This window comes from Trachypithecus francoisi, unplaced genomic scaffold (assembly GCF_009764315.1).
Source record: "Trachypithecus francoisi isolate TF-2019V2 unplaced genomic scaffold, Tfra_2.0 Lachesis_group0, whole genome shotgun sequence".
In the NCBI taxonomy this organism is placed as follows: Eukaryota; Metazoa; Chordata; class Mammalia; order Primates; family Cercopithecidae; genus Trachypithecus; species Trachypithecus francoisi.
In genome coordinates this window covers 133,967,088-134,083,181 of record NW_022681453.1, presented here as the reverse complement: position 1 = coordinate 134,083,181, position 116,094 = coordinate 133,967,088, and the positions used below count along the sequence as shown (strand labels likewise).

Sequence of the window (116,094 nt, the reverse complement as noted above, 5' to 3'; positions counted from 1 at the left end):
TGCCTTGTCTTAGATGAGACTTTGGACTTTGAACTTTTGAGTTAATGCTGAAATAATTTAAGACTCTAGGGGACTGTTGGAAAGGCATGATTGGTTTTGAAATGTGAGGACATGAGATTTGGGGAAAGCCAGGGGGAGAATGATATGGTTTGGTTCTGTTTCAACCCACATCTCATCTTGAATTCCCATGTGTCGTGGGAGGGACCTAGTGGGAGATGATTGAATCATGGAGGCAGGTCTTTCCTGTGCTATTCTCATGATAGTGAATAAGTCCCATGAGATACGGTGGTTTTAAAAAGGGGAGTTTCCCTGCACAAGCTCTCTTGTCTGCTGTCATGTGAGGCATGCCTTTCAGCTTCCACCATGATTGTGAGGTCTCTCTAGCCACGTGGAACTGTAAGTCAATAAACCTCTTCCTTCTGTAAATTGCCCAGTCACAGATATGGCTTTATTAGCAACGTGAAAACAGACTAATACATTGGCTGAAGCCTTCTCCCATGCAATCCTACTAGACCTCCCTTCATTAGATGGTTCCAGTACATTTACCACTCCTGTGTTCACTTGAATATTTTAGGGCTCAGAACAGGACACCCCACAGTATGGTGCCTTGGCATGCTGAGCCCATTGAACTGAAAGAAACCGAAAGGAAACCAAATCTGGCCTCAGAGGCAAGATCTGTCTGACTCGCTCCCACTCTTTGTTCTCCTACTCTCCTTTCTTCCGCATGGCAAGCCATAGAAACTAGAATTCCTCTTCCCACAGGCAGGTCACAGAAAGGGGAATCCCTCTGCCCCAAAGTGGTCATAAAACTCTCACCTTTCATCCAGGCCTTTCTGTGTAGGAGCTGGCCATAAAATAAATTCTCTAACCTACTCTGTCTGCTAGCAGGTCCTAAGATCTGCATGTCAAATGGGTGCTGCACCATAACTGGGAGCAAGAAATGTCCCACAGAGAGGCCATGGAGAACTGCAGCTGAAGGCCTGCGGGGTTTCCCTGATAGTCTATTACTATTGGATCTCTTCTTTTTTGTTGGATCACGTTGCTGTCCAGTCTTCATGGAGTCTAAGTTTAGCAATGGACAGTTGTCCCTTGGGTCTTTGGGCCTTCACTCTGAAGGCTTTCATGTTGTGGAAACTTGGATTAAATAGATATGCTCTGCTTTCTCTTGCTCACCTGCCGTTTGTTGTAGGTAAGTCAGCTGTGACCCTGAGGATGGGTGAGGAAGGGCATTGCACTTTTGCTCCTACAGTGGATACAGTGTTTTGCACTCACCAAGCCTAAGCAACCTTTTTCATAAAGTTAAACTATTTGGAGAGAGGAGTTTTAAAGGTAGGTTAGAGACATGTGTTTTCCTGTAGTAAAGGTGTGTCTTCAAGTCTTACAAACATAAAAGATTGAAGTTTTGTTGCTGTTAGGATCTCTTGCCAATCTGACTTGCCAATTGATTCTCCCTGGAGTCCCTGGAGAAGAAGGGGCAGTGGGAGCCAATGGGGCTATTGTAGGAGTGGGGCAGGAACATGAACTTGGCAGTAAGTCCAACCTGGATTCCAATGTAGTTCTGCTACTTACCTATGTGATCCCAAGGAAGACAGGGTCACATAAAGTTTATGAGGCTTAGGTTTCTCACCTGTAATAGGTGGAAAATCATGATATCTTAACAGGGTGTTTTTGAGGGGTGAATGAGGTAATTAATAAATGTGCAGGACCTGGTGATTAGTTCTCATAAACTATCTCTAATCCTACGGAAAGGTGTATTGGGGGAAAACCCCACCCCCGATATTCAACGTGGGTTCTTTTCTATCTTCCTAAGCTTTGGCTGGTCTAAGAAATAAAGAGAAAGAGTACAAGAGAGAGAAATTTTAAAGCTGGGTGTCCGGGGGAGATATCACATGTCAGCAGGTTTTGTGATGCTCCCTGAGCCATAAAACCAGCAAGTTTTTATTAGCAATTTTCAAAAAGGGGAGGGAGTATATGAATAGGGTGTGGGTCACAGAGATCACGTACTTCACAAGGTAATATCACAAAGCAAATGGAGGCAGGGTGAGATCACAGGACCACAGGACGGGGTGAAATTAAAATTGCTAATGAAGTTTTGGGCATGCATTGTCATTGATAACATCTTATCAAGAGACAAGGTTTGAGAGCAGACAACCAGTCTGACCAAAATTTATCAGGCGGGAATTTCCTCTTGGGAGTGCTATGGGAGACCAGGGCTTATTTCATCCCTTCGTCTTCGACTGTAAAAGACAGCCACCCCTAAAGTGGCCATTTCAGAGGTCTACCCTCAGGGGCCATTCTCTTTCTCGGGGATGTTCCTTGCTGAGAAAAAGAATTCAGTGATATTTCTCCATTTGCTTTTGAAAGAAGAGAAATATGGCTCTATTCCACCCAGCTCACCGGCAGTCAGAGTTTAAGGTTCTCTCCCTTGTTCCCTGAACATTGCTGTTATCCTGTTCTTTTTGCAAGGTGCCCAGATTTTATATTTTTCAAGCATATATGCTCTACAAACAATTTGTGCAGTTAATGCACTCATCACAGGGTCCTGAGGCGATATACATCCTCCTCAGCTTACAAAGATGATGACATTAGGAGATTAAAGTAAAGACAGGCGTAGGAAATCACAAGGGTATTGATTAGGGAAGTGATAAGTGTCCATAAAATCTTCACAATTTATGTTCAGAGATTGCAGTAAAGACAGGCATAAGAAATTATAAAAGTATTAATTTGGGGAACTAATAGATGTCCATGAAATCTTCACAATTCATGTTCTTCTGCCATGGCTTCAGCCAGTCCCTCCATTCGGGGTCCCTGACCTCCTGCAACAAAGGTGTCTAAGATACCTGCCTGACTGAAATAGGTTCAAGTGCATAGTCATGGGAGAAGGCAGATTTTAATGGGGAATTGTGTGGAAAATACGAAAAATGGAAGAGATTTTGTGGAGTTCTTAGGTTGAGAGGAAGGAGGAGAAGCAGAGATGTGGAAGCTGAATGCTGGGAGGATAAAGAAATGCATAAGGGAGCAGTGTCCAGGGGGAAGTAGAGCAGAATGGTCACGGCTGACCAGCAAGTGTTTGCAGTGAGGACTCAGAAACAGGCCTGGGCATCATCGCCGGCAGTGTCATCAAGAAGACAGCATGTGGCTTTGGTGGAGGCCAATCGAAGTTCTAATCCCAGTCCCACGTTTTACTGACTGTAAGATCCTAAGCAAGTAATTCAACCTCTTTGGTTCTCTTCTTTCCCTAAGAAATGGTGATTGTACAGCCCATTTTCCCTACCTATGTCCCTTTCCTCCTTGGAGTACAGGCAGACTTCATTTCCCCATCTCCCTTGCATTAGGTTTGGCCATATGACTGAGTTCTAGCCAGTGAAATGTGAGCATGAATCATGCATGCGCCTTCCAGGCCTGGCCCACAGAAACCACTTTTATGATCCTCCACTCTCTCCCCATGTGGGCTGGATGCAGAGGATCCAAGAGACAATTCTGAGGCCAAGGGGAGAGCAGATCCCCCAGACAAAAGGAGGCTGGCACCCTGAATCACCATTTGGATGGCCATCTGCTGATAACCCATATTGACCTGTAACATGAGAGAGAAATCAAATTCTCCATCATTAGGCCACTGAGTTTGTTCCAGCAACTGGCCTATTCTGATACAATGATATTTTCTGTATGAGAGAGTTGTTGGTAAAGATTAAATTACAAAACGTATTAAACATCTTAATTTTTATTTTTATTATTAATTTATTTGGAGACAAGGTCTCGCTCTGTTGCCCAGGTTGAAGTGCAGTCATGGGATCTTGGTTCACTGCAATCTCCACCTCCCAGATTCAAGTATTTCTCCCACCTCAGCCTCCATACAGGCATGAGCCACCATGCCCAGGTAATTTTTGTATTTTTTGGTAGAGATGGGGTTTCACCATGTTTGCCAGTGATCCACCTGCTTCAGCCTCCCAAAGTGCTGGGATTATAGGCATGAGCCACTGTGATCAGCCATATGTTCAGACTCATAGTAAATGCTTAATGTACCCGCTCATTATACAAACATTTCTTAAACCCTTAGTGTGTGGCAAGTGCTTTAATGAACAAAGCAGACAAAGTGTTTTCTGTTATAGCATAAATTGGGGATGAAGAAAAAGGGAAAATCAATAAACATTTCTAGCCTGAAGGATTTTAAGAATGGTATCGCCACTGACAGAAAGGCTGATATTAGGAAGTGGGAGAGCTTTTCTGGAGAAGAATGAGGAGTTTGGACTTTAGACTTTTAAGAGGCATTAATTATATTGCCTCTGTGAACATCACCTTTGAAAGTTTATGAAATATTTGTAAACAAAAATTGATACACTTTTTAGCTGGGATGACGTAAGAAGCCTAGAAAAGCAGCTGAGGGCATTGGCTCACGCCTGTAATCCCAGCACTTTGTCAGGCTGAGGCAGGTGGATCATGAAGTCAGGAGTTCAAGACCATCCTGGCCAATATGGTGAAACCCCATCTCTACTAAAAATGCAAAAATTAGCCGAGCGTGGTGGCAGGCACCTGTAGTCCCAGCTGCTCGGGAGGCTGAGGCAGGGGAATCGCTTGAACCCAGGAGGCGGAGGTTGCAGTGAGCTGAGATTGTGCCACTGCACTCCAGCCTGGGTGACAGAGCAAGACTCTGTGGGGGGAAAAAAAAGAAGTCTAAAAAAGCATGGTGTATTGTTTAAAACCTCTAGTAGAATGTACCGTCTCAGGGTGGGAATGGTTTCTTATCCCATTATTCCCCTGCAGTATCGGGTGTGCATAAGAAGAATGCACTTAACTGAAATGAATTGAGAGCTTCAACTCCTCTGTATTCCAAGGAATATTTTTATTAACTCAAGCAATGTTTACGAAAATACTTTATAAATTATTGAACCCTACTCCAGTGCTTCTGCGGGAGGATACATCCTGAGTTATTAACCTCTGTATCTTTTGCCCTCCATGGGTCTCATCTTTCTCCTCTCCCTGTTCAAGCAGCTGACCTGGTGTTCATGCCTCCAGGAGGAAAGTGATTCTGCAGGGCCACATTCAGCTGCAGCTGCTGGTGTGGTCACGCGGGTTGTTTATGGATGATGACTCTTCTGATAGGTTGTTGTTTCTGGTCTGATTGGTCAGTGCTTGGGTCACGTTGGTTATGAAATACTTTGAGTATCACTATTGTAGTTGGAAGATAGACAGAATCTGAATTCTTTTAGTTTGTTCAAATGATTAAGTCCTGATTTGAGGAGGAAAGACAAAGAGGAGTACAGAGTGGAAAAAGAGTCTTCTGGCCCTAAAAATAAACAAAGTGAACTTACCTGAGACTAGCAAGAGAGTCCTTAGCTGAGGGAGAAGGTATAAGAAGAAGAGTGGGGTAAGGGGTCTCCAAGGCAGAGGAGACCTCTGCCCTGCTTTCTGGGCATGCAGCTGGGAAGACAGCAAGATCCCAGGGAGAGAGTAACCATATGCCATACCTTGGCAGTCATGTCCATTGCTAGTGTACAGACACTCCTGCATTTACAGTTTGCTAGAGAAGTAGCAAATAAATCAGACTGAAAGAGTGATGTGAACAGGGTCGTGACTATCCCTGAGCATGATGGCTATCACTCATGATGATGATCATTGGTCCAACAGTCACCCTGGCTGAGGGATAGTCACTACCCTGTTTCCCACCACCTGGACAGCTTGGCACTGTGTAAGATTCTAGAACTGTGGCCAACTTTGTGTGGAAAGTAGCAGGGTAGGGCGAGGGAACTCCAGGAAGGACCAGGGTTAAATTTCCCAGTAAGCCAGTAGAATGGCATTCTCAAATAGAAATTCATTTGTTCTGAGCATAAAGTGACCTTTCTTGTGCACCTTAATTTATGGTCATGATTCATGTTAGCAAGCTTCTTTGCAATTTATAGCCTGAAGTTTGTTTGCTTCATGACTGAATTTAGAACTTATTTGTCCAAAAGAAAATTTAGATGCCTAGTAATAATCACTAGGAGAGAATTTAGGTCACTTTAATAATAATAAATAGGGAGAGGGTGGGAAGCAGGAGAGCACTCAGAAAAAGAACTAAAGCATGCTGGGCTTAATACCTAGGTGATGGGTTGATAGGTGCAGCAAGCCACCATGGCATGCATTTACCTATATAACAAACCTGCACACCCTGCACATGTGCCCTGGAACTTAGAAAATAAAATGAAATAAATAATAATAATAGTTTCAATACCATACTTTATTGGTATGCCCAGGTATAGCCCAAGCAGTAACAGAGACTCTAGAATTAGAGTTAAGTCCAGGAAAGGAGATTCTGAGTGGCATAGATTTGCCTCAGGTGTTGTAGTGGTGAGTGACAGAATTAACTACTAATTGGCAGCACTGAGTTCTTTCCTCTCCTTTCCATTTGATGTTTCTTCTCAAGCCATCTCTTTTCCCATTCACATTTTGCTGCATCTCCAGTATGAAAGCCAGTAGAAAAGAACTGTAATTTTCAAAATTACTGGTCATTTTATTTATGATTCTAATTCAATGTATAATTCATTTTCCTCTTCAAAGGAATCACATTTTATTTTGGAAGTGAGTGTGTGAAAAACGTGGAAACTTGTGGAAACTCACTCTTGAACTTCCCTGGACATAATTCAGAGGCTGACTGAGGAAAGGGCTGAATGTCTGGCTTTAGAGGGTGTTTGTGGTGCGGCAATGGGAAACTGGGAAAATTGGCTTCAGGAAGTGGCAGCACCTCACCTTTCCTTAGAGAAGGGAGTCGGTACACAGATCCAGTTTGTCTGCAATGGAAGGGACGATGTCCTTTACCTGGGCCTCGTCTTCTTAGTGCCCAGGTGGTGGGCCGTGGCCATGGCAATGGTGACATTGGTTATGGGGTGGTGGGTCACAAGGTCCATAATCTTGGAAATCATGGCAGTGGGGATGGTGTCCATGGGGATGCCCATGGGGATGGTGCCTGTGGGGATGGTGTCCATGGGGATGGTGCCCGTGGGGCTGGTGTCCATGGGGATGCTGTCTATGGGTACCGTGTTCGTGAGGATGGTGTGCATGGGGATGGTGTCCATGAGGATGGTGTTCATGGGAATGATGCTTATGAGGATGGAGGTCACTGGAATTATTATTATGAGGATGTATTTGGGTCCCATTCGTGCCAAAAGTGGCATGATGACATCTTGAGCAGGACATGGGCCATAGTGGAGGAGTGCCTTGTGGAAGTGGGGGTCCATGTAAGTGATCTCTTTCATCTGGAGGAGGTGGGCGTCCATGTTCGTGTGGTTCATGGGGATGATGATGATCTCTGGATCCATGGGGCTTGAATAGAGACTTGGTGGTGGTAGAAGAATGCTCATGCCCACCCCAGTGGAAGGGATGTCTCAAATGAGGCGGTACACCATTGATGTTCCCATGTTCCTGGAAAAGGACACAGAAAAGTGCCTATCGTCATGGAACATAAAAGGAGATGTTAGATACTTGACTCGATTTACACCAACGACTCCCAGATCATAGATTCCACAAATCAATTTTAAAAGGATAACAAAAAAGGATTCTCAAATTGTTATCTAGCCCAGTTGATATTTAAAATATAAATATAAGTATCATTTACCACCATTATTGTTTCACAAAAGAAACGATTTTTTTTTCTAAGACTGAGTCTCACTCTGTCACCCAGTCTGGAGTGCAGTGGTGCGATCTCTGCTCATTGCAACGTCCACCTCTCTGGTTCAAGCAATTCTCCTACCTCAGCCTCCCATGTAGCTGGGACCACAGGCCCAAGCCACCATGCCCACCTAATTTGTTTTTCCTTTTTTTGAGACAGAGTCTCGCTCTGTTGCCCAGGCTCCTAATTTGTGTATTTTTAGTAGAGATGGGTTTTACCATGTTCAATTCCTTGTTTCAAGTGATCCACCCATCCCAGCCTCAAAGTGCTGGGATTGCAGGTGTGAGCCACCACGCCTAGCCTGGAAGGAAATTTTGATTAAAAAAAGAAAAGAAAAAGAGCCAGAAACACAATATCAGAGTAAAGGATTGTCCTTTAGATGGATAAATGTTAAATATAAAAAACTCCACTACCTTTATTTTTTTTTCATTTTTACTACACAGAGTGGTGAAACAATATTATCACCTGGCACCCATGTGTAGACCAACACTGGAAAACTAGTGCCTTATAACTGATATTCTTAACTGAGACTTGACGGTATCAATGTCCCTTACTCCTAAAGGCTGAACACTTGACCTCTTCTCTCTCTTCCCTGTTCCGAGTTTAATTTTTAAAAAATAGCTACAGAGGCTGGGCGTGGTGGCTCACGTCTGCAATCCCAGAACTTTGGGAGGCCGAGGGAGGTGGATCACCTGAGGTTGGGAGTTTGAGACCAGCCTGACCAACATGCAGAAACCCTGTCTCTACTAAAAATGCAAAATTAGCCAGGCGTGGTGTTGCATGCCTGTAATCCCAGCTACTCAGGAGGCTGAGGTAGGAGAATCGCTTAAACCCAGGAGGCGGAGGTTGCGATGAGCTGAGATGGCACCATTGCACCCCAGCCTGGGCAACAAGAGCGAGACTCCGTCTCAGAAAAAAAAAAAAAAAGACAGAGCCATGTTCGTGGTGACAATCCTGCCCTTTGTTTCTTTTTCTTTTTTTTAAATTTGGGATTGGATGTTTGGATTATTTTCAGTTTTGTTTCTGATATGAAAAATTTCATGAAGCAAATCTTTGTACTCACGTAAAAATAGAAAAAAGATTTCTGAGACAGATGCAAAATATGGTTTTGCATCTCATTTTATATACATTTACATAATAAATTTGAGGCTAATTTATTCCCCTTAGATTCCGTGCCCAATAATACAAGCTTAGGTATGACTAAGTCTCAGCGTCAGAGTCCCGACTACAAGGAGCATTTTCAAATTCATTCAAGTTTGGTTGAATTGGACATGATTTTAATTTTCTGCCAATTGTTACCCCTCTCCAATTCTTGGAAAAGTTTTCATACTTTTTGTGTAAGCTGGCAATTGCACTCCTTTCCCCAGTTGTGGGGTACTCTCTGTATCTTTTCTTGCATGTCTGTCTGTGTCTCTCTTTCTGTCTCTCTCTGTCTCTCTCTCTCTCTCTCTCTCTCTCTCTCTCTCTCACACACACACACACACACACACACCCATACATAGAGCTTTAGGAACCAATAACACTATTTGTGTACATATGTCACTTAATCTGGCACTGCCACGACAAAGTCTGCTTAGACAACCCACCTGAGGGTCGAAGACTTCGCAGTTTATGACAAGGTCTTTCGGACTTTCCAAGTCCAAGGCTTCTACATCATAGAACAAATCTGCTCTGCAGAATCCAAAGACCTACAAAAGAATGAGGAGCCTGTTAGTGTGTGTGTCCAGGTGGTGTGAAGATGACAAGCCGGAGTTAGCTTCCAGACATTCAGAAAAGGAAGAAGTGCTTCAGAAAAATCAGGATAACATGATCAGATAGCCCCACCAGTTGTTCAGCAATCTTTCCTCATCAAGCTTTGGGGGAAGTGCAGATGGCGAAGGGTATCACTCAAGTTGCTGTGTTTTTTTCATGAGCAGGCACCAGCACTGGGCTTCCCAAGGGTGGTGGTGAGGAAGACCACATCATTGCTGCCTTGCCTTTAGGCCAACCCTTCTGCCCTGGAGACCTCAGTTGCCTGTGCCTAGGACAATGAGGAATGGTGCCAAAGAGGGATTTTTACAACTTCAGCGAGTCCCTTGGAGGAAAGTGTTGGACAGGAGGGAATCTGTACGGCATAAAGATGGGTTTTCATGGACATTGTTAAGGCAAGTGTCTGCTGACTCCACTCAAGTATGAGGGCTACAACTGGATGGCACTCCTGTGCTCCAGCTCCTAAACTCACCTGTGAAAGATCGACTAGGACAGGAGGACGGCTGTCTGCTAGAAGAAATTGCTAAGCACCGAGGTTCTGAGTACAGTTTGGGAATCAGAGAGACCTATATTAATCCTGGCTTCTCCATTTCCTAGTTGTCTGAGTTTGGGAAAGTTACAAAAGATTTCTGGAAGTCAGCCATTGTAAAATGGGGATAATACTATGTATTCACAGGTTGTGGGAGGGCTTAATTAAATGAGAGGATGGTGTAAAACACTTACTCCTGAGTCTCCTCTTCAGCTCTGATGCATCAGGTCTGGGGTTACATTATCCATACCAAAAGGGTTTCTTGACCATAGGAATAAGGGAGAGAGGTGTCTTTTCTGGTGGCCACTAAGAAGGATTCTAGACCTGGTTCAGTTTGGATATTAGAACAGCTAACAAAGGTACTAATGGATGGTTTCTCCCTTTTGACCAGGGAGAATGTGCTGTTAAACCTCAGAAAAATCCTGGACTTGACATCGTAATTAAAATTCCATTTCCTAACACTCTCTAGCTAAGTGCCCTTAGGTAAGTGGTTTTAATTTTAGCTCCCCTTGTCACAGGGAAATGTAGGCAGATACTTGCTTTTCCTTGTTAGCAGGATTTTCACGAGGCTCTGACCTGGTAATAATAGATGTGGAGGTGTTTCTTTAACTGTAGATCACCATGCAAATGCCAGGTAGTATTAATAATGTCTCCCTGCAGATACATGGGAATCTATTGGTAAATGATTAGAGGAAAAATCCCACTGAACTTTCTATAAGAATAACTAAGTTTTAATCTCAGCTTGGTTGTCAACATCAGCAAGAGCTTTCCTTTGCTGAGCTTCAGTTGCCTCCTTATTTGTCGAGTGGGATTGTGTGAGTATCAATGACGTGGAATTAATAAAACCACTGGGTGTAGGGCCTTAGTACAAGTTGCTATAGTTCTAACTAAGCCTTTAATCCTAATGAGTTAGCAACTTAGTTTTAAGTTTAGATATATATCATGTATATTATAAAATCATGTTCTTATGGTTCGCTTATGTTCTCTGTGCCTCAGTTTCCCTATCTGCTAATTTGGGAAGAAAGTAGCATCTATCTCATATGGTAGTGTGAGGGTTAATAAATTATCATAGGCTGGGTGTGATGGCTGACGCCTGTAATCCCAGCACTTTGAGAGGCCGAAGTGGGTGGATCACCTGAGGTCAGGAGTTTGAGACCAACCTGACCAACATGGTGAAACCCCATCTCTACTAAAAATACAAAAATTAGCCAGGCATGGTGGTGCATGTCTGTAATCCCAGTTACTCAGGAGGGTGAGGCAGGAGAATCACCTGAACCTGGGAGGCGGAGGTTGCAGTGAGCCGAGATCGCCCCATTGCACTCCATCCTGGGCAACAGGAGCGAAATTCCATCTCAAAAACAAAAGTTATCCTGTGTGTAAATCACTTAGAAGAGTGCCTGGCAAGTACTAAGTGCATCCCAGATGATACTTTGTATTTCACAGACATTTCTTCCTCCTTCTCCTCCTCCTCATTTTCTCTTTCTTCCTCTCCTTCCTCTTCTCCTTCTCCTTCTCTTTCTTCTCCTTCTTCTCCTTCTCCTCCTTCTCCTCCTTCTCCTCCTTCTCCCTCCTCCTTCTCCTCCTCCTCTCCCTCCTCCTCTCCTTCTTCTTCTTCTTCTTCTTCTTCTTCTTCTTCTTCTTCTTCCTCTTCTTCTCTGTGACTCTAGTCAGTGATCACAGACATTTCTTTTTTTTTAATTATTATACTTTAAGTTCTAGGGTACATGTGCACAATGTGCAGGTTTGTTTCTTATACTCACATTGGGGTGTCTGGGGAAATAGTGTCTGGAGCAGTTCCGCACAGAGAAGTCCATGAAGTAACTGGTTCCTTCCCCTTCTCTCTAGAACAGATGGGATCAAAATAGTTTCAAGAACAGACAAAGAAAAGGTAAAAAAGCAGTAGATAACTATAACTACCATTCAATATTTTTTAAGGCAGTATGAGAATTCAAAATCACCAGTATGTGTAATTTTTTAAAATGGTTTCTGCCTTTTAAAAATGTGTCACCTAAGTGATAAGGTGAATACCATTTCACTGAAAAGGTTCAAGTAATAAATACATGATGAAGTAGAGTGTGAAAAATCACTCCTCCTGCACTCCAACTTCTTCCCAGAGTTGTCATTCTCATTTATTTGATGAGTTTCCTCTTCGAGTGTTTTCCTAGATATGTTACACATACACAGGTAGATCTAAGTGTTTCATATAAATGGGTTCATAGTCTAAGTACTGTTCTATAACCTGTGTTTTCCTATACCAATATGTTTTGAAACTCCAGTGGGCATGGGTCCAAATGTTCTTTGAGCAACTGCATAGTACTCATTTCCTTACTTGTATGTAACACAACCTATTTAATGTTGCATTTTCTGAATGCATAGCAAATGTCAACGGTTGCTCTACAAGACAGTTCTGGGTGAAAGCACTTGGGTCCTTGTAGAGCGAGCAGGGAACTGTCTAGCCATAGGCACATTACTGGGTGTTGTGAGGTAGTTTCTCTGAACTTCAGTTTTCCATCATAGTACAAGAGTTAGTACTGGATGGTTTGTAATGACACAACCCTCATATGCTCTTGTCTTTCCCTGATTTCTCTTTAGATTTTCTCTCCTCTCTGTCAGATGTCCACTCCCCCACCCACCCTTCAAAAAATAAAAGTGTTTGAGGAAGGCAATTGTTTGGTATTTTTAAAAATATCTGCTGCCTATCTTTTATGGCCACAAAAGTGACAAATTAAAAGGCAGCTGGTCAATTGAGGCACGTGGAGAGGGTGTGCTGTTCAGTTCCTGCTGCCAGTTTGGAGTCTGGGCCTTCAGACTCCAGCTGAACCTTAGTGGAGACTCACCACTCTTGCAACTCTCTCGATTCGGTCCACTCTGAAAGAGGCAAAGTCATCATTCTCCTCTTTGTACTTCTCAAGGGCTTTGTCGGCTTGCTTTCTGTAACTCTCAGTATCCTCAAAGAAATCTAACAGGACGGGACTATCTTTGGTATTGGCCAGTGCTGAAGAGACTGGAGAAAGAAGATGGCAGTGTCACAGTTAAGGGCTGGAAATGTTAATGGTGGCTTGGTGGCAAGAATGACAGTAACTTTCATTTTACAGATGGGCAAATTGAGGGTTGGAAGAGCTAAGTAACTGCTTCAAGATCAATCAGCCATTTCGCAACAGAGCTAAACTGCTGATTCTTCCTTTGACTCTTTCTGATCCCAATGTCTATGTTGTGACCCCTACTCATGATGCCTTCACCAGTACCACTGACAAGGTGCTAACATATATATACATATGACATTTGCTAATATATAAATATCTATTATCTAATATCTATTATATATTTATATATTATCTAATATATCATATATTTATGTGTTATATAATACATATTATATATTTATGTATTAATATGACATATATTAATATATATATTAAACAATAGAGATGGGGTGGAGCCACATTGTCCAGGCTAGTCTCAAACTTCTGGGCTCAAGCGACTCTCTGGCCTCAGCCTCCCAAAGTGCTGGGATTATAGATGTGAGCCACCGCACCAGGCCACTAATATTTTAATAAGTTCTTCCTGCTGTTGCCAAGGAGGAAGATGGAGCATTAACACAGAGTTTTGCTCAGAGAGAGGAGAAGATACAGATCATCCTTTCTTCAATGCAACCTCCTGTGGCAGTAGCTTGCATTTTTGTATGAATATCATATTTGGATTTGCTATTTTAAAAAGGAATTCTGTGATAATTCTTTCTGAAAATGTAAATAAAAAGGGTATGGAGGCCGGGCTTGGTGGCTCACACCTGTAATCCCAGCACTTTGGGAGGCCAAGGTGGCAGATCACCTGAGGTCAAGAGTTTGAGACCAGCCTGACCAACACGGAGAAACTCCATCTCTACTAAAAATACAAAATGAGTTGGGTGTGGTAGCATATGCCTGTAATCCCAGCGACCTGGGAGGCTGAGACAGGAGAATTACTTGAACCTGGGAGGCGGAGGTTGCAGTGAGCCGAGATCACACTATTGCACTTCAGCCTGGGCAACAAGAGTGACACTCCATCTCAAAAATAAAAATAAATAAAAAATAAATAAATGCTATGGAATTTAGAGTTAACACTCCTGGGATAGTGTCACATCTTCACAATATCTTGGCTTTGTTCTCGAGGCCAAGTCATTTAACCTCTTTGAGCGTCAATTATTTTGTCTTAAGTAGAAAGTGTCATAATCTTTACTTCATAGTCCCAAGACTTTACTTCCTCCCAAGACTATACAACTGCCAGATGATGACTCAGGCTAAAGCAAGTCTGACTCCAAAGCCTATATCTATAATCATGCTAACCTACCTCTCCTAAATCTCTATTTTCATGTATTGAATTTCTTTAAAGGAAAGTGTACCAGTACCAGGGGAAACTTGTCTCCCTTCTATTATCTGGAGAATGAATAATAATGAAGTCTATGAAGGTTTTTTTTTCATATACATCATAGATGTACATGAATACATCTGAATATATATGAATACATATGTACATAGATGAGACAAATACCACTGTGTGATTGAATTTGTATTAATCAAGAATTAATTAGCAATTTAACAGATTACCATACCAGAACTTGTGGTGCAGTTAAAGTCAATCACTCTGAGATCCTGAGATTCATGGGAATGTCCTGTAGCTATTACCTTACATTGTCCGATCACCTGTAAAAAAGAGGTTCTTGAGGACTTGCTGAGTCATTGCATCCTGCCTTACTCAGGTCGGATGTGAAAGAGCAAAAAGGTGATGCAACATCCTCCTACTGTTCATTTAAAACACATTTCTTTCATCAAAGCTTGTCTCAAACTGTGCATTTTCTTAGTCAGTTTCTGTATGCTGCATCCTGTTGGAACTCAAAATCCTCAGGAGAACCAGCAAGAAACTATTTAAAGCATCATGACCATACCCCAAACATTTTCAAGGGAAAAAGTGGTGAAACTCCAAGGAGTGTGAACCTCTTATTTTCTGGAAGTGAAATCTTGAATCTCTGCTTATTCATCTTCATGTTCTCCACCTGTGTCAGAGAGCCTGGCATTTGAGTACCCACCTCCCACATGCAAAGCCAGATCTTATTCCTCAGTGTATATCGTGGGCGCCGAACAAGACCCAATTCCTCACTGCAAGTAATCCCTTTGGCCATTCCTGAAAATAGGACCATTGTTCATAGGACACAATTACAAGTTCATAGATTCTCATACCTGTAGACTGTCAAGAGTGGAAGGCCTTTAGAGTCCATGAATTCCTAAACTCACTTCTTATTTTACAGTCAAAAAACACCAAAGTGGAGGGATGTTATTAGGTGATTTGCCCAAAAGGACTCACAGCTGGTTATGCTCTTTGATGGGAACACACACCCTGCTGAGTTGTCCTGAACTGGGTTCCCAGGAAAGACTCTCAAGAGTATCGCTCAAGGTTAACATCATTTTGGTGAATCTCAAGGCAAAAGCTGCCCTTTCTCTTCTACTGTGTTAGCCCAGGCATTGGCTGCCCTGAGTGAACAGAGTAGATAGAAAATAAGAATGATAAGAGCAGAGCGAAGGTGCTCTCTTTACTTACTATTTCAGATGGACGTCTGGAATCAGGTGGCTCACAGTCATTCCAGTGTTTCCTGGATAGGACCAAGCAGTCAGATTCTTGCACATCTAAGGTTAAGTAATATACCATTGCATTTTCCTGAGGAATGCCAAAAGCAACATGTGAGTAGCACATGGAAACCTGGTGGTTTTTTTTGAAATTTATTAAAGCTATATATTTATTACTAAAACAGAATTCCTATTCCTCTCACTGTCTTTGCAATTGCCCTACCTTTGTGTCATTTGATCTATTGATTCCAATACATAATTTCAATGAGCTATTTCCAAAACTTCTTTTTAAGTGGTCCTGATGTGTCTTCTACCCATAAACTTTAAGAAGCGATCACTAAATGGCAGTGGTGGTTTAGTGGAGGTGTCATCACCTATACATGCCTAGAAGTGTAAGTCATGACGACCTCATCAGGGCCTCCAATCTGTCCTTGTAGTTGTGTCCTCTTGCCCAGCTCTATTACTGATCATGGGATTTTCTGCCTTGATGTCGCTTTGCCCAAAGCTAAACGCTCTCTCTTCTCTTACAAACCAGCTGCCTCTCCACTTCCCTTGTCTTTGTCAGTGCCACCACTAACAACATATTGCCTTAGACTCTGGGGTAAAACATGTAAACCTGTGAGATGTCTTCCTTGTCCTTGCTATTGCTATCCAGTACCAGGCCTTGAATGGTCTTTCTTGGCAACGTCTCTCATGTCTATTCCTCAGTCTCATTTCCTTGACTCCCACTACCCAGGTCTAACCCTTGTTCTTTCATTCCTGAATACATAAATAGCTTTCTACTTCATGTCCCTGTCTCTTGCCTCAGTTTCCCCAGGCACATCAGGTCCCCTCCCCACCCACCCGCTCTCTACCCTAGCTCTCAGAGGTAGCTCTGTGCTGATGCATCCTATACCCTAATATGTGTCGACGAGCCTGGCATGGGACTAATGGTCACTGAATTACTGGTTGAGTCCTAAACTCCTGCACACCTGTTCTCTGCAACCCAGAGTGCCTCTCTGATGCTTTCAGAAGGGTAAATTGTCTTCTGTAGTACTCCTCGTCTGCCCTCCTTAATTTCAGTTTTTCCATCAGAGGGAGAGTAGGTTATCTGGGGAGCTTAGAGGCAGGCTTCATGTCTCTCTATAATGTCTATCAGCTCCTCTAGTCCAGTTTAGGTAGGTGTGTAATCTAAGTGAAGACAGCTTGTTTCACCTCAAGACAAGCCCACAGGCTTGGCTCCCACCTGATGGCTGCTCCAGAGCCCACATGGAACTTCTGAAGCCCACCTGTTTATATTAAATGGCTCCCTAACACCCTTCTTCCTGATTCCACACCCACCTAGAAGTGGTGGTGCCAGGAATTCACCAGGAACACCTTTATCCAGACCTGTTCAAATCCTACCCATGCATCATTACACAGTGGAAGCCTCCTCCCATCCAGTCTTACTAGATCTCCCCTCATTAAACTGCCCGAGTACATTTACCACTCCTTTGGCCACTTGGCTATTGTTGGAGTTCAGGACATGGTACCTCAAAGTATGGTACTTTGGCATGCTGAGTCCTTTGAACTGAAGGAAATGGGAAGGGCCTCAGTAGCAAGATCTGTCTGACCTTCTGCCCTTTGTTCTCCTACTCTGCTTTCTCCCCCAAGGCAAGTCATAGAAATTAAAATTTCTCTTCTCCAGGGCAGGTCACAGACAGCAAAATCCCTCTCCCCGAAAGCATCCATAAATCCTAAAATATGAATCTAACCTTCCCCCTGCGTCTTTCTTTGTAGGAGCTGGCCATGAAGAAATTCTCTGACCTACTCTGTTTGATAGTAGGTCCTCAGATCCGCATTCCAGAGGGATCCCGTCTCATACTTGGGAGCCAGAAATGCCACACAGAGAGGCCATGAAGAACTCAAACAGACAAGCCTTGTTGGGTCCTTCTTTCAGTCTATGACTCTTAGATTACAGCCTTTTGTCCCATCACACTTCTGCATTCTGCACACTCTTCGTGGATTCTAAGTATGCAAGTGGCCAGTTTCTTTGGATATCTGAGTCTTCATTTGTGAAGACTCCTGTGTCAGGTAAACTTTGGATTAAATAAAGTTGTATGTTTTCTTCTTCTTCTTCTTCTTCTTTTTGAGATGGAGTCTAGCTCTGTTGCCCAGGCTGGAGTGCAGTGACACCATCTCGACTCACTGCAACCTCTGCCTCCCGAGTTCAAGCGATTCTGCTGCCTCAGCCTCCTGAGTAGCTGGGATTACAGGCGTGCACCACCATGCCCAGCTAATTTTCGTATTTTTAGTAGAGACAGGGTTTCACCATGTTGGCCAGGCTGGTCTTGAACTCCTGACCTCATGATCTGCCTGCCTTGGCCTCTCAAAGTGCTGGGATTACAGGCGTGAGCCACCGCGCCTGGCCTCGTCTACCAGTTTTATTTCAGGCTAAGTTAAGAGCCTTAGGAGGGTTGAGAAAACTTTGCCTTCTCTCTAGTTTATCCGAGTAACTTACAAAGTTTGCCTGTATGTGCCAGCATATTATTATTGCCTGGAGGCCAAGGCCCATAGTTTATTCTAATGTTTCTCTGGCAGTACTTAGCACATAACTGGGCTCAGCATAAACGCTTATACGTACCCACAAATCGAATCATAGTTAAGGGCACACTAATAACAAATCTTAGTTTGAAGGAAAAGAGAACAATTTCGAGTAGCCACAGAAACCAAACAAAAAACTCTGACAAAAGCCATTCATTGTGCAAAGCAGTAAGCCTAGGGGGTAGAGTCACATTTGCTCCCATGCATAATCTCCCAACTCAGCTCTGCCAATGGCAGTTCCTCACCACTTTGTCCAAGTGGGCATCAGCAACCCGCAGCAATTGGAAAAGGTAGCCATCCCATCGCCTTTTATTGATCAGGTCTACAGCTTTCTCAGCCTCCGGCTCAATAGCGCTGCAGTTGGTGGGACTCACAGCACACGAATCCTGCAGTGTGATCAAAAGCAGTGCTGCAATGAGCGTCTTCATTTTGTTAAACCATCCCTTGCTATGATCTGCCACTGCAGAGAATTTTATACAGACTTTCTGAAACACACGCAATTGATTAAACAAAACCTTGATACATTTTTGTTGTGTAACTGGGGGTGTTCACCTTGACCCTGGGTTCAAATAAACATCAACAAGCTGTAAATGATTAGTGGGTCTTGGGGACAGAAAGTTGAGAAATGCTGCTGCTGAGTGGATGGAACTGTGATCTGCACAAATCTGGATTTTTCTAGTAGATAGCAGATCTAAAGTATGTCTTTGAACGTAAGCAGTGCCTATACTGGTGTAGGGAGTGGGGCTAGGGGCAATTTTCCTCTATCTGCCTGTCTGTCTCAGCTGGAAATCTCCATCATCAGTCAGTGGATTGATGGATCAAGGCACTAAAACTCCTCAGTAGAAGGCAGCTGCATTATCTAAGGGAGGGAACATGTTAAACAGGTACCATTATAAAAAGGAAGTGACTTCAGGTAAAATAGAATAATGAAGAGGCTGTCATTTTGAAGTCAGATCTGAATTTCCAACCTGGCTCTATTACTTTCCTACTGTGTAATGCTGGGTAAGCAACAAAACTTCTCTGATTCTTAGTTTCCTCGTGTCTGTGAGAGTCTGCAGTAATGTCTCTCAGGCTTGGCTTCATATTAGAATCACCCCGGGAGCTTTAAAAAGTCCTGATGTCAAGGACTTCCTCCAGGACAATTTAATCAAAATCTCTGAGAGTGGACTTTGGTATTGGTAGTTTTAAAACTCCTAAGTAATCCAGTGTGTGCGGTCAAGGTTGAGAATTACTGGGATTCTAGAGAGAACCGAAGAGAGGGAAAGGATTTGAAGAGAGAACAAAAAGGGAGGTATATGAAAAGTAGATCTCATTTCCACAAGTCGCAGGGTTAGTGAGTGCAACATGTTTTGAATACTGTTTGTGACTGAACTTTTAATGTCAGTAACCCTGGCTTTTAAATACCCAATGGGACCAGTCCAGAGTAACGGAGAATGACAGGAATGTATGGAATCTGGTCAAGGTGCTATTAAGAGGCTCCAACCCAGTGGGGAAGGGGAAAGCTATTGATTAAAACAAAAACTATTTTGAGTTTTTGTTATTATGAGTTGAATTCCTTAATGAAGCTTTTCTATTATGGCTATATTGGCTGCACCCTAAATGGGGTGTCCTGGGTGAACCAAATGCTGGTGTAGGAAAAGGAATGGGAATGTTGAGGGGATGGGAAGAGGCATCAAGAGCAGGAATATAATTTTCCTACTGTACTGTTCTGCTGAAGCTAAGGAGTACCTCAGGGATCCATGCATCCTCTTCCTTTACTGAATCTTAAAGAGCCATACAGTACTAATGATGCCATTCTGGCAACTGGAGTGGCTTCAGGGGAGACAGCACATTAAGGGTGCTGGGATGGTAATGGTTGGGAGGAAGCTGAATGGTAGTAAGAGAGACACTCTGTCCTGAGAACCTTGATCCAGGAAGTGACATTTGGCTTTGGGGATGGTTCCTATTAAGCATTTAGGGAACTAGAGAGTGGCCTCAGATGGAAGTGCTGCCTTTACACAGTCTGGGCAGACTGGGCGGGTAGAATATTCATCTTCACCTTTTTGTTTTGTTTTTTTTTGAGACAGAGTCTCACTTTCTCTGTTGCCCAGGCTGGAGTACAGTGGTGCCATCTCGGCTCACTGCAACCTCCGCCTCCCAGGTTCAAGCAATTCTTCTGTCTCAGCCTCCCGAGTGCTGTGACTACAGATGCCCACCACCACACCTGGCTAAATTTTGTATTTTTAGTAAAGACAAGGTTTCACCATATTGGTTGGGCTGATCTCGAACTCCTGACCTCAGGTGATCCACCTGCCTCGGCCTCCCATAGCTCTGTGATTATAGGAATGAGCCACTGTGCCCTGCTGTCTTCACATTTTCATTCTGCATTTAGGTTATTTCTGTGTGTCCTGGATATTTTACCAGAAAAAAGAGTTAGCTAACGAATTTTTATTCTTTAAACCTTTTTGACTCATAATAGAACACATGCTTTTTGCAAAAAATGTAGAAAATACAAAAAGCATAAAGAAAATTCACCTCTAATTCTACAACCATAAGGAAAACCAACTATTTATAATGCATAATTGCTTCATATACTTTTTGCTATTTGAATATATGTAATATATATGTTTTGCATCATTAGAATTATTCTGTACATACAGATGTTTCTTTCCTTCCACTGTAGTTGAGTATGTATTTACTTATAACCTCTATTTTTTTTCAGGTATTAGTAGAAACCATATAAGCTTTATAAATGTTTTTGTGTTTCTATAGGATTTTAAATTTTTGAATTATTTTAAGTATATAATTTTTAGTCATAAACATAATCCCTGCACAAAGTAAAAAAGCAAACAATATTTTAGAATATTGTAAAATAAAAATTAAGTCTCTTTCCTCCATTCTTCACCTCCCAAATCCTTTCCCAAGAGAAGGACTTTTAACAATCCCTTGCTATATATGGTTTAAATACTGTATTTTCCCTTAAGGGTATACCATGAGGACTTTCTCAGATCATTAAATATTCTTCAGAAAGATTATTTTTGAGATTACGTAATATTGCATGTTATATGTGTTAATGTATTCAACATTCCCCAATTTTTGGCCATGCATATTGTTTCCAATTATTTGTTCTTATAAAAAAAGAATGAGTTCATGTCCTTTATAGGGACATGGATGAAGCTGGAAACCATCATTCTCAGCAAACTATCGCAAGGACAAAAAACCAAACACCATGGCCGGGCGCGGTGGCTCACGCCTGTAATCCCAGCACTTTGGGAGGCCGAGGCGGGCGGATCACAAGGTCAGGAGATTGAGACCATCCTGGCTAACACAGTGAAACCTCGTCTCTACTAAAAATACAAAACATTAGCCGGGCGTGGTGGCGGGCGCCTGTAGTGCCAGCTACTCAGGAGGCTGAGGCAGGAGAATGGTGTGAACCCGGGAGGCGGAGTTGCAGTGAGCCAAAAGCGTGCCACTGCACTCTAGCCTGGGTGACAGAGCGGGACACTGCCTCAAAAATAAACAAACAAAACAAACAAATAAACAAACAAACAAAATAAACCAGTGTTCTCACTCATAGGTGGGAATTGAACAATGAGAACACTTGGACACAGGAAGGGGAACATCACACACGGTGGCCTGTCATGGGGTGGAGGGAGGGGGGAGGGATAGCATTAGGAGATATACCTAATGTAGATGACGAATTAATGGGTGCAGCACTCGAGCATTTTTTTCAGATGTTCATTCACCAACATTATACTAGAACTTAAAGTATAATAATAATATAAATAAATAAATGCTACAGTGGACCTCTTTGTAAATCTCTGACTATTTCTTTGAGAATCACTAGACTGGTTGACAGAATTTTATGACATTTGATTTTTTTGTAATAGGAGTCACTTTTTAAAGAAAATGCAGTTTTTATCAGGCTTAATGTATCTATTTTGTTAATTTACTTTAAAAATGGGCTTTAATTTTTAGAGCAGTTTTAGGTTGACAGTACAACTGAGTGGCTAGTATAGAGTTCCTATGCAGCCCCTACATATTCCCCTCACACTCACAGCCTCCCCTACTATAAACCTCTGAACACTAGCAATGCATTTGTTACAGCTGATGAACTTACAGAGACCCATAGTTATAACCTAAAGTCTATGACTTACATTAGCGTTCACCCTTGATGTTGCACATCTGTGGGTTTTGACAAATATAGAATGAAATGTATCCACCATTGTAGCAGCATACAGATTAGCTTCGCTGACTAAAAATCCTCTGTGCTCCACATATTCCATCCCTGTCTCCTTGCTAACCACTGGCAACCAGTGATCTTTTTACTGTCTTCATAATTTTGCCTTTTCCAAAACGTCATATGGTTGGAACCATACAGTATTTAATCTTTTCAGATTGCTTTCTTTCACTCAGTAATATGTATTTAAGCTTCCTCTATGTCTTTTTATGACTTGATATTTGTATTCCTTTTTAGTGCCAAATAATATTCCATTGTCAGGATTTACTTATCACTCACCTGGTGAAGGACGGTTTGTTGCTTCCAAATTTCAGCAATTATGAGCAGATCTGCTATGAATATCCATGTGTGGGTTTTTGTATGGACATAATTTTCACATCATTTGGGTAAATACCAAGGAGTGTGACTACTGGATCATATTATAAGAGTATGTTAAGTTTTGAAAGTAACTGTCAAACTGTCTTCCAAAGTGGCTGTACATTTGCATTCCCAGCAGCAATGAATGAGAAGTTCCTTTTGCTCCATATCCTTGCCACCATTTGGTATTGTCAGTGTTCTAGATTTTGGCCATTCTGACAGATATGTAGTGGTATCTCATTGTTGTTATAATTTGCATTTCTTTGATGACATATGAAGTTCACTGAAGTTCAGCATTTTTACAGATGTTCATTCACTATTTTTTTTTTTTTTTGGTGAGGTTTAAATCTTTTGCTCATTTTTATTTTTATTTTTTTAACTTCTATTTTTAAATCCATGGGTACATGTGCACATTTGTTATATAGGTAAACTCATGTCACAGGGGTTTGTTGTACAGATTATTTGTCATGCAAGTACTAAGCCTAGTACCAAACAGTCATTTTCTTCTGATCCTCTCCTTCCTCCCACCCTCCACCTTTGAGTAGGCCCCAGTGTGTGTTGTTTCCCTCTATGTGTACATGTGTTCTCATTATTTAGCTCCTACTTATAAGTGAGAGCGTGCAGTATTTGGTTTTCTGTTCCTGCATTAGTTTGCTAAGGATAATAATCTTCAGCTCCATCCATGTTACTGCGAAAGACACGATCTCATTTTTTTTTAAATGCTTTGCCCATTTTCAAAGTGGGTTGTTCATTTTCCTCTTGTTGAATATGTTCATTTTAAACATTCAGCAGAGGTAACTCTTAATATTATATAACTAGAAATACTCAGCTCCTGAAATTTTGTTGTAGAAGATTAGTGTTAGCAATTACAAACTACTGATGACTTGAATGCAAGAGCCTCAGATCAGTAATAAATGCAGCATTTTGCAACTATTGACAAGGATGCAGATTAGCTTGTCTGCATGGAGTCTGCAGAGTAAGAAAAAAAAGATCAAGGACTGAAAGCCAGAGAAACAGCATCTAAGAGATGAGCCAGAGAAGAGGAGCCCAAGGTGGGATATGAGGGGGAGTGGTCAGAAAAGTAGAAGAAAAACCTAGAGGATGTGGACAAAGTCTCCTTAAAAAAGTCTGAAGAACAAGCAAGGTCAGCATTGTCAGATGCTTGAAAGTGTAAGTAAAAGTGAACAGATTTTTTTTTTAATTTAAAATAAAAGATTGTGAGGGAACACCAAGTCAGTGGGTTATAGGAAAAGAGATGGATTCACGTTACAGTGACCTAAGGAATGAGGAGGTGGTGGGGCAGTGGCAAGCATGGGAACAATCTAGTTTTTCATGAATTAAGCCATGGAAAGAGAAAGGAGGTGGTAGGTAGAAGGAGAAACAAAGTCTGAGGCCCTTCCCCATCCTTTTACCAGTAGAGAAGGGCCTTATAGAACACCCCTTGGGAAACCCCAGTTGAGGCTCCTAATGGTTTCTCTCTGTTGGCCTCAGGCCCATCCTTTAACTTTCTCTGCCTGGTCTTGTCTCCTAGGCTGACTCCGGGAAATTGAATAACCCAAGCTCTCCCTGCTGGTTAATTTACTACTGAGTTCAAAGAGCCACTGGGAGGAGGAGACTTGAAGGAAGCAGGAAAGTAGGGAGAGGGGAGGGTGCTTATTCCCTGCTCCTTCCCGCTTCAGCACTGGGTTCTGCAGGGGCTGCAGCCCTCCACCAGGGCGGCTCCTGCAGGTGGCTTCTCCACAGGATAGTTCCAACAGAGCAGAGAAGCCAGCCACTCCTGCTCCTGCTCAGCCTCAGGTGGTGAAGACTCCCTGCTGACGCTGTTGTCCGGGTGCCTCAGCATCCCTTGACCTCCCCTTCACCTGAGCCACAAGCCTTCACTAAAGGTCCCTTCACTGAAGTCTTTTTCTTTTTTTGAAACGGAGTCTAGATCTGTTACCCAGGCTGGCGGTGTACACTGGCATGATCTCAGCTCACTGCAACCTCCACCTCCCAGGTTCAAGTGATTCTCCTGCCTCAGCCTCCCAAGTAGCTGGGATTACAGACGTGTACCACCATGCCTGGATAATTTTTGTATTTTTAGCAGAGACAGAGTTTCACCATGTTGGCCAGGCTGGTCTCGAACTCCTGACCTCCAGTGATCTGCCTGCCTCAGCCTCCCAAAGTGCTGGGATTACAGGCGTGGGCCAACATGCTGGGCCAACTGAAGTCTTTTTAGTTGAGTCACCTGAGTACAGTTCTTCTTTCAGACCCTGACCAACAGGGTATAAGACCCCATATGATACCCTCACATAATCACTTCCTTCTTACGAGAAGTAGATAAGAGGAGCAGAGTGTGAATATTGTCTACTTCTCTTATGCTAATTACGCCGAGACCTGTGTGCCTCTTCTAATAGCCGCCAGGATAAAGGACAATAGCTGCATCTGCAAATTCTCTGTCAAAATGTCCAAGGTCTTATCTGGTGTGCATGTGTGCATGTGCGCATATGTATTACTGAATGAGGGGAAATTGGTCCTGCAGTGTTTGAAAGATGGAAAACGTAGACTATAATTGAATGCTATGATGGACCCTCCTCTATCTGTCCTAGAGAAATTGTAACAGTGATAAGAACTGTCACGGTCTGCTGCTCCCACAGTGTCTAGCACAGGCCACATGTGCACTTCTCTTCCATGTGCCGCTGGCTGTAAGTGAATTACCCCACTGTTGAGACCTGGAGACTTCCAGACAGATGAAAAGAGGTAGAGGTTTGGAAATGGTATGGGCCCTATGCAGCTAATACCTGTCCTGGAATTAAAGGGAATTTAGGGACTGAAACTGTGCTGGGCATTAGTTTCTCATGCCTCCTGGTGTTAGGGAAGTGTCTCTACTCACGCAATGCTTCATGCTGAGATTTGAGCACATATATACTGCTGAAAGGATAAGTATCTTTATAAGTGAGTGGTTGAAGACATAAGAGAGGCATCTCTCCGTGGCATCAGACTGCTCAGTTTAGGAAGGGATGCAGCCCAGGGTACAAGGCAGTGTACAGGGTAGAGTGCAGCCCAAGCAGAGGGTTCAGTCTCATTATTTCCAATCCCAGTCCTCATGCTGAGGCGAAGAAGAGTCAAAAAGGTGTCCTTCATTAGCCACTCTCTACATGTGCACGCTCTGTCTCTGTCCATTGTCCCCAGCGCCTCCCATTTCATGGGTGCACCATACCCCTACAGAAGATTCTGTGTGATTCTCACGGCGGAAGGACAAGAGGGCTGGCATCCTGGGCTGGCCCTGGGCACTCAGCAGTGTGTGCTTTTTCTCTGGGGAAAGGCAGGACAACCACCTTCTTCTCCATTGGCTCCAGGAAGAGGAAGGAAAGATCCAGGGTTTCTCCCTGGGGATTCGTAGTTAGATCCAGATGCACAGGAAAGGCCTCCTGAGGGTCCTTTTCCTGGGAATTTTTATCAACCAAGTCAGGAAGATATTGGACAGATCCTCTTGGCCCAGCTTTGGAGGGGGAGTCTGTGGGGGGTGTGTTTTTCTGCTGGGATTCTTCCACCTTGGAAAGGTTTATAGGTTTCTGGTTAACAGCAGAGTTTTCACTTCCAGCGGCTGGAGCCTGGAACGAGAACATTTTTAAATGCAGAGTTCCACAGGGAAAGTCCTCCCATGCCTAGTACCAGCCTAAGCTGATCTGTGCCCTTCTGTTGAAACATTTTAAAGGGAGACTGGGTAGAGGGATGGGCCTCCTGGTGAAAGGGTTAAAAAACAAAACAGATAAGGGCTGGGGAACCAAGACCTGTAGAAACTTGACTGTGAGACTGTGAGTCTCACAATTTTAGAGCTGAATAATGGCCCAGAGCGGTTCAATGACTCACTCGAAGTCTCCAGCAAGCTATCTTTCTGTTCCCAGTAGTGGCAGCAGCAGGTGCCTTTCCTTGATTGTTTATTCTGCACCAGGACTTGTATAGCACCCTTCATTCAGGTCCTTTCATTTGCTTCTCACAAGAATCGGAATGATGCAGTGTTGCAATCCCATTTTATAAATGAGGCAACCAAAACTCAAATAGGTAAGTATGTGCTTGTTATACAGCTCACAGGTACCAGAGCAAAACTGGATCCCAAGTGTCCCATTTCAATGGCCTTAAATATACCAGGCACAAATACACCTCAAATATAAACTACCTCTCAAATATACCAGGCTACCTTATAATAAGTGTGCAATAAACACTTCTGGAAAGGGATTGAACATTTTCTTGGAAATAACTTCTCCCTGTGGCTGGAGGTAAGGTTTCTTTGGGACACTTAATTTAATGTCTCAGAGGCTTGAATCACATCCAAGCCAGTAGTTCTCTGTTTCTGAATTTGTCTGGCTTATTCTGCAGGACCATATTGTGACTAAAACAAGGCTTAACAGGTCTTTGACTAGCTATCCTGTGGGTGTGGCCTCAGGGTAGCCTGCGGAAAGTGGTGAGCAAGGTGGTTGGGAAAATCAAAGGAAGAGGGGTAAGTTAGTGGTAGGTAACTATTGATAATCTGCTCTTCTTCACAGAAAGACAGGCAATTAGATTGAAAAATACCTGTGATTCAAAGAAGTCACAAGTCACAGAGACAAACTTTTCCCAGTGTCCTCGGGTCAGAGAACCTTTGCAAAGACCAGCAGGCTAAATGACAGAGAAAATACAATGTCATGTGAGTATTACCAGTGATCATAGATGGAAATCAACTAGCTTTCTGCTTGTGTAGATACACAGCCAATCAACATTTTTATGCTTCTACTATGTAATGGGTAGACTCTGAGTCAATTCTTTCTAGATCACCCCTACCAAGAAATCATCCAAATTAGGCTAAATTGCTTCAAATAATGAGAAACTCAGTATTTCTTGAGGAATGAAACTCTGTTTACTAAAAAAATTCTTTGTGTTGAGTGGAAAGTTATGTCTATACAGATTCTACCTCTTGGCTTTAGTTCTACCCTTGGGTCAGCTAGAAAACGTGTTTTCATCTTTTATGTAGCAGCCCTTTAAGTATGTTCCACCTGAGATTTCTCTTCTCAGACAAAACCACTCTCAGCTCCTTAAATTTCTCTTTACTTAAAAGTAAAGTAGCTTTGTTTCCTTATTACAAATGTAATAGTTAGAATATAGATAAAAGAAAATAAAGACCTCTAAATTGTCTGAAAGATACTTGTTACCTGCAGTGATTTGATTTCTTTTCTTTCAATCTTTTTTCCTATGCATATACATTTTTCTTCTACAAAATAGAGTCATATTATATTTATTACTTTATAACTCTATTTTGTCACTTAACAATATATTGTAAAAACCCTTTTATGGCATTGAATGGTCTTCTAGGGCTTTTAAAATAATGGCTACCTAGTATTCCTCTGTGATGTTTAACAAGCTCTCTTTTGTTGGACAGCTAGATTGAATCTAATTTTTCTGTTATTTAAACATTGAAGCTACATCTTTTCATGTATTCCTAGTTACTTCCTTAGGATAAATTCCTAGAAGAGGAGTTTTAGAATCAAACAGTGTGTATATTTTCAGGCATAAATAGAATATTACAATAAAATGTTGCTTCAATTTCTAAAGAAGAGCTCTTAAATATATCCGCATAAAATTTACTAAATTTGTCTAAAAATAAACTAAAAATAGAACTACCATTTGATCCAGCAATCCCACTACTGGTTATCTATCCCCCGACCCTCACCAAAAAAGAAACCACTATAAGAAAAAGACAACTGCACTTGTATATTTATCACAGCACTATTCATAATAGCAAATATGTGAAGCCAATGTTGTGTCCATCAATGGATGATTAGATTAAAATGTGATGTGTGTGTGTGCACGCACACACCATGGAATACTGCTCAGTTATAAAAAAGAATGATATCATGTCCCTTGCATCAACATGGCTGGAACTGGAGGCCATTATCCTAAGTGAAATGACTCAGAAACAAAAAGCCAAAACCCACATGTTCTCACTTAAAAGTGGAAGCTAAAGAAAGGGTATACATGAACACAAAGTGGAGTAACAGACACTGAAGACTCCAAAAGGTAGGAGGGTGGTGAGGGATGAAATACCATCCTGAGCTGGGCACAGTGGCTCACGCCTGTAATCCCAGTACTTTGGGAGGCTGAGGCAGACGGATCACTTAAAGTCAGGAGTTGGAGACCAGCCTGGTCAACATGGTGAAACCCTGTGTCTACTAAAAATACAAAAATTAGCCAGGCGAGGTGGCAGGTGCCTGTAGTCCCAGCTACTTGGGAGGCTGAGGCAGGAGAATCGCTTGAACCCAGGAGGTGGAGGTTTACAGTAAGCTGAGATTGTGCCTCTGCACTCCAGCCTGGGTGACAGAGCAAGATTTGGTCTCAAAAAACACACAGAAAACAAAAAACAAAAAAACCCCACCCTGAATACAATGTACACTATTTGAGTGATGGATACACTAAAAGCCCAGACTTCACCTCTATGCAATATATTCATGTAAGAAAACTGTACTTGTATCCTTAAATCCACAAAAAGAAAAAAGTGTCTAAGCAGATTGCCTAAGTATTATTCTGTCACTCAGCTCCAGAGCATATGAAAAAAAGACTAGAAATTCCTTAAAGTGGGAAAATCCATTAAAGTATGAAGTGTCTGGGGAATGGTGCTTCAGCCTTTTCCTTCTTTTCATCACCAAGTCACAAAGAGGAGGGGCTCTCAGAGAACCTTCTGGAGAAATTACAGGTACTTGCACCAAGGAGACCTGGCCACTCCCACCCTAGCTAGGATTTGCTGAGCTACCAAAGTTCACAGGCCTACCTGGTGCTGACACTAGAGTGGATCACGAAGGGAGTTTATGAGTGTGCTGAACATGTGAGCCCTAGAGGCTGGGAATACATGTGGCATCCAGATTTAAAAGGGAGAAGTAAAAAGCTATCTCTTTCCAGGTGACATGATCATATAGAAAATCCTAAGAAATCCAGTAGCAAACTATTAGAACTAATAAATGATTTCATCAAGGTTACAGCATATAAGATCAATATAAAAAATCAATTGTCTTTCTACACACTTTCAATGAACAATCCAAAAATGAAATTAAGAAGACAGTTTCATTACATTAGCATCAAAGAGAACAAAATATTCAGAGAGTAAATTGACCAAAATAAAAGAAAAGTTTGTACACTGAAAACTACAAAACTTTGTCAAAAGAAATTAAATGAGTTCTAAACAAATGGAAAGATACCGCATATTCATGGATTTGAAAACTTAATGTTGTTAAGATGACAATACTTTTGATGTGGATGTACAGATTCAATACAATCAAATGTATCAAATTTCCAAATGCCTTTTTAAAAATAGAAATTGGCAAACTGGTCCTAAAATCAGCGCAAAAATTCAAGGCATTCAGGATACCCAAAGCAATCTTGAACAAGAAGCACAAATAGGAGGACTTAAATGTTCCAATCTCAAAATGTACTACAAAGCTATACAGTATTCAAGACAGTGTTATACCGGTATAAGCTTAGAAGTGTAGATCAATGGAATAAAATTGAGATTAAAGAAATAAACCCTTACATTTATGGTCAATTGATCTTCAAGAAGTATGCCAAGACAATGACATGGGGGAAAGAATAGCTTTTTAACAAATAGTGCTGGAAAAATTGGATGTTCATATGTAAAAGAATGAAGTTGAACTCCCTGTCTCACACATGTACAAAAACTCAAAATGTGTCATAGGCCTACATATAGGGGCTTATTTCTTTATTTTCAATTTTATTCCATTGATCTACATATCATTCTCATACCATCAAGACATTTTCTTAAATACTGTAGCTTTGTAGTAGGTTTTGAGTTTGGGAGGTATGTCTTCCTATTTTTGTTGTTGTTGTTGTTCAAGATTATTTTGGCATTCTGGATCCCTTGCATTTTTACACATGGAAATCTTCGTGATTATGGATTAGGCAATGATTTCTTAGATATGACATTAAAAGCACATTCAAAATAAGAAAAAATATATAAAAATAGAACTTCATCAAAATTTAAAACTTCTCTATTTCAAAGAACATTGTCAAGAAAGTGAATAGACAACCCAGAGAATGAGAGAAAATACTTAAAAATATGTATCTGATAAGGACATTGTATCCAGAATATGTAAAGACTCTTATTATTCAACAATGAAAAGACAAGCAACTGGATTTTAAGTGGGCAAATGATTGGTATAGACATTTTCCCAAAGAAAACATACTAATAGATAATAAACACAATAAAAGATGCTCAACATCATTAGTTATTAGGAAAATGCAAATAAAAATCATGATGAGATACCAATGCATGCCCAGTAGGATGGCTATAACCAAAAGAAAGATCATAATAGGTGTTGGCAAAGATGTAGAGAAATTGAAACCCTCAAACATTGCTGATGGGATTGCAAAACTGACGCAGTCACAGTGGAAAACAGTATAGCAGTGAAAGGGTTAAACATGGAGGGTTTTTGTTGTTGTTGTTTTTCATATAACAAAAACTCCACTCTGAGGTATATACTCAAGAGAAATGGAAACATATGTGTATATAAAAACTTGTACACTTGTTCATAGCAGGAAACAACTCAAATGTCTATCAACTGATAGATGGATAAACAATAAACAATATCCATGCAATAAAATATTATTTACTAAGGAAGAGGTAAAACTACATCTATTTATAGATGGAGAAGCTTTAGAACACTATGCTAAATGAAAGAAGCCGGAAACAAAAGACCATATGCTGTAGGATTCCATTTACATGAAATATCCAGAATAGGCAAAGCCATAGAAACAGAAGGTAGGTAAGTGGTTTCCAGGGGCTTGGTAAGGTGGCAATGGGAAATGACTGTTAGTGGACATGAGATTTCTTTTTAGGCTGATGAAAATATCTAAAATAAGAAAGTGGTGATGGTGGCACAACCTTGTGAACATACTAAAAACTGCTGAACTGTACACCTTAAATGGATGAATTTTACAATGTATGAATTATTTCTTAATAAAGCTGTTACTGTAAGTAAATGAGAGGAAAAGTATTGTTGGTGCATTTTGCCCAGTTGCACTCCAACACATTGTGCCAGGTTAAATTCCCACCAGTTGTGTTTCAGATGGCTTCAAGGCATACTTTCCTTTTTGGATGCCTCTTTGAATGAAGTCCTATTTGACTTTGTCCTTCTTAAAGAGTGGTCCAAGAAATGGAACACCATGCTGTATTACAAACGTAACTGGATTGCGTTAGACCAAAGCAGGGCCATTACCCATCACTGAGATGTCTGTGTTTTACAGCTCTATATAATCACTTTTGCAACTGCTGATGAAAATTGCACTTACAATTGAATGCATTCTGGATCTGTCTAATCTCTAACTAGTCTAACTTGCTCCTTGAGGGGAAGAAAAGCATCTCATGCCTTATGACACCTCATATGTAATTTATGCTCCACAAACACTTAGAGATGATCTGTGAACACTCAAATTATGAAGACATTCAGGAAAACTCACCACAGAGTCGGAGGACTGAAGTGAACAGCTGCTGATCTGGGATTTGGTACATGGTGATTCTTTAATTAAGTATTCCACAAAGTAAGAAGGGCCAAACACCCACTGTTATGAAACAAGAGCTGAGATGTAAAAATCAAACATTTCTGCCTGGGGAGAAGAGTCAGGTTTGACAGCATTATATCTACAGAAACAACATGTCACCAGAGGCATTGTCAAGGCATATATCTGTTGTTCTGCAAATCCCCACACTGATCAAACCATGTACCATGATTTAGTTATTAAGAAAATGTAATCTCACACCTTTCTTCCCTTTTTTAAGATTTGAATGGGCCCTAAACACCTTCTTTTGATTTATTTTTCCTTATGTAGAATTATCTTTTAGATTTTTCTGCTTATGAAAAAATATCAGGCCAGGTACAGTGGTTCATGTCTGTAATCCTGGCACTTTGGGAGACCAAGGCGGGTGGATTGTTTTGAGTCCAGGAGTTCAAGACCAGCCTGTGCAACATAGTGATACCCAATCTCTACAAAAAATACAAAATTAGCCAGGTGTGGTGGTATGCACCTGGAGTCTCAGCTATTTGAGAGATTGAGGTACAAGGACTGTTTGAGTTCACCCTAGGTGACAGAGTATCTCTGTCTCAAAAAGGAAAAAGAAAGAAATAGACAGAGAGGGAGAGAGAGAGAAAAAAGGAAAGAAATCAACATAATTTAAATACAAATGAGTCTTCATTTTCCCTAATCCATAAAATTCAACACCCACTCTAGGCCTTAAAACAGAGTAAAAGTGATGTTGTAAAATGGTCCATGATCAGTCACATTTGAGAATACAGCAGTAAGTGGTAAACCTATGGACAATCCCCCAAGGAGACTAGGAGTTCATTTCTCTTCTTGCCTTAAGGTTAGGGAAGCAAAATCAAGCCACCCGACTCTTGTAGAAATGCCATGGAATCACTTAGAAACTGAAGCATGATAGAATGGACATCAGGTCTCTCAAAGTGGGGAAAGTAGAGAAAGATATTTTGGTTCTAATCAAAATGAGGGCCTTGACATTCTCCTCCCAGCTTAGGAACCTACAGCAACAGTTATGAGACACACTGTGTAATTGGCTTGAGCAGTTTAGCCTTACCTGGCTAGAAGCCCTGGTGACTTTGAAGAGAGAATACTGCTTGGATGTGCTCTCATTGTTGTATTTTGCAAGAGACTCAGTGGCAGCCTCCAGCACTTGGTCACCGGAAAGGTCAGTGGATATGGGTGCTGGGCAGTCAGGGCATGTCCTGTGAATCTTTCGTTTTGAAACTGTTGATGCCAATAACATAAGTTTGAAAATATTATTAATTTTCAATAAATCATATGACTGTAAAGAGGTAAGGATGGGGCGAGGAAGACATTTTCTGGAATAGAAGTTAGCTGTCAGCAGTGTTTTCTGTAATGACCGTGTATTACTTTCACAATTAAAAAAGAGACCAGGCCGGGCGCGGTGGCTCAAGCCTGTAATCCCAGCACTTTGGGAGGCCGAGACGGGCGGATCACGAGGTCAGGAGATCCAGACCATCCTGGCTAACCTGGTGAAACCCCGTCTCTACTAAAAAATACAAAAAAACTAGCCGGGCGAGGTGGCAGGCGCCTGTAGTCTCAGCTACGCGTGAGGCTGAGGCAGGAGAATGGCGTGAACCCGAAAGGCAGAGCTTGCAGTGAGCTGAGATCCGGCCACTGCACTCCAGTTTGGGCGACAGAGCGAGACTCCGTCTCAAAAAAAAAAAAAGAGACCAAAGCAAAGTTTTCATCTCACACACATTTACCCTGAGAATTTTGTTCAAAGACACGTAATATGTTAAAATAGGACCTTTTCCTCCAACTAGTTCAATATCTTTTCTCATTATTGACTCTGTAAAGTAGACCGAGTGTCTTCAGAGGTTGGGATTTCATTACTACCATATCTTATTTACCTTTCAGTTCCTAACATTGAGCATCATATCTGATACATAGGAAGTGCTTAGTAAATGCTTGTAGAATGTATGGATAAGTGAAAGACATAGTAGAAGGTGGAAGCGCACCCTGTTTGGTTAGAAATGCAAGTGAGATCTGTCAAAGGATACAAAATTACAGCTAGATAGGGGGATAAATTCAAGTGTTCTAGACCACTGTAGGATGACTACAGTTAACAACAAGATAAAATTTTAAATAGCTAGAAGCAGGATATTGAATATTCCCAACACAAGGAAGTGATAAAGGTTTGAGATGATGGATATACTAATAACCTAATCTGATCACAATACAGTATATATATGGAAATATCACTATATATGCTATAAATATGTACAACTATTATTTATCAATAAAAAATAAAAATAAATAATTTTGTTTTTAAGAAGAAAAATGCAAGTGAGCCCGAAAACAAAATTGGTCAAGTCATTGTGTGACTGGATAGAATGATCACCCCAAGCACAGCCAAATTTCTGTTTGGGAGGAGCTGAGGGCAGCAAGCCTAGTGTGAACGTCAGGATACAGAATTTATCTTGAAGCTGCTTCTGCAGAGCAAACACATTGTTTTTAGTAATTCTGTATGTATCTGCATGCACCTGGGGACTGGTGGAGATAATGGGGGACTTACATCCACAGCTTGTCACTCCTGCATCATCACCACCTGTCACTTCCTGATCTCCCGTAGCTCTGATGCCTATGACTTCCATTCAAGTCCTGAGACTGTTTACTATTTTCTGTTCTAATTTATTTTAGGTGAATCTTGCCTTCACAACCAGGAAACTTAAACTGTGCCTAACAAAATGTTTACTCGCTTGCCTTGTTATTCAAAGCAACCAGCAGCATTCTTATCTCCTGGAGCTTATTAGAGATGCAGGATCTCAGGCCCTGATCCAGACCTATGGAATCAGAATCTACACTTGCATGGGATCCACGAGGGGAGCCACACACATGTAGTTGTTCGACAGGGGACCAAATTCTGTTTTCCCGCACTGTGGATGCTCTCTTTCCAAAGACTTTCCCTTGAAAAAAGGAAGGTCCCAAATGAATGCACGTGCATATTTCAAGTGTCATTAAGTTTCAGCTTCATTTCTAGTCCAATTATTTACTTAACAACATTACTGACACCTTCTACTTCGTGGGAACTGAGGAAGGGTGCAACCAGAGGAAGAAAGGAGAAACTATTCTACATGATATAAGATATGCGACCCCCAAATCAAGGCTGTGCATTGTATGTTCCCTGAGTAGTTTAGACAAAGTTGTATATGAATGCAGATTACAAAAGCACCATTCCTTTCTAGAATAGAGAACACTGTGGAAGGAGTGGTGGTGGTCCTTAAAGAATGGGTGTGTTTCAAGGTCAGAGGTCATCGGGGAGGGCATGCTTAGCAGAGGGAGAGGCACAAGCAAGACGCAGAGACTGGAAAGTGCAGTGCATGTTCAGAAAACAGTGTGGCATCCAGTAGAATGGAGTGTAGAGGTGGTGTAGTCTGGGAAATAATGGCAGAGATAGTAAGAAAGGAAGCCTGAGAAACAGTCATAGAAATTATACCATTCATGTCAGACTGAAAATTTAAGATCTGATGCAGCATATAAATGTAGAGGTAATTGAGTAAGATTTATTGTGGGAAGAGGAGCAATATAGGATGAACTTCAGTAAGGAGGTAAGTACTGGAAATATTAAGAAATTGGCATTAAGAATAAACAGCAAATAAGAATGAGAGATACCCTACACACTCTTGGCAAAGACCTGGTTAAGTACTCTTTTCCATCCTTTGTTAAAACTAACAAAATCATAGTGATTGCTTACCTGGGCGAAGAGTACAGTTATAAGCAGCTAAATAGATAACTCTACTTGGTTTGTTGATATAAAATATTGCTTTGCATTGACCATAAACCTGAAACCAACAAATACATTTTATGATATAGCGAATGCAATTATGAGTTTTAAAAATACCTCCAAAATTAAAGTCAGACATTTTCTTTTAAAGTAATTAGAAACTTAAGAACAAATTCTGTGGTTTTGGCTGGGAGGAACTGCAGTTGATGATCAAACTGTTTAACCTTTTCCTAGGACACAGCTAGAATATGTTTCCCATCCTCCCCAACAGGTGTGACTGCGTATAATTGAGTTCTAACCACAGAAAGGTGAGCAGAAATGAGGTGTAACTATTTCCAGATCTGGCTCATAAGGATCTCCCATGTTCTCACTGTCCTCTACGCTCTTTCTCTGTGCACAGCTTGATACAGATGAGCAGGTAACCATGAGAGTCATGAGCTGAGGCTGGCAGAGTCTAGAGCCACAGTGTGGAATAAACTTGGATCTCAAATTACCCCTGGAGCAAAGCCCCCATCTAATCAGGAACTTCTACTTTCAACTTTCCATGCATGAGAAATGGACTTCTATCATGTTAGAGTCAGTATACACTTTTTGTGTGTGTGTTTTAGTAGCTAGTGTCACCATAACAAGTATAATTCACAACAGGATATTCACTTTTCAAAATCAAGGTGGGTGCAGTTTGACCAATTGGTTACATGATTAGGAAAAATATCTTGATCAAATAATTTGCTTCTAAACATTTATATCACTATCCTGCATTCATGTTGTAAAGTTTTATGTCAATTAATGAAAATCTTCCCAGGATAATTAAGAATCAAATGAAATGGATTATCTATTTTCAAGTCTCTTCTATGATCATCTTCAAAAGATTAATTCTGAGGCCCTTTATGTTCTGTGGTTTCAGGAAATTCTTACACAGCACCCTTGAGAGCTTTCATACTGCATATCATCCATTTTCCTCCCCTCAAACCTGCCATTGGTGTTTATTAAAACAAAGGAAAATAAAACAAATAGACAAAGCTCTACCTCCATCACTTCTGCAGTCTACATTAACCCCAAGTCCAGAATATTCACACCTCAGGTCTTTTTCTCACAATTTAAACACTGGTTCAGAGCCTAACGGAAGGTCTTGGAGGTAAAAAAATAAAAATAAAAAATAAAAAACTTGGGAGCAACTTTTCCATTCTGTTCTACATGACCCCAGTGGGACTTCTCAGAAACCCCTCTCATGAGTTATACTTTGTTCCGTCTAGAGCATTAGAATAAGCTCATGGGCACCTGTCAGGAGATTATAAAGTGGGCCATTTAAAAGATGGCAGACATTGAGCACCCTTTACCCTGTAGAAAGAGGGCACTTACTTGCTTTCCATAGGGCCCTTAACGGTTTATAAAAACAAGCACTCACTGATTGATAAAATGACGTCATTCCACAGTCTCGCCATGCCTTCTTACTGAGCACATGGCAGTCAGTCTCTAGCACATCCAGTGTGAGATAGAACAGAGATCCCAGGCCATCCTGTGGGAAGGGGTAGAGAAATACAACACATTTCACAGGAAGCAGAAACCCAGAAAGACCACACACAAAAAAACCCTGCTTTATGGGAAAGCCAGAGGATGTTTGTGGAGATACCCTGTAAACCGCTGAATCCGACACAAGTGTCAGAGTAGGATCACTGTTACACGTGTTTTTACTAACAATAAGTGCATTGTCGCTGACCCTGGCAGAGGAGAACAGAGTGTTGTTGGCAGGGCTTCCAATACGGAAAACACCTGCCAACATGTGTCTCTGGGTTCCCTCACCCTGGCCAGTCTCTCCAGCTTGCCCACATCCCTGCCCTAGTGGGGACTGTCATTACTTGCCTGTCTGTGTTCCTGGGCATCGTTCACTCGGTTGAGACTCAGCACATAGCCGTCCTTTCTGTCTTTGTTAATGTCCCGCAGGGCAAAGTCTGCAACTGCTAGCACATCTGAGTCATTGCAGCCTCGGGAGAGCAGAGCCCAGGGGTTGAGGACCGGCTGGGGCGGAGACCTTGCTCCGCAGCACAGGACGAGGGTGCAGAGTGCCAGGGGAAGGAGCAGACCCATTCTGTGGAGAGCAAGGCTCAGGATGGGTCAGTTTGTGGAGCCGTAGGGACTGGCCGGCTTGTGAGGCTCTTTAAGGCAGACATGAGCAGTTCTTTTTATAACTGGAAAGGCTAAACAAGTTGACCTTGAATTCTGGACTTGGATTTTCCTAAGAAAGTACTTTGGATAGAATTTGCCAATGATTCTAACCTTAGACCCTTGAGCAACCTCATATCAACCTGTGCATACAAACAAATTTAAGTTTCCTAACTGTTTCCCGAGAAATCATAACTTTTGTTCAAGGCTATTATGATTATATTCTGATTTGCAGATCCCCTCCTGAATAGGAATATGGAGGACTGTCGCATTCTCCCCTGTCCCCTAGCACCTTTGCTGTGGAGATCTCCTTGGCCACTCTAATAGTTTTCTCAGGCCCCAGTGGTGCTTGGTGAATTCAGACTTCCTGGCTGACAGTCTGTGTGCAAAGCCCTTGTTAGATCAGGAAGGTGGTGGAACCCTTCAGTCATCTGCCAGAAGCACAGTTGAGATTCGTTAAGCACTTTGGTCATCTGAGTGGAAAATGTTCCACTAATCATCGTTTAGGTTATCTTTAAACAATGATTTTACTTAAGAGGAAAAAGTCACAGAGATATCGAAAGTTCTCACATCATATTTCAAGCCTATTCTTCCTTTTATGCATATGTATGGAAGCAAACTCATTAAGAGACTAAAACCCCATACTCTTGCTAAAAGAAAGATACTGAAGGGCGGGTGGGTGGCAACACATTGGTTAGGACTGTTACCTTTTTTTTTTTTTTTTTTTAGCTTCTATTTGTGGTTCAGAGAGGTTCTACTTATTGGGACCATACAAAAGACAATTATCTTTTAAAAACTTTCTATTTCAACAAAAAACACATATCAGCAGTAGTTTGTCGTGAGAGAAAAGAGACAAAATGGGAAAGGAGCCTCTAGATGAGGTTATCGTGGAAGGTATTCTATAAAGCCCTAGTCCATGAGGTGAGTAACCACCCCCCAACTCTCTCCTGACTGCTAGCCCTTTTTCCCTCTTCCTGTCCCTGTCCAAGGATTCTGTGTTCGAATAAGTTTAGGAACTGCTACATCCCTCTGTGTGCTTGCTGGTACACAGTGGTGGCTATTGTGTCATCCTGATAGTTACTTATAACTCAACAAGCACTTACTGAGCAACTCCACAAACGCCAGGAACTGAGATAAGATTCTGAGGGGAATTGAGGATTAATAAAACTTGTAAGAATAATTAGATACAGTCTGTTACAGTCTGAATATGTCCCCAAAGTTCACATGGTGGAAACTTTACCCCCAGTGTAACAGTGTTGAGAGTTGGGGCCCTTAAGAAGTGATTTGTTCATGAGGGTGGAGCCATTATCTTGGAAGTGAGTTCCTGATAAAAGGATGTGTTTGGTCCCCTTCTCTCTTCCTCTCACCTGTGTGATGCCTTCCACCATGTTATGATGCAGCCTGAAGGCTCTCATCAGGTACAGCCCCTCGATCTCAGACTTCCCAGCCCCCAAAACGTTGAGCCAAAGCAATTTCTGTTCATTATAAATTCCCTGGTCTGTGATATTCTGCTATAACTACACAGAACTAACTGAGGCACAGTCTTAATTAATTTCTGGAGGCAAGTAGTTTTTGAGGATTGATTGAAAAACCCAAATCTAAAGATCCCAGCTCCATGGATGTGGGCCGTAGGCATTGTTTTCAGATGGGAACAATACTAGGAAAATGGGTAGAGAAACCAGACATTCAGATTCTGGGGCACAACAAAGGTTTAGCTTCAGCCAGTGAGGAGAAAAACATTAATTGAACTTGAGCTATGTACAGAAGGATGTGGGACCTGAGGACACAGAACAAAGAGGAGGAGAATGGTCTGGGGCCTGAGGAATATATTAGACTTATATAGGTGAAGGCCACGAGTGCAACTAAAATAAAAGGCAGGACTCAAATGGATAAAAAGATCCATTAACATGGAACTTGTGCACCACCACGTATGCACCTGGGTTTCAACCCAGTCTCAAACAACCTGAGTCAGCCTCCTCCTAGGCTGTGGAGTGTGGGAACTCCGGGAGAGGAAGCAGGGGAAGAGTCCAGCCTTTGGCGTCAGGCAGTCTTGGGTTTAAATTCCACCTCTTCCACTGCACGGTCAGAGGGCCTGTGACACTGGGTGTGCCACACAGCATTTTGTTTCCTTATTCCTACAACAATGGCACTCCCAGCATATGTATACATGCACAGTTGCACCCGCCTGTAGAAAGACAATGGAGTTCCTCTTTCCCTAGAAGCCCAACCCAGGTACACTTGTGTTTGGTTCCCATCATATATGGGAACAACTTTAGTACCAGCATCAGAGTTTAGTTTCAGCACAGGAGTGAAGAACAAGGCTGTGGAGATAGATCAATCTAGGCTTTGTTGAATCCAGTGCTGTCTAACAGAAATACAATGCAAGTTACATATTTAATTTTAAAATTTCTGGTATCTGCATTCAAAAGTAAAAAGAAACAGATGATATTAATTTTAACAATATTTTGCTTAACCTATCAATCCAAAATATTATAATTTCAATATGTGACTAACATAAAAATTATGAAAGGCACAGTTTACATTCTTTGTTTCACAATATGGCATACCCCAATTTGGACTAACCACATTTAAGATGCTCAAGAGTTACATGTGGGTACCTTATCAGACAGCCCAGGTCTAGCTCTTGGGAGCCTCAGGCTCCTCCCGTGTAAAAAGGAGTCTCCATCTTCTGAGGTTGCAAAACAAACTTATCACAGGGGAAGTATGCAAAGGTGCTTAGCACAGTCCTGGTGCACAGGACGTCCAGAGACAATGTCTGAGGACAGCTGTCAGTGCTGTGACTGTACCCTGTGGTCCTCACTTTGTCTCCCACAGTGCAGATTCTTATGTGACTCTGTCAGTGGCCTTTTTCTGGTTACACTTGAATGGATGCATCTCCAGGTGAACCAGGTTGGGAGAAACAAGGCTGATTTTCCTTGAGTGAGGAGGGAGAAGGAGGGGGCTTCCTGGCCTGCCCACGTCCTGACACAGGTGTGATCCAGGGTGGTGACTTAGGATTATTGATTTGAGAACAAGGAGAGATCAGACAGGTGAGACATTGTTGGCTGCAGAGCTGGAAGACACACAGCACACATGATTAGGCATCCAGAGAATTAGAAATCTAGGTACCAAGTCTTGGCATAAGGAGACGGGGTGTGTACTTAGCAAAACTGGACAGCAGCCATGGCTCCAAAATACAAGGTGGGTGCTGCCTGGTTCATGATGGTCTCTGCAGCTAGTTGGTGTGTTTCTCTCTCTCTTCCCTTTCCTCCCTTTATCTTTTCTTCCTTCCACAAACACTGAATGAACATCTACTCCATCAACCGCCAAGGCCCAGCACTACATATGACACTGATATGCTTCAGTGTGTGCACAGCCCTGTGCTAAACACTCTGTGTTCCTTCTCTCATGTAAGCCCATGACCAACCGAGGCACTATTATTCCCATTGTACAGATAAGGAGACTGAGGAAGGGAAAGGTTACATTGCCTGCCTGAGGTCTTACAGCCAGGGTTTGCATCCAACCTACATGGCTTCAGAGAAGGAGGTATGGTTCTTGCCCTCAAGGTGTGGATGCTAGGAATGCACCAGGGGGAGAAACTAGTGCTGCTGGGGAAGTCCAGACAGGCTTCCTAGAGGGGGTAACATTCACTCTGGGGCTTGAAGGAAGAACAGAGTATGCCTGAGGCACAAGGCAGGGAGCGTATCTAACAGAGCGTTACTTTTCCTGCAGGAGCTGTAAAGGCGAAAACTATAAATCACATCATTTACTTTCTATGTCCTTGCAACTTTTGCAGCTGTCTCTTCTATCATTAGGATAGTATTTGCTGCTCCCAATCCACCTGCTAGCCTCAGGGCTACCTTTTGGCAGTTTGTCCTTGACTCCTTCCTGAAGTATCCTATGTTTAGAATCTCCCTCTCTCTCTTACTTTTATCAACCATATTTAGACAATGTATGGAAAAATATCAAAATGTTTGGAATCAAAAATCAAAAAAATTTTCAGAATCAAAAATATTCTGAGGACAAATCTGCCTTATAGCATCAAAAGGGGGATTTCCTCCACGAATCCCTATGGCGGTATGGCTAAGAGCACAGGGGTTCAAATCCCAGCTCTGCCACTCATCAGTGTCCGAGGATGGGTTTCTCACATTCTCTGAGGCTACAGCTAATCCACAGGATGGACGTGAAAACCAGGGCGGATTTTATACACTAAGTGCCTGGCATGCAGTTTGCCCTTAGTACCTCACTGAAGAAATTCTAAAAGATAAGAAGGGGCAGGTAGGATCTTCAAGCCATATCTCATACTCACAGTTGTGCTTGTTTATGAAAAGATGTCAAGGATGCTGTAGGTGCAGTCCTTTCAGGGAAGCAGCCCCTGAGCCAGGGCCTCAGCTTTGCCAGTCACACCTTCAGGGTTCCTGAGGAGCCAGAGTTGCTCAGGGCTGGGGGTGAGTACACTGACCCTATGCATACGCAACTGATGTATAAGCCAGAAGCCCGTTTGTTAATTTGTACTGGAGACCGATGCCTCTCCTAGTGTCTCTCCAGCTGGGTTGGACAAATGCTGACAAGTTCTTCCTCTCTGATTGTCCTTTTATAGCCCACAAACAGATTGCATCGTCACTTCAGAACACCTGGTAACAATACAGGTGGTTAGCTGGACTCCAGTGCCGGGCATACACCCTGAATCCTGAATTGAAGGCAGGATGATAAGCAGAAGGCTAAGCTTTAATTAGGTACAGTCTTTTTCTTGGAAGCTGCCCCACACCTTGAACACACCTGGGCTCTTCCCAGATTACTTCATCAACATCTTTACAAGCCAATTCAGAGAGTGCAGCCACCCTGTAGATGGACTGCTTCCACCAGTGCTGCTGGTTCTTATGGGTGTCACTCCCAATGGGTAGTTTTATTGCCAAATTCCATCATAACCAGTACTACTCATACCCTGACCAAAGAAGGAAAGGGGGATTAACACCACCGCCTGCCTACTGTATGCCAGGTACTGTGCTAAGTGTGAGGTATGTACATTTCATCCTATGAGGCTTTGTTGGGAGGTGTCTTTATCCCACTTGACAATCGTGTCACCTCAAAGTATATGTCCTTTCAAATACCCCACATGTGATAACATCTGCCAAATTAACAGAGCGAGCATCTAACAGCAAACCATATCCTCATGGAGAAGTCACAGCTCTGGCACATTTTCTCTCAGTGGAAACTCAGCTATGATTCAGTTGCTCCTTTCCTGGATTTGTCCTGAATATTGGATATTTTTGAAGTTCTGATGAAGAAATAAAAGTATATGGGTACAAAAATTAACTCAAAATGATGAAATATTTAAATGTAAGACCTCAAACTATAAAAATCTTAAAAGAAAACCTAGGAAATACCCTTCTAAATGTCAGCCTTGGCAAAGGATTTTTGGCAGTCCCCAAAAGCAATTACAACAAAAACAAAAATTGAAAGTGGAACATAATTAAACTAAAGAGATTCTGCACAGCAAAAGAAACTACCAACAGAGTAAACAGATAACCTAAGGATATGGAGAAAATATTCACAAGTTATGCATATGACAATATGCAAAATATGCATATTCTAATATCCAGAATCTGCAGGGAATGTAAATCAACAAACAAAAGTGAACAAACCCCATTAAAAAGTGGGCAAAGTATATGAGCAGACACTTCTCAGAAGAAGACATACAAGCAGCCAAGAAAACATGAAAAAGTACTTATTATTACTAATAATCAGAGAAATGCAAATCAAAACCCCATTGAGATACCATCTCCTACCAGTCACAATGACTATTATTAAAAAGTCAAGGCCAGGAGCGGTGGCTCATGTCTGTAATCCCAGCACTTTGGGAGGCCAAGGCGGGCAGATCACGAGGTCAGGAGTTCGAGACCAGCCTGACTAACATGTTGAAACCCCACCTCTACTAAAAACACAAAAATTAGCCAGGCATGGTGGTGCACACCTGTAATCCCAGCTACTCAGGAGGCTGAGGCAGGAGAATCGCTTGAACCTAGGAGGTGGAGGTTGCAGTGAGCCGAGATTGTGCCACTGCACTCTAGCCTCAGCGACAGAGCAAGACTCAGTCTCCAAAAAAAAAAAAAAGTCAAAAAACAACAGATGCTGGTGAGACTGCAGAGAAAAGGGAATGCTTATACACTATTGCTGGGAATGTAAGTTAGTTCAGCCACAGTGGAAAGCAGCTTGGATATTTGGCAAAGAACTTAAAACAGAGCTGCCATTTGACTCAGCAATCCCCTTACTGGGTATGTAACCAAACGAAAATAAATCACTCTACCAAAAAGACATATGCATTTGTATGTTTGTCCCCACACTATTCACAGTAGCAAAGACACGGAAACAACCCAGGTGCCCATCAATGGTGGAATGGATTAAAAAAAGATGGTATATATACACCATGGAATACTACGTAGCCATAAAAAAGAATGAAATCTTGTCCTCTGCAGCAACATGGTTGCAGCCGAGGGCCATAATTCTAAGTGAAATTAACACAGGAACAGAAGACCGAATGTCACATGTTCTCACTTACAAGTGGGAACTAAACATTGAGCACACGTGGACATAAACATGGTAACAGTAGACACTGTGAACTACTAGAGTGGGGAGGATGTGAGAGGGTATGGGTTGAAAAACTACCTATTGGGTACTATGCTCATTATCTAGGTAGAGTATACCTAGGTGAAAAACCTGCACAGGTACCTCCTGTGTCTAAAATAAATAAATATTGAAAAAATAAAACTCAATAAAAACATTAATAATTTTTTTAAAGTATATGGGGGCAGCATGATTTATAATCCTTTGGGTATATACCCAGTAATGGCATGGCTGGGTCAAATGGTATCTCTAGTTCTAGATCCTTGAGGAATCGCCACACTGTCTTCCACAATGGTTGAACTAGTTTACACTCCCACCAACAGTGTAAAAGTGTTCCTATTTCTCCACATCCTCTCCAGCACCTGTGGTTTCCTGACTGTTTAACGATCGACATTCTAATATGTCGCAAACCTGCACATTGTGCACACATACCATAGAACTGAAAGTATAATAAATAAAAAAGAAAGAAAAAACAAAAGGATATGGGGGCTGGGCACAGTGGCTCACACCTGTAATCCCAGCACATTACGAGGCCGAGGCGAGAGGATTGCTTGAGCCCAGAAGTTTGAGACCAGCCTGGGAAATATAGGGAGACCCCATCTCTACAACAATTTTAAGATTACCGGATGTGGTGGCCTGTGCCTGTGGTCCCAACTACTAGGGAGGCTGAAGTTAGAGGATTGCTTAAGTCCAGGAGGCAGAGGTTATAGTGAGCCAAGATCATACCGCTCTAGGCTGGATGATAGAGCGAGACTCTATCTTTTTTTTTTTTTTTTTTTTGAGACGGAGTCTCGCTCTGTCACCCAGGCTGGAGTGCAGTGGCTGGATCTCAGCTCACTGCAAGCTCTGCCTCCCAGGTTCACGCCATTCTCCTGCCTCCGCCTCCCGAGTAGCTGGGACTACAGGCGCCCGCCACCTCGCCCGGCTAGTTTTTTGTATTTTTTAGTAGAGGCGGGGTTTCACCGTGTTAGCCAGGATGGTCTGGATCTCCTGACCTCGTGATCCGCCCGTCTCGGCCTCCCAAAGTGCTGGGATTACAGGCTTGAGCCACCGCGCCCGGCCGCGAGACTCTATCTTAACAACAAAATAAGTATATGGGGACAGCCAAAATTGAATGGAACAAGGAGGAGGTATGTTCAATGGCGATCTCATCAAATCCTATTGAAGGAAGGTATATCTAGTAATAGTTAAAAGAGAATTCTAAATATGAGTAAAAGAAAAAATTACTCAAAATTTCCAATACTATGCTCAGAGTATTTCTTTAATTTTGACTTTTGGAATCATGTTAGCATTTTATATATTTAAAACAAAATCAGTTGAACAAAGATAGGGGAATGGAAACTAAAAGACCAACAGAAACAAATGAACCTAAATGTGTTTCAAATGAATACTAGACACAATGAAAGGGGAAAAAAGAAAACTAATCCGAATAACTTTTGGACACAATTCTTTGATTACAGTAGCCCTCCATATATGTAACGTCCACATCCTTGGATTCAACCCATGAAAATACTTGAAAAAAACAAAAAACAATATAACAATACAAATAATTAAAAAGCAATATAGTGTAACAACTACTTATATAGCATTCACATTGTATTGGATATTACAAGTAATCTAGAGATGATTTAAAGTGTATGGAAGGATGTCATAGGTTATATGCAAATACTATGCCATATTATATAAGGGACTTGAGCATTCCTGGATTTTGCTATCCTTTGGGGTCCTGGAACCAATCCCCCACAGATACCAAGGGATAATTGTATATATCCTCAATCTGAACAACAACAATAACAAAAAGAAATGGAAACAAATCTTGGAATCGACTTAGTAGGTTTGTTTTTCCATAGTGGAATGGGTGTAGCAATTCCTAAAACTATTTATGTGTATTGTAATCTTGAGCAAATTAATACCGTTGTTTGAAAACCAGGATTCTCACTGTGAGAGAGAGTGACAATAAGAGAAGACAAGAAACTCTGGGACCTTGGATTGGTGCTAGAGGTAGCAGAATGAAACCATAATTTTACATGAACCCATATGAAATTATTGTTCTTTCCAACTTTGTCCCCTGAGAAGGCCTAGAAACGAGAATATTCCAGTACCAATAAGCCCACCTATTATCAGAACTTGGTTTCTAAATCTGAGTCCCCATGAAAAGTAACCACAGCTCCTTGAAGAAATGACTGATTCCAGGAAAAGGGAGAGTATAGTTGATTCTGTGCAGAAGGTGAGGAAGGACTCAAAGAATGATAAGTCCATGTAAAAAGAAACCACTTGAAGAGAATCCATTGTGAAATCTAGGACAATCTGAGCATCACAACAAATAATGATAGTAGTGAATTACAATCCACTGAACAAAATAGCAAACTATGGGTCCATACCGATACCAATTGAATAAGAAAGAAGGAAAACGGCCGTGCGCTGTGGCTCACGCTTATAATCCCAGCACTTTGGGAGGCCGAGGCAGGTGGATCACAAGGTCAAGAGATTGAGACCATCCTGGCTAACATGGTGAAACTCTGTCTCTACTAAAAATACAAATAATTAGCCGGGCCTGGTGGCAGGCGCCTATAATCCCAGCTACTTGGGAGGCTGAGGCAGGAGAATTGTTTAAACCCAGGAGGCAGAGGTTGCAGTGAGCCAAGATCATGCCACTGCACTCCAGCCTGGGTGACAGAGCAAGACTCCGTCTCAAAAAAAAAAAGAAAAAAAAAAAAAAAAAGGAAAACTGTTTGCTTATGATAAAATGCCAATTGCAAAATATAGAAGAGATTACAGTTAGAAAATCACCATTATTTTGCAATCATCATTGTAATAACAAATCCAGGCAAGAATCATCAATGTATGTTAAAACTACAGAGTAAAAATTTGAAATGGGAGAGGTTATCTACATAGTCTCTGAGTATCTCCCCACAGATTACTTAATAACTGTAAAGGGAGAAATTATAATTATATACCAAAGGAACCTGGAAGACATCACTTTAACCAAATAATCAAAATCAACATCACCAATAACAAGCCAGACAGATACCATGTGTTTCCTGATGCGATGCACTGAGAAGGACACAACATCACTTTTATGGTATTCCAGAGGGGACAGGTAACCTACAATCATCATGAGGAAAGATGAGACGGACCCAATTGAAGGACATTCTGCAAGACAACTAGCTTGTACTCTTCCAAAATGTCAATTCATGAGAGAGAAAGGCTCAAGAAATGTTCTAGATTAAAGGAGACTAAAGAGACTACATAACTAAATGCAACATGCGATCAGTTTGATCCTGGATTGGATTTTGAGATAAGAAGGAAAAATTCCTCTAAAGAACACCATGGGACAGTTGGCAGATTTTGTATATGTAATAATGTATACATGTTAAATTCTGTGAATTTGATAACTATACAGTGATTATGTAAGAGAAAGTTAGACCCTGAGATATTTAGGGATAAAGAGAAAAGTGCGTGATATCTGCAACTCATCAAAGAATCATAAAGTGTTAGAGGTTGAAGGGTCCTTAGCGAGTCAGTAGACCAAATCCTACTTTCTTGAAATGATGTAACCATAATCTTGAGAAAATGAATTACCTGCCTAAGACCACACAGCCAGCCAGGAGTTGAGCCCAAGACTCTCTGGCCAGGTGTTTACAGTGAGTGCATGATATTGGTTGTTTTTGTTCATCACGGGTCAATACTCAGACAAATACATTGTTATCCATTAACTACAAGCCAATATACACCCCCGCAGCTTTGACTTAGCTTCTGCTAATGCAAAGGTCCCTGACCTCTGGTGGGCTTACATCAGAGGACAATGACCCTGGGAACTGATTTATTTTCACCTTTCTCAGTGCTGACCATGGTCTCAGAGGTAGGTGCTCCCTACGCTGTGTGCTGTAGTGGAAAGGGCTGGAGCTTATAGTTGGGTAGACCTGCTAGATGAGATCTGTTACTAGCTGTGTCACTTCAGGCACAGCTACCATTTATTTTATCTGACACTCAGTTTTCTCATCAGTAAAAATGGCGACAACATGCATATTTACGAGACTAAATGAGATCATGTATGTGATATATGCCCACCCAACAGTAAATCTTAGTAATTGGTCATTGTTTTCTTCTTTCTTTTGCTCCAAAAGTATTTATGACTATGAATGGAGCTGGGTGGAGGGCTTGGAGAACTCACTACAAGTTATTTAAACTTTTTTTCTCATTAGAAGAATATTACCAAAGTGATATGCACCTTATAGAAAAATAAAAAGCAAATAAAAAGACAAAAATATTTGACCACACTGTTAATAGCTGATGGATGTCCTTCCAGACTTTCCTCTATGCATATATCACATGCATTTTTATACAAAAATACTGTAGTAGTACACTTACTGTATGGTAACTTGCTTTTAAAATCCAACAATAGCCAGGTGTGGTGGCTCACGCCTGTAATCCCAGCACTTTGGGAGGCTGAGGTGGGCGGATCATGAGGTCAGGAGATCGAGACCATCCTGGCTAATATGGTGAAACTCTGTCTCTACTAAAATTACAAAAAAATTAGCCGGGTATGGTGGTGGGCACCTGTAGTCCCAGCTACTTGGGAGGCTGAGGCAGGAGAATGGCGTGAACCCAGGAGGCAGAGTTTGCAGTGAGCTAAGAATAGTGCCACCGCACTGCAGCCTGGGCTGCAGAGTGAGACTCTGTCTCAAAAAAATAAATAAATAAATAAAATCCAACAATAGATCCTGAGCATCTTGACATATGAAATAATCTACTTCTGCAATTTAATTTTTGATTATTACACAATAGTCTGTTGACAGGTGAGTCAGTTCTTCAAGCCAACTGTCTTTGATAGACAGGTAGATTGTTTCCAATTCTCTGCTATTTTAAACAATGTTGCAATTAACATTCTTTGTTCATATCCCTAATTATTTGCTTAGTACAAATGCCTAAAAATTGAATTACTGGGTCAAGGGCAATTCTTACTGTTAAAACTTCTGATATAATTTGCCATATTAGGCCTGGCACAATGATTCATGCCAGTGCTTTGGGAGCCCAAGGTGGTGGATCACTTGAGGCCAGGAGTTTAAGACCAGCCTGGGCACCAGAGCAAGACCTCATTTCTATAAAAAATGTTTTAAAAGTGAGCTGGGCTTGACGGCATGTATCTCTGGTCCCAACTACTCAGAGGCTGCCACGGTAGGATCACTTGAGCCCAGGAGTTTGAGCACTTAGTGAGCTATCATTGCACCACTGCACTCCAGCCTGGGTGATGGAGCAAGACCATGTCTCAAAAAAAATTAATTAATAATTGTAATAATTTGCCATATTGCTCTCCAGAAATATTATAACAATAGCATTCACACCAGCAGTGGATAAAGCATTAGGAAATGATCTTCATTTGAATGTTCCAAGCACAGTAAACAAAAACTTATCTTGAAAGGGTAGAAAGGCCAGGAGAGGTGGCTCATGCCTGTAATCCCAGCACTTTGGGAGGCTGAGGTGGGCAGATCATGAGGTCAGGAGTTTGAGACCAGTCTGGCCAATATGGTGAAACCACGTCCCTATTAAAAATACAAAAATTAGCCGTGTGTGGTGGCGCATGGCTGTAGTCCCAGCTACTCAGTAGGCTAAGGCAGGAGAATCACTTGAACCCGGGAGGCAGAGATTGCAGGGAGCCGAGATAGTGCCACTGCCCTCCAGCCTGGGTGACAGAGTGAGCGTCTGTTTAAAAAAAAAAAAAAAAAAAAATACAGAGAGAGGCTGTGAAGCTTGACTTTCTGGGCTCCTCCATGGACCGGTGGATCAGGAGTTTAGGGGGTAAGAAAAAAGTTCCTTCATTCAAGTAATGTCGTAAGTTCTTCTCCAGTGAGTGAAGTAACTGCTCTGTGATAGGCACTGTGCTAGATGTTGGGGATAAAAAATTAAAAAGCTAGCTGGGCACAGTGGCTCATGCTTGTAATCCCAGCACTTTGTGGCGCTGAGTTGGAAGGATTGTTTGAACCCAGGAGTTTGAGTTCAACCTGGGCAAAATAGCAAGACCTCATCTCTTAAAAAAAAAAAAAATTAAAAATTGGCCAGGTGTGATGGCATGCACCTGTAGACCCAACTACTTAGGAGGTTTAGGCAGAAGTAGCACTTGAGCCCAGGATGTCAAGGCTGAAGTGGGCCATGATTGTGCCGCTGCACTCCAGGCTGGTGACAGAGTGAGACCTTGTCTCAAAAAGATTAAATAAATAATAAATAAATAAATAAGTGCCTAGTTTTCAATCCTCTGCATTGTAACAATTGAAGAATCCTTTGCTTGAGTGTGAGATAACAGACACCACAGGGCTGCCAAGAAACCATCGGTGACAACAGGGAGGACAGCCTCTCTGATGAGAACAGGGTAACACTCTTTGAAATGAAATCTCGCGTGACATTTGAGATATCTGGCTTGTAATGTAAAATTTGTGACAATTCTTGCCGTCTATGTGCTTTAGCAGGTAACAACAAAATTGTTCAAGTGCTCTTTTCTAGTTAATTTTAAGTAAATCAGGCCCCAAATATTATGGGTAAATCTTTTTCTACTGTAATTGAGATTATGTGTGTGTGCGTGTGTGTGTGTGAGAGAGAGAGAGAGAGAGAGAACTAGAAAGTGGAAGGGAAGAGGTGAGAAGAGGCATGGTGAGGTAATGACAAGATATAAGGCCAGAGTAGTAGTCAGGCAAAAGCCTGAGAGTCTTCTGTGCTGTAGTGATTAGAAGAGCATACTAAAAGTACTGGGGAATCACTGAAGTTTTTAAGAACTAGATTCTCAGAAAGATTATTCCAAGTAGCAGCAATGAAAGGACCCCAGCTTCTCCAGGATACCCTTACCAGCAAGGCCATAGGCAACAAAAACAGACGTGGGTGAGGATCCATCCTTGTAGGGTCTCAGCTCATGCTTGCGGGTTCCAATCTGCTGTCAATTCCCCCTACTTCATATCCATCTTCTGTTTCTGAACACCTGCCCTGTGGACTTCAGGCTCCAGCATCAGATACAGAGACAGCCTTACAGGGACTCTTTATCCAGCCCCCATGATTGCATAATCCAGTTCCCTACAATACCTCCCTGGTTATGTTAAACCTGGTTGAACCCTGAGTGATACAATTGTGAATGAGAAAAGCCTGTGAGGAGACACTGCTGAAGAGATGGAAGTGACAGTGGGAACAGAGAGGAAGGACTGGATCTGAGATATGATGAGGATTTAGGAAATTAAGACCTGGTGACTCACAAAATATGGCAGCAAGAAGGGGTGAGGGATCGAGAATGACTCCAGAGTTTTCAGGTTATTTGACCGAGTCAAAGAGTTGAGCTACCATTACAGGAATAGAGCAGATTTGGAAGGGGGAGGGGATGGGGACCTGAGTTTGAGGCTGTTAAATTTGAAGAATCTGAGCGATCTCTAAGTGGAGACTCATAATATGCGTTGGATGTACGGACTTGAGGCTTAAAGGGGATAAGCAAGATCATCATTTACCAGAGGTGGAGGCTAAAATCTTGGGAGTGGGTGATCTCATTCTGGGAAAGCAGGTAAGGCAATGAGATGAGAATGAGGTGGAGCTCTGAGAAAACTAATATTTAAGGAGGAAGCAGAGGAAGATGAACTAAAAGAAAAAGAGTCGGAGATTGAAAGGCTGCAGAGGAGAAAGACAGGCTCCATTGACCAGGAAGGACTACATTCAAAAACGAAAGGCATGGTCAGAGGGTCAGATGCCATGGAGAGCTTGAATATAAAGGGCTAAACATGTATCCATTTGATCCAGAAGTTCCCCTGTGATCTTTGTTGGTAGCAGTTTCAGAGGAGGGGTGGCAATAGAAGCCAGATTACTGTGGAAAAAAAAAACAAATAGGAGTTCAGGAAGTGGAGACAAGCAAGTATAGACCATTGTTTATAAAAGCTTCTTTATAAATGGAAGGAAAACACACATTAAAAAGAAGAATACAAGGTTGAGGAAAGACCTTTAAAAGAATAAATAGAAGGCCAGGCACAGTGGCTCACACCTGTAATCCCTGCATTTTCAGAGGCCAAGGCAGGCAGATCATTTGAGATCAGGAGTTGAAGACCAGCCTGGCCAAAATGGCTAAACCCCATCTCTAATAAAAATACAAAAAAAAAAAACCCCACAAAAATTAGCTGGACGTGGTGGTGCACGCCTGTAATCCCAGTTACTTGGGAGGCTGAGATAGGAGAATCGCTTGAACCCAGGAGACAGAGGTTGCGGTGAGCTAAGATGACACCACTGCACTCCAGCCTGGGTCACAGAGTGAGACTCTGCCTCAAAATAAAAAATAAGCCAGGCGCGGTGGCTCCCGCCTGTAATCCTAGCACTTTGGGAGACTGAGGTGGGTGGATTGACTGAGTTCAGGAGTTCAAGACCAGCCTGGGCAACATGGTGAAATCCCATTTCTACTAAAATACAAAAAACTAGCTGGGCGTGGTGGTGCATGCCTGTAATTCCAGCCACTAGGGAGGCTGAGGCAGGAGAATCGTTTGAACCAGGGAGGTGGAGGTTGCAGTGAGCCGAGATCTCGCCATTGCACTCCAACCTGGGCGACAGAGTGAGACTCTCAAAAAATAAAATAAAATATATATATTTTTGGGATAGAATCTAGATAGAATAAACTGAATTTACAAGAGTGGATAAGATTACCAATGGGAGCATATGAAGTGAGAAAAATAAAGGTGAAAATCTCAGGAACCCCAACATTTTAGAGGCAACTGGAGGAGATGGAGGCAGAAAGAGTTCCAAGTAGGAGGTAGGCAATAACATCAAACGCCGCAGAGAGACCAAATAGCATAAGAAGGAAAAACAAACCACTGGGTCAATGGTTTTGACAATAAGAAGGTCAACAATGATGTTTTCCAGAATAATCTTACTACACTGTGTGAATATAATGTATTGAGATATGATGAAGAGATAATAAGTTATCTCTTAATAACTAAGACAGTTATAAGTCGGTATTTTTGGGAGAGAGAAATGATAAGGCCAAGTGATAGCAAAGGTTCAGTGAGATGGGCACACTCGGGTTTTGGAAGTGTAGATTTGCAAAATCCGTTTGTAAAGCACTTCGACAATACATGTCAAGAGTTGCAAGATATTCACATTATTTTGGAGTATTAATTCTATTTTTGAGACTCTATCTTTGAAAGTATTCACACATATAGGAAAGCTTTTATGCATAATAATATTTATTGATATGCCATTTACGACCATTAAAAAGTGTCCATCTAAATGTCCAACAACAGGAGAATGGTTAAGTAAACTTCCATTTATGTAACAGTGAAAAGGGGACTTAACATGACTAACTCCCTTTTTCTCCCAGTCTCCCTGCAACTACCCCCAAAATGGTATCTTTTAGGTTAATTACTTTTGCTTATCTTTGCACATAGGCCAACCTAACTATGGGAGGCATTTAGTTTGCAGTTTAACTTTTTTTTTTTGGAAACTGAATTTTGCTCTTGTCGCCCTCGCTGGAGTGCAGTGGTGTGATCTTGGTTCACTGCACCCTCCGCCTCCCAAGTTCAAGCTATTTTCCTGCCTCAGCCTCCCAAGTAGCTGGGATTACAGGCACCTGCCACCACCCCCAGCTAATTTTTGTGTTTTCAGTAGAGACGGGGGTTTCACCATGTTGGCCAGGCTGGTCTCGAACTCCTGGCCTCAGGTGATCCACCTGCCTCGGCTTCCCAAAGTGCTGGGATTACAGGCATGAGCCACCACGCCCAGCGTGAAGTTTAAAGCAAGGAGGATAATAGTCTCCTCCCAAAACTAACTCCCAAGGAGAAAAGAAGGGTGTACACACAAAGTAACAATGTTGCATTAAAGATTTATAAGAGCATTGTGACCTGGCCAAGGACAAAGAAGTTTCACTTCCTCAGACCCTTGCTGCAGCCCAGGTGCCTGTGGTCATTGGTTATTTCTTTACCTCAACTGCCTCCCTTTTCTCCCTTACCCTAACATAAAAGGAGCTTGAAATGCATATTAACTTAAGATGGCTTTGTAGGACATGAGTCTGCCCATCTTCTCAGTTTGCTGAAAGAAAGAATAAATATTGCTCTAAGAATAAAGTTGTTTTCCTTGCCCCAGTGCCTTGTCTCTTGACTTACTGACTGTTGTGCAGAAAGTGATACCAGCTTGAATTTGGCTACATTTGATGGATACCAATTAGCCATCACAAATGACGCTATGATGTTTAGTGATACAGAAAATGTTTATGTTATAATGTTAAGTTGCAAAGCAGACAGACAATTGAAACTTCACTGCCTTGACACAGCGCTGTGTTTTTTAAAGCAGCCCTGCTTAGCTGTGCAGGTGGGAGGCGGAAGAAAGGTAATGTAATACAGGAAAATGTTAACGGTGTTTGCATTTGAGACATGGGATTGTGCGAGGCATTTATTTTCATTCCTTCAACTTCTCGAAGTTTTCCATCATTTTTTTTAGTAAATATGTAGCATTTAGAAATTTTTAGAAATAAATGTTTTTTAAAAGGAGGCTTGGTAGTAAAACAAAAGGGGAAATAGGGAAATGGCTTGAAAGGAACATAGAATCAAGGGATAGTGATCTTTTAGCATGGGTGTCATCTGAGAGTGTGGTCAGAGGAAAGGGTGACGCTGGTGTAGGTGGGAGGGATGCTGGGAAGGGTGAAGTGGTCAGGGAAGGTGAGGGTGGGAGGAGTAACCAACGTAACAGAGGAGAATGATACTTCCTCTGAGCCGGAGAGATGGAGGTGAGAGTGGGTGACTTCAGAGATATATTGGAGGGAGTTCTTACCTAATAGCTTTTATTTTCTTTGGAAGCTGGGAGATTCAACTGTTGAGGGTTGAGATGTGGGGATGTGATTAGGATTTGAGAGGGGAAAATATGTAGGTGAGTCATTGTGGGGAGGGGAAATTAAGCCATGAAGAGACAAGAATAATGGTGGCGATCTGAGGGGATCCCGCCTGAGGATGGAGCGCAAACTTTGTCAGGGCAGCAAGAGCTATGCTCTGGAAAGCCCTTCAGTGAGACCTGCGGGGTGGGAACAGGAACAGAGAGAAAGTCCAGCTGGAGTTGGGCCCTGATAAGGCATGTGGTCTGGAGGACAGAAGGTTAAGGTCTGCAGAGAGTGCTTACATGAATGTCTTTGAAATGACCAATGTGGGGTTGGGGCCAGAAGACAAGGAAGTGAAGCCAGGAAGTGTCTGACACCTTGAACAATACCTAGGACAGAGGGATTGATGCTCTCAGTGAAGCTGATCAGGAGTGAATCAGAGGTGGACAAAAGGTGGCTGAGGGCAGAGTGAGGGGGACACGAGGTCTGCCATCCAGGAAGAGTACCACTAATTCATGAGAGTGTGACTGAGGGAACCAGGGGGTGGCAGAAACGCTGTGGAGGTAGAGAAGGCAAGATGGAAAGAGATGCAGATGTTGGATGGACAGGTCATCAGCAGGGGTGTTGAAGTTGGCTGGAGCAGGGGCGTTGAAGGTGGCTGGGGCAGGAAAGGAGAGAATTAAAATGGATCAGACAAGCTGCCACATGTACATTAAACAATGCAAAACAGATCAGAAAGAGCTTTGTACCATAAAATAGGTCCAGAAAAAGCTGAGGTTTTCCTAGTTGGGGCTTAGGGGAAGGCTTCTGAAGAAAAGGGTATTTGAGGTGGATGTGGAAGTAGCATTTAGACTTATGGTGTTGGGAAATGGGGCAAGAGGCAGTACACACAGGGAGTAATATGTGGTCACAGAGGAACAAGAAATCCCAGGTTTGTTCAAGTAAGATCTAGTAGGTGATCTTACCTGGTTAGAGCATAGTATTTAAAGGAAATAAGATGGAGAAGGGGAGGGAATAGATTTTGTAAAGCCTTGTTGAGTCCTTCCTCCAGGCAGTGTACCAAGAGGTAGAGAAGTGAAAAAGAAAGTCAGGACTAGGTGCTATGGAAAGTGCAAGGGAGGATGAGATGGAGATGATAAAAACATTATCGCCCAATCCAGTTATATCCATGGCTTGTCTCAGTGGAGACCTAAGGAAACATAGCCATGTATGGGCTATAGATGAGATGGGATTCCAGAAAGGGGCTGGCAGCTATCCAGTTCAGAAAAGGCCTCCCATCCTCCAGAGATTGCCATTGCTTCCTGTATTGAGGCCCTGAGAGTTCATTAATCCCATGACCTGGTCTTGACCTGAATCATCAAACTACAATCAAGGCAGGCTGCTGCCTACTCATTCTGTACTCTAGCTCCTGAAAGCTTGATATGCCTCAAACAGAACTCTTTTTTTGTCTGTCCTTTCTCAGCAGTATCATCTCTTTTCACTTTCTGCTTCCTCTTCCTCGACTTGCTGTACCATCAGGTATGCCTCCTTTGCCCGCATCCTTCTACCATGCCTTCTGAAATTTCCATGCCATAGTGAATAAAAGACTACCTGCCCTATTAACTGAGTCACTTTCTGTGCTCAACTCGAGTCTCACTTTTGCTCAAGCACAACTTCTCCATAAGAACTCTGGAATGGATGCTTATTTTTAGTAACATTGGTATCCTCCCAATTTCCCAATGTTATTTCCAGGATATTAATCCTCTGTGCTCACAGAAAACCTTTTTTCTCAGCTGAGTGTGGTGGCTCACACCTGTAATCCCAGCATTTTGGGAGGCCAAGGTGGGCAGATCACCTGGGGTCAGGAGTTCAAGACCAGCCTGACATGGAGAAACCCCATCTCTACTAAAAATACAAAATTAGCTGGGTATGGTGGCACATGCCTGTAATCCCAGCTGCTTGGGAGACTGAGGCAGGAGAATCGCTTGAACCTGGGAGGCAGAGGTTGTGGTGAGCCGAGATAGCATCGTTGCACGCCAGCCTGGGCAACAAGAGCGAAAAAACAAAACAAAACAAAAGAACCCTTTTTCTTTGAGGACCATGCCACCTAGCTTGCAGACACTTTCCTCTTCCTGTTCGGGCCATCTTCTGACCTACTGGTCTCTCTGTGTTGCTAACATCTTCGTCTCCTGGCTTACACTTCTGCCCTCCACCTTCACCTTGTCGTTATTCACATGAATTCATCTTCTGTACAGACAACACCCTTACTTCTTTCTTGCTTGACCAGCTTGACACCAGAAACCAGCACCTAACTGCACGTGAAACTGATCTACTCTTTGACTGCCATTTTCTCTCCAACTTGATTTCTCCTTATTTCCACTGTTCTAGGCCACCCTGGCAAACTATAGCCAAAGGCCAAATTCAGCTCACTGCCAACTTTGTAATAAAAGTTTTATTGGAACACAGCCATGCCTATTCATTTATATATTGGCTATGACTGCTTTCTTCCTAAAATAGCAGAGTTGCATTGAAATAGAGACCAATGGCCCATAGCACCAAAGATATTTCCTATCTAGTCCTTCACTAAAAAGTTTTCTAACTCTTATTCTAGACAAACAAAATAAAAATATCTTTCAATGAAAGTAAAACGAGCATTATAGAAAGTTTAGGAAATAAGAAAAAGCATTAATACAACAAAGAAAAGCAGCTCCCCATTATTCCATAATTCGGATATAATCACTGTTAGTATTTTAGTTTTTCTTCCTGTTACTTGGTAATTTTTTTATGTCTGTCTGTATGTATATATTAATATGTCTATATATGTAAATTAATTTTAGAAAATCAGGATTAAACCACTTCATAACCCACTTTTTTCATTTCAAAATATATTAACAATGTTTTCCTACATGAATTGTTCTTTTTTTCTAACATGATTTTAAATTTCTGCAAAGTAGTCCATGGAGTGAATATAGCATCATTTCACCAGCCAGCCTCTACCAGTACAGACTTTTTTACTTTTTTTTTATACAAAGTTTCGCTCTTGTTGCCCAGGCTGGAGTGCAATGGCACAATCTCAGCTCACCAAAACTTCCGCATCCCGGGTTCAAGTGATTCTCCTGCCTCAGCCTCCTGAGTAGCTGGGATTACAGGCATGTACCACCACACTCGGCTAATTTTATATTTTTAGTAGAGACGGGGGTTTCTCCATGTTGGTCAGGCTGGTCTCGAACTCCTGACCTCAGGTAATCTGCCCTCCTCAGCCTCCCAAAGTGCTGGGATTACAGGCACGAGCCACCACGCCTAGCCAGAAAGTTTATATTGTTTATAATCTACTTTCTTTCAAATAGTGCTGTGATGAACGTTATGAACTTTGTTAGCCTTGGTAGGCCATATGAAAGGAGGGTTGAAGTCACCAACTGCTAAATGCTGTGCACACACACACACACACACACACAGTGATAAGAATGCTAATGAGGCAGCATTGTATTTCACATATTCCCACTGGTTCTTGGTAGCTTTTGGGTAGAGGTGGGGAAAGGGCTAGAGGTGGTGAGAGTGGTATATGCTAGCACCAGTGATATTTTATAAAAATGATTATTTGGGAAATTGATGTTGAGTGCCATGTCATAGAGGTTATGTATTCTTGCTTTAAATCTTAAAGATTAAAAATACATAATTTACCTTTTGAAACAACTTAAATCCTACACATTTTTAAAAAATTAGCCAAAGATAGTGGTGCAATCTCGGCTTACTACAGTCCTGACCTCCTGGCCTGAGGTGATCTGCCCACCTGTATTCCAAATAGCTGGGCCCACAGGCACATGCCACCACACCTGGCTAATTTTTGTATATTTTGTAGAGACAGGGTTTTGCCATGTTGTCCAGGCTGCTCTCAAACTCCTGGGCTCAAGTGATTCACCCGCCTCAGCCTCCCAAGTGCTGGGATTACAGGTATGAATCACTGTACCTGCCACCATGCCTGGCTGAGATTGCATATTTTTAAAGCAAGCACACTGTGAGTCTTACTTAAAACATTGCACTCCGACTAACCCATCATGTTTTGTCAATATCATGGGCACCACACTTTTTCATGTGCAGCAAAATTTTGAGGAGTAATTTTGATTATTGCTATTTTATTATTCTAATGTTTGGTGTTATTAGACTTTTTTTTTTTTTTTTTTTTTGAGACCGAGTCTTGCTCTGTTGCCTAGACAGGAGTGCAATGGCGCCATCTCGGCTCAATGCAACCTCTGCCTCTTGGGATCAAGTAATTCTCCTGCCTCAGCCTCCTGAGTAGCTGGGATTACAGGTGCCTGCCACCATGCCCAGCTAACTTTTGTATTTTTAGTAGAGACAGTGTTTCACCATGTTGATCAGGCTGGTCTCCAACTCCTAACCTCAGGTGATCCACCTGCCTCAGCCTCCCAAACTGCTGAGATTACAGGCATGAGCCACTGGGCCTGGACAATTTTTGTATTATCTTAACATCCACCAAATATTCTTAATTGGTAGTAGTGAAATAAGTGTGGAAAAATGCACCTGAAATCCAATAACTTTGAAACATGTGTTAGACATAATTAAAATCCACTAAGAAGGCAAATAAATGAGACATATGTAATGCTATTAATTTAGGAGAGAATACTCTGTAAAATAATAACATAAGAAAGGACAGAGCAGCATTAATACAAAAACTGTGCTATAAGGGTGACAGATTTAACAGCTCTATAACTCATTCTGTCTAATATTATTGGGAATAAGTAATTCTAAAATAATGCACATTTTGAATAATGCTGTCTCCAGGTGTGCATCATTTAGAGGAAACAAGTCACACAGGAAACTGTTTTAGGCAATTCTAGCGAGGAAATCCTGAAGATATTTGGCAATGCAATGTTAGAATTCAAGAAAGAGGTCCAATCTGGAGCCATTAAGTTGCAGTTATCTGGGTAAGAATGATAGTGTAAATCATGAGAGAGGCCAAACTTGCCAAGTAGAGTACAGATTTAAAAGAAGGTCAAAGCCAGGCGCAGTGGCTCACGCCTTTCCAGCACTTTGGGAGGCTGAGGCAGGTGGATCACGAGGTCAGGAGATGGAGAACATCCTGGCCAACATGGTGAAACCCCATCTCTACTAAAATACAAAAAAATTAGCTGGGTGTGGTCATGCATGCCTGTAGTACCAGCTACTCAGGAGGCTGAGGCAGGGGAATCGTTTGAACTTGGGAGGCGGAGGTTGCAGTGAGCTGAGATCGTGCCACTGCACTCCAGCCTGGGTGACAGAATGAGACTCCGTCTCAAAAAAAAAAAGTCATATCTTATGAGTTGTGGGAAGATCCTAGTCTCACTTTTTCCTGTATCTGGCAATACAGCAGGTTTTTGTTCTCTTTTGGTTCTATTTTCACTTTGGTTTTGATTGGGGACACTGTGTGGTTGTTGGGATAAAAGGCTATGCATGTGAGGGGAACTGGGATGAAGTCGGCAATAAGTATGACCACACTCAGCTTAGAACCTTCTTTATTAAGGAAGGTATTTCAGGCACTTTTATTAACAGGCACATATAAGCTTAGCAAGAGCACCTTTCAAAGTCACAGTTGCAATGGTTTTCGTAAGGTCAGCCAGAGGCAGAGAACACAATCATGGTGGCTTACCATCAAAATCATGGCAAATTGTCAACCTAATGCCTTCTGTCAAACATAACCACCATCCCCTCTGCTTCTGTCCTGTGAGGAATGACAGGAAGTAGGGATTCAAGACTTGATATTAATGTAGATCACATGTGACACTTGCGTGGTCAGCAGACAAGGCCCCCCACCCATGCCCAGGCTTGGACAAAATGGTGGCTATGTTTTCTCTGCCAAACCTCCTCATCTCTGCCATGTCTAGCCTAGACCTTGAAGTGTCTGACCCTCCCTGGACATGGAGGAACCACTGGCCCGGCAGCAGCACCAACACTAGGCTGCACCACTGAGCGTATTTTCCGAGGGTGCAACGCTTCTCCTGAGGAGGACCCCAATGAGACCACACCCATGAAGATGTGGCGCAGGTCGTAGTGTGCCCGGTGCAACGGGAGCACTGGGGGAGCTGCCGCGAGCACATGGGTGTATATGGGTGAGCCAGATGGAAGGGGTCCAGGTGCGCCAACTGGAGAGGATGCAGGTGCATCTGCATCCACCACGGGGGTGGGGACTGCTTCATTGGCACCTTCTGGTTGGGGCTGTGGGGTCGCGGGCTGGAAAAAGGACCATTTCCTTCAGTTAGTTTGCTTCCTCCTCCCAGTCAAGACCACCCACAGGTCCAGGTGGCACTGGCACCCAATTTCATCACATTATACATTTTTATTTGCAAAGAGTCTAGCAAGAAAGGACCTACCTAAGTACAGGGGATTGTCATCAAGGTTACAAGGAGGGATGACTGGCCTATCCTGGCCCCAGCCAGTATTGCCTTGGTGATGGTGGACTTGCACACATATGTCCCATCAGTAAAAGCACCCCACCTATGGCTCACCCTAGCCCAGCAGTGCCACCCTGTTTGTCATCTGAAGCTGCAGCCAGTGGGGGCTGCCAGGTAGATCTGGCCACCTGGTCTCTGCAACTCAGAAAACCACTCCCACCTCCCACAAATAAAAAGGTGGCTTTGTCAACTACACAGTAAGGTGGTTCTTCCCTGTGGTCACTAGTTCATGGGAGGGAAAGGCATAGCTAAAATATCCTTCCATTTGTTGATGATTCCACATACCCTAGTCTTATTTCATACTGTGAGGTTGGGAAGCGCAGGAGAGCAAATGTCCTGTCATCACCACTGCACTGCATAAATGTGAAGAGGTCATTGTATTCTGAAGGTGCAGGCAAGAATATTCATGGAGCTGTTACCTGTGTTTGGAACACTGTGCAGGTCACTGCAACTTCTTCTCCACCAAGCTTCTCATTGAGTGTTGCCTTACAAAAGCCATATTGCTGCCCACAGAGAAAGAGGAGTTATTTTAACTGATTTAAAAAATGGATCCCCCCCTCAATTTCATTGACACTCCAACCTTAAATTAGTTTGAGAAACCATTTTTCTTAAAGTTATAGTTTCTGCTTGTGGAAGGTATATGATTCTATATATAATATGGAAATACAGAAATACTTTGAGAGTGAGAGATTACCCATAATCCCTTTCTGGTGGTGAACTGGAAAGAATGAGGGTTAACATTGATGCATTTCTTTCTTATTTTAAAATACTATTAAATATGATTTAGAAATTGAGATCATTGTGACTATACGATGTTGTATTCTGTGTTTTTTCACTTGCCACAATAGCATTTTCTCATATCATTCATTATTCTTTGAAAACACAATTTTTAGCATCTGCACAATTTTCTATTTACTGATGTGCATGTATTATTCAATGACACCTTCCTGTTGGACATACAGATCTCTCTTTTTTGGTCTCTTTGTATCTATAATAAATCATTTTTATAGATATATTCTGTCAAATGTCACTGACGATTTCTTTTTTTGAGACAGAGTCTCACTCTGTTGCCCAGGCTGAAGCACAGTGGTGCGATCTCAGTTCACTGCAACCTCCACCTCCCAGGTTCACACCATTCTCCTGCCTCAGCCACCCGAGTAGCTGGGACTACAGGTGCCCACCACCACGCCTGGCTAATTTTTTTGTATTTTTAGTAGAGACGGGATTTCACCGTGTTAGCCAAGATGGTCTTGATCTCCTGACCTCATGATCCACCCGTCTTGGCCTCCCATAGTGCTGGGATTACAGGCGTGAGCCACCACCCCAGCCACTGATGATTTCTTTAGACTAAAATCCTAGAAGTGTATATTATCAGCTTAAGGACTTGAAAGTTTCTTTTTTTTTTTTTTTTTTTATTATACTTTAAGTTCTAGGGTACATGTGCATGACGTTTATATCATGTATAACTCCCCATTGCAATCCCTCCCTCCTCCCCCCTCCCCCTGATAGGCCCCAGTGTGTGATGTTCCCCTTCCCGAGTCCAAGTGATCTCATTGTTCAGTTCCCACCTATGAGTGAGAACATGCGGTGTTTGGTTTTCTCTTCTTGTGATAGTTTGCTAAGAATGATGGTTTCCAGCTGCATCCATGTCCCTACAAAGGACGCAAACTCATCCTTTTTGATGGCTGCATAGTATTCCATGGTGTATATGTGCCACATTTTCTTAATCCAGTCTGTCACAGATGGACATTTGGGTTGATTCCAAGTCTTTGCTATTGTGAATAGTGCCGCAATAAACAAACGTGTGCATGTGTCTTTGTAGTAGAGTAATTTATAATCCTTTGGGTATATACCCAGTAGTGGGATGGCTGGGTCATATGGTACATCTAGTTCTAGATAAGGACTTGAAAGTTTCATATCAGAGTTATATGCCTAGAAAATGTGCACGTCACACTCCCAGTGGCTGGGCGTGACTTGACTTGGCTTGATTAGGAAATAGCCTCTGTCTTTCTCCATGTGCTTGCAGTGGGTGAGATGACTTGGTGATGGCTTTTAAAGGGGTGGGGTGACACCCTAAGGAAAGACCTGCCATGATCCACAGGGAGCGGGCATTTGCACTGTTATTCTCTGTCTGCAGCCCCAAGATACAAACTACTCAGGGATGTTCTGTTCCACAAATAGCTCTGTCTGAGTGCTAACACCCCAGGGTCCCAGCCCACTCACCTTTTTTGCTAGCAGGTTGCAGTTGGCTGCTTCTGTGGCCTCTTTAGCAACACAGTCAGTGCCAGATATTGTAAACTCCACATACGTAGAAGGTGGGAGGGGCTGAGAAGAGTACATGAAAATGCTCTTGAGGAAACATGACTTAGAATGAAAAGGGCAGAGAAGGAGAGCAGGAAGTAGCCTCCTTCCGGGAGCGCCATTCATGCAGACCATGCGTGGTCCCAGAAGGCATGTCCCTCAATGGCTTACGCAGGGCAGTCGCTATGGGGTTGTGTTCTGAAGTGCTTGTACTTTAGAGATATGGATTGTAGGCCGGGCGCGGTGGCTCAAGCCTGTAATCCCAGCACTTTGGGAGGCCAAGACGGGCGGATCACGAGGTCAGGAGATCGAGACCATCCTGGCTAACACGGTGAAACCCCGTCTCTACTAAAAAAAATACAAAAAACTAGCCGGGCGAGGTGGCGGGCGCCTGTAGTCCCAGCTACTCGGGAGGCTGAGGCAGGAGAATGGCATAAACCCGGGAGGCGGAGCTTGCAGTGAGCTGAGATCAGGCCACTGCACTCCAGCCTGGGCGACAGAGCGAGACTCCGTCTCCAAAAAAAAAAAAAAAAAAAAAGAGATATGGATTGTGTCTTCCTTGTAGGAGGGGCAAGTACCCATCACAGATCCTTCAGGTTGGAGGTGAGTTTGCAGATAGGAAACAGGAATCAGAAGGCCAGCCTTAGACTGATAGGAGTGGGAACCCTTCCTCCCCATAGCCCTCGCTCTTGGGCTGCACTTGAGACCCAAGGTTCAGGTTACTCCAAGATAGGGTGGGAAAGTGAAGAGATTAATACCTCTTCCACCTACTTCATAGAGCAGATTCAAACGAAAAGATTTAGATGAAAGTATGGAAGATATCACTTGAGCTTTTTTTTCTTATAGTAGTTGCAGCATATGGACACAATAAAATATCTGTTATTCGGTCTAGTCTGGGGTGGGGATGTTCTGAGAATCACATATCTGATTAATAGAATTGCCATCTATACTAGTGTATTTCCAAGTATGGCCATGGCTGATATCCAGAATACATTTTCTTAAACATTTGAATTCTGTTGCATTCAAATGTGCTAAACCACCCACAGTACAATGAGATGTTTTCTCCAGTGACTCGAAAGGCATTTTAGGATCTTGCCATTATAAGCTCGTCAGTACAAGTGAGTATTAATTACGAGTCTGTGGCAGATGTTCAGCAGAGATGGGTGATGATGGAGCCCAGCGAATTTACAGAGAGTGCTTCTGGCCAACGTGGGAACCTCTACCCGCTGACACAGAGCTTTGGTTTTAGCTGGAACTGAGGGAGTGGGGATGTACCTGCCTGCAACTGTGGCTGCTGGATGTTACAGTGGCTCAGCATGGGGGAGGAGCCGAGGGTGTTGGGGGTCCTCATGACACTCAGGGACCTGATACCCCTTCGGATGCTTTCTTCCCTTTCCAAACAACCCTCTCCTTGCTTTCTCATCCCTGCCCCTGCACCTGTTCTTCCCTCCCTCCCGATCCACCACGTGCAGTATATTCCCGAAGTGCCACCGAATTGCCCAACCTGTCAAAAGAATCTCAGTCTTTACCACAAGTTGAGCCCGGGAAATTTCCTCCAGCTGAAAATTGGAGCCGTTGTTTTGGGCGTTGAAGACGGTCAGGGCAGCTTCCGCGGCGTGCACCACCCTGGTGTCGTTCAGCGGGGCCAGCAGGGGGCAGTCTCGGCACACTTTGCGCACGTCTTCGGCCGAGTCTGCTCGGAGAGAGGAAACCCGGATATGGGCAGCCAGTCTCCGTGGCATCGCCCCAGCTCTGCTGGTTAGCAAGGGCTAAGGCACGCCCCAAATGGCTTCAGGCAATTTCACTGCTTCTTACTAAACCTTCAAGCAGCTCGTGCCATGCTGACATTTCTGCAGGAGCCCTTATCATCACGGGGCAATTTTCACTTCCAATAACAATAACTTCTTTGTATTTTTTTTGAGACGATCTCACTCTGTGTCACCCAGGCTGGAATGCAGTGGCGCGATCTCGGCCCACTGCCACCTCTGCCTCCCAGGTTCAAGCGATTCTCCTGCTCCAGCCTCCCTAGTAGCTGGGATTACAGGCAAGCACCACCACACCCAGCTAATTTTTATATTTTTAGTAGAGATGGGGGTTTCACCATGTTAGCCAGACTGGTCTGGAACTCCTGACCTCAGGTGATCCACCCGCCTCGGGTGGGTGGATTACAGGCATGAGCCACCGCACCAGGCCAAGAGCAGCTTCTTAAAACACAATTTTAAAATCCCAGAACCCAGGAAATTTGGCTTCTACTTTTCCTCACCGACAAAGCGGCTAGAACTACTTAGGTTAAAAATCATTCAGATCCTTTCCCCACTTTCTCTACAAGGAAAAAACAAGAATAAGAATAGTCATCTGTACCTGGACTGGAATCACATTTTGCGTACGCCACGGAAAACTTGCCATTTACTTTCAACAACTGGAAATCACAGTCTCCTTCGACAGCCTGGAGAAAGAAACCCACGTGAGGATGGCTGCCCTTCCCCTTCACACCCCGGGAAGGCTTCCTCCAGGCATGGCTGTCAAAGGTGACCTTGCAAAATCGCCTTCTTTGGGTAATACTGAAACATGGCACTCTCTGCTTTCAGGGATATAACAATATAGTTAAACGCTTGTAAAAATCAGCCTCAGGGCAGGTGGCATCAAATAGCAATTTTATTTATGATGATGATGATGATTATTTTGAGGTAGAGATTCGCTGTTGTTGCCCAGGCTGGAGTGAAATAGCAGGATCTTGGCTCACTGCAACCTCTGCCTCCCGGGTTCAAGCGATTCTTCTGCCTCAGTCTCCTGAGTAGCTGGGATTTACAGGTCCCCGTCACCACGCCCAGCTAATTTTCGTACTTTTAGTAGAGACGGGGTTTCACCCTGCCGACCAGGCTGGTCTGGAACTCCTGACCTCAGGTGATCCACCTGCCTCGGCCTCCCAAAGTGCTGGGATCATAGGTATGAGCCCCCGCGCTCGGCCACAAATGGCAATTTTAGAAACTGTACCCTGGCTAGCCAAGAAGGCAGGTTGAGAAGCTGGCTGAATCGGTGGAGCTGGCCGAAGGACCACCCACAGCCACCCTAAGAAGGGTACTCACATGCTCCTTCAGCTGCCTCACGCTGCATTGTGCCACAGGGGTGGGGTCCAGCACATGGCAGGTGGTCTCCAGGGTGTCTATTTCAATCTCAAACATCTCTCCAAAGGGCTGCTGTGGAGACAAAGAGTGAAGCCGTGAGCAGCCCATTCCTCTGATCCGGTGGTGTGGGCCACGGTGTGCGCCCTCACTGGGCTTGAGCACACGCCCCTTTTGGAGAGGTGAGGGAAATGTCATTCTTATTGTCAGTCTGCAACTCCGTCTAGCTCTGAACTGGCCCGTGGGCAGGACAATGACCAGGGCTTGTCTGGTCTTCGTCTGTCGATTATGGGAGCACCAGACGATGCTCGCAAAGCAGAGGAGGTCCTGGGCTTGAACAAGTCGATGGAGCCACAGCCCTCACTCTGAGCCCTATTTGGAAACTACAAATGAGTATTAACGCTTATTTGTATTTATTATTTATTTATTATTTTTAAGATTTCACTCTTCAAGCATTGCTTTGGAAAATCCAGGTTTGGATTTTTCTCAGATAAGCTGCAAAATAAGATTGTGTAGGGTAATATCTTACTGTCTTTTTTTTTAGTCTCCTCTATCCCTCCCTCTCCTTATTTCTTTCTTCCTTTTATTACTTTCCTTCCTTCCTCCATTTTCTTTTCCCTCCTAGAGGGTTTTGCTGCTGCTGTCCTTGGCTTTTCCTTTGTCTCGGCTTGTGCAGCAGATGCCGGCATGCAACTATGCCGCTCTCTACTTCCCCCTGCTGGCGGTAATGGGGAAGGGCGAGTCTCCCTCTGACAGGAAACTGGGTATCACTAGTGTAGACATGAGGGAGCTTGCAACAATCCTTGGAGATATTCTTGTCAGTTCACCTGTTTTTGTATCCTGTCTTCGAAGCCTGAAAAATCCAGAAGGTACAAGTATGCCTTTTCTTCTCTCAGCCCAGCTCTGCTTGCCTCTCATTGGTTCTGCCTGGCTCACTAATACCTGAAGCCTCAGCATCTTCCCTGGGAGAAGCTCTGCATTTTTATGATGTCCAGGTGTGTGCAGAGTGACTGCCTGAAAGCGTCCACAGCTCTGAAGAACAGGAACTGGGTACACCTGAGTTTCTCAAGGAACCCAACTCTGAGGCTCTGCCTTTAGTGAAAGTCACAATGCCCATTCATTATTACCTGTTCCCTCAGATGTGCATGTTGCGTGTTCATTTCCCCTGAATTGATCAGTGTTTCCTCCTAACCACCATTGTGCTTTAATATGGCTGCAGCACTCTTAAAATCCATCCAGAGCAATCCTGATTTCAAATATTTTGTCTCTTTGTGAGATGGATAGCAGTTGTCAGCTGGTCCAGGCTTCCTGTTGTTGACCTTATTTTCCAACCTAGATTGTAAACTCTTGTGGGCACATATTATGCCTTTTTCACCATTGTATTAGGTCGAACCATTAACATAGTCAATATTTGCTTGCTTTAGATATAGAAAAATGGCACTTTTATATGGTTCAACCTAATATCTCTGGTTCTTGTCCAAGGAAGGCTTGTAATACATATTTGCTGAAAGAATTGTCATTCATCAGAAATAAAATCTAATTTCAAAACAGGCAGTAGACAGACAGCTTCTTCCCACCTCTCCAAATTGCTTTACTGATCCCCGAGGCATATTTCCAGCTTGACTTTTCTTGTCACTGGCTTCAGGTTGTGTTGGTTTCCTGTCTAGCGTGTGAGGAGGTGAATCCTGTTTATGCCAAGACTTCTCTCTGGGATGTGGGTAACTCTCTTAGGGAGGCAGTTTGTATAGAAGAAGGAACACAGATCTGGAATCAAATCCCAGCCTGAAGACTTAGTAATTATATGATCTTGGACCAAAACACACACACACACACAACAGAGCCTTGGTTTCCTCTTGTGTAAGACAAGAACAATATACGCACCACACAGCACCAGGAGGCAGGACTGGGAAAGAGTAAATGAGATAATCTATGTGAATGGGCCTGGCATATAGTAGGCATCTGCCAGATGCTAGTTTTATTCATTCTCAGTCTTTGTCAGAGAGAAACCAAACCAAAGACAGATACGTGATTTTCAGCCAGTGGTAACGTGGCAATCAGGAGCTGGTTTCTTGGGTCCTAGTTTTTCCAGCAAGTTACACTTTCCACCTGTGATCTGCAAACTACCATTGAAGCACTTTTTCTTCTGCACACCACCCCACACCCTACCCAGCTCCCTCCTGAGACCCATGACTGCTGTACAGAATGTCTCCTCTCTTGGTCTCTGCCTGCCCCTTCCCTCACTCCTGGGAAGAAATCAAAGTATTTACTCCGCTGTGGTTTCATTTGCACTGGGAGATGGTGAACTTTTGAGGCACCTGGTTGAGCTCCATATACAAATTATTTCAGCTCATACACAGCAGGTCCACTTACCTGAGGCCACACCTTCACTTCATCAATCTGGTTCAAGGTGTGTTTGTATCCCCAAGGAAAGTTTTGATTGATGTAGTCTATAGCCACCAGAGCTGCTTCCTCAGTTTCTGGATCATCGCAGTTCGGTTGTCTATAAATCAGCCCTGGGCCATGTGGGGCTGAGTGGCAGCCCCAGAGCCGAGCAAGACAAAGGAGCAGGACAAGGGACTTCATGGTTGCCCCAGAAAGGCCCTGGCAGGTGTGCAGGTGGCTGGAGGCTTCGGGACCAACCCAGGTGCTCTGCTGGGAAAGGTAGACTCATGGAGGGTGGTGGGCTTTATTTATCTATTGGAGCCTGCCGGAAGAATTGCATAAGGATACAGGATGATTTCTGCTTTGGTTAAAAAAAAAAAAAAAACCTGCAAACATCAGCCCTGGAAAAGCAAATAGGTTAGGACATCGCTGGTCCCCAAGAAATCTGCCAAAGTCCATGCTGCTGTGGGGGAGATGCTCCAAAGTCTGCTTGGAACATGGTAATAGCAGCAAAGAGAAGACGGCTGAGGGGATGAGGTAGACATGGTCAGCCTCAGAGTGCCATGGGTTTGGCAGCAAAGGAAATGTCTTCTACTGTGATCTAAGCATGCCATGGGGTCTGTGAGAGGGAAGGGGGGATATTCAGCAATTTGATAAAATTGTCTAATGTCAGGGGGAATTAGCTTTCCAAGAGGAGTCCTACAGGAAGAACAAGGCCCACTGATATAGCAAAGGTACAGATGTGCTATAGGAGATGCCAAGATTTTGGGGGAAGATTCTTGGAGAAAAGAAGAAAGAATGAGATATGTTTCTGCCTAAAGTGGGTAATGGAGGTGGAAGGAGGGGGTTCCCGTGGCAGGACCAGGATGGGAAATGACCAGCAAAACGTGTGGGATTCCCTGCCCCTTCTCTTCCTTCTCCAGACCTCACTGCCAGGGCCCTGCAGGTGGCAGCAGAGATGGGCACTGACCTGAGTCTCCTAGCTGGCTGAGCATGATTAGCACCAGTAACCTAGTGCCCCAGCCAGTGCACAAGTGCAGCAGAGGGGAGTGCCGATCTAACAGCGACTCATTTGACACAGCTCTGGGTTTGAGTTTGACACTGCAGGCTGAGATGCTGCACAAGCAGCTAAGGACACAAATGCCCCTTGAACACTCTTTGCAGACTCAGCAGAATTAGAGTGTGTCTTTCTGGCCAGAACACAGGGCCAGTGTTGACTCCAGGCACTGCCTATTAAGTGACCCTTGACAATTCCGAGTGTGACCTCCAAGGAGGGTTGGCAGGATAAAGAGAGGCTTGGGAAATATCACACAAGGACCTGATTTGGTTTAGTCTGAAACAAAGAAACCCTCTCATGGAGACCAACATAATCTTCAAATGTTTAGAGGCCATCATTGTGTGTGGGTGAATTTGTTCTAATGTTTGATACTGCTTCAGAGGAAAAAAAAACTGGTTAAAAAAAAGAAAGAAGAGGGGCTCCTCCAAAGGGAAGCTTCATATTGACTTTCTGGGGTGAGGATCGCGATGAGGGAAGTGAAGTGAGTGGTGATGGGGCAGAGAAGGTAGTTGGCAGGACTGTTTTCACATTTACTCCCAGCCGCTTACACACCACACAGAATCTTAATAACAGAAGCTCAGAAGGTGTGGCCAGGACTGCAGGTTCTCTCTGAGACGGGGAACATGACTCTTCCAGATGCAAAACAGACTCTGGTCATTTAGCAAGATGATCCTCAAAGCCAGGGGCAACCTTCCATCAGCCTTATGCTCCATTTCACTCAGGGCTCTGACTCCTGAACTGTGTGTAGAAGCTATGCTTTTCTTTACATAATCTTTAAAAATATTGAAGGGCTGGGCGTGGTGGCTCACACCCGTAATCCCAGCACCTTGGGAGGCCGAGGTGGGCAGATCACCAGGTGAGGAGATTGAGCCCATCCTGGCCCACATGGTGAAACATGATCTCTACTAAAAATACAAAAATTAGCTGGGCGTGGTGGCGCACGCCTGTAGTCCCACCTACTTGGGAGGCTGAGACAGGAGAATCACTTGAACCCAGAGGGTGGAGGTTGCAGTGAACCGAGATGGCACCACTGCACTCCAGCCTGGCAACAGAGGGAGACTCCATTTCAAAAAAAAAAAAAAGGCCGGGCGCAGTGGCTCACGCCTGTAATCCCAGCACTTTGGGAGGCCGAGGCGGGTGGATCACGAGGTCAGGAGATCGAGACTATCTTGGCTAACACGGTGAAACCCCCGCGTGGTGGCGGGCACCTGTAGTCCCAGCTACTCGGGAAGCTGAGGCGAGAGAATGGCGGGAACCCAGGAGGCGGAGCTTGCAGTGAGCCGAGATCGCGCCACTGCACTCCAGCCTGGGCGACAGAGCGAGACTCTGTCCAAAAAAAAAAAAAAATTGAATAAAGTGTGGCGTGGTGGCACACACCTGCAATCCCAACTATGAAGGCAGGATGATCGCATAAGCCCTGGAGTAAGCTATGGCTGCAGTGAGCTATGATCGTGCCACTGCGCTCCAGCCCAGCTAACAGAATGAGACTCTGTCTCAAAAAAGAAATCATTCGCAATCTCATCATGCAGAGATAAATAATGTTAATGTTTTGGTGCATTTATATCTTTTCTTTTTTCTATGTAAAATAATATTTTAATGTAATTTTGATTATACTGCATATACAGCTTTTAAAATTTTTTCACCCATCATTTTAACTTTAATATTTTCCTATGTCATTAAGTAGACTTAAAAATATGTTTACAGGCCAGGCGCTGTGGCTTACACCTGTAATCCCAGCACTTTGGGAGGCCGAGGCAGGTGGATCACGAGGTCAAGAGATAGAGACCATCCTGGCCAACATGGTGAAACCCCATCTGTACTAAAAGTACAAAAAATTAGCTGGGCATGGTGCTTGATGCCTGTAATCTCAGCTACTTGGGAGGCTGAGGCAGGAGAATCACTTGAACCCGGGAGGCGGAGGCTGCAGTGAGGGGAGATTGTACCACTGCGCTCCAGCCTAGGCAACAGAGGGAAACTCTGTCTCAAAAAAACAAAAAACAAAAAACAAAAACCACAACACACCTTTTTATTTAGGAATCTCTGGCTTTTGATTCTTTTTTTCAGGATAGATTTTTAGAAGTAAAATGATTGATTCTAATGATTTGCACATTTTTTAAGCTCTTAATTTCTATAGTCAAATCGCCTATTTGGCTATGCCAATTTATCCCCTTCCATTTAGCTGTTGTGTGATATCAGCTCAGCTGTTTTCTCTTTTCCTCTGCTACTGCTTTCATGCTGACTTTTGTGGGAGCTTAGATATGTGAACACTATCAGAACTCTTTTTTTAAAATGTAATTTATGAATATCTTTGCTTTTATCTCAACTTCTCCGTATGCCTAATACGTATAAACTAAAATAACTTTGGTATCAAGCCGAATAAAATGGTTCCTTAGATTTTTTCAGGTTCCTTAGAAAGAAATGTTGCCATTTACTTACTGGAAATGAGGAAGAAAATAGATGATATTTTGGTATATTTTCCAAGATGGCTGTAGCATTAGTGCCAATGGGTAGTTCCCTGTGCCTGCTGACACCAGTTTTAAACTTTAAAGGATTCTCACTTACCAATTGTGTGTGGGACTCCTAAGTGATCTTCACATGTTGAATACATATACTCATGAGCAATCTTGGGTCAGTTTGATCCAACTGGCTCCAGCTTCTTTGCATGTCAGTAGGAGACAGGCATTTCCTCCATTTTCTAGTCCTTTGCTGCATTATTTTAGTTACTTTTCTGTGCATTTTTCTATGAGGTTCACATCACAGCAATAAAATAATCCTCATTCCATTCACACTGTGATGGCTGACAGTGTGTTGAGGATATCAAGGGCTTGTTAGAACTGGTTAAGGAGAGCAGGCCCAACAGTCTAAGGAGCAGGAGAAGATCAGCAATCTCCAGGAGATGGCAGCAGGGCACCGGGCAGTGCTTGCTGGGTGCAACCCTTGTGCAGCTGATGGCAGAAGTCTCAAGATGGCAGGTTGTCTTAGTCCATTTGTGTTTCTATAAAGGAATACCTGAGGCTAGGTTATTTATAAAGAAAAGAGGTTTATTTGGCTCATGGTTCTACAGGCTGTACAAGAAGCATGACACCAGCATCTGCTTCTGGTGAGGGCTACAGGCTGTTTCCACTCATGGCGGAAAGCAAAGAGGAGCTGGTGTGCGCAAGCAAATGGTGAAAGAGAGGGGAAACAACCAGCTTTTTTTTTTTTTTTTTTTAACAACCAGCTCTCAAGGAAAATAATATAGCAGGAATTCACTCATCTCCACCAGGATGGCACCAAGCCCTTCATGAGGGATCTGTCTCCATGACCCGAACACCTCCCATTAGGCCCCACCTCCAACACTGGGGATTAAATTTCAACATGAGGTGTCAGGGGACAAACATCCAAAGTAGAGCAACAGCTGAGGATGGCACCAGTGTTTCTGAATTTGTCAAAAGGACTCTTTGCCAGGGAGCCACTAGGGCAGGTGATGTATTTAAACTATTCCAAGGCAGAATTCAGTGTTTATAGTTGCAGGTCAGGAACCACAACAAGAAAGATCACCATAAGCTCAGGGTCAGAGTTTCTCAGAGGCTGGTTCCATTAGTGGACGTGAGTGTAGGAGGAAGAGGATAGATCTACAAAGATGTGAAATATCCAGTCAGGCAGCAAGAGCTAAGGTGATAGCTAGAAACCAGTCTCTCACAAAACAGAAGATGAAAAAGTGCCTGTCAGCAAAAGCCAGAAGGACGACTTGTTTCTGTAGGGAGGAAACAGCAGTGGTTGGTTTTTAAATCATTAGGTCAGGTTCATGGCTCTGCCCTTTCTGCTACTTAAAAGGCCTGATAGACTGGGTATTAATTTCACTCCGAGACTGCATGTTTCTTCATTCATATGTTCAATGAACAAACATTTATTGAGCACCTACTATCCATGTTATCAGATGCCTGGACACAGAGTAATGAGAACCACATGCTCTGGAGGAGCTCATCTTGACTCATTTAGTCCAGCAAGGTCTGATCAGCAAAGAACTTTATGCTAATATATGAAATTATCATTCTGTTATTAGACAAATTATCATAATTTCCTGTGAAGACAGATTGGGGTTTATTTCTCCAATGTAAAGCACCAGTGAATGAAAGCAAGTTACCCTTGTCCAAGGACCCATCTGGTTTCTTGTGAAGGTAACTTAACACCAAGTTCCCTGGAAGTCATCAGCCCATAATTAGGAAGAGCCCCTTGCACTCGGTGCCAAAGTTGGGAGATGTGGGCCCAACCACAGCGTGGCAAAAATGACCATAAGTAATGGCTCCATGTTTTGGGGTGGAAAAAGTGCTCTGCAAACCTTCCTCCAACCCTGCCCGCATGAGCAGGACCTAGCTCTGCAAATCCAAACCCCAGAAAGGACATTGCATTTGAGAACATATAAATGGAAGAGTAAGGCCTGGACTAGAGTAGGGCAAGGGAGTGGGTAAAGGTGCAGATTTCAAGGAGGCCTCTCCCTCGGGGTTGCTGCTTCTTAAATTTTGTGCTCTAGCCCTCTCATGCTGCACCTTTGTCCTGCCCTGGGGAAGAGGCATAATCTAAACCCAGGATAGAAAAAATGTTTCTGCCAGGGCGCAGTGACTCACACCTGTAATCCCGGTACTTTGGGAGGCAGAGGCGGGTGGATCACCTGAGGTCAGGAGTTCAAGATCAGCCTGGCCAACATGGAGAAACCCCGTCTCTACTAAAAATACAAAAATTAGCCAGGCATAGTGGTGCGTGCCTGTAATCCCAGCTACTCAGGAGGCTGAGGCAGGAGAATCACTTGAACCTGGGAGGTGGAGGTTGCAGTGAGCCGAGATCGCGCCATTGCACTCCAGCTGGGGTGACAGAGTAAGACCCCATCTCCAAAAAAGAAAAAAAAAAGTTTCCATTTCATCAAATATTTTTTCTCTTTCAAGGGAAGTTCTTTTAACATTTGGGCTGGTGATCCTATGTGTGCAATGGGCCCCAACACAGCAATCCTTGCAGTAAACTTTTCATCATCACATAAGAAACAATGAGAACCTTCCATTCTCTTTTGTACAATAGGAAGGAGATTTCCAACTACATACTGTTTAGTGTGGCCTTGACACTCACTTAACATTCTGTCTTATAAGAGAATCACTTCACGGTTAAAGAAATCGGGAGATTTGAGCTTTCCAGGCCTGGAACAGCATCATCATAGCTCCTGTTACTGACTTATTCATAAAAGGCATGAGAGCTGTACTATTCTTATCCTTCCTCCTTTACAGAGGGAAAAAGGGCTGAGAGATTCTGGAACTTGACCACATCACACACAAAGAAAATGGAAGGGCCTGGATTTAGCCCAATCACTTTATTTCTGTATTAACCCCAAACCAAAAGTATATGGGGCCCAGGAAAAGCTGGGGAGGTTGGCTACTAGACACCAATCTCCTGCTAGACACTAAATTGAGCAAATCATTATTCTTAATGATAGAAAACATGACTGCATTAAAAAAGGATGAGTTCATGTCCTCTGTAGGGACATGGATGAAGCTGGAAACCATCATTCTGAGCAAACTATCACAAGGACAGAAAATCAAACACCGCATGCTCTCACTCATAGGTGGGAATTGAACAATGAGAACAATTGGACACAGGGTGGGGAACATCACACACCAGGGCCTGTCATGGGGTGGGGGTAGGGGGAGGGATAGCATTAGGAGAAATACCTAATGTAGATGATGAGTTGATGGGTGCAGCACACCAACATGGCACATGTATACATATGTAACAAACCTGCACGTTGTGCACATGTAATCTAGAACTTAAAGTATAATTTTAAAAAATGGCTGCATGTTGCTATATTAGAAAGGAAAACTGATTCAAACTCATTCTTGTTGATATGAAAATAAAAATATAAAATACAAAAAAGAGAAAGGAATAGAAAAATGTATTGAGTTTGGTCAACAATTAAATAATTTAAAAGTCAGTTTGTGCCCATAATTTCAGTTATAGAAAATATCTGGATCTCAGTTTTTCCAAAAAACACTTTGACTTGTTGACTTTAGCGATGACTCAGCTGGTATTAAAGTTATCTCTATTTCAGGTTTAGAAGGTAAATAAAGGGTAAATGATTACACTGTTTCTAGACAAATGTTTTTCAGAGAAAACACTAGTCAATGCAGATAGTCACATCCATCTTTCCTGCTGGTTTCTGTCACCAAACTTTGATGTCTTCAAAGCAAGGCAAGTGAGTGGCACTCTTCAGACAAGAAGGAAGACGGCAGGTGAAATCATCTTCTTCCAATGAGCCCAGTGCTGTGCTTGTTGATGTCCTTGGTCACGGAGATTTTCAGAAGAGCCACGGCCTTACCAGTGAAGGTTACACAGAGGCCACCGGAGTCAAGTAACTCAGTGCACCTTATTACATGTAGGCACTTATTTATCCATCATGCAGATTACTGGGATTGGAATGAGTCCTTTCAACAATTAGTCAATATTGAAGATTCTATGGATCCATTTACTGACACATATCGGGTATTCCCTGGACACATTCATTAACTTCAAAACTGTTTCTTAGACATTGTGCTAAGTGCTAAGGAAACACAAATGGAAGGAATAATTTTTGTCTTCCAGGTGCTCACCATTGGGTCTGATGCTATACAACTATTGTGAACACACGAGGGAAGTGTAAGCTGTGCTTCTTGCCCTCAGTCTGAGGAGCACAGTCCCTGAGGTGGAAGGGTCTCCAGACGACAGCACTGTCCATGTCTTATTTACTCTTGATTTCCAGCACCTGCCTCCTGCCCAGCACAATTGGGTCCCAAACCTGATCACTGACAGGGTTGCTCTGGACCAGCCCATCACTCAATGCAGAGCTTCCCTCCAGTGTATGGTGTCTGCTTGAGGATGTGGAGATAGGAGGGCCTCTCTCCCACTCCCGCAGCCCATTGCATTGTTGCTTCACACTGATTACTAAGAGATCTCCCTGCCTGCCTTGTAACCTCACCAACAAACCCAGATTCTGCCCTCAGGAGCTACATGAACTAAAACACTATACAGACTAAGTCCCTGGTCTCTATATTATGCTTCAGGTGTTTAGAGACATCTGTGCTGTATCTTGTTTTCCTTCCCTGGCCTCCAATATCCCTATTCCTTTAGATACTTCTCAGGTGAATTAGTTTTGATACTACTTCATCATCCTATTGACCAGGCAAGACTAGCACCAATGATTAAATAATAGGATGAATCATCCTGTGATTAGGAGTGAAATTAATTCTTAGCTATCTGAGTGGGTGTGATCTGATGTCTGCACATGTGTGTACACGTGGACAATTCAACAATTACAGGATGAAGATTAGCCAGCTGCTACTGGCAGGACAGAGGGGTTCTCTTGGTTTTCAGAGGCTTATCTGGACCCTCAGAAGGATTAACAATGAAACCAACAAACAGGTCCTTCTTCTCCATAGATTACCTTGATGAGACTTCTTGGATGTCGAGAGGGAAAAATGTATGAGGCTAATGGAAGACCCATAAGAGGGGACTAAGTCTCCTACTCCGCTTGGATCTGGCATGGCTCTTAGCTGTAGCATTTCTTCACTCTTTGTTGTCTGATCTCTTGAATACACTTGAGGATATGGGCAATCTTTGCCTCTCATGTTCTTGTTAGAATAGTAGAAGGAGACACCTTGAAATTGAGAGGGTGCAGATCACAGGGCCAGGACAGCTAATGTGGGCAATTTTCTTCCTGTGCTGGGATTATGCAACAGGCAGTGAGATAATTTGGTGGGTTAAGCAAGAGATTGAGCCTCCAGAATTTAGATTCTTTTTTTTTTTTGAGACAAAGTTTCGCTCTTGTTGCCCAGGCTGGAGTGCAGTGTCACGATCTCACCACTGGGTTCAAGCGATTCTCCTGTCTCAGCCTCCAGAGTAGCTGGGATTACAGTACAGGCGCCCACCACTACGTTCGGCTAATTTTTGGTATTTTTAGTAGAGATAGGTTTCACTGTGTTGGCCAGGCTGGTCTCAAACTCCTAACCTCAGGTGATCTGCCTGCCTTGACCTCCCAAAGTGCTGGGATTACAGGCATGAGCCACCGCGCCTGGCCAGAATTCAGATTCTAATGGAGACTGAGGCGTGGGAGGATGGATACTTGCAGGAAGGTAAGGGTAAGATGAAGAAAGGCTGGATGGCTGGCAGGGTGTGGGAGCAACCTGATCAGGGAGCTTACATCGAGAATCAGGATATATCCAAGTCCAAACCCTGGTACCACTATTTACTTGCTATGTGACCTAACTAGAGATTAAATCTGGCTAGGCCTTTGTTTCTTCATCTGTTAAATATGGACAGTAAAACCTGGCTAATAGAGATGAGCTGAAAATTTAGTGAGATAACTTGCAAAATGCTCAGCGTAGGGCCTGGCACATGGTAAGCTATTAATAAATGGGAGTCCTTTTTTTGTTTGAAATAGAGTTTCACTCTGTCGCCCAGGCTGGATTGCAGTGGCGCGATCTCGGCTCGCTGTAACCGCCACCTTCTGGGTTCAAGTGATTCTCCTGCCTCAGGCTCCCGAGAACCTGGGATTACAGGTGCCCACCACACCCAGCTAATTTTTGTATTTTTAGTAGAGATGGAGTTTCACCATGTTGGTCAGGCTGCTCTAGAACTCCTGACCTCAGGTGATCCACTGGCTTCAGCCTCCCAAAGTGCTGGGATTACAGGCATGAGCCACCGCACCTGGCCGCTAAATGAGAGTTCTTAATAGCTCTAATAATACACTAGGACTGAGGGCACAAAGAGGCAACATAGGGAACACTAAAGACCAAGATACAGTCTTTGCCTTCAAGGGGCCTATCTCTAGAGGCAATACATCCTAGTGGCTAAGAGTAAGGGCTCCTTAGCTTTATCACCTCGTGCAAGTTACTTAACTGACTGCATCTCATTTTATCCTTCTGTAAAAGGAATAGCAGCAATGCATACTTCACAGGACTATTGAGAGCATTAAATAATACGGTATGCTTAGCATTCCTGGCATCAGGTAAGCAGCTATATTACCACTTACTCAGACGGTAGAAATATAACAGGTAAACAGTGCTAGGGCCACATCTTTTTGCATCAACATGCTGACAAAGAGAGGGTTATATGTCGGCAACTTCCTGTAACAAGAGGAACCAGAAAAAAAGGCGGATAGTGGTACTGCAGGAAAATAACCGATCAATCTTTCCCCATTCTTTGTGCTACAAAGACCACTGTTCCTGTGCTACAAGGAACAGTGGCCAACTCAGGGAACCCAATGAGGCAGGACTCAAAGAGAAGAAGGCAGTAGGCATAGGTCAGAGTGGCTGGTGGGGTCTCGGGATGCAGAGTACACAGCTAAGTTTCCAGCAAGGTGGAGAAGCAGGCACAGAGGTGCTGGGACACTGAAACAGGGCTAAGGAAGGAGAGGGGAGCAGCTCGGAAGCTTCCCTGGGAGGCGATTCCAATAGGCATTTAAAAGATTGTGTTTGCCCAGTGGACTTTCAGCTTCCCATTGGAGTCTGCAAGTATAATTCCCAGGGCTGGCTTCCCAGGTGGGTGTCCTGTGCAGGGTCCTGCACTTAAAAGGACCCTGTGCTTGTGAAATGCTCTGCTGTGGCTGCCTTGAAATTCTTTTTTTTTTTTTCAAGACAGAGTCTTGGTCTGTCACACAGGATGGAGTGCAGTGGCGCGATCTCGGCTCACTGCAACCTCTGCCTCCCAGGTTCAAATGATTCTCCTGCCTCGGCCTCCTGAGCAGCTGTGACTACAGGCAGGTGCCACCCTGCTCGGCTAATTTTTGTATTTTTAGTAGAGACTGGGGTTCACCATTGTTGACCAGCCTGACTTTTTAGCAAGGGCCTTGGGTTTTCATCTTGCATAGGGCCATGTAAATCATATAGCCAGTCATTAATCATAACTAGTACATCAGAGGAACCAAGTGGCATTTGCAGGAAAGTGGCGGTGGGGGGAGTGGATCAGCTGAGGGTGGACAGTGGGAGAGGAAAGAAGGTGTCGTGGACAGGGGACACTTTGAATTTGACCCTGAAGGATGGGCAGGATTTGGATAGATAGAAATGGGAGCACGGCTATTGGTTGGAAGGAATATGTTGGCAAAGTCGAGGTGTAGCAGTATGGACTTTGCTTAGGGAATGGTAGGAATCCTTGTGAACCTGGAGTCTGCTCTTGAGCTGCACACATCTGAGCCCTTCCACAGGAATGCCATGCTCAGCCGGCCTTTCTACAGGGAGCCTTTTCCAAGGCCTTTTAAGTCCTTTCCTGCAAGTACTACTCTGCTAGGTGTCTGCCCAACTAATAAATTAAATCCAGCCATGTTATTCACTGAAACCTCAAAGCACGGGTGGAGAAAAGCAGATTTTTTAAAGAATCAGCAATTTTTAATTGAAAATACGGTTACTGCCAGGCGCGGTGGCTCACGCCTATAATCTAGCACTTCGGGAGGCCGAGGCGGGCGGATCACCTGAGGTCGGGAGTTTGAGACCAGCCTGGACAACTTGGTGGAACCCAGTCTCTACTGAAAACAAAAATTAGCTGGGAGTGGTGGTGGGCACCTGTAATCCCAGCTACTCGGGAGGCTGAGGCAGGAGAATCACTTGAACCTGGTAGGCGGAGGTTGCGGTGAGCCGAGATTGTGCCACTGCACTCCAGCCTGGGTGACAGAGTGAGACTCCATCAAAAAAAAAAAAGAAAGGGAAGAAAGGGAGAAAGGAAGAAAGGAAGAAAGAAAGGAAGGAAGAAAGGAAGAAAGAAAGAAAGAAAGAGAAAGAAAGAAAGAGGAAGGAAGAAAGGAAGGAAGAAAGGAAGAAAGGAAGGAAGGAAGAATATGGTTATTGAGGCTGGGCATGGTGGCTCACACCTATAATCCCAGCACTTTGGGAAGCCGAGTTGGGAGGATCACTTAAGCCTAGGAGTTTGAGAACAGCCTGCCAATATGGTGAGATGCCATCTCTAGAAAAAAAAAACAAAAAAAAAAACAAAAAAAACTGTTGTGGTGGCGTGCACCTGCAGTCCCAGCAACACTGGAGGCTAAGGTGGAAGGAGTGCTTCAGCGCAGGAGGTTGAGGATGCAGTGAGCTATAATAGTACCACTGCACTCCAGCCTGGGTGACAGAGTGAGACCCTGACTCAAAAAAAGGGGAAAAAATGTTATTTAAATAAAGAAAAATACTTAAAATAGGTTAAATAATAGATTAACTACAGACCAAGGGAAAAATCAGTTAAGAACCCCTATCAAACTGGGTGTCATGGCATGTGCCTGAAGTATCACCAGCTTCTAGGAGTATCTAGTAGCTGATAAGACTACGAGGAGCCCAGGAGTTTGAGTCCAGCCTGTGCAATGTAGCAAAACATCATGGAAAGAAAAGAAAAGGGAAGGGAAGAGAAGAAAAGAGGAGAGAGAGCGAGAGAAAGAAAGAGAGGAAGGAAGGAAGGAGGAAGGAAGGGAGGGAGGAGGGAGGGAGGGAGGGAAGGAGGGAGAGAGGGAGGAAAGAAAAGAAAAGGGAAGGGAAGAGAAGAAAAGAGGAGAGAGAGAGAGAAAGAAAGAGAGGAAGGAAGGAAGGGAGGGAGGGAGGGAGAAAGGGAGGGAAAGAAAGAAAAGAGAAAGAAAGAGAGAAAGGGAGGGAGGGAAGGAAAGAAAAAAAGAAAGGAAGGAAGGAAGGAGAAAGGAGAAAGGTAAGGAGAGAAGGAAGGAAGGAAAGAGAAAGGAAGGAAGAGAAAAGAAAAAAATATACAATTCTCATCATCCAACTTGCTCTCTTGGTCTTTTATATCACAACTTCTGTGTAGGGATTTGCATAGCTGGCAAGTGGTAGAGGCAGAATTCTGACCAGGATCCACATCCTGTCCTGTGTCCTGTGCCCCACAGTGCGACAACTCCTGCTTCACTCCCTCAGGGTGGGTTTCCCCAGACAGAAGCCTGGAGTGGTTCAGAAAACAGTGCAAGTGTTGGCACTTATAAAATCACCTAGAGTCATACCATAGTGACACAGATGAGAGACAACATAAAAAGAAAAAGGCATTTTTCTTTTAAAAATCTCACAATTTCTACCCTCAACTGATAATCCTAAAATTTGCATTTCAAATTGTATGTCTATGAATATGATATGACTGTCATTATTTGTGTGAACTCAGCATATTGTGAATGACATGCCAATGTACATTTTGTTGTATTCCTTAGATTTGCATAAGTATTGAGCTTCGCCACTTGCTCAACAAGCTTTGATTTTTCTTTCTTTCTTTTTTTTTTTCTTTTTTTTTCTTTTTTTGAGGCAGAGTTTCATTCTTATTGGAGTGGAAGGCTGGAGTGCAGTGGCACAATCTCAGCTCACTGCAGCCTCTGCCTCCTGGGTTCAAGCAATTCTCCTGCCTCAGCCTCCTGAGTAGCTGGGATTACAGGTGCCCACCAGCACCCCTGGCTAATTTTTTGTATTTTTAGTACAGATGGGGTTTCAGCGTGTTGGCCATGCTGGCATTGAGATCCTGACCTCAGGCGATCTGCTTGCTTTGGCCTCCCAGTATGTTGGGATTACAGGCAGGAGCCACCATGCCTGGCCGAGCTTTGAGTTTTCTTTTCCAATATGTGTCCCATGGCTTCTACAAGTTTGAGCTCCTGCTCCTGAATTAAACAGGACAGAGTTGCATAGATAGCTAGTATGTTTTGTGTAGTCCCAGAGCCTCAGCCTCCTCCAAGCTGTGCTGCTGCTCTCTGGGGACTAGTGGGACAGAACACCTGCAGTAGGGCTGGCGAGTTGGGACCAACAGACCTGGCCTGGTAACAGAGCCTCCGTGGTCAATGGGAACAGCAAGAGTGTCGCTTAGATTTGGCTTGTGGCTCAGCCCTACTTTGAACTCCTATCCAAGTTCTGTTACAGGTAAGAACTGAAGAGACTGTCCCTAGAGGACACCAGGAAGTTCAGACATCTCTGTTTTGATGCCTGTTGACAGCTTGTGACACAGCAGAAAAAAGAGGCCTTCTTCTACAGTCTGCACAGAGCTCTGGATGACCCTGGGTGCTCTGTGGCCTCAGCTGGGGCAGAAGAGGGCAGGGTCCAGTAGCTGGGCAGTGCCCAGGTCGAGGAAGCAGTGCCCAGCAACAGGCAGCAGTGTCTAGGAGAAGGCAGCAGTGCCCAGGTCAGGCAGTCGTGCCCTGAAGAAGGGAGTGGTCCTCTCATAGTCCCTATGTCATTTGATTACTGCTAAAAAACAATGTCCACTCACTGTGTACTAATACACAGCATATTCTTTTTTTTTTTTTTTTGAGACGGAGTCTGGCTCTGTCGCCCAGGCTGGAGTGCGATGGCCAGATCTCAGCTCACTGCAAGCTCCGCCTCCCAGGTTCACGCCATTCTCCTGCCTCCGCCTCCCAAGTAGCTGGGACTACAGGCGCCCGCCTCGTAGCCCAGCTAGTTTTTTGTATTCTTTAGTAGAGACGGGGTTTCACCGTATTAGCCAGGATGGTCTCGATCTCCTGACCTTGTGATCCGCCCGTCTCGGCCTCCCAAAGTGCTGGGATTACAGGCTTGAGCCACCGCGCCCGGCCGTTATACACAGCATATTCTGAGAAGTGAACAGAGAATACAACATTTAACCAAAAGAAATTTGGGAACATCACATTTAAGAAGGGATAGGAAATGGTTACCAAGGACAGTTTAAACCAACAGAGACTACATGGAAAGAGGAGATTGTAAAGAGGGGCGGCAGCATTATCTCTTTGTAGAAAATCCAAAACTAACAGGTCAAGGTTCAGTGACTTTCTGATGTAATGAAGTGTAAGTTCAAAGTCCTTGTGTTATTCATGTGTCCAGGGAAAAATTATTGACCAGAGAAGCTGAGCAGAGAATTGGGGCGTACAGGGTGACCTGGAGTGGATAGGGATGGGGCCTGGGGCACTCTAATTTCCACCAGCGCTTCCCTTTCTTTGCTACGAATGACTGGTGTTTTCTCAGTTGAACATAAAATGCTATGTGAGCGCCACTTTGTAAGGTGTCAGCTGCCTCCCCACTTCCACTTCACCCCCGGCCAGGTTACCTGAGCTCCAACCCTGAGTAGAAATTCTAACCCACCAGCAGCTACGAGCCTAAGTTCTGTCTCTGCCCTGCCACTCTCTGATGGTGTCTCTAACACACACACACACACATACTCATGCCACATGTACTTTTCCACTTACAGGCCAGGCTGTTTTGGGGTGCACAAGGGCAGAGCCAGGGAGCCTACTACTCTGGAAACAGGGCTATAACCATGAGGTTGTCAGACTTTGATTTTTTGCAGCTGCCCCAATTGCTTAGTTTATTCCTTAGCCAAGGCATTTTATTAAATACTAAAATAAGTGTGATTTAAAGTTCCTATCATTCGAACACTTTCCATTCAGATGCATTCATCAACCAGAAAAGAAGTCACCTTTCAGAGCACACGTGTCAGGTCTGGAGCAGCTACAACTTCCTGCTGTCCTGACAGCACAGGGCCTGCTTGGCACAGCTCCTCTACTATGGCCTGCTTCTCTTGCTGTGAATAGCAGTGGCCAGGATTTGGTTCCATGCCATACACAGAGGAGGCGGTGATGACATTTTCAAAGAAGAATGTGTGTGAAGGAGGAGAAAGGGGAGGCGGGAGAAGGTGATGAAAGCCATATGCTGCAGGAGTGGAGAAAACCAGGACCAGGGCAGGCACTGTGGCTCATGCCTGTAATCCCAGCACTTTGGGAAGCCAAGGTGGGCGGATGACTTGAGGTCAGGAGTTTGAGACGAGCCTGGCCAATATGGTGAAATCCCCATGTCAACTGAAAATACAAAAATCAGCCAGGCATGGGGGCATGTGCCTGGAATCCCAGCGGTCGAGTGATTCTCATGCCTCAGCCTCCTGAGTAGCTGGGATTATAGGAGGCGGAGGTTGCAGTGAGCCGAGATTGTGCCATTGCACTCCAGCTTGGGTGACAAGGGGAAACTCTTCCTCAAAAAAAAAAAAAGGAAAAAGAAAAAAAAGAAAAGTAAACCAGGCCAAGGCACAGTGGCTCACACTTGTAATCTCAGCAATTTGGGAGGCCGAGGTGGGCAGATCACTTGAGGTCAGGAGTTTGAGACTGGCCTGGTCAACATGGTGAAACCCTGTCTCTACTAAAAATAAAAACAATTAGCCAGGTGTGGTGGTGGGCACCTGTAATCCCAGCTACTTGGGAGGCCGAGGCAGGAGAATCGTTTGAAACTGAGAGGCAGAGGTTGCAGTGGGCCAAGATTGTGCCACTGCACTTTAGCCTGGAGAACAAGAGTGAAACTCTATTTCAAAAAAGAAAGAAGAAAGAAAGAGAGAGGGAAAGAAAGAAGAAGGAAAGAAAGAAAGAGAGAAAGAGAGAGAACGAGAGAGAGAGAGAGAGAAAGGAGGGAAGGAAGGGAGGGAGGGAGGAGGGAGGGGAGGGAGGGAGGAAGGAAGGAAAAGAAAGAAAGAGAGAGAGAAAGAGAAAGAAAGGAGGGAAGGAAGGAAGGAAGGGAGGGAAGGAGGAAGGAAGGAAGGAAGGGAGGGAGGGAGAGAGGGAGGGAGAGAGGGAGGGAGAAAGAAAGAAAGAAAGAGAAAAGAAAGCCAGAAAGAAAGAAAGACAGACAGAAAGAAAGAAAGAAAGAAAAAGAAAAAAGAAGAAAGAAAGAAAGAAAGAAAGAAAGAAAGAAAGAAAGAAAGAAAGAAAGAAAGAAAGAAAGAAAGAAAGACAAGGAAGCCAGAATCATCTTCAGCAAACCCTAGATCAGGATGCCTACTAGATTGGAAGGCACCTTCTTATGCTGTGTGTTGGGAGGAGTCTGAGCTCAGGGATCAGCTGCGGAGGACAGGCTGGAGCAGGGCCTGCACCCCACCCTGCACTGGCTGGACTCCTCCGTGCAGGAGTTGGGCTCTGGTTTCCCAGTGCCTCCTAAAGTTCATGCACATAGTGGCTGTTTAACAAATGTTTAATTAAGCAATGAAGCATATTGTTTTAATCTTATTTTTCCCATTGAAGAAACCTGCAATTGCTTCTGATTGTTTCTTTATACCAAATTAAAACTTTCATGAGTGAGCTCTCCCTCTCTCCTTTTGATGTAACTGTGCCCACTTCATCTCTACACCAGAGACCGTGGGCTTCTCTCTGGCTGCCAAGTGTACAGAGAGCCCCTCCCTGAGTCACATGGGGAGGGGTGGGCATGAATAGGCCTGGGCACCAACCGGAAAGGGGAGTTAATGACACTAGAATAACCTAGAAGCTAGACAGCAACCAATCGGTTTCCCTGCATGACTCTCCGTAGTTGATAGAATGTACCGGCTCCACCCTTTTACACAGCAAGCAGTGCCCTCTCATGGAAACAGAGGAATGTTTTTAAAAATGTTCTTTGCAGACGGGCGCGGTGGCTCACGCCTGTAATCCCAGCATTATGGGAGGCTGAGGCGGGCGGATCACGAGGTCAGGAGATCGAGATCATCCTGGTTAACACGGTGAAACTCTGTCTCTACTGAAAAATACAGAACAAAATTAGCCGGGCGTGGTGGCGGGCGCCTGTAGTCCCAGCTACTCGGGAGGCTGAGGCAGGAGAATGGCGTGAACCCGGGAGGCGGAGCTTGCAGTGAGCAGAGATCGCGCCACTGCGCCCCAGCCTGGGCGACAGAGTGAGACTAGGTCTCAAAAAAACAAAAAGTGTTCTCTGCTGGTTCTGGGCTTTCCTTCTTGAGGGTTTTTGCAAGCAAGCTGTTCCATCAAGCTAAGACTGTGACAGGGACTCTCAGACCAGCCGGTGGGCTGTTGCCAGCTGTCAGGAGTCCAAGTTAGCCAAAAATCTGAAATATCACTGTTTATGTCAAACAACTAATATATTTTATTATCTAGATTGTAAAAATCCCTTAAGGTAAAAAAAAATTTTGCCTTAAGGAGATTCATAAAATAACTACACAACAAACAAAAAGAGACAAACAAAAATTTTAAAAATAATAGAGTAAACAGGCTGAGCATGGTGGCTCCTGCCTGTAATCCCAGCCCTTTGGGAGGCCAAGGTGGGAGGATCGCCTCAGCCCAGGAGTTCAATACCAGCCTGGGCAACATAGTGAGATCCCCATCTCTAGATAAAAAAATTAATAAGCAGCATTTTTAAAATAATAAATTTTTAAAGGAATACAGCAAACAAAAGTGGGAGAATTTTGCCAAAATACGATTAGAAAAAGACAATTTTAAAGATATTTTCAACCTCATCTCTACAAAAATATGAAAATTAGTCAGGTATTGTGGCATGCACATGTGGTCCCAGCTGCTTGAGAGGCTGAGATGGGTGGATGGCTTGAGCTCGGGAGGTCAAGGATGTAGTGAACCATGACTGTGTCACTGCAGTCCAGCCTGGGTGACAGAGTGAGATCCTGTCAAAAAATATATATATATTTATTTTTATATATAATATAAAATGTTTATATTATGTATTATATTATAAATTTTATATTATATATTTATATTTTATATATTATATTTATTTATAATATATAATATATGTATTTTTCCCCCAAAGGCCTCTAAGCCCATAACCATGTTAAGTAGCCTATCTTCTTAGTATGTATAAGTGTTTAACATTATTCATTAAAATAAATGGAAAACTGAAATGAAAGCGAATTCTAATTATGCTTATGTTTTTATCACATAGTACATGTAATAATTTATTTATCTTTAATATAAAGCAAGAGGGTGCATATACAACTTGTACCAAAGAAAATTATTTTCTCCCCGTCCCCTGCATCAATGTGCAATGTAGAATGTTGTTTTCAGTGTGTACCAGTCTGTGACATCGGACAGTCTCAGAACTCAGCCTGGCTCTAGCCCCTCCTGTGCCTTCAGCCACCACTCTGCACTTGCTCATAACAGTTTTGAATGATGTGAGCTGCAGGGGCTTCCGTGCAAGCAGCACCTTTCACGCTGGGTCTTAGAAGGATCAACTGTCCAGGTTTGCCTGGGACTGAGAAGTTTCTGGGATATGGGACTTTCAGTGCTAAAACAGAAGAAGTACCAGGCAAACAGAGATGATCTGGTTACCTCAGTGCTGGTGGGGAAAGGCAGCAGGTCACACCAAGTGCTGTAACTTTCTGCCAGATCTCTAGCAGTGAAGGTCTTCTTCCATGTCTTCAAAATGCCCCTACAAGGGCAATGGCCACGCACGAAGGGAACACGCTTTAACCACTTGCTCAGCAGCAGATTGGGCTCGCGAGGCCCAGGGCACAAATCCTGGGATGGATAATGCAGGCAATGCAGAGTGTGGCCTCCTTCTCTGCTTATTGGATAGACTATTGAAATGTGTTTTACTGTCATATGTTTTATTTTTTTGAGACGGAATCTTGCTTTCTCACCCAGTCTGGAGTGTGGTGGCACGATCTTGTGATCTTGGTTCACTGCAACCTCCGCCTCCTGGGTTCAAGTGACTCCCCTGCGTCAGCCTCCTGAGTAGCTGGGATTACCATGCCCAGCTAATTTTTGTATTTTTAGTAGAGACGGGGTTTCACCATGTTGGTCGGGCTGGTCTCGAACTCCTGACCTCATGATCTGCCCGCCTGGGCCTCCCAAAGCGCTGGGATTACAGGCGTGAGCCATCGCGCCCGGCCACTGTCATAATTTAATTGTAAGTGCTCCTTCTGTGGTAAATGAACTCAGCTTTCCATATTTAACTAACATATTTAAGATTTCTTACTGGCCAATGATTCATCCTTTGTTAGTCTTGCGTGCTGGCTAATTAGGTGTGTGCATTTGTGTTAAAAAGCTCTCTTATATATCCCAGCACCTAGCACAGTGCCTGGCAATCAGAAGAAATGGATTCAGTGATGATTATGTTGAGTCCTGTAGAGTAGTAGAAGATACAATTGACTTGAAGGACTCTTCTCGTACTATTAGGTTTAAAAACAGATAGTTGTCCTCTTTTTCTGGAACTGGGATCTGAGAGGTGTTGGCAGCTATTGTGAGAAACCAGATCTGTCATTTGACATTCCTCTCAGTTTTGAGTGTCCATAGCTTTGATCAGCATCTCTCATGTTCTCATTAATATCACAGATGTGTAATCCACATTTCCCAGGCCCCCCAGCAGAGAAAAGGATAATCCTAGGGGCCAGAATGGTGTGACATTTACTCAGATCTCATCCCTGAAACTCCAGCTGCCAGAATGCTTTCCTTCCTTGATGGCAGGGATAGGGGTTGGTACTCATGGACTTGCAGATGGTCACCTCATTCTTTTTGAATTCACTTGCCTATTGTGAGCACTATGTGGCCCCTCCATGGCTGTTCTGATGTTCCACAGTCTCAGCTGCTAATTGTATGGCTGTCTCATTTGATCACCTGGGGCAAACTATATTTTCCAAAAATGGCCACAGCAATATTTACAGATCTACATACCCTTCAAACCCTAAAGATTCTTTTATTGAAAGGTCAAGTCTAATTCCCCTCCCCAGGAAGAGGGGTGAACCTTTGTGGCTGCCTCCATGAATGAAAATGCGGTGGAAAGGATGCTGCATGACTTATGAGGCTAAGTCATAAGAAGAAATAAGCTTCTACCTGTTTCCACCTCCTTTTGGGAAATGTGCCTTGGGGGCCTGAGCCAAGATGTACGAAGTCCAGCTATGTATAGCCACCATGCTGCAGAAACGACACAGAGACAAAGATTCGTGAGGAGCCTCCCCATTTCCAGTCCCCAGCTGCTTGAGTCCTCCCACCTCCCAGAATTAACTGCCAGACATGTGAGTAGAAATGACTCCAGACCCAGCCTTCAAGCTGTTGTCCCAGCTGACACCAAGCAAAGCAAAGGAGTTGTCTCCATCAGTCTAGCTCATATTGCCGATTTGTGAGAAAAAAACAAATGTTGCTGCATTAAGCCAGTAAATGCTAGGATAATTTGTTACATGGCAGGAGTAACTGGGACATCACCCTTAGGTTATCATTAGGCTCTCACCTTGCTTCTTGTGAGACCCTTGCTTTTCTTCTATACCAGTTGCTGAGAAGAATTAGAGGAAGATCCTTGCTCTCACCAATGTCAACATTTCTTTACCAGAAAACACAGAGGCATTTAACTCATAATTTGAAGACTTATAGCTTTTTATAATGGCCCTAGTGGTTATACTTTTTATTCAACTGTCTCTATTTTGTTACAGTTACTCTGCCCACAAAATTTAGTGCAAGACCCCTTGTGATTGTTGGGAGACATCAATTCAAATGACACCATGATAGCATTACTGTCAAATCACGCTTCCCTCTCAATGCTGTTGAAGAAGCTGGTCCACCCCAACCCTGTTCCTAGAGGTTAAGTTGCTTTTTCCCACTTGAAACGTTGTACAACAGCCAAAAGTTTATCTGGTCAGTTTTAATGTGTCCTGCCCCCTCCTAGGGCTTTTTGCAATGACAAACATATAAGAGCTGTGAAAACTCTGTGACTTACACACAGTAGGCACCTGGTGGTTTAAGCTCTCTTTCTGAAATGCTCCCTGACAAAACTATTAAACAGATCAGGACTGAAAACATAGCTTGGTTTTGTGCCAGCAAAGACTCTCTTCTCTCCTTTCCAGATTGACATTGACCCCATTAATCAACAGTACGTTCAACAGTAATTAGTGAGTTATGAATCCAACTATGTGGTATTCCCAGGGATACCACAAGATGAATCATCAAACACCTTGCTGAAAACATCATCACATTTCCTGTTCTAGTTTAATGTTACCTAACTGGTAGAAAACATAGAAGACTTAATTACATGATCTTTTTTTTTTTTTTTTTTTTTTTGAAACGGAGTCTCGGTCTGTTACCCAGGCTGGAGTGCAGTGGTGGCGCAATCTTGGCCCACTGCAACCTCTGCCTCCCGGGTTCAAGTGATTCTTCTGCTTCAGCCTCCTGAATATGAGACTATAGGCACATGCCACCAAGCCTGGCTAATTACTGTATTTTTAGTAGAGACAGGGTTTCACCATGTTGGCCAGGCTGGGCTTGAACTCCTGACTTCAGGTGATCCACCCACCTTGGCCTTCCAAAGTGTTGGGATTACAGGCGTGAGCCACCGCACTTGGCCTTATTCTTAATCACCTAGTTTGGCCCCTTGCAGGGGCTTCCATAACTGTTACTAATTGTCAGGAACTATTCCTTAATTTATTATTATTATTATTATTTGGCAGAATCAGGCTCCAAATCAAAATCCAGACTGTGTGGAATCTGCCTTGCCTACATTAGAATTAAGGGAGGCTAAGAGAGGAGGGTCATTAAATGCATTATTGAGTTTGCATTGAAAATTATCATTATTATTGTTTTACTTAATATCCTGATTTTTAGTGGCAATAGCTAGAAAATGGCTTTCCAAAAAAAAAAAAAAAAAAAAAAGGTCTGGGGCTCCAGAGCCGATAGCTCTCACATTATTTTAGCGCCACCTTCACACAAACATCATGCATTGCAGATGGAAGGAAAATTTTAAAAAATCCTAAGCCTCCCAAACCTCAGTTGTGCAACATATATTATTAACTCGTTCTTTATTGCCTGTCTGTCCCAAGAGAGGCATTACAGTTGTAAATGTCAAATCAACCGACAACTCTATGAAACATGAACTATTATTATCACCATTTTACAGAGGGAGAAATTAAGGCACAACTAGTAAATGGTAGAACTGGAATTTGAATCTGATCAGTGTGATTCTAGAGCATGTACCTGATAACCACTATGGTATATAAAACCTCCCGTTTTGTTTCTCTATCCTGTCAAAAAATGATGTTTTCAACATAAAAGGGTAGAGTGAACCCTCTACCCTTTTATGAGGAAATGGAAAGCCCAAGAGGGAAGAGGTGATTGATTATAAGAAACACTTTCTTTGAAGGAAATCCTGTCTTCTGGACTGGAGACAATTCCAGAATACTGAGAAAATCACCTAAATGTGAAAGTGAAGATCCCTAGGGCCCAGTATGGGTCCACAAAGAGTAAGTCATATCAGACACACCTAATTTCCTAATAGGCAGTTGTCTAACTGGATTTCAACAAGGTCTCTCAGCATACCTGTGTGGACAAGATAAAAGAAATATGGCTAGATGCAAAATCAGTTATTTTTATGGAGGTTGATATGACTCTACCCTGATGTTCAGATGACTGTCAATCTGGAGCAGGCTTTCAGTGGCAAAATCTAACTAACAGTTGGCTTCAATTCTTTAGCTAGCGCTTTTATTCACTGTTTAGATGAAAATCTTATGTCTCAGTCAATACAACGCACAGATAACCTCAGGTGGAGAGGCTCATACTGAATGACTGAATTGGAACATCCCAAAACATGGTAACAGACTGGACAACTGGGCTGACTGAGTTGGGGGGAGGTAACTGAATAGGAGTGAATATGAGGCCCTTTATCCCAAAGTACTAGTCAACTTCTGTTGAGTGACCTGGCGCAGGCTGGGCGATACTCTTTAGAGCAGTGTAATCCACAGAAATATAATGTGAACTACATATGTAATTAATTAAAATTTCCTATTAGCCAAATTCTAAAAAGTGAAAAAAAAAAGTCAGGTGAATTTTAGTAATATATCCCGTTTTTAGTATCTATTTTATTTCACCAATTATATTCAAAATACTATCATTTAAACATGTAATCAATATAAAATTGAGACATTTTACTTTTTTTTAACACTAAGTCTTCAAAATCCAGTGTGTATTTTATGCTTCATAGCACCTCTGTTTGGATGAGCCACATTTCAAGTACTCAATTGCCACATGTGGCTACCAGATTGGACTATGCAGCTCTAGAGGGTTTTCACTGACACTCAGTGTGATGAGACTGCCCCCAAATTATGTCATTCTCAGGCTGGCTGCATTATTAGAGGAACTGTGCTTAAAGTTATACTACTCAGAAATATTTTATTTCTCTTAATGGAATAAGACAGGGTCAGGGCTCTTTGACATCTAAAATCATGATGGAAGCTGTATAGGTGCCCACTGCCTGTGACCTGTGTCGAACCCTTCACTGTGAGTCCTGGGACAATTTCAGTGACTAAAATACTGGAATTTTAAAAAGTGAACACTTACCAAATGGTGTCTTCTTCTCTTGCTTATCTTTCAGAGTCCTTGGATATCTTTTGTTCACGGTAAAGGTTGCTACTGGAGCCAATAGCAGCTTTTTTTCAAGGAATAGAATAAAATTATCTTTCCATTCCCATTTCTAGTAACACCTGATGGAACTTTTCAGACAGGTTTTAAGTTTCCATATCCTGTTCCCTTTTCAGTGATTTCTGAGCACTAACATCCATCTAGGATTTGGCAATCCAGCACCTAACCAATAGTGAATGCAGATAAGGGGCAGAAGTATGCGTAAGTGAATAAATCTCTGAATAGCCCAAAAAGATGTTTAAGATGCATAAACGACCAAGCACAAAAATATCACCCTTCATTGTCTCCATTTTGCAGAGAAAACTGAGGTTAACAGGCTTCCTCAGTGTCATAGCGGTTAAGTCTGATTCCAGGCTAAGCATCCTTTCAGTCTCATTATATAGCTCCCTGGAATGGCTTTTTTCCTTGCAGAACTGAAGACACTATTATCTGTTCTTCCACATTAATTACCTAGCATCCTTCCTCTATAGTGTTTATTTTACCTTCTTAAGAAAATTGATGGAACTTTAATATATATCTTTCCAAAATGCAATGTGCCTCAGATAAAGCACTTAAAGCTACCTGAAGTTGAGTCCAATAATGAAAGAATATTCTTAACTCATTAAATCATGACAATCTAGACAATGGATAAGAAGTGACAAAGCCCTATTAAAATTCTTCTTTGTAGGAAACACATTATCCCTATGGGGCCTTCTCAACAAGACTAGTAGCTCTAGCTCTTAGTATCATGACTGACCCTTGCATACATCTTGGCAAAATGGGGATTAGTAAGTGCAAATAATGATCAAGATTTCGCCTGGACTAAGATATATAAAGGAAATGACAATGACTCCTAAGAAATGCTCAACTAGAGGCAATTCAGTATGTAACGAATCTTACAGGTACAAAAAGCCCACTAAATTTACATATGTATTTATGTGGTTTCACTTGATTTTTTTTTTGTTTTTTTAGAGACAGTCTTGCTCTGTCGCCCAGGCTGGAGTACAGTGGCACAATCTTGGCTCACTGGAACCTCCACCTCCCGGGTTCAAACAATTCTCTTGCATCAGCCTCCTGAGTAGCTGGAATTGCAGGCGCCCACCACCACGTCTGGCTAATTTTTGTATTTTTAGTAGAGACAGGGTTTCACCATGTTGGCCAGGCTGATCTCGAACTCCTGATCTCGTGATCCACCCGCCTCAGCCTCCCAAAGTGCTGGGATTATAGGTGTAAGCCACCGCACCTGGTGATTTCTAAGATATGTATAGCCAAAGGCAGGGATGCTGCTGGAACTATGCTGATGTCTAGAAGGCAGCTCTGCACACAATGAATTGAAATACTCACTAGCAGAGATCAAAAAAGTCCAAAGTACACGAGGAGTGTGATGTGACTATACATATGAAAATGAGGGACATGCAAAAGTCAAATGTACTCATCACATAGCATCTGAATTAGGTGCCATGAGAGGAGCAAACATAATTTGCAACTCTAAATTCCTTTTCTAGAACCAGTGGTAGTCCTTGTTCCTAAACAAACCAAAGGCTTTCTAACCATGAGGTCAACTGAAATTATGTACATGAAAGGTGCTTCCTAAACAGTAAAGTGTCCATACCAGATTATTATTCCCAAACTAAATGAGAGAAAATATACTTCCTCAGGGATAATTAGATCTTTGTGTAACCTTCATTCATGGACCCCAGTCAACCAGTTTCTTCCAAGCTCCTTTCTAGCAGATGCCGTGTATGTAATTGGGCATGGGGACTGAATCTATATCACTCTTTTGCATGCTTGTGCATCCATCTTGCTTGATGGGAGGACAACTCAAATAGCTCACAGAAGAAACAGGAGTCATGAAAAAAATAACAACAAAATGTATTTAAAAACAGACTTCTCCAGTTGGCATTTTGAATGAAATTGCTAACAACTCCAACCCTCTATGTTGTGTTTCTTTTGCTCCTGGAGTCCTCTTGCAGCTTTAATTCTTGAAACTCAGGCGGCAGCACCAGACATTAAATCCCCAAAGGGAGAGGTATTAGTAAACCTTTTGCTGGTCATTCTTTTCTGAATGCAAATGGACAATTTCTTAAGCCCTCTTATTCATTTCATGATGATCATTAGACAAAAAAATTAAGCCAAACTTGCATATTGAAAATAAAAACAAAAACACACACAAAAAAACCCTGTAGATAATAAATATCGCCGATTCACTTATTTTAAACAAAGTCCAATTTTATTCACTGTTAATATCCTTGCAGTCCATTGTATACCTTCTGCACTGACCCTTGTTTCAGTAGCTGTTTGATACCTGAAGAATGAATGAACAAATGATTCCATTAACAAAAAAATGTTACTTTCCTGGTGTTTAAAGAGCATATTTCAAGAAAAGGCTCATAAAAGGCCTTATGACAAACACGGATGTGAATTAAGTAACTACCAATCTCCAACATAATCACATGTAGGTAATCCCACACATGCACATATGTTTCCAGGATGATCCCTTGTCTCTTTTAGGCCCACATACCACATACATGTCCCACAAAGCTCTGCAAAATGAGGAATGAGAAGAGGCAATCAAAAGGGAAAGAAAACTCTTCAGCTAAGTCTCCCATTCCTTCTTCTGTATCCTCTTTTTAGTTTTTACCTCCTTCATTGCTCTCCTTTCTCTTACTATTTAGGACCCCCAGTGGGGCCCTCTTCTCAACCAGTCATCCTAGATATGCAACCATAAGCTTCTAATCTTTCTATTGTCTACCTCATCTTCCCTTTTACAGAGTGGTCCAGCTCATTTGTTTTAAGGGATTCTATTTCATTCCCACATACTCTATCACTCCCTAGGTTTCGAAGCACAGCTTATACAGGCTTTTGTAACACAAAGATGTAGGATTTTTAATATATCGCCTTTACAAAGTAAGATGAGTTCATTCCTATGTTAGTGTTCTACTAGCATTAATGATTGATGTCTTGATGTCTCATGTCACTGTAGAGTTCTGCTTCTATTGCCACCCTTTTCTCATCACACACACACACCACACACACACACACACACACACACTCACTCATATGCCATACCTTCTCTTGCTTCCTCTGTTAACTGTTCTTTTGGAAAATCCACATCAAAAGTGATTATCAAAGAGCCCTTGATATTATTGTTGTCAAAGTTGGGGAGCCCTTCCCCTTTCTTCCATAGCTTCGCTCCTGGCCTGGTGATCTTATCCCGGGAAATATGTACCTAGAAAACAAAAGGGAATGCACTGCAGCAGGAGCGGTACATCTGAAGTACATCACACAGCTTCTAGTGAGCACTGGTACACAAAGCTAATGTCACAGCTCAGCAAAAAGAAAGAACGAAGGAGCAAAGGAAATATCATTAGGACAATGTCAGTCAAGAACAAAGGATTTTATTAAAGAAGAAAAATCAAACACAAAAACAAGTAAACAAAGAAAGGTTTTCATCAATAGAAACTATAAGGACAAGACTGTCAAAGGCTGTGCAATCCATTCTGAGTAGCTGAAAGGTCTGGCACTGTTATTGCAGGATGCTCAGCAGCAGAGTAAGTACAGACGGAGAATCCGACTGAGAAAGGAGTCCCTTTGGTTCTCAATGACTGAAACAGCTGATACATCTCAAAACTACCCACATAAAGGCTTCAAAAGGAGGGAGAACAAGTAAATTGGTTTGTTTACCTTGTGACCATCCAAGTGAGTAATATCCATCTCAAAGCCAACCAGTGACTCAACTAATGAGATTGTCACATTTGTGTACAAATCATCTCCTCTCCTTTCAAATATTGGGTGCCTAAAAACAGAATAGGTAAAAAATCATTAATTTCCACTTTAAGTTCAAAGAGTTGTTAGAAAAATCTTGGAAAAAGGTGAACACCACTCTTTCAAACCATAAACATTTCTTAGACATACCTTTGTGTGTAGTATTGAGAATATAAAGTTGTTTAAGTCTTATTAAATGCTACTGTTAAGGAACACACAATCAGCAAAAGCCAGAGTATAAGTAAAACTATAATCATTAGATTATGGAAAAGAGAGAAAGAAAGTTTCTGGGGAGATCATCTTCAGAAATGGGTCTATAGAAGTTTCCTGAGCTGGCTCACAAGACTAAGTTGGCTGTAGAAATGCAGATAAAATGGGTGGAAGGAAGGGGAAATAGAGTGAGAAGGAATTCTGGCAAAGACAAGGAAGGTGTCAGGTTTATTCAGGAAACAACACACGTTCCAGTTTCTCTAAGAAGTGATGATAAAGACAAGGTAGGCAAAGAAGCTGGGGAAAACAACACTGAGATTAAAGAGTGCAGTAAGGAAAAGTCCCAGACAGTGGGCGGCTATTTCTCCATATTCTGGTGGGAACCCTGTTTTGATGACTCCTTATAGATGCAGAGATATTACTGGTTTCCAAAGCGCTAACAAGAGAGAAATACTAATCAAGAAAGCCAGAGTCCCAGGCAAAATTGTCTAAGCAGCACTTCATGCTGAAGAGAAGCTCACAAAAGAAAAGCTCTCTCTTCACAGAAGCTGCATATTACGTGGAAAGTCCTTTCTATGGCAAAGTCTCCTATTCTTATATGGTGCCATAGTTCTTCAGCTAAAATCTCAGCTTTGACTCCCTATCTTGTTTCTCTTTTATAAATCCTTACTTATCAATTCTTTCCTTTCAACATCTTTTGCATTTGTAAGTCCTAAGTAAATAAATAACTGGGGCTCAATCCTAGGGCCCAACCCCAAGCTTTCAGCCTTGTAGAGGAGTTACAAATCATGGTCTAGGGTAATAAGGGTAAGAAACAGAGAAAAAAGTCTCTAACTGCTCTGGTGGCCACCCACACCTCTATAATCTGACTCATCTAAGAAGACCTCTAAAATTAGATTACTTACTTGACAACTTTGATTCGGAACCGTAAATCTCCAGGCTCCCCATCCACATGAGGCTCACCTAGTCAGAGCAGATTACAGCATATTGTAAATCATACAAGTTGAATACCACAAATCTATTTGGCAACTGATAATTCTTTTTAATCCACTACTTTGGGCATTGATCTGTCAAATCTGTGGCGGCAGTGTCTCTGCCTGGTTCTATCAAGTTTCAGATTATTAGAAATCATCACCCTTGCCTCAGATACAGCAGTACATAACTTGACCCATTTCCTAAACCAAGAATGATTCACTGGTCTATTGAACCTAAGTCTCAAAGCTTTTTTTTTTATTTTTAGAGTTTTAAACTTAAGTCTAAAGGTGAGGTCCTGAGAACATCTTATTAATGCCAACTAGAGTTACATATCTTCTTTCATTGCTGAGTTAAAATTCATTAAGTTCTGAACACCCTAAATTTTGAGGAAACTTAGGTTACCTCATAATAACTTTTGGCCATGACATTCAAAGGATAAATGGTAATGCTACTGCTTCAGTTAAACAAAAAGCTTTGTATATCCTAAAATTGGCTGAAGGGTATTGGAAATTATATATGCATTTACTATGTGAACATTAAGATGGAGCAAGGCAGGGATGAGAGGTATTCACAAACAAGCAGAGAGCAGAAAGTTATGACAATAAAAAAATCAAATATCAATATTTCACCTTCTCCAATAAAGGGGTACTCCATGCCGTCTCTCACCCCAGGCTCTATTTCTACTTCCAGCGTTCGTTCTTCATTCACTAGTCTGAAGTAAAGAGAATTAAAAGAGGAGAAAAATAATGAAAATATAAACAAAACATCAGATATATATATAAAGTTTTATCTATTTTATCAGAGCTTTTTCTTGGAAGACTATAGTGTGCCTCTACTTGACAAAACTATCTGATAATCTTTTACATCTTCTATATGCTAAAATCCAGGGTGAAGCTACTATACATTATATAAACATATAAGGCTGCTCTAATAGTACAAGAAAGAAGAAAATGAAGCATTAATACTTGTTGAAAATATATCAGAAATAAAGGGCACTGCTTGTTAGTTCAGAAACATAAAAGGAGATAGTTATAAGAAATACTTCAGAAAAAAATGTACATTTTTTTGCTCTATCCTTTTGCAGAACATGGCAGTGGGGAGGGGACAGAAAAGGATCTAGTATGGACCATTAGCGTTTGACTAGATAAACGAAATTAACAAGTGTTTCTTGGTAGAACAAAGAAGGTGCTTCACTTACTTGACATTAGGGCATTCATCGCAGACCACCTCCTGGGTCATTTGGAAGCGCCCAGGTCCCAGCTGGGTGGTCCGCATCTCTTGCCGGCAATTGCACTTCCGTTTGCCGGGAGCCTGCCTTGCCACAGGTTTGTTTCTAACTACCTAGGAAGCACATAAACAACATCAGCTTCTCTCTTGTGTAAAATAGGCTTTTGTTTCCTCAACTGATCAAGGCTCTGCACATATGCCTGGACTGAAACTTCCCCTTCTCTGGCAATCTATCCCTCAGAAATCTAAAGCTGACAAAACTCTTTGAAGAGTACAAATCAGGCCCCAAACAGGAATGAAGCAAACACATACTTAAATGACTCAAATTCTAAAGCTGGAGAAGTAGAGACGGGAGTAAGAAAACAAGAGAACCGAAAAATAAAGTGTATGATATCAGCATTTCTTTTTTTTTTTTTTGAGACGGAGTCTTGCTCTGCCACCCAGGCTGGAGTGCAGTGGCCGGATCTCAGCTCACTGCAAGCTCCGCCTCCCGGGTTTACGCCATTCTCCTGTCTCAGCCTCCGGAGTAGCTGGGACTACAGGCGCCCGCCACCTCGCCCGGCTAGTTTTTTGTATTTTTAGTAGAGACGGGGTTTCACCGTGTTAGCCAGGATGGTCTTGATCTCCTGACCTCGTGATCCGCCCGTCTCGGCCTCCCAAAGTGCTGGGATTACAGGCTTGAGCCACCGCGCCCGGCCGATATCAGCATTTCTAAGCCACAATTAAATGCTACTGAGTTAAAGGAGTTCATGTAATGATTATCTTTTAAGAAATCCGAGCTGTGTAAAGCATAACCCCTGAGGAACAATCACCGCCTTCAAAACCTGGTATGTGGCTACCATCCAATCCTCTGATTAACCTAATGAAAATGTCTCCTTATTTCAGGAAACTCAGTCTAGGACTATTTCTGGAGCTATCTCCATTCAGATACTTTAACACATAGGAAGAGAAACAATGACCATCTCTTTGTACTTGACTGCAATCAAACATTCTGATCCCTCTAAGAATGTAAAACTGATATATATGCAGAAATGTATTCCTAGTTTTGACTGTTTAATTAGTCAAACATCTAATCACAAGGTATGTTCTCATACAGCAAAATGATGAATGCTTGGAGAAAAATCCCTTAAAGCCTACCAACACATGAAAGGCCCAGGTCAACAGAGTAAATTATAGCAACAATAACAGTAATCAGAGCAAACACTTTATAGCACTTACTACATGCCAAGCAATGTGCCAAACACTTTTACATATTCATTTAATCCTCACAACTGTATGAGATGGGTACTGTTATTATCCTCATTTTACAGATGAGGTAACAGAAGTATAGAAAGGTTAAGTAACATGACCAAGGCCACATGACTAATACATGGCAGAGCCAGGATTCTAAACTAGGCAGTCTAGCTGCAAAGTTCACGCTTCTTAACTATTGTGCTATCCTATTTCTCAAGGTAATTTTTTTTTCTTTAAAAAATAATTTATATACAGAAGGAGCAGGATTGAAAAAAAGGAAAAAAAGCATTTAACATGGGGTTATTGAAACAGCAAAGCCATTTACAGCCTTTACAATAGTTGGATTAAAAAAGAGTTTGTTCGGGAACACACTAACAGCAAAAAGTGATGTCTACTGTGTATTAGTGACAACTGCAGAACAGGCTTGGAAGGGAACATGGGCGCTAATTAGGCTCACCTCTTTCCTCCCATCTAAACAATCTCACTGGTTTATGAATATTTTTAATGCCCTTTTCTCCTACAGCTTGAACAGTATTACAAGTCAGTTGCATCTTCTGTGATTGTCTACGTCTCTTCTTTCAATTATTCAGAGAAGCAGCTACAACTAAGAAGAATACGCTTCTTGTCAAAATGGCACATATGCACAGGCTACCAGCTGTCTCCTCCAGTACCCTGGAAAAACTACAAGAAAACATGGATTCCAGGAAACAGTAACTACAACATAGAATATATGAGAAAATCCCACAGATAGAGGGCTGTTTTGAACTGTTTCCCCTGACTGCAGAGAACAAAAAGACTCCAGACAGCAAACAACAAAACAAAGAACACCTCAAGAAACCAAACAAAACACAGTTAAAGCCAGTGGGCCAGGGCTCAGCCCACGATGCTCTACAGGGAAAGGTAGTTGCTGGTGCCCATAAGGGAATATCAGCTCAAAGGCCAAGACAGCTGGATACCCGAGAAGGTCAATCATCTGCCCCGCAAAAGACAACAAACTGAATAACACATATATTTTAAGCAATTGTACTTTGCTTACAAAAAGATTAGACAGACCAGGAACTTAAAACAAGCATGATAATACCTAAGGAGGTAAGGCATTAGTAAAATGATATAGAGTAAGAAATAATGCAAGAATCAAGTAGAAATATTATGCATAAAAATATGAGTTGAAATGAAAACACAGCAGATGGGTTGTTACTAGAATGGATATAGCTGAAGACTGAAGTAGTAAGCTAGGAGATCAAAATGAGGTACCTCCCAGAAGGAAGCAGTGAAGGATAAAGAAACATAATTTATTTTTCATATTTAAAAGAAAGTTAAGAGCAGACAGAAGTAGAAGTGATAAAAGAATTGTAAAAAAATTATGAGACATATTTTCCAGAATTTAAAAAAGATGAATAACCTCATATTAAAAGATTCCAGAGTTTTAGCAGAAAATATAGGTGAACAGCTTTCTTATTTTAAAATTTTTTTTCAGATATAAGTTTCAGTTATGTTGTCCAGGCTAGAGTACAGTGGCTATTCACAGATGTAATCATAGGCCACGACAGCCTCAAACTCCTGGCCTCAAGCGATCCTCCCACCTCAGCCTCCTTAGTAGCTGAGATTACAAGTGTGCTCCACTGCACACAGCTGCTTTCTTATTTTAGAACAAAAAAGAATTTCTTTAACAAGACACAAAAACTAACCATTAAAGACTGACAGATTTGATTACATTAAAATTAATTAGTTCTGTTTGCTGAAAATTGAAATAAATCTTAAACATAATGAAAAGACAAGTTACAAACACACAGGCTATATTTGCATTACATACAGCCAACAAAGAATTAGCAGCAAGAGTGAAGTACTCTTAGAAATCAGTAAGAAAGAGGCAAAAGAATGAAAAGGCATTTCATAAGAGAGGAAACAGGCCGGGCACGGTGGCTCACGCCTGTAATCCCAGCACTTTGGGAGGCCGAGGCGGACGGGTCACAAGGTCAGGAGATCGAGACCATGGTGAAACCCCGTCTCTACTAAAAATACAAAACATTAGCCGGGCGCGGTGGCGGGCGCCTGTAGTCCCAGCTACTCGGGAGGCTGAGGCAGGAGAATGGCGTGAACCGGGAGGCGGAGCTTGCAGTGAGCCGAGATCGCGCCACTGCACTCCTGCCTGGGCGACAGAGCAAGACTCCGTCTCAAAAAAAAAAAAAAAAAAGAGAGGAAACAAATATGGCCAATAAACACAGAAAGAGATGCTGATCCTAATTGGTAACTTAAAAAAATGTAAAACAAGACCATAATGAGATAATATTTTATACCCATTTGATGGGCAACAATTAAGAAGTCTAATAATTCCAAGTATTCGTGAGGCAGTGAATCTATAGGATCTCATAAATTGCACGTAGAAGCGTCAGGACAATCAATTTCAAAAACAATACAGTATTAGCTTGTAAAAATGAACATTGGTTCATATTACCCAGCAATTCTACTCTCAAGCATATCCACCCAAGAGATATTCTTGTTTATCTGAACCTGGATATATGGATTAAAAAGTTCATAAAAGCACTGTTTGGAATTGAATAAAACTGGAAGAAACAAAAATGCCTATTAATAAATTATGATCACAATATAGCAATAAGCAACACGGGTGAATCCTAGTAACACAATAGTGAGTGAAAATAACCAGTCTCAGGAAATAATGAATAAAATACCATTTCTAAAAAGTCAAAAACAATATAATAAACAATACATTATTCAGGTATTCATATATACATGATAAAATAAGAATGGCAAACGAACAATAAAGACATAATTCAATACAGTAGTTACCTCTGAAGGGAGGCAGGGTAATGGAACAGGGAAGTAGCATATAGGCAGATTAAGTCATGGTAATGTTTTACTTAGTTCTTAAGCTGGGTGATAAAACAATGACATCAGTGTATCATGAACCAAGGATTATAATTAATTCAATTTTGTGCATTTGATCACTCCCTCTTACCCTCAAAAAGACAGAGAAGGTACATATAAACCTCTTATTCTTAGTCAAAAGTACAAGTTCTGGGAGTCAATATGAACAGCTATATTGTTTGAACTTACTTCCACAAAATTTCCTGCATATACTTCTTCCAAAGTGACTTCTAGATCTACAATAATATCACTTCCTCTTGGAATATTTCTGTCTTGCTGACGAGGGGTTCCTCCAAACATGAAACCAAAATCCCCAAAGAAGCTAAAGGTAAGTGCAAAATCATCAGGAAAAAAAAAATCAAGACTCCATGTTTCACAATTAACTCATTTTCTTTACACTGATAAACTATTGTTTCTACCAATGCATTGTGCAAAACTACAAGGTATTTTTTAATACAATGGAGTCATACATCATACATCATTTTAAATTTATATACTGTCAACCATATTGTAACTATATGGTCCCTTACTACAAAAATATTCACTTTTTAATACAATATAGCCCATACATACAGTACAGTACATACACACACAGTATGCCAATGAATTCAATGTTGGACCCAACCAATGAAATAATAATCTTTCAATATTGGGAAAAATCTGAAGATGGTGGACTTATTGAGAAAGAGTACAGTGTACATAAACTTGTGTAATGCTAAACTTAATGGTTAGTTTAAGAAATTCTTATCGGTGATGTTAATATATATAGTGTTCCCTTTACATGCTTTTTAGAAGTGAACTTGTTGAAAGAAGCTACTGTTCTGCACAAAAATCTTGAGTACGTAATTAAATAAGCTAAAAAAGCACCAGCCTTAGTAAAATCCTAGTGCTTAAGGAGAAGGAAGTTCTAGCCTCTATAAGACCCAAACTAATTTTTGTAAGTCACGAAAGAGTAACTTGAGATCAACAAAGAAGGTGACCTTCAATCCTACAGGTGGTTTAATCTAATGTTAATTTTTGGGGTTATTAAGAAGACTCAGATATTAGCACAGCGATGATGATAACTATATAACTCCCTCTCCCACCAACCAACTCAGGTGAATGAATTCCCTGAATCTTAAATAAAGGCAAGGAGAGAGAACAGGGTGGGGGCTGGGAAGCTTTTTCTCTTTCTGGTATCCCCTAGGGATTACTTCAGACAGCCAAATTGATCCTGGGGGGGAAAAAGATGTCCTAATCATGTTACTCACACATCTTTACAGGTCCTAAAAATCTACTCCCCCACCCCCGGCCCTCCAGCCAAGCACTAAATGGTGGTAACTACTGTATGCAAAAGTGACTCTTACTTCTTTTGGGGAAGGGTTCACAGAACCCTTTGAGAATCTGAAGAAAACAATGAACTCTCCCCATAAAAATGCAGATTCAAACATCTTTTTGTTTATAATTTCAGATCTGAAACCCCAGATTAAGGTCTCTTAGTATATGTAATCATCAGGGAATGTGGAAATTCAAATGCTCAATAAAGAGAGGTTCAAAGAGTGAGGAGGAAAGGTGTTTATTATTCCAACCACCCAGCACTCCCAGAAAGCAAGAGATAAAGGGCCTCTACCATAATTCCTTCCCCTAATGCTGGTTATTATAATCACCCTCACTTGTTGATAGGATGAGAGAGAGAGGCAGTTCTGGGTATGGGAGTAGGAATTTTTCTATCTCTGCTAACAATAATTTTGCTCATTAAATGGTTTGCAGATTCCAAGATAGCAAGTAGGCAAGGATGAACTGGTTTCCAACACAGGTCCCCACCGCAAATTGTCAGCATTGATTTAACTGATACGGTTGGCTAGATGGAATGTCTTTTCAATGCCATCCATCTTTCCTGAAGCTTTGTGAAAATAGACTATCTTCCCACAAGGAGGACAATAATTGATCTTTGGATCAGCTAACTTGTACCATTCATCAAAAGCTTCTGAACTAGGGAATGAGAGGAATTCTTTAATCACTAAGTGACCCTCTCTCAGACACTAACGTTGCAGATGGGTGAATTACTCACTGTGAAAAAATGTCTCCATGGGAGCTCTGATGACCATCTTTTAATCCTTCTTCACCGTAAGTATCGTACTGTTTCCGTTTCTCACTATCTGACAGAACCTGGGGATAAAAGCCAGTGGAGGAAAAGATCACGAGCTGATAATATCCAGTTAAGGCACAGTCATATTTACATTTCTTTTTACTTTGACAATGGATCTAAAATTCTAATAGAATGTAGTTTCCATTATGTACTGTATTAAGGCATATTTACAAAGTTATTTTCTCTAAGACTAAATTCTTTGATGCATTGTTCATTCCACATTGTTCAATTCATGTTTTTAATTTAAAGTTGTCAAAACTCGCCTAGTCACTAAAAAATAATACCTGAGATTAGTAATGCAGCTGCGAAGGTCAGAGTGGTAACAGGAAAGAGGTAAGATGGATTCCTCAGGTTTACTTCCCATGCAGTTTGACTCTGGTGCTTATGCTGTTAACTACTATACTGCCTTCAAAACAACTTGGCCCCACAGGTCTACAACACCCCCTACCCAACACACACACACACAGAATTTCTGTCGCATAGGATCCCGGAAGGTGTTGAAAGAAGAAAGGACCCCAACAGCTCTTGGGTTCACCTGGGTATAACTCACTGTTTCAGTTCCATTGCTTCAAAACAACTTGGCCCCACAGGTCTACAACACCCCCTACCCAACACACACACACACACACACACACACACACACACACACAGATGCATGTATTAGGAGATTGTCAAGTCAAGGAAATCAAATGACAGGCCCTCCAGAGAGGTCTACACTGATATCTTTTCCTCCTCCTTTTTTCATTTTTTGGTATTTGTAGAAATCCACTTGTGGAAGAATGCTGCCCGCTTTTTATACATATATATATGTATAAAATAAGAATGGCAAAAGAACAATAAAGACATAATTCAATACAGTAGTTACCTGTGAAGGGAGGCAGGGTAATGGAACAGGGAAGTGGCATGTAGGCAGATTAAGTCATGGTAATGTTTTACTTAGTTCTTAAGCTGGTTGATAAAACAATGACATCAGTGTATCATGAACCAAGGATTATAATTGATTCAATTTTGTGCATTTGATCACTCCCTCTTACCCTCAAAAAGACAGAGAAGGTACATATAAACCTCTTATTCTTAGTCAACAGTACAAGTTCTGGGAGTATATGTAGATACGTAGAATGAAGCAAACACATACTTAAATGACTCAAATTCTAAAGCTGGAGAAGTAGAGATGGGAGTAAGAAAACAAGAGAACCGAAAAATAAAGTGTATGATATCAGCATTTCTAAGCCACAATTAAATGTTACTGAGTTAAAGTAGTTCATGTAATGATTATCTTTTAAGAAATCCGAGCTGTGTAAAGCATAACCCCTGAGGAACAATCACCGCCTTCAAAACCTGGTATGTGGCTACCATCCAATCCTCTGATTAACCTAATGAAAATGTCTCCTTATTTCAGGAAACTCAATCCAGGACTATTTCTGGAGCTATCTGCTCTTAACTTTCTTTTAAATATGAAAAATAAATTATGTTTCTTTATCTTTCACTGCTTCCTTCTGGGAGGTACCTCATTTTGATCTCCTAGCTTACTACTTCAGTCTTCAGCTATATCCATTCTAGTAACAACCCATCTGCTGTGTTTTCATTTCAACTCATATTTTTATGCATAATATTTCTACTTGATTCTTGCATTATTTCTTACTCTATATCATTTTACTAATGCCTTACCTCCTTAAGTATTATCATGCTTGTTTTAAGTTCCTGGTCTGTCTAATCTTTTTGTAAGCAAAGTACAATTGCTTAAAATATATGTGTTATTCAGTTTGTTGTCTTTTGCGGGGCAGATGATTGACCTTCTCGGGTATCCAGCTGTCTTGGCCTTTGAGCTGATATTCCCTTATGGGTACCAGCAACTACCTTTCCCTGTAGAGCATCGTGGGCTGAGCCCTGGCCCACTGGTTTTAACTGTGTTTTGTTTGGTTTCTTGGGGTGTTTTTTGTTTTGTTTGCTGTCTGGAGTCTTTTTGTTCTCTGCAGTTAGGGAAACAGTTCAAAATAGCCCTCTATCTGTGGGATTTTCTCTGGGAGTATATGCAGTATATGTGTATGTGTATATCTATATATACACACACATATATATATGTTTAAGTTTGTAATGTTCTGAGTTTGAAATGTAGAGAGAATAATAAGTGAAAACACTCCATGAAGGTTATTTAAGGTCAATTTCATTGCTTGAAATAATTCTTGAAGTTTTAAGTTTCAGAGAACTACATACACAATCATGACTATATGCCTCCTCTCTGTATAATATTAAAGAATGTAACAACAAAATAAGCTTCCATCCTTTTCAAAATTTGTCTTCAACATGCAAAAATTCTCTTTTATTTCGAGCAATCTGATATATATGCACATATATACTTGTGAAAATTAAATGGCTTTAAAATCTTCCTTTGATATTTATAAACTCCTACTTAGACAAGAGGCTGAAGGAGACAGTTATTTCAAAATCATACTCACGGTGGCCCAGAAAAAGAGAGGTTCAAAGTAGATGGGGCTTGTTGACTTAAAAGAAAGGCATATTCACACAGGACACACTTTTGGCTTAGGGCCCAAATGAGGTGTTAGGAGTCATGGCAAAAAATGTATTAACATTTAAGATATCCTTGAAAGGATAAATAGAAATTGAGTATACAAGAGAGTGAACATTCTTAAAAGCGAAGGCAAATGGGTTATTCCAGAAGTGATCACAGTACTTGATTAAAGCCACTATGATAGAAAAAGGGAGAGGAAAGAATGTTTTCACAAATATCTTTAGAAAATAGGTATTTTGGGGAAGCAGAAATGGGCACAGCTAACTTAAAAATAAAAAAAAACCCTTATTATTATCTGGATCTCCAATATTTTCACTTTTAGTCTACTTCTCTGATCTGATCTTGGAAAAGAAATGAACCCTGCATTTGAGACTATAAAAGACACCATTTCAAAACCCCCAAAGACTAGTTTTAAGTCAGTTTCTTTTTAGACATCAGAGGCTTCTGTAATAACCCCCTAAAAACTACTCGTGAAGTCATTTATTATCATTCACTTCCTCCTCACTTTTCTTCCACCAAGGAATGCAATTTTATTCCATGGTCTTGGAAACTATTTTAAAAGAAAAAAGGTTTTTAGTTGATTGGCCAACCAATACACAGATTCTCAAGTAATTAAAATGCCAGCAGTAATCCTAGCTCTGTAGAGAAAACAAATTTGTATTCACAAAAGATTCTTCCTAATTGTACTCGGATTCTAATTTGTGAACACTAATTTACCTAAGACTAAAGGCAATCAAGCTTGAATGATAAAAAGAAAAAAGAAACTTAAACTAGTGGCTAAAAGGGTTGTTATAGTTAAATAAGCCGTAATTTCATGATTGACCTTTGTATAGTGTGCCTAGGTCATGGATAAAGAACATGAAGATTCTTTAGAGAGCATGGTAAATTCAGCTTCCCTAGAAAATGTTTTTGAGTATTGGGTTCCTAGCAAACAAGGGAACTATTCATGGAAAATACAGTGCAAAATATGGAATCCATATTATCAACAAGAAACAAAATATTACATATAATTTAGGACGGGCCATGAGACTTCTGAAGTTTATTTATGTGCCTCAGGTTAAGAATTTCTGTCCCTTGGCCAGGCACGGTGGTTCACGCCTATAATCCCAGCACTCTGGGAGGCTGAAGCAGTCGGATCACGAGGTCAGGAGATCGAGATCATCCTGGCTAACACGGTGAAACCCTGTCTCTACTAAAAATACAAAAAATTAGCCGGGTGTGGTGGTGCATGCCTGTAGTCCCAGCTACTCGGCAGGCTGAGGCAGGAGAAGGGCGTAAATCCCGGGAGGCGGAGCTTGCAGTGAGCCGAGATTGTGCCACTGCAGTCCAGCCTGGCAGACAGAGCGAGACTATGTCTTTAAAAAAAAAAAAAAAGAATTTCTGTCCCATAGGATCCCATAAGGTGTTGAAAGAAAAAGGACCCCAACAGCTCTTGGGTTCACCTGGGTATAACTCATTGTTTCAGTTCCATTGTTTCTTTAATCTAAGAGATCTTGGGATGCCTTCCTTTCAAGGTTTGTGTCTTCCTAAAATATTTTTCAATTTGTTTTTAGCCTTCTCAATATATAAGAATTTAAACTTAAATTCGGGAGTTTTAGCTCTATGACTTTTAGTTCAACTAATTTTTTTCTGTGTCCATTTAGAAAATGAGAATAAAAATATGCCTAGCTCTAATATATTTCCTGGTGTCCTAGTGAAGGTTAAATGAGATGATACAAATGGAGAGTGTTTTGGTCCCCAGACTAGAGGTTAGAAAATCAAATTAAAACTGTGCTTTGTTTGATCTACGTAAAAAAGAAATTTAACTGAATTAGTTACCAACATTTTTACAAGCAGAACTTACATAAAAGTCTAGATTTTCAACTTTTCTGGAAAAATTAAATCATCTAGGAACATACTGTTTGCATTAGTATGACAAAAACTGGCTAGGGTTGAGGTAACAGCTGCTCCCTTGAAATGGGGCCAGAAGGCTTCAGTTTGTCAAAGTCCTCAACAATCCTTATTGCTTCCCAACATGGAGGCAGAATATCCGCTGCCATGTTTTAATTTATACCTGCCCTGCATGTTATTTGTCTAGTTCATATGAACACGTAGGTTTGCAACTCTCATGAAGGCTTTCTTTTTATTTTTGGCTCTAGCTCCCAAACTGACTGACTGACAGACCAATCAGTTGATCTACTTATTAATCTACCAATCTTTCATTTATTCTTTTGCAGCATTATTCTCCTTATTAAAATAAATATTAACATCAAAAGGCAGAAAATGGTACCTACTAACATGAATGTAATATCTAGTACAATACAGTATCAAGTACTACTTTTACTTTTATCGACCATCTACTTTTAAATAAAAGTGACCTGGGCTGGGCGTGGTAGCTCACATCTGTAATCCCAACACTTTGGGAGGTCGAGGCGGGCGGATCACTTGAGGTCAGGAGTTCGAGACCAGCCTGGCCAACATAGTGAAACCCTGTCTCTACTAAAAATACAAAAATTAGGCAGGTGTGGTGACATGCACCTGTAATCCCAGCTACTTGGGAGGCTGAGGTGGGAGAAGTGCTTGAACTGGGGAGGCGGAGGTTGCAGTGAGCAGAGATTGCACCACTGCACTCCAGCCTAAGCAATTAAGTGAGACTCAGTCTCTAAATAAATATATGTGAGCTGAAAAGAGTATTTCTCTGTATTGTATGTTTTTTCTAGAGCTACAGATTTTATTTGTTCTTTATCACTTTTCCTGACTCACCTCATAAGCAGCACCCAGATCCTGGAATTTCTCCTGGGCTTGTGGATCATCAGGGTTCCGGTCGGGATGAAGCTGCAGGGCTAGTTTCCTATAGGCCTTTTTAATATCCTTTATAGAGGCACTTCGAGGCACCCCCAAGATCTTATAGAAGTCTCGTCTGGGAAGTAGAGGGAGAGAATACTTCATCAGAGTTACATGTTACATTTTTAAAAGTAAAAGATTTATTTTTCCTCTACATTTAGGTTTGTATCTGAGCAAAGCGGTACGAAAATGAACGTTTATGTGACACATATACACACAAAGAATGACTAAAAAGAGAACACCAGAACATGAATCTTATATATTGAAGTAATCACAGTAAGAGGCTACATACTTCTTTTTAGATTATTCAAAACGTCTGTGGCATCTTCTTTCAGAACCACCTTCAGTCAAGAAAACCACTTCCTTATTTTATGGTCTCATGTTATCTTTAGGCAATAACCATATAATCAAATTAACTCTTCCCCCCTTTCTCTACATTTGCTCCAAATGATTTTGACTTTTCTAAAAGTCAAATAACACTCTCAAAGGATGATTTTCCTAATTTAAAAAGATTATGCCACATAAATGTCCTAACAGTAGCATTGCCAGAATGTTAAAGACGAAGCAACTTAAGATAATAAATAGCTCAAGAAGCTGGGAAGTACAAGGGCTCTCCAAAGGGTCTTCTTGTTCCCCTCCCCATCCAATTTCCTTCAGTCCCAACTCGGCCTGGCATCATCCACCCACTTTAAAGTCAGCCCCCCAATGGCTCTTCACAGGCTTGGCATAGAGCATCGTCCGCTTCTCCAGCTCAGCGGAGCACAGCAACCCACCTCTTTGATCAAACAAACGTCCATCCCCCCCAACCTCAGCCTGGCACTGTCACTACCTTTCCTTACAGTCAGGCATCCCTCTTTCTTCCCCAGCTCTACGTGACACTGCTTCAGTTCACAATCACCTTCTTTCCCTCATCCCCCAAATGCCGTTGGCAATGCATCCAACTCCCACTCCTCTGGGCAAACCTAGCTCTACCAAAGACCTTCTCTGGACCTAACGCCCTCTCACTGGTGTCACCCACGGTTCTCCTCTCACCCCACTAGTCTGGCCCATACTACCCCTTCCTCCGCCACCCCGCCAACCCACAGCGACGCCCCTCTCCACTCCCTCAGTCTGGCAATGCCACTTCCCCCACCCCCTACCACCCCCTAGCAAAGGCTGACCCCCGGGCCCTGCTGTCTGCGAGTGTCTATTCCTCACCCGGCAATCACGGCCCCGATGAGGTACAGTAGCAACAGGCAAAAGGTGCTCAGGTTCTGCGGGGCCATGGTTCCTCTGTCCCGGGTCTGGTCCCACACACTCCTCACAGCCTCCTCCGCCGCCTCGTCGGCTCGCCAGCCCACCCGGCCTCGTGAGGCGCCTCACACCGGGGGGCGGGGGGGGTCTCCTCCTTGGTCCGCAGAGACAGCTAGCTAGCCCCCTCCTCTGCCAGTCCACTTCCCGGGAGTCCCAAGTCCCGGTGAGAGAAGCCCCCGGTAGGCGAGAGCCAATCGTTGCCCGGGACATCACACGCGGCCGGCGCCTGAAAGCCAATCAGCGCAGTACACTTCACCTCCGAGGCGGCACGGGTAGCCAGTTAGGCTTCAGAACTGCAGTCGCAGCTCTTGACCAATTAGAAGAGGAGACGTCAGAGGGTCGCGCCGCTGCAGGAACCCGCTCTGCCCGAGCTACCGCGAGTCGTAGAAAATTACGTAATGGTAGGGGGCTGGTCCGAGTAAGGGCACCTGAGGTACACGAAATCCTCCCCCCACCCCCGGCTCGCCCACTTCCTCGGACTTTGCACCAATCAGTAGGCTCCTCCCCAGCACCAACCAATTGTGGGAGAGAAGTTTTCTCTGTGTTTCAAGTCTGGAATTTCATTCATCCCCAGCTACGCGCCGAATGAGGGAGCAGAATGAGGGAACAGTGGCAGAATGAGCGGGGACAGTTATTCCACAACTGTACATCGGACGCATTGCTTAGGACTCTTATTTTACGTTCTCCAAGCAACTCCCTAAGTCTCGGAAAGGCGACAGTGATGACTGACCGACTTAAGTTCAAATTCGGCTTCCACCGCTTCTCAGTGGTGAGACTCCTCCCAAGTCTGAGCCTAAGTTTCTTTATCAACAAAACTAAGGCAAAGCACTTATTGGCAGTTCTGTGAATTTTAACAGGGAAAAAAAATCTGTAAATCGTCGGGCGTATAGTAAGCAGGCAATGAATAAAAACCATTATTACTGTTCGAGCATAACTCTTTGATTCCCCGTCTTCCCCCCCGATTTTGCTCATCACAGTTACACAACTAGTTGATCAGGACAAAACTCTAGGTGTTTTTACTCCTTTCATGTATAAGCTATCCAAATCTTTACCTCTGAACTATACTTGAATCTGTTCACTACATCTCCATTACTAGGTCTCTGGATCACAGTGTATCTCTCACCTGGCCAGGGCCTCCTAACTGGCCTCCTTGTCTCCACTCTTAATATCTTCCTTAATACCTTAATATATGTTTCTCATCCCTGTCCCTCACTCCATTTTTTTTTTTAAGGGCCGGGCGCGGTGGCTTACGCCTGTAATCCCAGCACTTTGGAAGGCCGAGATGGGTGGATCACCTGAGGTCAGGAGCTTGAGACCAGCCTGGCCAACATGGTGAAACCCCGTCTCTACTAAAACTACAAAAATTAGCCGGGTGTGGTGGTGAGCGCCTGTAATCCCAGCTACTCGGGAGGCTGAGGCAGGAGAATTGCTTGAACCTGGGAGGTGGAAGTTGCAGTGACCTGAGTTCCTGCCACTGCACTCCATCCTGGGCCACAGAGTGAGACTGCATTTCAAAAAAAAAAAAAATACATAAAAAATAAAAATCAAATCATGTCACTCCCCTGTTTAAAAGCCTGGAATGGCTCTTCATTTGCACTTAGAATAAAATCCCAGCTCTATGCTAGTTTACAGAGCCGTTTATGCTTTGTCCTCTCACCTATTATACTCCTAACCATGTTCCAGCAAAACTTGCTTCCTTTCTTTTTTGTATACACCAAGCTCATTCCTGCCGAAGGCCTTTGTGTTAGCTGTTCCCTTTGCCTGAAACACTGTACTCTCCCTCATGTCTTAACATGGGTGATTCCTTCTTTAACTCATGTATCAGCTTAAAGGTCACCACCTCAGAGAAGACTTCCTTGACCAATCAATCAAAATTAGCCCCTACTGAGTTCTTACTCTTACACCACCCTGTTTTCTTTTCCTTTCCTTTTTTTTTTTTCCTGAGACAGAGTCTTGCTCTGTTGCCCAGGCTGGAATGTAGTAGCGCAATCTCGGCTCACTGTAACCTCCGCCTCCCAGGTTCAAGCGATTCTCCTGCCTCAGCCTTCTGAGTAGCTGGGACTCCAGGCGCACACCACCGTGTACGTCTAATTTTTTTGCATTTTTAATAGAGACTGGGTTTAACCATGTTGGCCAGGCTGGTCTCGAACTCCTGACCTCAAGTGATCCACCCACCTCAGCCTCCCAAATTGCTGGGATTATAGGCATGAGCCACCGCGCCCGGCCTCCTATTTTATTTTTTCATCCCTGGTCCCTAGACTGTACACACTGAAATGCCAGTTTCATGAGAGCATGAATCTACATTGTTCTGTTCACAGCTATGTAAGACAGCACCTTAGAACAGTGCCTGGCATGGAGTAGGTGCTGAAGTATTTTTGAGTAAAAGTTACTTGGATGGTGATCATTGCATGGCTGGCTTCTTATTCTTCAGGCCTCGGCTCAAATTGGGCACTACAATGTGGCCTTCCCTGACCCCCCCTTCCTCATAGCATTTACCGCTATCTGAAATTATCTTATTTTACTCCTTAATATGTATTGTCTATTCTCCCTGTTACACACTCCAAGCAAGGACCTTGTCTGTTTTGTTCACTCCTGTCATTCTAGTATCTACCACTGTGCCAGACACACAGTGGTACTCAACAAATAACAGCAAGGTCACAGAGCTAGTAAGTGGCGCAGCCTGGATTCTAACCCAGGTCTGTGTAAATTTGAAGCCCCTGCTTTCAGGAAGATACCCAGTAGGGACAATGGAGGAACTAAAAAACAAAAGAGGAACTAAATTGCATTTTATGGTCTAAAGTACCTTTGTATATTTAGGTGTGGACCTAAATAGGCCATAAACGAACTAAAAAAAAGAAGGAAATGTCCAGAAATCCTGAAATAGAAGTTAAAAGAAAGGAGTGATGGCTTCTGCCCGGCAATCTGAAAAAGCTTCATTAAAGTGGAAACACGAAGGGAAAGCTAACAGAGATAAGGAGTTGACACTGAGGGGCTGGCAGGGAGTGCCAGTCTCGCTTCAGACGCCCTGGGTTTGAATCTTGGCTCCATCTCTTGTGTGACTTTAGGGTTCTGTTACTTTCACCTTTCTACGCCCTAGTTTCTTCATCA

The 116,094-nt window shown here is 42.6% G+C and overlaps 4 protein-coding genes across 6 annotated transcripts; all 4 read right to left on the bottom strand.

Annotated features, from left to right (window-relative positions):
- Window positions 1-6,196: 6,196 nt before the first annotated feature.
- HRG (histidine rich glycoprotein) lies at window positions 6,197-18,581 on the bottom strand. Its single transcript, XM_033211975.1, is given in 8 exon segments — window positions 6,197-6,810; window positions 6,813-7,395; window positions 9,229-9,330; window positions 11,681-11,761; window positions 12,758-12,924; window positions 14,509-14,599; window positions 15,492-15,608; window positions 18,325-18,581. Coding segments are annotated over 8 exon segments (1,590 nt in total). The 5' UTR covers window positions 18,508-18,581; the 3' UTR covers window positions 6,197-6,544.
- Window positions 18,582-25,503: 6,922 nt separating this feature from the next.
- On the bottom strand, window positions 25,504-43,322 carry FETUB (fetuin B). Of its 3 annotated transcripts, XM_033211976.1 has the most exons (10): window positions 43,145-43,322; window positions 42,428-42,752; window positions 38,411-38,549; window positions 37,819-38,044; window positions 37,364-37,474; window positions 35,929-36,016; window positions 33,265-33,434; window positions 32,136-32,237; window positions 27,210-27,293; window positions 25,504-26,248 (listed from the first exon to the last, which is right to left on the bottom strand). In XM_033211976.1, exons 4-10 carry the CDS (start codon window positions 38,041-38,043, stop codon window positions 25,880-25,882), a joined length of 1,149 nt encoding a protein of 382 aa, XP_033067867.1. In that variant the 5' UTR covers window position 38,044; window positions 38,411-38,549; window positions 42,428-42,752; window positions 43,145-43,322; the 3' UTR covers window positions 25,504-25,879. The 3 variants fall into 3 exon arrangements, with proteins under 3 accessions (XP_033067867.1, XP_033067868.1, XP_033067869.1); XM_033211977.1 differs by lacking the exon at window positions 38,411-38,549; XM_033211978.1 differs by lacking the exons at window positions 37,819-38,044; window positions 38,411-38,549; window positions 43,145-43,322.
- Window positions 43,323-61,027: 17,705 nt separating this feature from the next.
- On the bottom strand, window positions 61,028-70,199 carry AHSG (alpha 2-HS glycoprotein). The gene is made up of 7 exons (XM_033211979.1): window positions 69,774-70,199; window positions 67,368-67,478; window positions 66,643-66,727; window positions 65,811-65,974; window positions 64,204-64,305; window positions 62,400-62,483; window positions 61,028-61,759 (listed from the first exon to the last, which is right to left on the bottom strand). Exons 1-7 carry the CDS (start codon window positions 69,984-69,986, stop codon window positions 61,415-61,417), a joined length of 1,104 nt encoding a protein of 367 aa, XP_033067870.1. The 5' UTR covers window positions 69,987-70,199; the 3' UTR covers window positions 61,028-61,414.
- Window positions 70,200-95,764: 25,565 nt separating this feature from the next.
- Window positions 95,765-113,190, bottom strand: DNAJB11 (DnaJ heat shock protein family (Hsp40) member B11). Its single transcript, XM_033211974.1, has 10 exons — window positions 112,891-113,190; window positions 111,613-111,769; window positions 106,263-106,360; window positions 104,402-104,534; window positions 100,065-100,207; window positions 99,496-99,578; window positions 98,797-98,854; window positions 97,601-97,712; window positions 96,986-97,145; window positions 95,765-96,221 (listed from the first exon to the last, which is right to left on the bottom strand). The coding sequence occupies exons 1-10, from the start codon at window positions 112,956-112,958 to the stop codon at window positions 96,157-96,159; spliced, it is 1,077 nt and encodes a 358-aa protein (XP_033067865.1). The 5' UTR covers window positions 112,959-113,190; the 3' UTR covers window positions 95,765-96,156.
- Window positions 113,191-116,094: the final 2,904 nt, after the last annotated feature.

What these genes read in the sequence shown, in the direction of transcription:
- AHSG (XM_033211979.1), bottom strand. Translation starts at nt 69,986, where the DNA reads ATGAAGTCCCTTGTCCTGCTCCTTTGTCTTGCTCGGCTCTGGGGCTGC. An exon ending in AAAATGTGATTCCAGTCCAG is followed by an intron (nt 65,975 to 66,642) that starts GTACAGATGACT and finishes CTCTCCGAGCAG; the next exon opens with ACTCGGCCGAAGACGTGCGC. An exon ending in GCACAGTGTTCCAAACACAG is followed by an intron (nt 61,760 to 62,399) that starts GTAACAGCTCCA and finishes TCCTTTTTCCAG; the next exon opens with CCCGCGACCCCACAGCCCCA.
- DNAJB11 (XM_033211974.1), bottom strand. Translation starts at nt 112,958, where the DNA reads ATGGCCCCGCAGAACCTGAGCACCTTTTGCCTGTTGCTACTGTACCTC. An exon ending in CTCACTTGGATGGTCACAAG is followed by an intron (nt 97,146 to 97,600) that starts GTAAACAAACCA and finishes TTTGTTTTCTAG; the next exon opens with GTACATATTTCCCGGGATAA. An exon ending in AACAGAGGAAGCAAGAGAAG is followed by an intron (nt 96,222 to 96,985) that starts GTATGGCATATG and finishes TTCATTCTTCAG; the next exon opens with GTATCAAACAGCTACTGAAA.
- FETUB (XM_033211976.1), bottom strand. Translation starts at nt 38,043, where the DNA reads ATGGGTCTGCTCCTTCCCCTGGCACTCTGCACCCTCGTCCTGTGCTGC. An exon ending in ATGCCCAGGAACACAGACAG is followed by an intron (nt 37,475 to 37,818) that starts GCAAGTAATGAC and finishes CCCTTCCCACAG; the next exon opens with GATGGCCTGGGATCTCTGTT. An exon ending in TTCAGTCCTCCGACTCTGTG is followed by an intron (nt 27,294 to 32,135) that starts GTGAGTTTTCCT and finishes TCTGTCATTTAG; the next exon opens with CCTGCTGGTCTTTGCAAAGG.